This window comes from Oryctolagus cuniculus, chromosome 16 (genome assembly GCF_051225735.1).
Source record: "Oryctolagus cuniculus isolate XC-2025 breed Fujian yellow rabbit chromosome 16, ASM5122573v1, whole genome shotgun sequence".
In the NCBI taxonomy this organism is placed as follows: domain Eukaryota; kingdom Metazoa; phylum Chordata; class Mammalia; order Lagomorpha; family Leporidae; genus Oryctolagus; species Oryctolagus cuniculus.
In genome coordinates this window covers 88,527,071-88,665,995 of record NC_142882.1, presented here as the reverse complement: position 1 = coordinate 88,665,995, position 138,925 = coordinate 88,527,071, and the positions used below count along the sequence as shown (strand labels likewise).

Sequence of the window (138,925 nt, the reverse complement as noted above, 5' to 3'; positions counted from 1 at the left end):
TACACTAAAACTTAGTGGTACACTTAAGACTTTTTGAGGGGGGCATGAGGAAAGAAGGTTTATTTTGGCTTGCAGTTGTATAGTCTTTTTATTTTTATTTTTATTTATTTGACAGAGAGAAAGGTCTTCCTTCTGTTGGTTCACCCCCCCCAAAATGGCTGCTATGGCTGGAACTACGCCGATCCAAAGCCAGGAGCCACGTGCCAGCCCCAACTGTATAGTCTTTTTTTTTTTTTTTTTTTTTTTTTTTTTTTTTTTGTGACAGAGTGGACAGTGAGAGAGAGAGACAGAGAAAAAGGTCTTCCTTTGCCATTGGTTCACTCTCCAATGGCCGCTGTGGCCGGCGCGCTGCGGCCAGTGCCGATCCGAAGGCAGGAGCCAGGTGCTTCTCCTGGTCTTCCATGGGGTGCAGGGCCCAAGTACTTGGGCCATCCTCCACTGCACTCCTGGGCCACAGCAGAGAGCTGGCCTGGAAGAGGGGCAACTGGGACAGAATCCGGTGCCCCGACCGGGACTAGAACCCAGTGTGCCGGCGCCACAAGGTGGAGGATTAGCCTGGTGAGCCACGGTGCCGGCTGTATAGTCTTTTGAAAATTATCATTCCTCTTAAGTTTCCAAGTACCTTTTCAAAAATATACATTAAGAGCCAATGCTTTGGCACAGTAGGTTAATCCTCCACCTGCAGCGCCAGATCCCATATGGGCACTGGTTTGAATCCCGGCTGCTCCTCTTCACCCAGCTCTCTGCTGTGGCCTGGGAAAGCAGTAGATCATGGCCCAAGTCCTTGGGCCCCTGCACCCACGTGGGAGACCAGAAGAAGCTCCTGGTTTCTGGATTTGGATCAGCGCAGCTCTGGCCAGTGCGGCCATTTCGGGAGTGAACCAATGGACAGAAGACCTTTATCTCTGTCTCTCACTGTCTGTAACTCTACCTCTCAAATAAGTAAAAATTTTAAAAATATATACATTAATAGACTAGTTAATAGTCCACAAAATTCTATTTTTTCTGCCTAGAAATGGTCATAAAGAAGGAACTTAAAAATGTTTTATAGTATAACACTATCAAAGGAAAACTCATTTTAAAAACCATATTATGGAACTTCTCACAAATACACAGAAATAGAATAATATAATGAAGCCCTGTGTGTCCATCCTCTACCTTCAACAGCTGTCTTCCCTGTTCCCAACCCCAGTGAATGGTTTGAATACCATTTTATGCATAGTAGTTCATGTTTTTTTTTTTTTTTTTTTTTTTTAAATTTTTTTTTATTTTTTTTTTTTTTTAGTTTTTGACAGGCAGAGTGGACAGTGAGAGAGAGAGAGACAGAGAGAGAAAGGTCTTCCTTTGCCGTTGGTTCACCCTCCAATGGCCGCCGCTGCAGCCGGCGCACCGCGCTGATCCTGGCAGGAGCCAGGAGCCAGGTGCTTTTCCTGGTCTCCCATGGGGTGCAGGGCCCAAGCACCTGGGCCATCCTCCACTGCACTCCCTGGCCATAGCAGAGAGCTGGCCTGGAAGAGGGGCAACCGGGACAGAATCCGGCGCCCCGACCGGGACTAGAACCCGGTGTGCCGGCGCCGCAAGGTGGAGGATTAGCCTATTGAGCCACGGCGCCGGCCAGTAGTTCATGTTTGTATACTTCAGAAATATATTTGAAAATGTTTCATGTAAAAATAAGGATTTTTAATATACTAACATGAAAAACAAGTGAAAAATATATTTTAAAAAGATCAGGCATTTTGTAGAACAAATCACAATACCAGGTAAAACATTTCTTTAAATCAAATACCAGTTTTCCAATTTTCATAATTATCTCAAAAATTTTTTTAATATTTATTTACCTGAGTTCTATCCGCTGGTTCACTCCCCAAATGTCTGCAACAGCTGGAGCTGGGCCGATATGAATCCAGGAGCCAAGAGCTTCTTCCGGGTCTCCCATGTGGATGCTGGAGCCCCAAGCACTTGGGCCATCTTCCACTGCCTTCCCAGGTCATAGCAGGGAGCTGGATTGTAAGATGAGCAGCCGGGACTTGAACCAGTGACCACATGGGATGCCGGCCAGCACTGCAGGCAGCAGCTTTACTCCTATACCACAGCACTGGCCCTGTCTCAATGTTTTCACACTCTGGACCATGACCCAGACGAGCTACATCTTGCATTTCGTTGATCTCTTAAGTTCCTTTTTAATCTACAGATTTCCTTTGTTTTTCTTTTGAAAAAAAAAATTATTATTTTCCTTTTATTAATTTGAGAGACACAGCGCTCATCTGGAGCCAGGTTTGTGTCTAAGAGCGGAGAACTCCCGTGGCAGGAGCCTGATTCCTTGAGCCGTCACTGTGATCTCGCAGAGTCCGCATCACAGAAGCTGCAGTCAGGAGCTGCCTGTCCAGCCCAGGGGCTCCAGAGAGGAGTGCGGCCGTCCTACCTGCTAGTCTGCTGGATGCCTGCATCGGTGCAGTTTTCTTATAATCTGATCTTTAAGGAGCCGAGTCATCCTTCCTATAGAATTTCCCCTCTGGATTCTACTGAATCATCTTCATGGTATCATCTAAAATTTTTCTGTCCCTTGCATTTCCTATAAACTGATGGACCTAAAGGGCTTATTTTGTTAAATTTTGGTGACAGCATGTACTTCCTATCACGTCACATCAAGATGCACGTAATGCCTCTCATCTTCTAGTGCTGAGAGTGATGGTGGAGCCTGTAGGAGACTCCCGTGGAGTTCAGACTCCCGGCTTCAGCCTGACCCAGCTCTGGCTGTTGCCATCTGGGGGGTGATCAGGGATAGATGATCTCTTCCTGTCATGCCTCTCTCTTACCCTCTGTCTTTCAAATAAATAATTAAATCTTAGAAATTGAGATTGGTGCATGGTGCCAGCCCACTCCATCCATTGTAAAATTCTCTAGCCGCTTTTTCGCTAATGCTTTTATCCATCATTAATATTCACACAGACTTAGGATTAGGGAATGCCATCCCGTGATACCCTGTCATTCTTTCTGCATCTGTTAGTCAAAGAACTTTTGCTCATCGATTACAAGGCAGGATAAAACAAATTTTAAAATTCCAGTTAAATCCTTTGGGCATACATTTTGAGGTTTGTAGATAGAAAGCCAGGCCCACAGTTGTCCTTGTATGTTTTCTAGTGGAAAACTTCACACTGGGGTAGAGTAACTAGGCTGTGTACTGTTGACTGCGCTCCCACAGTCACTGTCAGACTTGTCTCATCTGTTCGCAGGCTCTTCCTCCCACTGGGTTATTTAAAGTAGGTCCCAGCCGTCATCGTCACTTCACCGATCTTGGTCCGTATCTCTAAAAAACAGCTTCTGCTTTTTAAATGTTTTTAAGGCTGCAAAGACCCAGTCTACTGTAACACCTAACATTTCCTTTCGGTAATTCTGGACTGGTATCGTTAATAGAGCACAGAGAAGGGCAGTGGTTTGGGGCGCCAGGGTTGGGGAGGCAGGGTGCTTATTCCTAAAGGTAGGACTTGAACTGGGCCTGGGAGAATGGGTTGCGTTTGGAAAGAGTTCAGTAGGGACACCACACGAATAAGGTCTTGGAAGTAATGATTGGTGTTTGTAGGGCGATTTTTACAAATGGCCTGAGGTGACTTTGATGCTTTTGGTTGAATTTATTATGCTGGTTCTTTTTTGATGGCATTTTATTAGAAGTTTTTCAAAATGCAAAAAAGTTTAGTTAGATGGTGCATGGTTGTTATACCGAGTTACCCAGATCTACAGGTGACATTTTACTCGTATTTAGCACATTACTCTTCTTTGGGATAGCACTTAGGTGCTCCCTGTTTTTATTCTCTGTTTGCTACTGTTCTTGTTGGAGAAGAGAAGGTGGGCTTCGAGCAGATGGTGTGAATGTAGTAAATGAGCGGTTCTGATGAACTAGTGAAACGAGGCTCTATGGGGTGTATGCTGGGGTGTTCAGCTTAGCAGTTGCACCAAGGAACAGACTGGATAAGACATTTGCTTCTCAGATTCGTCAGTTAACTTTAGGGAAGATTCTTGACTGAGGAGTTTTGACTTAAAATATTTCAGAGGTGAGCGTTTGACCTAGCATTTAAGCCACCAGTTGGAGTGCCCACTTGGGTTCCAGTTCCAGCTCTGCTGATCCCAGCCTCCTGCCAATGCAGACCCTGGAAGGCAGCGGATGATGGCTCAGGTGGAGGAGTCCCCGCCAATCCTCTAGGAGGCCTGGATGGGTTCTCTGCTGGCTGTTGCTGACAGCACTGGGGCGTGGGGAGTAAACCGATGGGGGGGGGGTGCGTGCGTGCGTGCGTGCTTGCTCACTCTCACAGTATTTGTTGATTTTTTTTTTTTTTTTAAGATTTATTCATCCATCTGAAAGAGAGAGGAGAGAGACAGAGAGGTCTTCCGTCCAATGGTTCACTCCCTAATTGGCTGCAAAGGCTGGAGCTGCGCCAATCCGAAGCCAGGAGCCAGGAGCTTCTTCCAGGTCTCCCACACGGGTGCAGGGGCCCAAGAACTTGGGCCATCTTCTACTGCTTTCCCAGGCCACAGCAGAGAGCTGGATGGGAAGTAGAGCAGCCGGGTCTTGAACAAGCACCCATATGGGATGCTGGCGCTTCAGGCGAGGGCGTTAACCCACTGCACCACAGCACTGGCCACTGTTTATGAATTTTATGAATGTATAAGATGTTACATTTATGTTTGTCCTTTTGGACAAACAGTGGTGTTGCTGCAGTGATGACTGTAGACCCGTTGTCTCAGATTGAAGACTGACTGTGTGTGGGGATCTTCAGGCTGGGTAGGGTGAGAACATGGGGGTAGGAGGGCTGTACTGTGCCCGTTTCTCAGGGACTGCTTCATAAAGGAGTCCTGAGTGGGCTAGCCTGAAATGGTAAAGCTGAAGACCACCCCACCCTTCTTTCCAGTGAAAATAGGCCCTTCTACAGTCTCCCAGTTGACTTGGGTATGTCCGAGTACGAGTCCACCGAGTCAGTCCCTGCTTGAGTGAGGCCCAGTGCAGCTGCTCTGACTGGTGAGCACCCGCCAGGGGCAGAGTGCTGGAAGGTAGCTGGAGGAGGAGGGCGTCTGGCCTGTGGGCGTGCGCACTAGGAGATGCCGGGAGGGGAAGGCAGAGTCGCGGCCCTGTGGCCTGTCTTCCGATGTCACACGGGGGGGTAAGAGACTGCACATGTCCTGGGTCTTCTCGTCGGCTCAGTACTGTCACATGAACCTGGGTAGCAGGTTAGGAGGCAGGCCTGAAAGAGCTTGAGGTGCCCTTGCCGCCTTAGAGATAGCAGGGCCACAAGGACGGTAGGGGAGAATAGAATCCTGCCAGCGACCAGTGGGTCTGGAAACCCTGAGGCGCCTGTGAGAACCCCAGGCTCAGCCAGTACTTTGATTTAGTCCAGTGAGACCCGAAGTGTGGAGCCAGCAGTGCATGCCTGGTCTCTGTCCACAGAAACTTGTCTAAAGCCTCTCGCTGGCAGGCGTTTTGGCACAGTGGGTGAGCTGCTGCTTGACGCCTGCACCCATGGCAGTGCTGGTTTGAGTCCCGGCTGCTCCACGTCACTTCCCACCCAGTTCCCTGTTCATGTGCCTGGGAAGGCAGCAGGTGATGGCCCAGTGCTTGGGCTCCTGCCACCCACGTGAGAGAGGGGGTGGAGCCCCTGATTTCAGCATGGCCAGCCCCGCGTGTTGCAGGCATTTGGAAAGTGAGACAGTAAATGGAATCTCTCTCTCCCACTTTGCCTTTCAAATAAGTACCTAAGTCATTAAAAATAAATAAGAAAAAATCCACCAGGTTTGTGGTAATTTGTTACAGTGGCAACAGAAACTTGGGATAAGCACCTCTGACCCGTTTTGGAGTACTTGGGATTCAACACGTGGCTCTGGCGTCCTGCCAGTGCTTACCCTGGGAGGCAGCAGTGACAGCTGTAGTCGCTGGGTCCCTACCACCCACGTGAGAGACCTGGAGTGATTTCCCAGCTGTTGGCTTCAGCCTCAGCCACTGTGGGCATTTGAGAGTGAACCAACAGATGGCAGCTCTGTCTTTATGTGGCTGTGTGTTTCTGAAAAAAGAAGAAAAAAAAGGAACACAGGGTCTCTTAAAAAGTTCATGGAAATGCGTTACTGTGAAAACTGCACGGGGGCTGGCTTCCTGCAGCAGGTTCAGCTGCCATCTGCGACGCCAGCATCCCGTATTGGAGAGCTGTTTCAGGTCCCAGCTGTGCTGCTCATGGCACTGGAATGGCAGTGGAGGAGGATGGCCCAGGTGCTTGGGTCCCTGCCAGCCTGTGGGAGACCCGGAGGAAGTTCCTGGCTCCTGGCCCAGCCCCAGCCCTTGTGGCTATTTGAGAAGTGAACCCAGTGGATAAAAGATTCTCTCTCTCTCTCTCTCTTTCAAACTTTTTTTTTTTTTTTTTTTTTTGAGATTTGTTTATTTGAAAGGCAGAGTTACAGAGAGAGAAGGAGAGAGAGATCTAACCATTCACTGGTTCGCTCTTCAAATGGCCTCAATGGCCAGGCTGGGCTGAAGCCAGGTGCAGGGGTCCAAAGACTTGGGCCATCTTCCACTGCTTTCCCATGCACATTAGCAGGGAGCTGGATGGGAAGTAGTGCAGCCAGGACTTGAACCAGCGCCCATATGGGATGCCGGCACTGCAGATGGCAGCTTGACCTGCTGCACCACAGCGCCAGCCCCCAAATAAATCTTAAAGGGGGGCAGGAGACAGCACTGTGAAATAGCAGGTAAAGTCTCCTGCAGTGCCCGCATCCCATATGGGCGCCAGTTCAGTCCCAGCTGCTTCTCTTCCTATCCAGCTCTCTGCTGTGGCCTGGGAAAGCAGTAGAAAACGGCCCAAGTCCTTGGGGCCCTGCACCTGAGTAGGAGGCCTGGAAGAAGCTCCTGGCTCCTGGCTCAGGATCAGCTCAGCTCCAGCCCTGCAACCATCTGGAGAGTGAACCAACAGATGGAAAAACTCTCTCTGCCTCTGCCTCTCTGTAACTCTGCCTTTCAAATAAATAAAGAAATCTTAAAAAAAAAAAAAAAAAAAAAGGCCGGCGCCACGGCTCACTAGGCTAATCCTCCGCCTTGCGGCGCCGGCACACCGGGTTCTAGTCCCGGTCGGGGGCGCCGGATTCTGTCCCGGTTGCCCCTCTTCCAGGCCAGCTCTCTAGTGTGGCCCGGGAGTGCAGTGGAGGATGGCCCAAGTGCTTGGGCCCTGCACCCCATGGGAGACCAGGATAAGCACCTGGCTCCTGCCATCAGATCAGCACGGTGCGCCGGCCGCGGCGGCCATTGGAGGGTGAACCAACGGCAAAGGAAGACCTTTCTCTCTGTCTCTCTCTCACTGTCCACTCTGCCTGTCAAAAAAAAAAAAAAAAAAAAAAAAAAGGAAGGAAAAAACCATATGCATGGATTTCAAGGGAGTTTTTGCACCAAAAATCTCTTAATTCCCTTTCTCCACGGACTGTTTACTGGCTTCAGGCCCTGCAGGGTAGAGATTGATGGCCTGTGACCAGCACAGGGCTGTGTAGGCCCTGGGAAGGCAACACAGCTCTGGAAGCCGACACACCAGGCTTCACATCTGCTGGCAGGTCCCTGGCTGTGCGGCTTCACCTCTTGCAGCCTCCATCTTCATCCTTAAGATGGAGATCAGTTACCTACCTCATGTGCTCGGGTCCGAGTGAGGCACCGGAGCTGGTGCCGGAGGGCTGCGGCACGCCTCGACAGCACAGCGGTCCTTCTTGTGTTTTGGTCAGTGGATCTTAGCAGAGTTTTTATTACCAGAGGGACAACAGGCACGTGGCAGATTTACCCAGAGTGCAAAATGCGAAAGCCAGCCTCCCCACGCCGGTGCTGGCTTAGACGACTGAGGTCAGCGTGAAGAGTCAGTGCTGATGCAGGATGGGGGGATCCGTGTGAATGTTAAGTAGGCCCGTGACATCTGGAGCGATGTATTGGGGTATCTTCTGTATCCCCAAGCTGGAAATGCAGCCAGCACATTCAAAGAGCACACCAGATCCTGGTAATGTGCCAAGTACTAGAGAAAAACTCACTGTTAAAAAAGGTGTGCCTGGGAGTTAGCTCTGTTATTTTGTCCTCTAGTTGCAAGCACCAGGAGGGAAAATGATGCACCTGGAAAACAAAATGAACGTGTGCATCATGGACCTTTAACAGATGCATGGGGCAGGCGCTGTGGCGGGGCTAAGCCTCCACCTGTGGCGCCACCATCCCATGTGGGTGCCCATTCCAGTCCCAGCTGCTCCTCTTCTGATCCAGCTCTCTGCTGTGGCCTGGGAAAGCAGTGGAGGATGGCCCAAGCATTCGGTCCCCTGCACCCACATGGGAGACATGGAAGAAGCTCCTGGCTCCTGGCTTTGGACCAGCTCAGCTCGGCTCAGGCCATTGTGGCCATTTGGGGAGTGAACCACCGGATGGAAGATTTCTCTCCCTCTCTCTCTGCCTCTTCTCTGTAACTCTACCTTTCAAATAAATAAATAAGGACATAGATGCATGAAAATTAGTGAAACCAAGAATGTGACCTCTGCCTGCTAGTGATCTGTGTTCTGTTTGACCCAAGAGCCCCAGGAGGCAGGGGTGGGCCCCCTGAGCAGCAGCCGAGCACCCTGCCTGGTGGTGTGGGTGTCGCGTGCTGATGCAGTGGCAGCTGCAGAGTCAAATTTTACAGCTTGTGAATCTCGTCACTGTTTTTAATTCCACAAAATCTCCCTCTTAAAACATTTTTACATCATTCTGATTCTGTAAATTATTTTGAATGTGGTGCAGCCACTGGACAGCCAAGATCTCAGCACCTGACCTTAAGTTTCCTGTTTGGCTTGGATTCTTCGTGGAAGCACAGTTCAGCCAGACAGCTCTTCACCTCTCTCCGCTAAGAAGGCACAGGCCTGCCCACTCGCCTCCACCTGCTCTTTCCCGTGAGTTCTTTCTTCATGGGGTGTTTCTGTTCTGTGGACCCTTGGGAGCTTCTGCGAAGGCGGAGGTTTGTAGAGAGGCATCTGGATAGAAGTGAGAGGAGGGCTGGTGTGGTGCTGTGGCGTAGTGGGTAAAGGCACCGCCTGCAGCGCCAGCATCCCATATGGGCACCTGTTCAAGTCCAGGCTGCTCCACCTCCAACCCAGCTCTCTATTGTTGTCTGGGAATGCAGTAGAAGGTGGCCCAAGCCCTTGGGTCCCTGAACCCGCGTGGTAGACCCAGAAGAAGCTCCTGGTTCCTGGCTTTGGATCAGCTCAGCTCAGGCCATTACGGCAGCCTTTTGGGGAGTGAACCCCACCGGATGAAAGATTTCTGCCACTCCCTGCCTCTTCTGTGTAACTCTGACTTTCAAATAAATAAATCTTGAAGAAGAAACTGAAAGATTTCCAAAAATGCCACGATTAGCCATAACCTAGTACATACTTTTTTTTTTTTTTTTAAGATTTGTTTGTTTATTTGAAAGTCAGTAACAGAGAGGCAGAGAGAGAAAGAGCGGTCATCTATCTGTTGGTTCACCCCTCAAATGGCCACAACAGTAAAGCTGACCAATCCAGAGCCAGGAGCTTCCTCCAGGTCTCCCATGTGGGTGCAGGGGCCCAAGCACTTGGGTCATCTTCTACTGCTTTCCCAGGCCACAGCAGAGAGCTGGATCGGAAGTGGAGCAGCCAGCACTTGAGCCGGCGCCCGTATGGGATGCCAGCACTGCAGGCGGCAGCTTTACCCGCTACGCCACAGCGCCGGCCTCAGTACATACTTCTGAAAATGAAACTTCATTTTTTAAACTCTGTATGAAGACTTCTTGCTATTGGAAGTGCTGTATCCATTGTTCCTATATCTGCATCTGGACAGGTGAGGTTAGGATTTACTACTTTATGAGGGTTCCCACACTATTTTTTCAGGTGTTTCATTACCCGGATGAGTGTGTTACATAATAAAATTGAATATTGGCAGCCTTTTTACAAATGACAGGAGAAAAAGCTGCTTCATGACTATGTGAATGTTAAGTTTTTTCTGAACTTTTCCTGTAGTGCTTCTCAGCAGAAGATGAAAGACTGGCACTGAACACTCATCAGAGTGCTGATCATACTTGACTGGCATGATTTTCCCATGAATGTGTGTGCTTGAGCTTTAGCGTGTATAGCTCGTCTCATTTTCTGTTAGTAAGACTGCCCTTAGCTGGTGTGATGGAGTCACACATCTGCCTCACTGTGGATGGCTTTTCAGCTTCGGGACTGTGCAGGTGAGCCTCCCATCACGGAAGGCGCTGGGGCAGGGTTGGCCTAACCAGCCTGGGCCAGGCCTGCGCCGCGCGGTGCTGATGCTCTGGGGCCTCAGAGGCTGCCCTCCGGTTCCATCTGCACAGCAGATAAGGCAGCGCAGGCAGAGGAAGATGACTCAGCCTCCTGGGGTCACACATCTGACGTGGAAAAGAGCTGGGAGTCTATTTAAATCCAAGTGGTGTTTTTTTTTTTTTTTTTTTTTTCTGTAGAGAATGTAGTTCATAAGTATTTTCTTTGAAAACCTACCAGTATGCCTTATGTGGATTTAGCTCATGTCATCTCCTGAATATTTGTGAATCTGGGAAATGGATACCAGCCTCATGTTCTAGTTGAAGAAAATCAAAGATATTAGCACAAGCCCAAGGTCACATGGCTCCAGTTGGTGGCACAGCTGGAATTTGGACATGAGCCAATCTGACCCCGAGTGCAGGCTTTGTCCGTGCACAGAGCCCCATGGTCTGCTGCCAGCCATGAATTTGTGAAGGGTTGCATGAAAGCCCTCGTTCTGTCTAGAGCCGCTGGCCTTCGGAGCTCACTCACGTCTGTTGTCTCTGTTTTCTGGGCTGAGATACAGATGTATTCCCTGGGTGGAAGGAAGTGGTGGCACATCCCTGAGGGTGGTGTTAGGAAAGGTGGCACATCCGTGGCATCAGCTGGCACTGTCCAGTCCGGCCCTGGCCTGGCAGGCGAGTTCTCTGGACAGGGAACTTCCATGCTGGGAACCACCCAGTCCGTGGACTCTCGGGCCTCCCACCTGGGTGGGCACGGTGTGCTCACAGGAACGGGCGCTGGGGAACTCTGCCCTGGCTTTTCTTGGCGGACTTCAGCAGTCTATCTTGGCCAAAGGCGTGCTACCCGCCTCCACACGCGCCACTCCAACAGGCTTCCTTCTTCCAGTTCACTGCAGTAGCATCAGCTCCTCAACCACCCGCCTGCTCCTCTGCCCACCCTCCTGCGCCCAGTTTTCGGCGCTTCCTGCAGTATGTTCATACCATGTCCGCACTGGGCTGAGCACGGGCTCTGGCTTTCCCTCTCACTGGATTGATGCAAATTCTCTCCTTTTCCACTCTGCCTTGACTCTTATTTATCTGAGAGGTAATTACAGAGAGGGAGAGACAGAGAAAGGTCTTCCAACCGCTGGTTCACTCCCCAAATGGCCGCAATGGCCAGAGCTAGACTGATCAGGAGCCAGGAGTTTCTTCGGGTCTCCCATGTGGGTGCAGGGATCCAAGCACTTGGGCCATCTTCCATTGCTTTCCCAGGCCACAGCAGAGAGCTGGGTTGAAAGTGAAGCAGCTGGGACACGAACCAGTGCCTATATGAGATGCCGGCACTGCAGGCAGAGGCTTAGCCCACTATGCCACAGCACCAACCCCTCTACCTCGACTCTTGCGATAGCCACCTAACCAGTGCTCCAGTTTTAACCCAGTTTGCACATCACTGCTAGGAGTGATGGTTCATAGTGTCCCTTTAGACTTCTCATATCCTGGTTCTGATACACGATGGTGCCAGTCTCATCCAGGAAGGTGAAGCCTCGTTGCCTACGGCTGCGGACACACGTTGAAGCTGCCTCCCCTACTGGATCCTCTCACCGAGGGGGGATCTCCCCATCAGTGGCTGTGACTTCCATCTCTTCCCCTGGGTTTCAGGTAGGAAATCCCGGCATACGCCATTGCAAGGGAAACGGGGGGTGTCAGGGAGACTGCTGTCTGCTGCCCTGAAGCCACTCGTAACTTAAGTGGAGGGAAGAGAAATGGGCACACAAGGTTCCAAGCACAAGGCTGCACACTGGACATGACAAGGCACCAGCTGAGTGGTACTCCCTCCCTGCTGTCCAGTTTTTCACAAGACACCCTATTAAGATGTCTTTAAAAGCAACTAAGCAATTGAGTCGGCTTTCCCATCTGGTCTGCCCTACCCGCAGGGCCACTCCAGCAGCCATCAAACCAAGAGAGCCAGATCACCACTGGGTTGTGTGGGGCGGTGGAGGGAAGATGGTCAGGACAGATGGTACATCTGCGACTCGCTCATTGGTGGAAAGACCCTGAGGATGAAGTACACAAGCACCTGAGTCCACAGAAGCCAGGGCAGGCATTCGGCACAGCACACAGGACACCAGGAGAACCTCACAGCCCTTACCAGAGTGGTGACGGCTCAAATCTGGGGTACCCGTCACTGGCATGAGACCCAGATTACTTTCCAGGGTCCTGGCTTCTACCTGGCACTGCATTCATTGGCTGTTTTCAACATTTGGGGAGTAAATTAGATCATGGGTGGGTGATCTATTTTAAAAATTGCTGTAATTCAGGGGCTGTAGCTGTGGCGTGGCAGTGGGTAAGGCTGCGGCCTGCAGTACCGGCATCCCATATGGGTCCCAGCTGCTCCACTTCCGATCCAGCTCTCTGCTGTGGCCTGGGAAGGCCGTGGAAGATGGCTCAGGTCCTTGGGCCCCTGTACCTATGCAGGAGACCCAAAGGTGGCTCCTGGCTTCAGATCGGTACAGCCCCAGTGACTGCAGCCAACTGAGGAGTGAACCAGCAGATGGAAGACCTCTCTCTGCCTCTTGTTAAAAAAATTTTGTGCAATTAAAAAAATTGTTACATTTGTATCTGTGCTGGATTAGTGTGGAATGGCTTTCTGGGTTATAGCCAAACTATTGCCTAGCTCTGCCCCCTCATAGAATTACCAAGTCAATTCTTCCCAGAGCTATTTTAAGTGCATAATTCAGCTAACAATTATGTAATCCTGTTATGAAATAAGCACAAAAAATTTCTATAAAAAGTTTCAAAAGGGTAGATTAACAAATTGTTACTGAAGCAGCTATAAAAAATGTAAAGGTAAAAGTTGATAGGGCTCCCTTGTTACGAAGGACAAGCAGGGAACACGGCCTGATGGGACATGAGCAACACTGAGAGGGGTGTAAATCTCACATGGGCAGGCATTCAACTGCCGCCTGGAACAGGTCCTGCCTGGCTCAACTTCCAACCAGCTCTCCTCCATCCTGAGGCAGTGGCAGCACAAGTGCTTGGGCCCCTGCCACCACCTGGGAGACCCACCCGGAGTTCTGGGATCCTTGTTACACCAGGCACCTCGGCCTTCCAGTCCCACTGTGGCTTTTCAACAAGAATCAACTACTTCGCTGAGAATTTCACCCTGTAAATGCTGTGTGCAACTCCAGTACCTCCCTATCTGAGCACTGCCTTTCTCGCAAAGCCTAGCCATCTCCGAGCATCAGGACACTCAGGCCAGGGAAGTAAAGAGCAGCCCAAGAGCACCCTCAGACCAAGGAAGGACAGGCAACTTGTTTATGTTTTTATTTCATAATCATAACTTTTAACTCTGCAATTCCGCTAGACTTGGAGGGGAAGTAAGGAAAACACGGAACCAAAGACCTGCAGGGAGAGCACAATTCAGGGCGTCACGAGCAGATGGGGCGGAGGGCGCTCTCCTGAGCTAGAGGAATGGTCAGGTGGGTGAGATAAAACAGACGCATTAGAGTTGTCCACAGTTGGCAATGGTGATCTTCTTGCTGGTCTTGCCGTTCTCGGACCCAAAGTGCTCCATGGCTTCCACAATGCTCATGCCCTCTTTCACTCTGCCAAAGACCACATGCTTGCCATCCAACCTGCAAGCACAAGAAAAATCCCTAGTACCTGTGACCAGAGCCGAGTGCGTAGATATGCACTGTGTACCAAGATGAGCGCAACACCAATCTAGCACAGCCAAGAGAATGTCGGGAAGAATCGCCAAGCCTTTTGTTAAACTTCGGTCAGTATCTGAGAAATGCTACCATCAGAGTTTACTGTATGAGCCACCTCCAAGTGTAACTGGCCTCCTTTAAAAAAAAAAAAAGGCCGGCACCGCGGCTCACTAGGCCAATCCTCTGCCTTGCGGCACTGGCACACCGGGTTCTAGTCCCGGTCGGGGCACCGGATTCTGTCCCGGTTGCCCCTCTTCCAGGCCAGCTCTCTAGTGTGGCCCGGGAGTGCAGTGGAGGATGGCCCAAGCGCTTGGGCCCTGCACCCACGTGGGAGACCAGGAGAAGCACCTGGCTCCTGCCATCGGATCAGCGTGGTGCACCGGCCATTGGAGGGTGAACCAACAGCAAAGGAAGACCTTTCTGTCTCTCTCACTGTCCACTCTGCCTGTCCAAAACACACACACACACACACACACACTCAGTTCCATGCGTTCTGCATCGCAGCGGCTAATGCGCAGCTGCTCGTGCCCTTAGCGGACTGAGGCAAGGGCGAGGGTATGAACTGCTGCTTCACGCATGTCCTTCCCTTACCATTCAGTCTTGGCAGTGCAGATGAAGAACTGGGAGCCGTTTGTGTTGGGCCCAGCGTTTGCCATGGACAAGATGCCAGGACCTGTGTGCTTCAGCAGGAAGTTTTCATCCTCGAACTTCTCTCCATAGATGGACTTGCCGCCGGTGCCATTGTGGCGTGTGAAGTCACCACCCTGTGAACGTGATGGCAACATTTGGCACCATTAACCAGCAACTGCAAACATTACAGGCTCAAACTTTAAAATGCAACTTCAAACTGAATAAAAGCATTATGTAGAACAAGAACTGTGGACCAGCTCGGATACAGAACGTTCTGGACAATCCTCAATTAAGGAAGCAGCGTTAATAAAAATCAGGAAATGTCTTACCTGGCACATAAACCCTGGAATAATCCTGTGAAAGCAGGAACCCTTATAACCGAATCCTTTCTCTCCGGTGCTCAGAGCACGGAAGTTTTCTGTTTGAAAAAATGTATATATACATAAATATGAAAAATACACATGCAAATTGTAATAATTTCTTACATTTGGAAAATGGAACCAACCTGCTGTCTTTGGAACTTTGTCTGCAAATAGCTGTAAGAGAAAAAATCGACAATTAACACCCGCCGCTCACACATCGTGCTGCGTCTGAGTCAGTCATTTCCTCACTGGAAGAGGCTGCTCCTGCAGTAATCGCCACCGACCTGACAGGCAGCCTGAGGGTGCTGCGGGCTGGGCCGAGAAACCTGAGACCCAAACACGCCAAAAATCCAGGGGCAGTTAGGGCTCGAAATAGTGAGACTTGTAAAAAGTGACTCAACGTTTTTACGATGTCACACCTACTTCTGCACAGAGATAGACGGCTTCTCCAATGTTCATCCGCCCCCAACTTCAGGACAAAATCCCGAGGAAGGGCAAGAGCTGCCCCAAGACCCGGGTCAAACAGCTGTGTGTAATGAAAACGCCACCACCTCCAGGCCGTTAACACAGCGTTATGGGTTACACGAGCAGTCACTTCCTGGTCTCCAGGCCCCTCACCTACTAGCAGGGGTGAAAATAGACTGGTTTCTAACACATCTGCTTGGAACCTTCCCTGAGAGCATAACACAGCTGGACATGGAGGTCAGCTACCAAAGGAAGCACCGCCAAGCCCTTCCGGAAAGGGAGCTGTTGAACGTTTCACAGACTATTCCAGAGGTGGAACTGGACCCGCTCCCACGGCTGCGCGCTGCTAGCCAGAAATCTGCAGCACATACAAATCTCATCGCCAACACACGGCAGAGCTCGGCAATCCATTTCTGTTACAACTACCCCTTCTGGACCTTTCAGCTGAGGCCCTCTCGTTCCCTTCTCGGGGCGGGGGCTGTCTCATTCCCATCAAGCTCTCTGGGCCAACCCGGGAGCAACCTGCGGCCCAGCATCGAGCCGGCCAAGTCTCCAGGAGGGCCTGGTCCATCAGCAGCTGCCTACAGGTAAAAGCAGGGGGAGACGGGTAACACCTGCACAGAGCCGGCGGCGAGACAATGCCCCACGCTCTTACGAGAGCCTAAGGGGGAAACCTGCATTCTTTGGTGGCTTGGGAAGTAGTGAAAGGCACTATCCATCCGGCTCCACCTCGCACGGAAGCCCACCGTGTCCTGGAGTGGAGTCGCCTTCACCAGTCAACCTTTGGAGACGCCCCGCGCTAGCTACTCACTCACCCTGAACACCCTCAACACGAACTGGGTGACCACGGGCAGTGCGCCTTGGGGCGGCGCGCCCGCCGCGCGGCCAGTTGCAGCACGCCTGCTCCACGGGGACGCCCGGGAGGGGCTCGTGCGCGCCGCCCCCGCCGCCACTGCAGCGGAAGGCGGGCCCCGGGCGCAGCAGGGGCCGGGCCCGCTCCATTTCCGCTGGGGGTGGGGGCGGGGGGCGCCGTGCGGGGCCTGCAGCCGCATTCCGCGTCCACCGCCAGAGCCCGTCACCGCCCGCTCCCGGCGCGGCCTCCGAGACGCCGCTCACGAGGGCCGGGCGACTCCCCGGGCGGCGGCGGCCAGGGCGCCGGGGCCCGGCCGGCTGCGCTGCCCGTGCGGCGCGAAGCCCAGCAGGGCGGAGCCCAACGGCCGGCGGGGCGCGGGCGGGAGCGCGGCCGAGCACGTGCGCCGGGCAGGGCGCGGCCACGTGGAGCAGGAGGCGGGCGGGGGGCGCGGCCCCCTCCCCCACCGGCCGCGCGGCCGCCCCGCCCGCCTTTGTCCGCCGCCTCGCCGGCCACCTCCCGCGCCTCGCCGGCCTCCCAAAATGGCCCCTCGTCAGGAAATGGCGCCGCCGCCGCCCGCCCTCGCTCCTCAGAGGGTCGGCCCGGCCCGCCCGGCGCCACCGCCCACCGCGCCCCCCACCCGTCTCCTAGACCCCAGCGCCGCGCGCCGCCGCCCGCCGACCTCAAAGGAGACGCGGCCCAAAGGCTCGCCGTCGACGGCGATGTCGAAGAACACGGTGGGGTTGACCATGGCTGACGGAGAGCAGCTGCGGGCGACAACGGCGTCTGCAAAGCGGCACGAGCCCCGGCGCCCGGCCCTTTTATAGCGGATACGGGTCCCGCCCACCACCCGGTCGCGCGCCTTGGTCTGACCAGTAGCAACTGCGGCCCAGCCTGAGTGAAGGCTCAACCGGCCTATGGGCGGGAACATATGCTGGAGGCCGGGCGAGCGGCGCGCGTGCGCCCTGACGCACGGAGGCAGGTTCCCGCCCGCGGGCTCCGGCGCGGTGGCTGCGGCGTGGGGCGGCGGCGCGGGGCGGAGGTGCGGGGAGTGTCGGCTGCGAGCCGCGGGCTCCGGGCTGGGTGGGCAAGCGGGAGGCCGGGGCGCGTGGACCTCGAGTCCCTCGCCACCAGGAGAGCTACCTCCCCATTGCACAGAGCGGGCAACTGAGGCGTCCGCGGCCTCAAGGTCGCGCGGCCAGTCAAGGTCGAGCAGGGTCCCGCGTCCGGCCGGTCACCCGCCGCGCCCCGCCCGGAGCGGCCATGTCCGAAAGGCGAGGTGGCCTTGGAGCATCCCCGTTTTCTTAGCCGCGGGTGGGTCACAGGCAGTACCCTCCTGTCGGCGATTATGAAATGCTTTGAAAATGCCCTACTTTCCGAAAATAGCTCGCGTCGTGTGCTGAAATGTGTGGGCGGAAGCCATTCGGACGGGCTGCTGGCCAGGCCCCTACCTGAGGAGGCTCGCCCCGTCCTGGTCCTCTTTCAGTCGCGGCCTCCCCTCCGCCCCTCGCAGCGCGAGCCGGCTCTGACGCCCGGGAGGAAGATAAGGCTCGCTGCAGCGTGGACTCCTCGGGCGGAGGCGTGAGCAGGTCTTTTGTTCAAGAAACCTGGAGTCTCCTGGCTGCCCCTGAGCCGCGCCATTCAGAATGTTGCTTCATGTCTGGGGTTCAGCGTCTGCAAAGCCCGGGCGGGGCGTGGTGGGGCACCGCGAAGTCCGGTGTCTGGCCTCTTGCCCTTGGAATTAGCACTGATGTCGCGAGCCCCGGATGTGCTGGAAGTGGGAGAGTGTGGCTGTCTGCGCACGGCCACCCCGGGGTCCCCGTCTCACAAGAGTGGAAGGCAAGGCTAGCCGAGGCCTCCAGGCGCAGAAGGCTTCGGCTGGAAACCTAGAGCAAGCAGGACCCTGAAGGAGTGACCTGTCCCCCTCCGCCATGTATTTGCAGTTCTGCCTTGCTGCCACTGCCAACACGGCCGCCACAGGGTCCTAGGTCTCATCCACATAGGTCCAGGATGTGTGCACTCAAGAAGGCGTGGCCCTGATTTGGGGAGGGGTAGCCGGTGCTGCGGGGGACCCCCAGCTGCACTGTCCTGGACTGGACTCCCTAACTCGGTAGAAGAGCCACAGCCTCGGTAGCGTGGGTCTGCCCCAGGCCTTATTTGGAGGAGTCAGATCCGCAGTGCCCAGCCCTGGCTGGCTGAGCTGGGCTCCTCCCAACCTCACAACTCTGTTAACTGTTGATTGCACAGCACCTTATAGACCAATGCCTGCCCCAAAAATGGCTCACAGCGCGAGGGAGCGTGACGGGGAGAAACACGGACGCAGTGCCACAGGCGCGGTGACTGGAAGGCCATCCCCCGTGTGCCTCTCAGCACCTCTGCCTCCAGCTTCTCTCCAGCCTGAGTGGAAGCCAGCGCTGCCCAAGCCAGTCCCACAAGCCCATGCGCTTCGGCAGGCCCGGGGCTGCCCCACATCACTGCCTCCTGTCAAAGCTGCCCTGCCTCGATGCCTTTGTGTTGGTCTCTGACGCTTCCCCCTTTTCACAATTCCACAAATCTCCAGTGTCAGAGTTACACATTTTTTTCCTTATTTTTCAAAAAGCTGTATTAATTCGAAAGGCACAGTAATAGAGGGCGAGAGAGGAAAAGAGATCTTCCTTCCACTGGTTCACTCCCCAAATGGCCACAATGGCTGGGGCCTGAACTCCGTCCGTGCCTCCCACGTGGGTGGCAGGGACCCAGGGAGACACGCCTTCCGGCCGTCTGCTGACTTCCCAGGAGTTTTAGCTGGGAGCTGGATCGGAAGTGGAGCAGCGGAGGCTCAGACCGGTGCTCCAGTGTGGGCTGCCGGCGACTGCAAGCAGCAACTTAACTCCCTCCACCACGACGCCCGCCGCCCTCAGAGTTACTCCCTCCTTCCCGTTGATGCCTACACCCTCCACGGTCGGCCTCCAGCAGTTCCCCGGCCCCGCATTCCAGAGCTCTGCGGGGATTCTCCTGGCCCAAGTGTCTCATCAAAGAGGCCACTTCCCCTTCACCCTGCCCCCCAGGCCTCCTCCCCCTGCCCCCCAGGCCTCCTCCCCCTGCCCCCCAGGCCTCCTCCCCCTGCCCCCCAGGCCTCCTCCCCCGGCCGCGGCTGCCTGACTACTCAGCTCGGTTGCCTGCCTGCTCCATCCAGAATGAATCCTCTTAACACTGTCCGACTCTGACCCGCTCCGGCCGACGTTAGAGAAGGCCCCTGCGAAGCACAGAAGCTGCCCAGCCCTCTCGGTGCCATCTCTGCCCACCAGCTTCCCTGGACTCCACCAGGCACAGCCCACCACTGCGGGCCCTCTCAGCAGCCTCCGGTTGAATCTGCCCGCCCCGTGTGCGATCTCTGTGTGTCCCATCCGTGTATCTCATACCCTGCCGGCAGGCATCAGAACTCGGGAAACTGGTCGAGCGCTTGCATGAGTGAGCGTGTGAATGAGGCGTCTTGGAGGAGGGCCCTGAAGCCCGTGTGAGTGAATTCAGACACACTGTCCACACCGGCACCATCCCGACCCTGGCTCTGGCTTGTCCGGCCTTTCCTGCCTCTTATTTTTCTTCTTCTTATTGCTATTATTATTATTCACGGCCTTAAGAAATTTCTAGGGATTTGTGTTTATTGGCATTTGACCCAGCACCTGGGCCGTCAGCTGGGAGCTGGATCGGAAGTGGAGCAGCTGGGACTTGAACCTGGGCTGATGCGGGACTGCTGTGCCACACGCCTCTCCTGCGTTAGAACTGTAAACCCAACAACACATTGAAGAGTGTAGCAGCGTTATTTCATACTCAGGGAGGTTTTCTTTGTTAATTAGGACAATTGAGCACTTTAAAAGGACACCAAATATATTGCATTGACAAATGCAGTTTAACGTGTTTGAAAATGTATTAAAAGAGAGCAAATATACTAGACTTATAAAGAGTCTAATATGATTTATAAGCTACATTTAAAGCCCAGGAGCGAAGTCAGTTTTAAAGTTGAAGCTTTAATTAAATATCACTTGCCAGCAACTAATAAAATATCTCCTGGATAGTCTTTCTCCACAAAATGCCCCAGGCACAAAACCACACAAGGCGCCCAGGGCCTTGCGCTTCTCTACCCCGACTGCCAGCATCCTGCGGGTTCAGGTTCAAGTCCTGGACGACCGGAAAGAAAAGGAGGAAGAGCCCAGAGCAAGCGCCAAGCAGCCATGCGGTCCCGCGTGCAGCCCGGCCCAGGAGCCCCGCCCGGCAGCGGAATCCAGGATAGCATTTTGACCAGGCGCTAGGCTGCCCACATCCCCCAGGGCCCTGTTGTCCGAGGGGAATGCGGGAGGAGCCTGGGTCAGCCGGGGGCTGCCTGGGAAGAAGAGGGAGTTGAGGCTGGCTGGGCTGGGAGCGCGCTGCTCTGGGCTCCCACTCGCTGCACAGTGCAGCGTCCAGGCCCCCCCACTCCGCCTCCCACTCGTGCTCAGAGGTGGGGAATCTCCCGGTAACCGCACGGCAGAAGCTGGTGACTCGGAGCTCTAGACAGGGTTGCTGACCAGTGCTTCGTTCTCACAGTCCTTCCTGGTGGGGTCTTGGCAGGCCCGGTGCAGACACTACCAAGGTCCCACAGCAGCCGAGAGGTGGAGCTACTGCTGACCCTGGCCCCACCCGGCTCCGGGCCCTGAGCCCATCAGCACTCAGCCAAGTCCTCAATATTTTACAACTTGAGTTAAAATAAGCACAAGATAAAACTGACCATTTTAGGCGGAAGAGCGACATTTTCTAATGTAGGCCTATTTATTTGCAACCGTTTGAAAGGCAGAACAACAGAAAGAGAGACCGAGAGAGGATAGAATCTTCCCTCAGCAGATTCACTCCCCAAATGCCCATTACAGCCAGGGCTGGGCCAGGCTGAAGCCAGGATCCAGGAGCTCCATCCAGTCTCTCCTGCGGGTGAACCCAAGCACTGGGACCATCAGAATGAGCATGAGCAGGAAGCTGGGTCGGAAGCGGATGGAGTGGCTGGGACTCAGGCCGGCCTCTTGATATGGGGAGTGGACAGCCCAAGCAGGGCTCAGCAAGCTGCCCGCACGGCCGCCTCTGCTCCGGCCATGGCTGAGTGTGCTGTGCGGCTGCGCTCAGTCCATGGGCAGTGTTGGACAATCACTAGCCACTTTCTTCTTTCCAAATTGAAACTGAACGTATTACATATGAATGCCCCATTCCCCTCCCGCCCTCCCCGGCCCCCAGCTACGCACTTCCTGTCTGTGAATCCGGCCACTCTGAGGACTGCATTCCCGTCGCATCGCGCGGAATCCGTCTCACGGAACGGCACAGCCTGGCCACAGCTGGTGCTGCCCCACTCAGCCGCTCTGCACACCTGGGCTGCGCCACTTTCCGCACTCCTGGGACGACGGCTGCCGCGGGCACACGGAGTTCTCCAGTCTCCTGACAGCGCAGAGAGGGACGGCCGGGTGACGCGGTCCGTGCTCGCGCTCGGAGGAGCTGCCAGGGCTCGCCCCAGCGCCCGCTCCGCTTGCAACCCCACGAGCATGGAGCATGCAAGCGCCCCAGCTCCCCCTGCCCTTCCCAACACCTGCTGTTCTGGATTCTTGAAGGTTAATTCATTGATTTGTGTGACAGAGAGAAAGATCTTTCTCCTGCTGGTCCACTCCCCAAGTGGCCACGATGACCAGAGCCGGGCCAGGATGAAGCCAGGAGCCTGGAATTCCATCCATGTCTCCCGTGTGGATGGCAGGGTCGCGAGTACTTGGATCGTCTTCTGCTACCTCCCTTCCAAGGCACATTAACAGGGAGCTGGATAGAAGGTGGAGCAGGCTGGGGCCAGCACGGTGGCATAGCAGGTAAAGCCGCCACCTGCAGGGCCAGCATCCCATATGGGCACCTGTTCAAGTCCCGACTGCTCCACTTCTGATCCAGATCTCTGCTAAGGTCATCTCAGCTCTGGCCTTGCGGCCATCTGGGGAGTAAACCAGCGGATGGAAGACCTCTCTCTCTCTCTCTCTCTCTCGCTGCTTCTTTGTAACTCTACCTTTCAAATAAATAAATAAATAAATAAACCAAAGAAAGAAAGAAAGTTGAATTGGCACTCATATGGGATGCCCCACAGTGCAGTCCCCCTCTGCCCCTTTTGAAAAATTGAGTTGTTGGGGCCGGTGTTGTGGCCTAGCAGATAAAGCCGGAGCAGTGCTGACACCCATATGGGCTGCACTGCTCCACCTCCGGTCCAGTTCCCTGCCAACGCGCCTGGGAAAGCAGCAGAGGATGGCCCAGGTCCTTGGGCCCCTGCTGCACCCATGTGGGAGACCTGGAAGAAGCTGCTGGCTCCTGGCTTCAGATTGGCTCAGCTCTGGCCATTTAGGAAGTGAACCAATGGATGGAAGGCCTTTCTCTCTGTTTCTCCTTCTCTCCCTCTCTGTGCGTGTAACTCTACCTCTCAAATACATAGATAAATAAATAAATAATTTTTCAAAAAGTGCAGTAACTGTGGACCTGTATTGTGGCGCAGCAGGTAGAGCTGCCACTTGCAGCACCAGCATCCCATGTGGGCGCCGGTTCAAGTCCCGGCTGCTCCCCTTCCTATCCAGCTCCCTGCTGATGGCCTGGGAAGGCAGTGGAGGATGGCCCAAGTGCTTGGGCCCCTGCAGCCGCGTGGGAGACCTGGAGGAAGCTCCTGGCTTCAGCCTGGCCCAGCCCAGATGGCTGCCACCATCTGGGGAATGAACCGGCGGACGGAAGAACGGCCTCTCCCTGGTTCTCCCTCTCGCTGTCTCCGACTTTCAGCTACATACACACTTTTTTCCAAGTGCAGTAACTGATCACAGAAGGGCGGAGACAGCAGTTCACTTTAGGACCGGGAAGATCGAAGATGGACGTCTGATCGAGTCCCGAAGGAAGAGGGCGGAGCTCCGAGGCCTCCGCAGCTCCGGCGGGAGAGGGCGGGCTGCGGGAGGATGCGAGCCGGGCCGCCGCCGCCACCGCCTCCGGGGCCTGCACAGGACCGGCAGTGGCGCCTCAGCTCGGACGGGGAGGCCGACACCAAGCTCAGAGGAGGAAAATGAGCCAGAGGCGGCCGGCCTGAGCTCCAGCCACCCTGGGCCCCAGGCTGCCTGGCTCGCCGCCCGCCCTCCAGCTGTGGCCGACCCCGTGCACGCCCGCCGCCCCCATCGCTCGCGGCTCCCAGTCTCTCGGTCGCTGCAGACCAACCCGCAGAGGCTCAGGAGGCCCGCAGCCCCCGCCCCCCACGCCCCTCCTCCTGGGGCCCGCCTTCCCTCCTGCCCTCTCTCTGCACCGCCCAGTGGCCCCTGCCTGGGACCTCGCTGGCCCTGGGCTGACTCGGCAGGTGCAGGGGCCGGGCACAGCCCCTACCATCCTGCCTCATGGGCCAGGCCTAGGGCGCAGCTGAGGGCAGCCGCGTGGGGGCGGCAGGAGGGCAGCCTCTCCCCTCAGGACAGCCTGGCCTGCAGGGCTTGGAGCCCCCTGCCCTCCTCCCTCTCCGCGCTCATGTGCAAGGCTGCAGGGTCTAGCCCAGGTGGCCACAGCAAGCGCGAGGCCACCCCTATCCAAACACCCTCCAGGCACTGTCCCCGCACTCGAAGGACACCGCAGCTCTGGTGGCACAAGCCACCCCCCCCCCCCCAGCCCGCTGCACCTGAGGTCTGTGTGGTGAGCGGCCTCACAGGACAGACCAGGATCTCGGGAGCCTCGTCTCATTTGCTTGCTGGTTCACAATGTCGCTTGTCACAGAGAAAATAGATAATTTCATCTCCCCGTGTGGCTGATGGAAACTGGCATTTTCAGTGCACAACTGGGGTCTGTAACACCCAGCTCCCGGCTTGCAAGCCTGCCGCAGGTTCGAATCCTGAAGCAGACGGGTTCTGAATCGTTCCATGCTTTCTTGTTCGGCAAAGGGCAGGCCACCGTGTGAGAGGCGGCTGGGCGCGAGTCCCAGCTGTGCTCCCAAGTCCCGCTTCCTGTTAACGCACACCTCTGGAGGCGGTGGGTGACGGCTCCTATAACTGGGTCCCCACCGCTCACTTGGGAAACCCGGAGGGAGATCCCGGCTCCTGACGTTGGCCCTGCCCAGCTTGGGGATGGAAGATGCTCCTCTCTCTCCCTCCCCATCCTTTTAAATAAAAGAGCATAAGTGATTTAAAAAAGAGACTTAAGAGTCATGTCAGTCAGATAGAACCAGAAAGCCCGGCGTGCCGCCTCTGCCAGCCTGGGCCGCCTCCAGCGTCGGCTCAGAGCTCAGTCTCGTCCCAGCAGCTGCTCCCACGAATTCCAGCACGCAGTGCAGACTGAAACGCGGCCTGTACGCTTGTTGGGAAGAATTTCACACTGGAGACAGTAGACGTTAACGCCTGCACTGCCCTCTGGGCGAGGCCCCGTGTGACCAGCCCAGCGTGCCCTGAATATGCAGCTGAAGGCCAGAGGGAATTGGCCACCCAGGCCTGCCTCTCCTCTGGGTCCCTGTCGCCAAGTCCCAGCCACGGGAGCAGCCCTGGACACGGCCCCCTCATCTGGATCCTGTTGCCTGCATGGGCTTGGCTGGAGGGAAGGTGGGTGGCCTGGGGCTCTCTCTCCAAATCTAAGCTTCCTAAGTGCAGCACAAACAGGTGGTGAGTTTCACACCAGCCACCCTGTCACAACCAGCCCCGGAATCCATGTGGCCAGTGCCGTGGCACAGCAGGTTAAGCCACCGCCCATACCAAGCGCCAGTTCGGGTCCCAACTCTTCAGGTCTCTGCTATTGGCACCTGCTAATGCACCTGGGAAAGCAGCAGAAGAGGGCCCAAGCACTTCAGCCCCTGTCACCTACTTGGAAAATCGGGGTGGACTTCCTGGCTTCAGGCTAACCCAGACCTGGCGCTTGTGGCCATTTGAGGAGTGAATCAGCAGATGGAAGATCTCTCTCTCTCCTTCTCTCTCTGTCACTCTGCCCTTCAGATAAATAAAACATGCACAACCTTTTTAAAAATGCTTTGTTGATTTATGTCTCATTTATTTGAACGGCAGAGAGACAGCGACTGACTGAGAGAGAGCCTCCATGTTCCGGTTCCCTCCCCAAATGCCCTAGACAACCAGGACTGGGCCAGGCCAGAGCCAGGAGCTTGGAACTCAATCTTTTCTCTCCTGTGGGTGGCAGGGATCCACTTGAGCCATTACCTGCTGCCTCCCAGGAAGAAGGAATCAGAGTGGAGCCCAGACTCGAACCCAGGCCCTCTGGTATGTATGCAGGCATCCCAAGTGGTATCTTAACTGCTGTGCCAAGCACCCAACCCCAGAGTGTCTTTTATTTTATATATATATATATATATATAAACACACACACACACACACACTGGGCTGGTACTATGATACACACACACACACACACACTGGGCTGGTGCTGTGATATATACACACATACTGGGCTGGTGCTGTGACACACACACACACACACACACAGACACACTGGGCTGGTGCTGTGGCGTAGCGAGTAAAGCTGCTGCCTGCAGTACCAGCATCCCATATGGGCACCAGTTCGAGTCCCGGCTGCTCCACTTCTGATCCAGCTCTCTGCTGTGGCCTGGGAAAGCAGTAGAAGATGGTTCAAGTGCTTGGGCCCTGCACCCGCGTGGGAGAGCCAGGGGAAGCTCCCGGATCCTGGCTTCAGATCAGCTCAGCTCCGGCCATTGCAGCCATCTAGGGAGTGAACCAGCAGATGGAAGACTTCTCTTTCTCTGCCTCTGCCTCTCTGTAACTCTGCCTTTCAAATAAATAAAATAAAAAAGTAATTAATTAAAAAATGCCTATGTATTTGAAAGGCAGAGTGGCACAGAGAGAAGAAGAGAGAGAGCTCTTCCATCCGCTGGTTCCCTCCCCACATGGCCACGACAGCCAGGGCTGGGCCAGGCTGGAGCCAGGAGCCAGGAGCTCCCTCTGTGTCTCCCACGTGGGTGGCAGGGACCCAAGTGCTTGGGCCACTTCTTTCCCAGAAGCATTAGCAGGGAGCTGCATCAGAAGCAGAGCAGCCGGGATTTGAGCCAGTGCTCTGATGCCGGTGTGGCGAGCACTGGCTTAACTGGCTATGCCAAAACGCCAACCCCCGTGCATCCCTTATAAAGATGTAGGCTCTCTAGCAGCCAGACATTTCGTTGCAATCAACAGTATCTCACTTCAGCTAAATTACACTCAAAAGGACTTCTCAGAAGGCCCCCCCTCTGTTTTTCTCTCTTTTTAAAGATTTATTTATGAATTTCAAAGGCAGAGTTATAGAGAGGCAGAAGCAGAGAGAGAGAGAGAGATCTTTCATCTGCTGGTTCACTCCCCAGATGGCCACAATGACTAGAGCTTCACCAATCTGAAGCCAGGAACCAAGAAATTCTTTCCAGTCTCCCACAGGGGTGTGGGAGCCCCAGCACTTGGCCCATCTTCCACTGCTTTCCCAGGCCATAGCAGGCAGCTGGACAGGAAGGGTGGGCACGGGCCCCGTCACTACCCGACAGGCCTGCACCCCGCACCTACCCAGCCTGGTAGTGGGAAGGCCGAGTCCCTGTGCCCACCCCGGGGGAGAGCCCATGTGGGCAGGGTCTGAGGCACATGGCAGCAAGGGTCTCCCTAGAGACTCCAAGTTTTTAATGAATTGGACTACTTTCTAGAGCTTTTTGGGTTCACACCTTGCATCCCACAGCCCCATCGTCTCCTTACTTGGATTTCTGTGGTTCTGCCCTTCCCAGAGCGTCTCAGGGTTGAGATCACGCGATGTGTGGCTTTTCCAGATTGGCTTCTTTCTTTCAAAAACTTATGCCTGGCCGGCGCCGCAACTCACTTGGCTAATCCTCTGCTGCGGCGCCGGTACCCTAGGTTCTAGTCCCGGTTGGGGCACCGGTTCTGTCCTAGGTTGCTCCTCTTCCAGGCCAGCTCTCTGCTGTGGCCTGGGAGTACAGTGGAGGATGGCCCAAGTGCTTGGGCCCTGCACCCCATGGGAGACCAGAAGAAGCACCTGGCTCCTGGCTTCGGATCGGCACAGCGCCAGCCATAGTGGCCATTTGGGGGGTGAACCAATGGAAGGAAGACCTTTCTGTCTCTCTCTCACTGTCTAACTCTGCCCGTCAAAAACAAAAACAAACTTATGCCTATAACCTTCCTTTTCCTGTCTGGATGGTGGGTTTCCTTTTGGTGTCTGGAAGAGCCACAGTCATTCAGTCCCCACTGGAGGCTGTCTTGCTTGCTTCCGAGTTTGGGGCAATCGTGAGAGCGCATTTAGTGTTGAAGGAAACAGAGTGGCTCGGCTGCGGCTGCGCCGGGATGCATCCAGCACCGACGGAGGGACCTGCTGCTCCGCTCCTGGATCGTTCACATTTCGTTTGTTTGTTTGTTTGCTTGTTTATTTATTTTCACCATGAGGGGTCCTTGCGTGCAGAAGCAACAGCCCTCACTGCAAGCAGCCCCGGGCGGAGCGGGCCTCGCTGGCACCAACCCCGCTCCCAGGGAGGAAGGGGAGGGGAGGTCCCAGGTCTCTCCGCCCGAGGGACTGAAGCCCCTGGGCCCCTCTGGCTTTGTGGTCCTCGGTGGCCCCCGTCGGAACACGGTGGAAAGCACCAGGCCGACTGCGAGGACGTCTGCTTTTCTTACGAAAGCAGCAAAGGCCAGCTGATGGTCCCAGCCAGCACTGGAGACCTGGCACTGCGCATCTTCTCTCTGCACCCCCCTCGACATTGGCGCCAGCTCCAGGCCAATGCTGACCCTCATGTCCACGTTCCCGCACCAGTGCCCCACAGTTCCGCGTGGGGCGGAGTCTGCTGTTGGCAGCACGGCCAAGCACAGCAAAGCAAGAGCCTGGCACCCCAAGCCCCCACCTGCTCCCTTTCCCTGGGCGACAGCCCAGAGGAGGGCACTTTGCTGCCCGCAGGCAGGCGACGTCCTGGGAGCCAGCCCACAACACCCTCTGGGTCCCACTCCCCGGGAGCACCCCCAGGGTGGGCGAGCCAGGGCTGCTGTCGCCCAGGGAGAGGGAGCAGGTGGGGGCTTGGGGTGCCAGGCTCTTGCTATGCTGTGCTTGGCCGTGCTGCCAACAGCAGACTCCGCCCCACGCGGAACTGTGGGCCACAGGTCTCCCTCGGCCACCGGTCTTACGGCAGACCAGCGGACACTTTCCCAGCCCAACCTGTGAGCACCAGATGAGAGAGGGCCTCAGCAGCCGGGACCCAGTGGCGTCCGGCTGGTGCCTGGGCACTTGTCCCTCGGTGCCAGCCCCTGCAGGCAGACAGGCTGGGCCATCTCAGGAGTCACAGGAGCCAACAAGAGGCGCCCAGGCCGGATCCACTCCTGCAGGGGGACCGGGGGGGGGCCTGGCCCAGGAGGCAGGCGCTGTCCCCCCTCAGCATTTGGAAGCGGGCAGAGCCACCACCTTCAGCGCCAACATCCCATATGGGTGCCAGTTTGAGTCCCGGCTGCTCCACGTCCAATCCAGCTCTCTGCTATGGTCTGGGAAAGCAGTGCCCATACCGGATGTCTTGTCACAGGTAGCGGTTCTATCTATCTACGCCACAATGCCAGCCCCCATTTTTAAAATAGTATTTTATGTATTTGAAAGGCAGTTTGACAGAGAGAGAGGAAGAGACAGAGAATCTACCACAGCTGCTTCGCTCCCTGAATGTCTGCAACAGCAGAGGCTGGGCTAGACTGCGGCCAGGAGCCTGGAGCTCTACCCAGTTTTCCACATGGGTAGCGGAGGCCCAAGCATTTGGGCCATTTTCTGCTACCTTCCCAGGAGCGTTAGCAGGGAGCTGGATCAGAAGTGGAGCAGCCAGGACTCAAACCAGTGCCCATGAGAAACGTGAGCTTCTCGGGCAACGGCGCGGCCCTCCGCCCCACAGCACTGGCCCCTGGGCCTGTCACTGAGAGGCCATAGTTAGATCAAGTCTCTCCCTTCATCTACGGACCAAACAGAAGGCTTTGAGGCTCAGTGCATCTGTTGTTCAAACCACTGTCAGTTTCGGCCATTTGTGTCTTTAGAAATTCGCCCATTTCTTCCGGGGTACGTGATCTGTCGGCACAGAGCAGCTCATGGCGCCATCATCCCTTTACTTTGTGAGGTAGCAGTTAACGCCCCACGTTCAGTGCAGCTGTCAGTCATTTGCATCCTCTGTCTCCCCTAGTCAGTCTAGAGCTAAAGCTTTGCTACATTTGACAAAAGAGCCAATTTTGTCTACATCGGTTCTCTCTCTTTTTCCTCCATTCTGTTTTATCTTTACTTTTCCCTTCCATTAGCTTTGGTTTTACTTTGCTCTTTTTCTACTCTTTGTGTACCATTGTTATTGAGATCTCTCTCCTTTAATTCATTTGGGGACTGGCGCTGTGGCGTAGCAGCTTCAGCCTCCAGCTGCAGTGCCGGCATCCCTCGGGTGCCAGTTTCCAGTAACCCCAAGTCCCAGTAACCCCACTTCCCATCCAGTCCCTGCTAATGGCCTGGGAACGCAGTGGAAGGCGGCTCAAGTGCTCGGGCCCCTCACTCACATGGGAGACCCAGAAGTAGCTCCTGGCTTCAGATCAGCCCAGCTCTGGCCGTTGGGGCCATCTGAAGCAGTGGATAGAAGATTAATATATATATATTTATATATTGATATATTAATATATATAATATATATATTAATATATTATTATATATTATATATATAATATATATTATAATATATATATTAGATTTATTTGAAAAGCAGAATGACAGATAAAGAGATCTTCAGTCCACTGGTTCACTCCCCAAATGCCCAAAACAGCCAGGACTGGCCAGGTCAAAGCCAGGAGCCCAGAACTCCATCCAGGTCTCCCATCATCTGCTGCCTTCCCAGGCACATTAGCGGGAAGCTGAGGCAGGACTCGATCCTAGGGCCTGTGTCAGGGGATGCAGTGGTTTAAGGTGCCGTGCGCGCCCGTGCGCCCCCTTCTTCCGCGTAGGCCTGGGCAGCTCCGTTTCCCTCTCAGCACTGCTCCTGCTGTATCTCAGGCTTTGCTGTTTCCGTTTCAGTCGTCTCATTTTCTAAGTTCTCTTGTGATCTTGCCCCTTTTGTTAACTGCCACGTATTCACGAATTTTCTTTTTTCTTCCGCTATAAATTTTTTATTCCATTGTGAGTGGAGAAGGTCATTGGCAAGATTTTCATGTCTTCACCAAGACTCGCTCGGTGCCACGGTGCGTGGTCTGCCCTGGGTCACGTTCACGTGCACCTGACAGGAACGTGTTCTCCTGCCGCTGTGTGGACGCCTGTTAGGTCTCGTGAGCTTATGTTCAAGTCATGTGCCACTTGCACAAACGTAAGATGTGACGCCCAGGGGACACTAAAGGGAAAAACCTGTGAAGTCACTGCTTCCCCAGGACCCTCCCCAGTGCGGCCCCACCCCCCTGGGGGCAGCTCTGGGCCGGGCTGCTCCCTGCTGTCCTCTGCCGCCTGAGCACACGGGTGTGAATCCCAACACGCCAGGCCTGGCCTGGAGCATGCTGTGAGCTCGTGCACCTTGCCTGTCCACCCGTGTCTCAGACATGTTCACGTGAGGGCGCCAGGCTGTAGGCCCAGCTGTGGCTCCAGGATGTCCTGCGCCCCGAGGCTGGGCTTCCGGGCAGCCAGCAGCACCCTGGTTTATCCCTCAGGACGCCCCAGCTGGGCATGAGTGGGCGGGTGCTCCCCTGTCCTGTGATGCCCGCTGGCCGGGGGCTGTGGCTCTGTCCCTGACCCCAACCCCAGCCGCGTGCCTGCTGCTGCTCCTTCCCTTTCCCCTCTGGAAGGGGACAAAAAGGCACGCCTGTGTGGCCGCAGGGGGCACGGACACTCAGAGTCCAGGGGCCCTGCCCTCCCTCCCACTCCCACAGACTCCTGCTCCTCCACAGAGCAGAGCAGGTCTCAGGGCCCCTCCTCCCGGAGGTGCCCATCCCCCACCTCTCCAGCTGGGCGGGGCCTCAGGGCCCAGGCAGAGGTGGTAACTGGACCCCACCAGGCCTGACAGGCAGATGGCAGCCAGGACACTCTGCACCTGCTGTGTGTGCGCTGGGGGTGGGGGAGTGAGCAGAGCCCCTGGGACGGTGCTCCACACTGGCAAGGCCCCGGCTGCACCGGCCCCTGCCCTGAGGCACGCCCAGGGAAGGTGACACGGTGCAAATGTCTCTCCCGGGTGAGCCTGGGCTATGTCACGAAACAGGAATGCTGAAGCCAACTTGGAAAATTCCAGGGAAAAGGAAATTTACCGCGGGGAGGGAGCAGCTGCGCCTCGGCTGGGAACACCCAGAGCACAGCTGGGGCTGCGGAGCCGCTGGCAGGCCGGCTGGCCCCCGGAGACAAAGCAGGACCGCGGGTCCACCAGGAGGGAGTCCTTTAATAGAGACCGCACAGACGGGAGAGTGGGCCCCGGGCCAGCAGGCGGCAGCTGCCTCCTCCCCGGGCACGAGCCGCAGGGTGGAGCCAGGGGAGGCGGTTTTAAAAACACAGCTGCACTAACTTCACTTTCGGGCAGCAGGGGACTCGGGAGCGCAGCCCACTGGACAGTCCCGCCAGGGCGCGCTGGGAGCCCGGCCCTCCCTGCTGGACGTCCCTCCCGGAGCTGTCTGCACACAGGAAGCTGGGAGAGGGGCGCTCTGGGGCAGGTGGCCTCGCCGCCTCCCCTGCCTCAGCTGGCTGGGTCCCTGCGCCGGGCGCACCATTGTGCTCCGCGGCAGCCCCACCCTGGCCTTGGCCTGAAGCTGTGCCAGGGACTGGTCGGGCTGGAAGAGTTCAGGCCCCTGCTGGCCGGCGAGCCTTGTGGTTTCAAGAGCCGGGGCCGCTGGGCACAGGGGCTATCGGGGCCGCAGGCCCGGAGACGGGGCCAGCCTCGCTGCACGCCTGCTCTTTGAGGTCGAGAAGGGATCAAGCAGAAGGGTCAACACTGGACAAGATGCAGGCAGGGTGGGGGCAGGCAGGGCTGGAAACGCAGGGGCGAGGAGTGTGGACATGGCGAGGTGGGGTGGGCAGGGCCCCCCGGCCAAAGCCGTGCTGCAGCGGGCCAGCCTGGAGGAGGGCGGGCCTCTGGCCTGGGCCCCCACCCCACCCCACAGCACAGACCGGGCCCCGCAGGCCACCCCGGCGGGCCCCGCGGGGCGGGGCGTGGCGGGCAGGGCCATGGTGACATCCGCGAGTCAGTTGTTCTCAAAGAGAGCGAGCAGGTCGTCGTTGCTGTTGGAGGGGAGGTCGGGTGGGCCCAGGTAGGACAGGAGCTCGTCCGGGTTGGTCAGTTCCGGGAGCAGCTGGGGACAAAGCGACGCCCGTCAGCAGTGCTGGCTCGGGCCTGCCACGCCCCGGGGTGGTTCTCCACGCCAGCGGGGGAGGGCTGCTCCGGAGAGCTGAGGTGCACAGGCCACGCGTGCCCGCGGGCCTCTCGGGAGCGAACGCGGCGGGCACGGCCCCGGCCCCCGGCCCCCGGCCCCCGGGCTCTCTGCTCGGAGCTGCTCTAATTTTCTGCCTGCTGGGCAGCGAGTTTCTGTCATGGTCTGGGGACCGACGACTGCCTATCCTGTAGCCAAGTCTGCATTCGAAGCTGGGCTGCAGGTGCCCTGAGCAGGCAGACAGGTCTCTTAAGGACTGTGGGCCCCAGCCCGCTCTGGGCTGAGGACGCCACCACGCCCGCCACCAGCCCCCAGGAGCAAGTCACTCACAGACCAGGCAGGCAGCCAGTCCGGGCCGCGCTGTGAGCACCAGGCTCCCCGAGCGCTCCCCATCCCACCCCTGCCACCAGGGATGTGGGTGCTGCGGGCTCCCATGCGCTGGCAGCGCAGGGCCTGGTACTCACGTCCAGAGCTGGTTCCGGGGCCTCCCCCGCCCCAGACACGCTGGGGGGCCCCATCACGCCTGTGGCAGGATTGAAGGCCAGCTCGCCGGTGGGCCCTGAGTTCACCTGGCCCAGGGGCTGCCGGGATGCTGGAGGGTTTGGATGGTGCAGCTGGGGACCTGCGGGGGCTCCGAGGTTAGAGGTGTGCAGCCCTGGTGGCCCAGGGTTGTGGGCTGGGTCCAGGTGGCTCACTGGTGCCATCTATGGATGGAGAGAACTTGCTGGAAGAGCCCAGGGCTCCGGGGAGACAGCCCCGCCTGGCCCTTGGCATGGCACTGACCTGGCCTGGGAGACAGGGAGCCGACTTCTCTGGCGTCAGGAGGCTGCTGGGAATGTCAGACTGGTAGGAGATGGGGGGTGGCCCTGGGGTGAACTCAGCAAGGGTGGGGGTGCTGGGCGTGGTCGGTGGAAAAGACTCGGAGAAGGTTCCGGGCCCCAGGAAGCTGGAACCTGTGAGAGGAGAGTCAGGTCCTGGGGGGCGGCAGGCACCCTGACAGCCCCGGGCGAGGACACTGGTCTGCAGAGGATGAGTCACCTGCCTGGGCGGGCGGTACTCACCCTGGCCAGGGTAGTCGCCGGGGGCGGGGGCGGCGGGGGGCTGCAGGGGGGCGCAGGGAGCAGCGCTGGGGCCCAGGGCGGCGATCATCTCCATCACGCTGGGCATGAGCACGTGTGCGGGGCTCACGGTGCGGCAGCGCTTCAGCACCGGCCCGTCGGGCTCCTCCTTGATGTGCACGTCGGGCTTGACGGGCACGGGCTTCCAGCTGCACGTGGGGTCGATGGTGATCTCCTCGTAGTCGGAGCTGCGGGGGACACGTGCGGCCGCTCACCCCCGGCCCGCCGCCCCTCCCTGCCCAAGACCAGCGCTCGGGCCTGGGATGGAGCCATGCTGCCGAACGCAGCCAGGGGCGTCTCCCGCCTGTCCCGGGGCTTCCGCGGGCCACCGGACGCTGGGAGGCCGCGAGCGCGCTTACTTCTGAATGTAGATCAGGATGCCCAGCATGTACTGGTCCACCTCCAGGCCCTCCAGCAACGCCGTCTTGCTGTGGGAAACAAAGGGGACAGGCGCAGAGGCCTCGCCCAGTCTCATCCTGGGCACAGCCCTGTCACAGCCCAAGACCTTCACGTGCTGCCTCTGTGCGTGGTGACCCTGGATGAGACAACCCTGTGTGAGGTGACTGAGGTGACACAGTGCGGGGCGACCTGTGAGGTGACTGAGGTGACACAGTGCGGGGTGACCCTATGAGGTGACTGAGGTGACACAGTGTGGGGTGACCCTGTGAGGTGACTGAGATGACACAGTGTGGGGTGTCCCTGTGAGGTGACTGAGATGACACAGTGTGGGGTGACCCTGTGAGGTGACTGAGGTGGCCCTGTGTGAGGTGACCCTGTGAGGTGACTGAGGTGACACAGTGTGGGGTGACCCTGTGAGGTGACTGAGGTGGCCCTGTGTGAGGTGACCCTGTGAGGTGACTGAGGTGGCCCTGTGTGAGGTGACCCTGTGAGGTGACTGAGGTGACACAGTGTGGGGTGACCCTGTGAGGTGACTGAGGTGACACAGTGTGGGGTGACCCTGTGAGGTGACTGAGGTGACACAGTGTGGGGTGACCCTGTGAGGTGACTGAGGTGGCCCTGTGTGTGGTGACTGAGGTGACACAATGTGGGGTGGCCCTGTGTGAGGTGACTGACACACGAGGTCATCATTTGTGAGTGTCTGAGGTGACAGACTGTGAGTTGACTGAGGTGACACATGTGGTGACTCTATAGTGGCCTACCTAAGGTGACGCTGTGAGGTGGCCCTGTGTGTGGTGACTGAGGTGACCCTGTGTGAGGTGGCCCTGTGTGTGGTGACTGAGGTGACCCTGTGCTGTGACTGAGGTGACACTGTGAGGTGGCCCTGTGTGAGGTGACTGACATGACACACGAGGTCATCATTTGTGAGTGTCTGAGGTGACAGACTCTATGTTGATTGTGACTCTGCCTAAGGTGACGCTGTGAGGGAACCCCGCGTCAGGCGTTGCTACGAGGGGTGACCCTGTATAGGGTTTCTGCCCTGAGCCACACCATCCTAGGCTGTGCTGTTGACACCAGCACAGACGTCCCCAGGCTTACACATTTGGTCACACTGCTGGCAGTCTCACCCCCAGAAGTCTGAAGAAGTGGGGAGCCCTCCCCGCCATACAGCACGCCTCGGAGACTCACTTGCATACGGGGCACCTCCAGGTCCCCCGCTCACAGTTGAGCTGCAGGTACGACTCCAGGTCGAAGCACTGTGGAAAATGAGCAAGAGGCCATCTTTCATCACGGGCCCAGACACTCGGGCCATCCCCCGCTGCTTTCCCTGTGCGTTAACAGGGAGCTGGATGGGAACTGGAGCAGCCACTGGGACATGGACCAGAGCCCACACAGAACGCCGGCGTCCCTCACCTGCCCGAGTGCTTCAGGCCCTGCCACTCTTGTGAGAAACCCAGATGGAGTTGCTGGCTCCTGGCTGTGGTGGCCATTCAGGGAGTGAGCCAGCACATACAAGATCTCCCTATTTCTCCCTCTAACGCTCTTGCAAATAAACCTTTAAAAAGGAATCATCAACTGGCGAAGCTGGGAGCACCCACCTGTATGTGGCGACAGTCGTGGCCCCGGGCGGGGAGCTGGATCCTGCGGAAGGTGATGGGGCACTTCAGGGACACCTTGATGGCCGTCTGCTCCACGCCGTCCTCCCCGTTGGGCCCAGGGGTGCCCGGGATGGTGCCACTGCTGAAGTTGCGCTTTACTGACAGGAACAGGGAAAGGACGTGAGTCGGCGGTCCCTGCCGCGGCGCCACTGACCCATGCCCGGGAGACGGCCTCACGCGGCGGGGACACTGCCCAGGGGCAGCAGCGCTCGGCCGGGGCCGGGGCCGGGGCCGGGGCAGGTGGCGGCGCTCACTCTTGGTGATGCAGTGCTCCGCGGGCAGAAGGCGTTTCTTGAGGAGGCCCTGCAGCACGGAGCGCACGGCCGGCCGGTGCACCAGCTGCAGCACGAAGAGGTGGGACTGCAACACGACCGGAAAACGCCGTCAGGGGGACTGGGAGGCGAGCAGGGCATCTAGGATGCGGAGAGCCAAGGGTCTGGGGCAGACCGGGCCAGCCATGCTCCTGGGCAGCTGGGCCCGTCCTCCTCGGAGCAGGAGGCACGGGGAGGGCGCTGCCGCCTCCCGCCGTGAGCCCAGCAACCCGTGCTGCTAGCCACGCCCCTCCCTAAGCACACCTGTGCTGTGCTGCCTGCACTTGACGTCCAAGCACTGCCCAGTGCTCATCTCTCTGTTGAAACACAAGCACCCAGAGACCCCTGGACACCCCCAGCTTGCAGCATCCTGTTACCCGTGTTGGCTCCGGGTCCCTTAGCAGGGAGCAGCCAGGCTGCGGGCTCCAGGCCCGGCCCGGCCCGGCCCAGCTGACCGGGGCTCTCTCTCCCAGCCCAGCTCTGCCCAGGACCTGACCTACGTGCTGCAAGTCCTCAGCCGGGGACTTGGAACCGCGCGAGGTTTCTCACAGCTAAGAGCATGGAATCTGATACGTGCAGTCTAAGCAGAAGACAGGGTGTGGGGAGCCAGCGCTCTTTCCTTAAAGGAAAACGACTCAGAGGGAAACCGCAGGGCGGTAATGGGGGGGGGGGGCCAGGCTGGAGCCCCGGGGCCCGCACGCACGCAGCAGCAGGCGGTGACGGTGATCTGGATGGTGTTGCGGCCCGGCTGGCACACGTGCTTCAGGTAGAGCGGCTTGTGCGAGGTCTTGTTGTCGCCGCGCTCGATGCTGAGGGGCGTGGCGTTGACGCTGACCTGCACCGAGGCCGGCCAGTTGGTGTTCATCTGCCGGTCCTCGTGGTGGTAGCACTTGAACTGCAGCTCCAGGTCGGGCCTGCGTGGGATGGGCGGAGGGCCGGTGCTGAGCGCGGACGGGCGTGGGGCGGGCCGTGCAGGTGGGGTAGGGGTCTCACCTCAGCATGAGCGTCTTGTAGACCGAGTCCCGCAGCTGGAAGGCGTGGTTGCTCACTGCCAGGTTGTGCTGCAGGCGGAAGGGCTCCAGCACCACCCCGTCCCGCACCGGGAAAGTCAGCCGCAGCTCGTCACAGGGGCCGCCACCTGGAGGCAGCCCCCGCGTGAGCTGCGGCGCCTTGGCCCCTCCTGCCCTGTCCTGGCTCGGTCACCTGGCCCGCTGTCCCCTGAACGATGGCAGGCAACACAGCCCGCACCTCAGAGAGCGGGCCCAGTGCTTTCAGAGACACGGGGACTGCGTGCCACCTGCCGCCATCCTGCACTCGACCCAGAAGCAGAGGTCCTCACCAGGAACGGGCTCGGCCGGGGAGGAATCAGAAACTCCTGACACCGCAAGCTGACTCGTGTGTGTGTGTGTGTGTGTGTGTGTGTGTGTGGTGTTTCTCTAGAGCCCACCCACAGCCTCCGACAGCCGTGCAATGGTGGTGGCGCTGTGGCCGCCAGGCGGAATCCTGGGCTTTTCTCCAGCACCCAGTGGCCGTCCCATCACCCCAGACTCCCTGCGAGCCCCCGCCCCCGCCCTGGCCTGGTCACTGCTGTGGTTCTGAGCGCTCACCAGAGGGTGACGGGTGCAGGGAGCCGAGGCCTGGCTTGAGGTCGGGCAGGAAGGGAGCCTTGACCTCCTGGCTTGGAGACATGTAGGGCAGGCTGCCGCTGGGAGTCACGGGTGGTGTGGGGTTCCCCGGCAGTGGGGAGCTGGGGTAGCCGGGGATGGAACGGGCAGGCTGTAGGGTCGAGCACAGACAGGGCAGATGGCGGGTGCCCTTACTCCACGGGCCCACCCCAGGAGCCTCCCCTCCCGTCCGCCCGGCCAGGGCCCATACCCCACTCAGGCTGTAGCTGACGCCGGCCCCGTTGAAGCTGGCGCCCTGCCCGCTGAACGGCTCTGTGGGCTGCGGGAGAGAAAGCTGCGTGCGCCAGGGGCTGTGGACCTGGCCCTGGAGGCCCAGCGCACACGGGGTGCCGACCTGTTCTCTACCTGCCCTCCTCCTTTCCCGATCGTCTACAAGGAACACCACTGACTCACGGCGGAACAACCACGGCTCCAGATAGAGCTGTGAGCTCGCACGCTGCGGGGCTGCGCTCTCTCCTCCCCTCAGCCACCCCCACACTCCCCATGGGGCACAGGGCCTGCAGAGCAGGCCTGGCCCCTCGCAGGCGTTTCCACGACAAGCAGAGGGACCGGGACACTGACACAGAGGACATCAGAATGGCCTGGGTGCTGCCTGCAGCTCCCTACGCTGAATTTCCACCGAGACAGATGGTCCCTGAGAGCCCCCCACCTGGAGATGCTCCTGCACTGGCCGGACCCCGGGAGGCTCTGGACCCCAGGTGGATGCAGACACCCCTCCCAGCTGTCACTCCTCGGAGGCCCCCAGGGGACATGTGGCACAGAACCCAGCACGGGCCCGGGGGAGCCGGCCCTACCTTGTAATGCAGTCCTGCAGGGCCGGGAGCAGACAGGGACTGGCCCACGCCCTGCTGCTGCAGGGGCAGCCTGTGCCCGGGGTAGGAGGGGGAGGGGGCGGGGGGCTGCCCGGGGCCGGGGGCGTACTGGGCAGTGCTGGGCACGTACTGGCCTCCTTGCAGGTAGTGCTGCCCCGGATACACCTGAAGAAGAGCAAACGCCCAGAGGGAGAGAGCAGAGCGTCAGAGGAGGGCGCAGCGGCCCCTCTGCTGGGCGCAGGCCTCTTGGGACTCTGCTGGGGCACCGTCTTCTCTCGCTACAGAAGCCGCTCTTACCACAGCTCTGAGGGCGCCCCAGGCCTCGGGTGGGGCGGGCTGCACACTCACCTCCGAGTAGCTCCTCTTGACCCCCTGTCGGGGCAGTGGCTGGGCCTGGGGAGGCCCGGGGTACCCATGCTGCGGCAGGCGCTGCCCTGCATACAAGGGCGTCACACCTGCTGCCCGGGTGGGGTTCATGGCCATGGGGGAGAGGCCAGACGGGCCCATCACCCCTCCCATGCCACTAGGGTTCATGCCAGCGGGGACGCTGGGCCCCCGGGGGCTTCCGTGCTGCAGAAACTGGCTGTTAAAAGACTGTCCGGCCCCCATCTGGGAAGAGAACAAAGTGGAATGGTCAGTGCCATCCACAATGGCCCGCGGCCCCCGCTGTGACGGGCACACGTCCCCCTACCGGCATCCTCGCCCCTCAGACCCTCATGCCCGAGTCCCGCCCTCGTGGGAGGAGCTGTGGGGGCTCACCGCTCCATACTGGCTCAGCTCCTGGCTCTGCTTCTCCTGCAGGGCAGCCACGGTGGCCGTGGCCGTGGCCGTGGCCGTGGCAGCAGCTGCAGCCACGGCAGCAGCAGCTGCTGCTTGTGTGAAGTCAGTGGAGGGCCGGGCAGTGTGGGAGGGGAGGCCCAGGCCCCCTGCACCACCTGCATACCTGCAAGAGACAGGGGGCTGCCACGCTCTGCACCGGCTCCCCCAGGGCCCACAGCACTCTTTCTAGACCCTCCACTGTAGCTGTCCGGGCTAGCAGCGAGGCACGGTTCCACGGTGCTGCAGGCTGATGGCTCCTGGCGTGCCTGCCAGCTGAGGCACCTGCTTACCCGGTGCTGAAGCCGGGGCCCCCAGGGTAGCCCCCACGGCTGTACACGCCTTGCTGCACGTAGCCCTTGCTGGCACTGCCGTCGACAAACGCCTGCTGGCCCAGGCACTGCGGGGAGGTCAGGGCGGAGCTGCCGCCGGCCACACCAGGCATCATGGAGCTGCCAGGGGGGCTCCCCGCAGGGACCATGGGGTTCCCCAAGACCTAGGAGGAAGCAGGAATCACGAAGGGAACCTGTCAAGCAACTTGCTACAGGCAGCGGCCCTGAGGGCTGGGACCAGGATGCCTGGGCCAGGGGGAAGGGGAACCGTGGTCACCCCCACCCCCCACCGGTGGGAGCCAAGTAGGCGTGGCAGAGGGAACTCTGGCAGATTTGCAAGGGCCCATGAGGTCAGGAAGCCCATCCCCACACCCCACACCCCGCCAGCCTCCCCGCTCAGCGCTCGGGGTGCGCCCGGCCGTGCTCACCTGGCTCTGTGCCGTGTTGCCGACGCCCCACACGGTGGTGACCACGGACAGCGAGCCGGCCGGCTGAGTGGCGCCTTGTTGCCAAGGCAAAGACTCGTATGCAAATGAACCATCACTACAGGGAGAGTGGCCAGTGAGGCCGGGGCTGGGGCCACAGGCACCCGAGAGCCCAGGGCCTGAGGGGGGTGGGCGTGGGGCCCCGCACTCACCCGTGTGGTGCGGGGGGCAGGGCGGGTTTCATGGGGTTCATGGAGTTCATTGGCGACAGAGCAGCCTACAGGCTGGGTCCGCTGGGCCTCAACTGGGACTCCGCGGCTCTGGCTGCCAGGCGGGAGAGAGGGAAGTGAGTGCCATGCGGCAGGAGGGCCCCCCGCAGCCAGGGTGGAGGGGACCCCATTCCTCCTGCCAGGGCACCAACCCTGGATGAGACGAGTCCAGCTCCCTTCCACGCTCTCCTCCCACACCAAGGCCTGGAGTCCACGCAAAGCGGGCGACAGTGCTGGTCACCCGGTGACTGAGGGCTGCAGGGTCAGCTGCCTGGAAGCCCCCACAAGGCCTTGGGGCAAAGGACAGCAGCGGGGGCACTGCCCGCCCCGAGTCTCACCTCCCTGCGTGCCCAGCAGGGCCAGAAGGGGCTGCGCAGGTAGGGCCTGGCCAGGGCGGGGGGCACGCGGGACGCCAGGGTTGGGGGGAAGCAGCCCAGCCTCTGCCACTGAGAGGCCTCCTGGAGGCACCAGGCCAGGGACACACAGAGCGACAGGTGGAGGGTCGGTGGGCACTCGGCCACGTGGACAGTGATGTGGCGGGCCTTTACGGAAGGGGGCACAGGGCTGGGCAGACAAGGGCCTGCGGCAGGCGGGTGCTCCCAGGACCGACGCTGTGCTGCCGAGTCGGTGTGCACACCTCCAGGCTGACGCTCAGCACTGTCACACTGCAACGCTGCCATGAGCAAGCCCCTTGCCAGGCCTGGCTACTCTGGGACCCTCTTCACGGCTCTGGCTGGCACTGCCTCGGGCGCCGACACCGCAGGCGCACAGCTTGCTGGGTTTGCCCCCTGGTGGCAGCACGGTGGGAGGTGGGTACATGACAGTCCCCGGCTGGCTGTCGGGACAGCACCAGGGGCCAGGGCGTGCTCCACCTGCTCCACCCTGGACACCCGCCTGCAGGGCTACAAGGCTGCTATAGACACGGTCGGCTTCGAGGGAGGGAGGGAGGCCCAGGGCCACGCGTGTCACACCCCCCACCACCCCGGGAGAGGGAGGGCGGCCCACGCGTGTACACAAGACATTCCTGGGTGCTGATCCCAGGGCCTTGCCCACAGCTCAGCAGCCAGGAGGTGGGACCAGCGGTAGCCCAACTGGAGACACACGCCCAGAGCCACGCCCCCAGGGCAGGGGCCAATTGGGAGACAGCGGAGGTGCCCCTTTGCCCAGGGAGGCCCCTCCCCTACCAGGAGCCAGGACAGAGCAGCCAGGCCTGAGTGCAGGGCGGTGGTGTAGGTGGACGCGGGGGCCGTGAGCTCAGGACTCAGACACAGCAACCAAGACGGCCGGCACCGACAGGGCAGAGCCCCAGAAAGAGACCCCCACAAGCACGCCAGCGCCACTGGAGGAGGCAGGAAGGGCGGCCTTCCTACCCACGTGCTGGAACCAAACGTCCCATTAACTCAGCAGCTCACGGATTTAAACGTAAAACACAAAACTATGAAGTCTTCAGAACACAGACGGGAACATCTTTGGGATCTAGGCCAGGCCAATGGCTTTCAGCCTTGACACCAAAAGCATGATCCATAAAAGGAAAAAACTGACACACTGGACGTCACCAAAGCGCTGTCTGGCCTCGCAGGTCAGATGCCAGCGTCCGGGAGTCCGGGTCCACTTCCCCACGCCCACGCCGCGGAGGCAGTGGTGAGCCCTAGTGACTGGGTTCCAGCGCTCACGCGGGAGACCTGGACTGCGTTTCCAGCTCCCAGCGCCGGCCTCAGCCGTTGCAGGCATCCGAGGGATGAACCAGATCTGCCTCCTGCCTCTCCCACCCTTTCTCGGTGAAGGGCCCTTCTAGGAGCAGCCTCGTGGTGCAGAAGGCAGCGCCACCTGATCCCCACACACAGGAGCAGGGGCCCAGCTCCCGCACTTGCCCGTCCAGCTCCCCACTGTGCCTGGGAACCGGCAGGAGATGGGCAGGTACTGGGGACCCTGCAACCACGTGGGACACCCAGAGGGAGCACCAGGCTCCCGGCTCCAGCCTGGCCTGGCCCCAGCTGAGAAAATGGGCAAAACGCATGGAGCGGCTGGGGGAGGGGGGGCAGATGGCCAACAAGCACAGGAAGAGCGGCTCCCACAGGCAGCCTGCACGAGCGCTCCAGGCGGCTTCAGGCCCAGCAGCCAAACAGGGGAGCCAGCCCGCGTCTTCTGCCGGAGGAAGAGCTAAACCCACCGCGGCGCAGCCACAGCCTGAACACAGCCGGGCACCACCACCACTGGGTGATCTCCCGAGCACGGGGCTGAGTGGGAAGTGCCAAGCCCCAGGGCTGCCAGCAGTTTGGGAATCCGACGACGCCTGGGGAGGCCGCCTGCTCTCCAGGTCTGTGCCCGGGCGTGGCAGCAGGCAGCAGGGGGCTAAGTGCTGGCACCCCGCAGCAGAGCGCCACTGCCGATCCAGCTCCCTGCCAACGCGTCTGGAGAGCAGCAGGGGGTGGCCCGAGTGCTTGGGCCCTGCACCCACGTGGGAGGCTCAGATGGAGCTCCAGGTCCTGCCTCTGACCTGCCTCTGACCTGGTCCAGGCCTGGCTGCTGGGGCCATCTGGGGAGTGAACCAGCAGGTGGAAGATCTGTGAGTGTGCGTGCGTGTAAGAATCTCCCCTACAAAGAACTAAATCTTGGAAAGAAAGAGAAATGGGGGGGGGGGGGGCGGGGGCAGCAGGAAGCAGCTGGACAGCATCAGTGAGGGCTCTAGGACGCCGAGCCACTGCTGCGCGAGACGTTACCGCTGGGGGAGCCCAGGGAAGGATACGGGGGCTTCTGACTGCTCCCAAGTGCAGGTGCATCTAGAATGCCTCAGAATAAAGTTTCATGACAAAACCACCCCACCCCTCCTCCCCCACCCGGAAGCGGGACGAGGGAACCAGGCAGGCAGGCAGGCAAAGTGCTCACTTCCGGTCACCCAGGGGCGGCAGCTCCCCACCCCTGCCGGGGGCGGCACAAGGGGATGGGCCTGCAGCCACCCGCCCCGCCCCGCCCCACGTCAGGAGGGTGGGCGGGGCCCAAGCCTGTGTTTCTAACAGGTTGGCAGGGGCTGCTGCTGCGGGGACCCCAGTCGGGGGCTCGGACCTAGGAGAGGCGAGAGCTGGGAGCAGGCAGGCAGGGGTGGGGGGGCGGGGCAGGCCCCCCCCCCAGCCTCCGGGACCACGTGGCCTGGGGAATCCCCCCAACGCTTCTGGGCTGAGGAGTTTCCAGTTCCCCCAGCTTACTCCCCACTGCGGGGCGGGGTGGGGGTGGGGGTCCCTGCTGAGCTCCTGAGCACTTGCCTCTGGGCCGCTCCCAGGGCAGTCTCTGGGAAGTCCGCTGCCCAGCCTGGTCCCCTGACCGCAGTCTGGGCACGGCCTCCGCCCACCTTCCCGCCACACATCTCCCGTTGGGAGGCCAGAACCCGGCAGAGCTGCAGGGGCCGCAGGAGGTCAGTCCAGAGGGCCAATGTGGCTTTCTGGTCTGAGATCTGCTCAGGCCCTCCTCCCCAGCTGTCCAGAGCAGCCCCTGCCCTGCCCGCACAGCCAGCCTGGGAGCAGGACACAGCTCTTGTAGGCCACCTCCGGGAGGTCAGGTGGGCAACCGCTCACAAACCAGGACGCCAAGGTTCCAGGGCCAGGCCCCACCTGACCCACGGTGGGGTCAGAAGGGCTCAGAGAAGCGATGGTTCTGGAACAGCGGGGGAGCAGGTCCTTGGCACAAGGTGGGGCGCTCGCACGCCCACGCGGTACTGGACGGCCCCGGCCCTCCTCAGCCCAGTGAGGCTGAGGGGAGGCAGGTGCAAGCACCGCCCAGCGGCCCGGGTGTGGAGCCCCAGCCCAGCCACGAGGATGCCACCCAAACACGCCAGCTGTGCTGGCGGCGTCTACACCTGCCTGCTCTCCCGCCTCTGCCTCCGCTCACACTTCCTGCCTGCAGCAGCCCCTGGGCAAGACAAGGGCTTGCAGGCAGCACCCTCTGAGGAGGACTCCTCACTTCTCTAACTTCGAGCACACCCTGCCCCAGCCCGCCGGGACCTGGTGGCGCACCTGTGTCCACCCCATCTGCCCCCACAGGCTTGGACCAGGTCACGTGTTCTGAGTGCAACAACAAAACGACTTGTAACTGCCAGGAAGGGGGCACCCCTGGGAGAGGGGGCAGAGCCCAGGGTAGGGGCCGGGGCAGGTGCAGGGTACGCAGGCAGCGGAGGAGGTCAGGGTAGGGGCCGGGGCAGGTGCGGGGTACGCAGGCAGCGGAGGAGGACAGGATACCTGGGAGAGGGGGGCAGAGCCCAGGGTAGGGGCCAGGGCAGGTGCAGGGGTACCCAAGATGGATGAGGACAGGATACCTGGGAGAGGGGGCAGAGCCCAGGGTAGGGGCCGGGGCAGGTGCGGGGTACGCAGGCAGCAGAGGAGGTCAGGGTAGGGGCCGGGGCAGGTGCGGGGTACGCAGGCAGAGGAGGAGGTCAGGGTAGGGGCTGGGGCAGGTGCAGGGTACGCAGGCAGCAGAGGAGGTCAGGGTAGGGGCCGGGGCAGGTGCGGGGTACGCAGGCAGCGGAGGAGGTCAGGGTAGGGGCCGGGGCAGGTGCAGGGTACGCAGGCAGCGGAGGACAGGATACCTGGGAGAGGGGGCAGAGCCCAGGGTAGGGGCCGGGGCAGGTGCAGGGTACGCAGGCAGCGGAGGAGGACAGGATACCTGGGAGAGGGGGGCAGAGCCCAGGGTAGGGGCCAGGGCAGGTGCAGGGTACGCAGGCAGCGGAGGAGGTCAGGGTAGGGGACAGGGCAGGTGCAGGGTACGCAGGCAGTGGAGGAGGACAGGATACCTGAGAGAGGGGGCAGAGCCCAGGGAGAGCAGAGACCCTCAGCCTGAGCTCAGCGTGTTATGTGGAAGGGGTGTCCCCACCAAACCACAGCTGGAGACTGACAGGTGAGCGTCATTCGGCCCAGGAGCGCGCTGCTCCTCCTCGGGCCCCGTATCACCCTGCGGGGGGCACCAGGTGCGAGCGGGGGGGGGGGGGGTGAGACCGCGGGGGCCCAGAGCTGAGAATGTCAGGTTGGGGCTAGGGCCCGTCAGCGTCCGACGCTCCAGGGGTTCCCGAGGACCACGTACATCCCTGGGCCAGCCCCCAACAAAGGCCCACCGAAGGGGTAGGACGACCCGACACCCACGGGGCCGAGACCACCGACGCTCGCGTGGCAGGTGCCGACAGAGCCCCGGCACCCAGCCCTGCCGCGGGCGCAGCAGCGGGCCGGCGGCGCCCCGGGAGACTGGCCGCACCTGCCGGCCCGCACCTGCGGCACCTGCCGCACCTGCCCGCCTCCGCCGCCCGCACCTGCCCGCGGGCGGCGTCGCCAGCCACCACCCGGGACCCTGCTCACCTGCGCCCGGCCTGGCCCGGCCCCTAGCCGCGGCAGCCCCCGGACCGCGCCGCTCCATGCGCTCAGCCCGCCCTCCGCGCCGCCCGCCGCCCCGGGGACACAGTCGCCCGCGCCATCGCGCCGCCGCCCGCTCCGAGGGCACAATGGAGCCGCCGCCGCGCCGCTCATGCATATGCATGACGTCGTGCGGCCAGCCCCGCCTCCCAGGCAAAAGCAGCCGAACTCCGAGCCACCGCTCGGGCGGGGGCAACCTCAGGCCTGTACGGCCTAGGGTTGCGCGTGAGGCGGGGCTGACGGAGGCCAGACCGGCGAGAAAGGCGGCCCGACCGCGAACTGCGCCCCCTGCCCCTCCACACCTGTCCGAGAGCGGCGTCAGGGAGCCACCGCGCGCTTCCTGCTCGCTGTCCGCCGGGGGCGGGGCGGGGCCGAACGGCGGAGGCGGGGCCTGGACGCTGGGGCGGGGCCAGGCGGAGGGAGGCGGGGCCAGGACGCCGAGGCCGTGCCGAGTGGAGGAGGCGGGGCCGAAACGCGATTCGGGGACCGGGGGCGGGGCCAGGCCTCGCGGGTGTGGCTGGGCGGGGTAGGCGGAGCCAGGCCTCCCGGGTTGGCTGGGAGAGGAGGCGGGGCCAGGCTGCTGGGTGGAGCCGGGCGGAGGCGGGGCCAGGCTGCGGGGTGGAGCCGGGCGGAGGCGGGGCCAGGCTGCGGGGTGGAGCCGGGCGGAGGCGGCGGGGTCCGAGCGGGAGGCTGAGGGAGGGGTGGTCCCAGCCGCGGGGAGGCCAGGGCTGGGTACCGGCCTCGTCGGGACAGAAGCCCAGAGCGCCCCGAGCGGGCTCAGGTCTGCCCGGAGCCTCCTTCCTAACACCCGGAAGTGCTCTCGGGGCCGGGGCTGTCGCGCCGTTGTCCCCCCACAGAGTTGCGCGTGTGGGGAGGGGCTCAGCGAGGTCAGCCGCACCCCGTCTCCGGGCTGCCCTCCCCGTTCTACGTTGCTTTAAAGTTTATTTGAGAGGCAGAGAGGGAGAGAGGGAGAGACAGAGAGAGAGAGAGAGAGAGAGAGGTCTTCTATCCCTGGTTCACTCCTCAGTTGGCCACAACAGCCGGAGCTGCGCCGATCCCGGCCAGGAGCCAGGAGCTTCCGCTGGGTCTCCCACACAGGGGTCGGGGGCCAAGGCCTTGGGCCATCTTCTACTGCCTTCCCAGGCCACAGCAGAGAGCTGGATCGGAAGTGGAGCAGCCGGGACTCGAACCGGCTCCTATAAGGCACGGCTCCACAATGCCAGCCACTTTCTGTTAAGCCCCGACTTGGAGTGGCCGTGGGGGCTCGGTGGGTTACGCTGCTGCGTGGGCGTCCAGCATCCCTTACGGGAACGTGGGTTTGAGTCCTAGCTGCTCCGCCTCCCACCCAGCTCCCTGCTAGTGGGCCTGGGAGACAGGCAGATGATGGCCAAGTCCTTGGGCCCCTGACCTCCGTGTGGGAGACCTGGATGGTGTTCCCGGCCTTGGCCCAGCCCTTTGTGGCCATTTGGGGAGCCAGCAGATGGAAGATCTCCCTCTCTCGTCTCCGTCTCTGTCACTCTGCCTTTCAGAGAAAGAAAGACATGTTGAAAGCCCTGCGTCGTGGAGGTGGAAGCGTGCAGTCTGTCTGCTGACGTCACTGGGCAGGTGCCCCAGGCCCGTCCACAGGGGGGCCGGTGTCTGCGTCTCCCTCCTTTCATAGCGGAATAGGGCTATGTCGCACTGGACGGCTCCGTGACCTCTCCATTGGCAGAAGAAGGCCCTCGGCTTTCTCCTTACCTCACGGCTGCAGCAGCACCCTTAGGGAATCTTGGTTCGTTGGACACATGCTGGGGGCCCGGGTCTGAACCCACAGCCCGGGAGGAGGGGCCCCCTGCCCCAGAACAGACCTGGGGGAAGGGAGGAACAGGAAATGACGAAACAGGCAGCAGTGTGGCCAGGGGGAAGTGTTTGGAAGGAAAACCCAGCGAGCCGGGGAAGGGAGTGTTAGGTTTGGGGGGAGCTGGTCCTAAGGGGAAAACCCAGGACGGGGGGCGGGGACCCTGCTTGGGAGAGGCTGCGTGTTCTGAGGGGAGAGGGTCGTAGGCAGTTTCACGAAGGGACCAGAAGTGGCCACAGCGGGGCTGCAGGCGTCCGAGCGGCTCTGTCACCCCACCTGCTGCGGCGCCCCCGGAGGCCGCCGTGCACCCGGTCCCTCTCCCTAGTGGTCTCCTTTTTCCTATATACATTGTTAGGCAAGTGCTCTCGATCTGCTGGGGGAAATCTGCCTTCTGAAACCGGTAAAAGAGGAACCCTCACTCGGCTACTCGCCGGCTCTGCCCCAAGTCTGCCGCCGGCCGACAGGTGCACCGGCCCCTGCAACACTGACAGGTGCGTGTTCTCGGAGCAGCTGCCACTGCCGTCTGCACAGGCACAGAGACACCAGCGTCCTGGCTCCTGGCTGTGCCTGGCCCACGCCCGGATGTTGTCGGTGTTTGGGGAAGGAACCAGTGACTGGAAGATCTCTCCATCACTCTGCCTTTCAGATAGATAAGCAAACAAATCCTTAAAAAATAAAACAACATGGACACCAGAAAGAGAACCCGAGATCTGAGCGGTCTGCCTCCCCCAGCCCCCGGGCTCTGCATGGAGCCCCTCCCGAGTGTGGCGCTGCCCAGGGCCCGGTGTTGCACGGACCCGCGTCCACCTGTTCTCAACTTGCAAAACCGACCTTGACAAGAGAAACAAAACCTGCCGCAGCTGCTTCACCAGGACAACGGTACCCCAGCTGTGGACAGGGCAGACGCTGACCGCCGTGTGGACGGGGCAGAGACGCTGACCGCTCTGTGGACGGGGCAGACGCTGACCGCCATGTGGACAGGGCAGACGCTGACTGCCGCCGTGTGGACGGGGCAGAGACGCTGACCGCTGTGTGGACAGGGCAGATGCTGACCGTCATGTGGACGGGGCAGAGACACCGACCGCCGTGTGGACGGGGCAGAGATCCTGACTGCTGTGTGGACAGGGCAGACGCTGACCGCTGTGTGGACGGGGCAGGCGCTGACCTCCGTGTGGACGGGGCAGAGACGCTGACCGCTGTGTGGACAGGGCAGACACTAACCGCTGTGTGGACGGGGCAGCGACACGCTCTGACCGCCGTGTGGACAGGGCAGAGACTCTGACCGCCATGTGGACAGGGCAGAGACACGCTCCAACTGCCGTGTGGACAGGGCAGAGACTCTGACCGCTGTGTGGATGGGGCAGAGACGCTCCAGCTGCTGTGTGGACAGGGCAGAGACGCTGACCGCTGTGTGGACGGGGCAGAGATGCTGACTGCTGTGTGGACAGGGCAGACGCTGACCGCTGTGTGGACAGTAGAGACTCTGACTGCTGTGTGGACGGGGCAGAGACGCTCCAGCCGCCATGTGGACAAGGCAGCGACACGCTCCAACCACCGTGTAGACAAGGCAGAGACTGACCGCTGTGTAGACAAGGCAGAGACTGACCGCTTTGTGGACAGGGCAGAGACATGCTCCGACCGCTGTGTGGACGGGGCAGAGACGCTGACCGCTGTGTGGACAGGGCAGAGACGCTGACCGCTGTGTGGACGGGGCAGACGCTGACCGCTGTGTGGACGGGGCAGACACGCTCCGACCGCTGTGTGGACGCGGCAGAGATGCTGACCGCTGTGTGGACGGGGCAGAGACGCTGACCGCTGTGTGGACGGGGCAGACACGCTGACCGCTGTGTGGACGGGGCAGACACGCTGACCGCTGTGTGGACGGGCAGACACGCTGACCGCTGTGTGGACAGGGCAGACACGCTGACCGCTGTGTGGACGGGGCAGAGACGCTGACCGCTGTGTGGACGGGGCAGACACGCTCCGACCGCTGTGTGGACGGGGCAGAGACGCTGACCGCTGTGTGGACGGGGCAGACACGCTGACCGCTGTGTGGACGGGCAGACACGCTGACCGCTGTGTGGACGGGCAGACGCTGACCGCCGTGTGAGAGGGCCCTTGGGGAGCTTCGCCCAGATGTCTCTCTTTGCAGAGCACCCTGTGCACACCGGCATCAGCAGGATTTTTGCATCCCTCTTCTGTCACACGATCCAGATACACAATACACAGGCCCCTGTTCGTAACAGCATCCGTACTCATCATAAAATAATATTGCAGGGGCTGGTGCTGTGGCATAGCGGGTAAAGCCGCTGCCTCCCATATGGGCACCAGTTCAAGTCCCGGCTGCTCCACTTCCAATCCAGCTCTCTGTTATGGCCTGGGAAAGCAGTAGAAGATGGCGCAAGTCCTCGGGCCCCTGTGCCCACGTGGGAGACCCGGAAGAAGCTCCTGGCTCCTGGCTTTGGATTGGCACAGCTCTGGCCATTGCAGCCAACTGGGGAGTGAACCAGCAGATGGAAGACCTCTCTCTCTCTCTCTCTCTCTCTCTCTCTCTCTCTCTCTCTCTCCCCGCCTCTCCTCTCTCTGTGTAACTGACTTTCAAATAAATAAATAAATCTTTAAAAAATTAATATTGCAAAGATTTATTTCCGGGCAAGTCTGCTCTGACATCTCTCTTACTGAAAATTAGACTCGGGGCCGGCATTGTGGCGCAGTGGGTTGAGCCGCCCGCCACCCGCAGCGCCAGCATCCCGGATGGGAGCAGTTCACGCCCGGGCTGCTCCACTTCGGATTCCACGGCGACCGCAGCTGGGACGCGACATTCGCCAGCTCCGCCGCAGGCTCATGTGTGAGTTGGTCACAGAGAAGGGTCCCTGCCGCGGACACAGCTCGAAGCGGCCGGCCGCCGTTTGTCCCACCTTTGCTGGCCCAGCCCAGCTGCACCCAGGGCGCCCACCCTCCGCTCGGGTCATCCTCGGAGCTCGTTCTCGCCCTTTAACTGGGACTCTGCCCGACTACGCAAGCCCTAATTCATTTGAAATTTTTTAAAAAGATTTATCCTATTTATTTAAAAGAGAGAGAGAGAATATCTTCCATCCGCTGGTTCACTCCCCAAATGACTGCAACAGCCAGAGCTGCGCCAATCTGAAGCCAGGAGCCAGGAGCTTCCCCTGGTCTCCCATGCAGGTGCAGAGGCCCAAGCACTTGGGCCATCTTCTACTGCTTTCCCAGGCCACAGCAGGGAGCTGGATCGGAAGTGGAGCAGCTGGGACTTGAACTGGTGCCCATATGGAATGCCGGCACTGTAGGCACAGAATTAACCTACTGTACCACAGTGCCTGCCCCCCCAATAAATAAATCTTAAAATATATATCATATGTAGTTAGAAATACATATATAGATAGATATAGGCCGGTGCCGCAGCTCACTAGGCTAATCCTCCGCCTTGCGGCGCCAGCACACGGGGTTCTAGTCCCGGTCGGGGCGCCAGATTCTGTCCCAGTTGCCCCTCTTCCAGGCCAGCTCTCTGCTGTGGCCCGGGAAGGCAGTGGAGGATGGCCCAAGTGCTTGGGCCCTGCACCCCATGGGAGACCAGGAGAAGCACCTGGCTCCTGGCTTCGAATCAGCGCGGTGTGCCGGCCGCGGCGGCCATTGGAGGGTGAACCAACGGCAAAGGAAGACCTTTCTCTCTGTCTCTCTCTCACACTGTCCACTCTGCCTGTCAAAAAAAAAAAAAAATAGATGTAAATACAGATTTTAAGAGATACTGTTTGCCCTGCTGGCCTTGCTTTGGTACAAAGAGTCCTCTGGAATTATCCATTCAACCCTTTCTGGTTTGGGACTGGACACCCTGAGTGTCCCCGCATTCTAGCTTGCATTGTCACAGGCTCACGGCCTCAGGAGTTTGCCTTGAGTGTTGACTTTGGACTTGTGCACTCCTGTTGGACTGAGTTAAGACTTTGGAACTATGGGGGAGGAATGACCACGTGCTGTGTGGGAGAAGGACACGGGCCTCGGGGCGCCAGGGAGCAGCCCGTGTTTCCGTGGGGTTCCACTCCCAGTCTCACACAGGACTCGGAACGCGTAGTCGTAGGTTACTGGAATTAAGACAGCGGAAGTTAATACAATCATGGCATTTGGGGGCTGGGCCTGGTGGGAGGTCCTTGGGTCACTGGGGTCAGGCCCTCAGAAGGCAGCTCTCACCCCAGGGTTGGCTGAACGTTTCCTCTGCTTCCTCTCCTGCCTGATCTTGGACTTGAACCTCCAACTCTGAGCTAAAGAAGCCTTTCTCAAAATAAATTGCTTGTTTTTATTCATTTGAAAGAGAGAGAGAGAGAGAGAGAGAGAGAGAGAGAGAGAGAGAGAGAATCTTCCATCTACTGGTTCACTCCCCAAATGCCTGCAGCAGCCCAGGCTGGGCCAGGCCAAAGCCAGGATCCAGGAGCTCCATCCGGGTCTCCCACTTGGGTGCAGAAGCCCAAGAACCTGGGCCATCGTCCACTGCTTTCCCAGGCACGTTAGCGGGAGCTGGATCCGAAGTGGAGCAGCCAGGACTCGAACCAGCGCTCGTGTGGAATGCCAGCACTGCAGGCAGCGGCTTTTCCGCTGCACCGGCACCAAGGTTCTTCATTTTTCAGTTTGCAGTAGTCTGCCTCCCCGCTTTGGGACATCAGCCTGCAGACTATCCCTTCCATTCAGGGCTGGGGAACTTCTCTCTGGCCGGGGCCATCTGCACGTTTAGAGCATCATTCGTGGGCCGGGCGAAATCCTCAGGCTAAACAGCAGCCTGCTGTGCGCGTGCTGAGCTGAGTCTGCGTGTGGTCGCCGTGGCGGGGCCAGACACGTGGCTTCCTGGCCTTACCTGGCCCGCAGCCCGGACAGGAAACCCTACCTTCATACCTCCAAAGGACGCCTGGCCAACAAGGTGGAAAACCTGCCCCTCGGAGGCACAGCGCCTGCGTCTGAACACTTATATGCAGAGAAACGGCGCAGGTGCAGAGACAGTTGACAGAAGGGCCGGGAAGGTATCCTGGACAAAGGCAGGGCTTGTCCTTACGCCACGCTCTGCCAAGGGTCTTCAGGGAGCGCTCCCTCGTGGAATATTACAAGTGGAGGTTATTTTTACTCTCCAGAGAGTTTCAAAACAGCCAGCTACGGGCAAGAGGGCTGTAGTTCCCTTATTAGATGAGTGACTGCAGGGTGGCACCCATTAGCAAGTAGGGCAAAGGGGCCAGCGTGGCGGGGCAGCAGGTTGAGCCAGTTCTTGCAGCTTTCAAACCAGCTCCTTGCTAACGCGCCTGGGAAGGCAGTGGAGGGTGGCCCAAGTGCTTGGCCCCTGCACCCACGTGGGAGACACGGATGGAGTTCCGGGCTCCTGGCTTCAGCCTGGCCCAGCCCTGGCTGTTGTGGCCATTTGGGGTGGGGAAAAAAAATCTGTCACTTTGCCTTTCAAGCAAGTAAATAAACTATTTATTTATTTATTTATTTTTAAGGAAGGCGGTGTGTATGCCTGTACTCATGGCTGGAACTCCATCTGATCCTGCACGCAACTGAGTTTTTCTTCTTATTCTGCAGGGGCGGAGTTTCCGGAAGAGCCGGGGTCCTGGTGTCTAACCCCACTGGGTCACTGGAGCTCCTCTCAGCGGCCACCGCACAGCCTGGCAGAGGACGCACTTCCCACAGAAGCCTGGAGGGAGTCTCCCTCGCACTGTCCTGGCTGTTGACAGTCCTCCGGAAGCTGCTAATCTGGGGGCGGCCCCGGGTCATTCTAGGAGGGCAATGATGATAACAGGTCTCCTACAGCACCAGGGACACAGTAACACAGAAAGCAAAACGTGCAGCTAAATGCAACAGCCCTCTCTCTCCCTCCAGTCCTTCACAGGATGTTTGGTGGCTGAAGAAAAGTTACACCACATCTGACCTGGCTCTAAATGTATCTAGAAAAATTTATGGAAACTGTCCAGTAAGTGTGTTGCAGAAAGCAATGGAGACTGCCGTAGCTTGGCAGTTAGGGTGCTGTTCTCCCATGATCGAACAGGTTTTTCTGGGCAGTTGATTTTTTTTTTTAAAGATTTATTTATTTTACTTGAAAGTCAGAGTTACACAGACAGAGGAGGAGGAAGGAGAGGCAGAGAGAGTCAGTCTTCCATCTGCTGGTTCATTCCCCAATTGACCTCAATGGCCAGAGCTGAGCCGATCCGAACCAAGGAGCCAGGAGCTTCTTCTGGGTCTCCCACGTGGGTGCAGGGGCCCAATGGCTTGGGCCATCTTCCACTGCTTTCCCAGGCCACAGCAGAGAGCTGGATCGGAAGTGGAGCAGCCTGGGTCTCGAACCAGTGCCTATATGGGATGCAGGCACTGCAGGCGGCGGCTTTAACCACTACGCCACAGCGCCGGCCCCTGGGCAGTTGATTTGTATATTTGGGTGGAGCTGGGGAGCCCACATCTGCTTTGGGACTTTCCCACGCTCTGGGACGACCCCCACAAAATGGAGCAGGGTAACAGGATGCAAAGGGAGCCAAGGTTCCTACACATCACTTGGTAAAATGAAATAGCAGCAGACTGTGGTAAGCTATGCATGTGTAGTACCTGGAGCACCACCAGATACAGTATTAAGCTCTTCCAAGCTGTTTGGTGCAGGGCCGCCGACGCCCACATCCCTGTCAGACTGCCTGGATTTGAGTCCCGGATTTCTGGGAGGCAGCAGGTGGTGGCTCAAGTACTTGGGTCCCTGCCACCCACCTCGGAGACCTGGACGGAGCTCCTGGCTCCTGGTTCAGCCTGGCCCAGTCTTGGCGGTTGCAGCCATCTGGGGAGTGAGCTAGCTAGTGGAAGCTTGTCCTGTCACTCTGCCTTTCAAATAAATAAATAAATAAATAAAAAGGAGTAGTATAACACATGCTGGCAAGGATACAGAGAAGGGAGAACCCTTACACAAAATTTTGGGACTGTAGATTCATATAACCATTATGGAGAACAGTGTGGGGTTTCCTCAAAAAACTAGAACTAGATCTACCATCTGGTGCAGCAGTTCCAGGACTGGGTACACCGCCAAAAGACTCGCGCTCTAACGGTACTCAGATTCGTTACAGCTGGATGCACAGTGGGCGCGACACGGCATCAACCTGTGTCCAGCAACAGATGAGAGGATAAATGTGTCTATAGCCACAGTGTCATGAAAAGGAATGCAAGTCTGTCACCGGCAGCCACACGAATGGAAGTGGAGCACACCGTGTTACATGAAATCAGGCACAATATGCCGCATGCTCACACACACACACGAGGACGCCGCAGCCTTGGTCTCCTAGGAGCAGAGAGGGCACCATGGTTACCAGGGCCTGGAAGAGCGGGACGGGGAGAGGGGAGCTGGGTTGATGGGGCCCAGGGTACCACAGGACAGAGTGATGTTCCCAGCCGCAGGAGGGCAGCCCAGCCAAACTGACAGCAACTGTAGGTCTCCAAGCAGCTGGGCAAGAGCACTGGCGTGTTCCCAACGCACAGGGACGAGGGCTGTCACCCCGCACGCGGCAGACAGCCATGACTGATGACAGTGCCAGTCAAAAGCAGGAATACATATAAGGAAAGAACTCTACAATGCAGAATTATATACTATGAGAAACTGGGGTTTGTTTGAGGAATCCAAGTTTGAGAGTCAGTGTTAACAGGCTAATGAAAAAAAAATCATGATTTTATCAACGGACACAGGTTCTGGTATGTGAGTATCCCCAGAAATGTCATTTTTTTTTTGGACAGGCAGAGTTAGACAGAGACAGACAGAAAGGTCTTGCTTCCATTGGTTCACTCCCCAAATGGCCGCTACAGCCGGCACACTGTGCTGATCCGAAGCCAGGAGCCAGGTGCTTCCTCCTGGTCTCCCATGGGGTGCAGACCCCAAGCACTTGGGCCATCCTCCACTGCCTTCCCGGGCCACAGCAGAGAGCTGGCCTGGAAGAGGGGCAACCAGGACAGAATCCGACACCCCGACCGGGACTAGAACCCGGTGTGCCGGCGCCGCAGGTAGAGGATTAGCCTAGTGAGCTGCGGCGCCGGCTGTCATTTTTTTAAAGGACTTACTTATTTTCCCTGGACCCTGCCAGTCACTCCAGCCTCAGGGCCTGCCCGTTAGCCCCACCCCCACAGATGCCTTTTGGAGGCCTCTCGCTGCTGTTGCAATCAAAGGGCTCTGGGCCAGGCCACCTCCAGCTGGGGCCTGCACACCTGCCCGGGCAGCGCCGGGCCTAGGTCTCTGGGAGCCACCCTATGCTCCTCCTCTCCATTCCTCAGCCAAGCAGGATTCCTGTGAGCTGTTTCCAGGATCCAAAGGAAAACTCCTCCCCTTACCCAATAGCCCTAGACACCTGGCCTAGGCCTGCTCACCGTGTGGGCGTGGCCTCCAAACTGCCGTGCCCACGGGCAACCCTTACCTGGCTTCCCTGAGGTGTCACTACCCCTGAATGCCCCCAGTGAACTCTGTCACCAGTGAGTACTGAACCCAAATCCTGGAGTGGGCTGGGGGAGGCAGAGCTGGCATCAGGCCCTGACCCAGTCTGGTTAGGGGAGGATCAGGCTGGCTAGCTGTGCAGTGTGGACACTGCAGATGGACAAGCGGGGGTCTCCGCCTGCGGGCTCACAGACGCCAAAACAGGGGCACTTTCTACGGTCTCTCCTCATGCCAGTCCTAGCTGAATCCCATCCTGACCCGAGCTCACCGCCACAGCCACCTGGACTAAGCAGCCAACAGGGACAGCACCTCCCAGGCAGCCCAGGGAGCCGTTGCCCACCTGGGCTCACAGCTGTCAGCAGCTGTGTGGCCACAGGCAGAGTCCATCTCACCATCCAGTCTCGCGTGCGGCTGGGGCGCGTGGGCCCTTTCGCATCCAGAGTGGCACAGGACGTCCCCTGGCCCACCTGGAGAGGTGCAGCCAGGAGCTCCTGGGGTCCGTGCGCTCAAGCCCTGAGCACAGGCTTGTACAGAGAACCAGACCCACGCCTCCCTCACTGATGCCGCTGCCCTGGGCCATCCCTGCCCACTGTGCACGTTCCCTTCCCTGGCCCCACGCCGCACACACGTGGGCCCTGGCCTGCAGCAAACGCAGGTGAGGAGGGCGCCACCAGCAGGCCAGTCCGTGGCATCGCAGCAGCAGGCCCCTGGCCAGTGCACGTCAGTCTTGTAGGGGGCTCAGGGCCAGATCCATGCTTGGAGCACGGCTAGAGCCCCCACTCATTTCAACAGCTTTCCGAGGAGCCAGGCCCACCCCGAGGTCACGGCCCCACAGGAAGGGCTCAGGGCCGGTGACCTCACCTGACCCGGAAGTGCTGCCGGCTGCCCCGTGCCAGAATGTCCTGTCGTGGCCACCCTCCAACAGGACTCTGGGGCTGGGGTGAAACAGGAAAGGCCAGACCCCTGCCCAGATGGAGGCTCCAGTGGGGAATGGTCCGAGAGCTTCCTCCTGCACACACAGTCAGGACTCTCCAGCCCCAGGGAGCTCGCGTGCGGCTTGGATCCCCACTGCATCAGGCACGGGGACCTGTGTCCCGAGCACCTGCTCCTGCCAGCATCGGCTGGGGTCAGGAGGCAGCAGCGGGGTAAACCCGAGATCCAGACATTGCGGGCATGGCTCAGGTGGGCACTGCTGGGCAAGGGGGGCCGGGCCTGGGGACCCACTCCCAGGCACCTGCCCCACCAGGAGGCCGACGCCTGGGTCATTATGGGTTAGATCGTGGACTCCTGACCAGAGAGGAGGACACAGGGCCTGGAATGGTCAGAACCAGGCTGCACCTAAAGCCAGCCCTGCAGCCAGGCCGCCGCACCACGCTCACGAGGACAGCACCGGTGCCCGTCAGGGCCTGGGCCACACTGCCCCAGCGTGCAAGGGGGCCGCTGGTGGCCTCGGCTGCTATGTCCGAGAAGGGGACTGGCCCCCGGGAAGAAGGCGGAGTGCACAGAATGACTCAGACAGCCTGTGGATAACTTAGTTTATGGGTCAAGCCGATGCAATGCAAAGTTGTTTTTGTTCTTTTTTTTTTAACCAAAATAAATAATCAGATCTGTCCCTGTGAAGGTCGAAGTGAGGACGAAGGCGGCTGGCCCTCGGCTGCAGCCCTCACCCCCTCCTGCTCCTGACCTGCTTTGGCACAGCAAAGAAAGGACTCATTTAGTCTCCACTGGGATCATGGGAAACAGCAGGGAGCGGGGTGTGGCAGGGAGCAGGTCCAAGGGACTGGGACGGAGACGGAGCGGCCAGCGCCCGGTTGTGGGCACCAAGGGTGCTGCCCGGCCCCAAGAGGGTGAGTGGGACACGGCCCCATGTGGGGCCCTGGACTCACGGGGAAGCCTGGGATGGACACTGTGGGGCTCGAGCCACCGCGAGCATCCACGGTTCAGCCCACAGCCGGGGCCTCCCGGAAGCCCTGCCAGCCCAGGCCCTCTGGATCCTGAGGCTTGGCTGTGGGAAGACAAAGCCCCTGTCCCAGCGCAGGAGCCCACGCCTCGCTGGGTGACGAGGACAGCCGCTCCGGGAGGCCACACAGGGGCTCTCCTCTGCCCTAGGGGGGGTGCTGGGGGAGGGGTGTAGCCGGAGCTGGGGGGAGGGGCATCCTTCTCTCCTGCTGCCCCCTCCTCCCAGAAAGCTGCTCGGCCTGACAGGAGTCAGGACAGCCCGGGAGCCGGCGGGCAGCCGGCACTCGGGGACAAGGGCCTAATTCCTACGAGGGCACAGCGGGGGCAGAGTGGGCGGCGCTCAGGCACTATCCTTCAGTTGAGAAGCGAGGGCAGCGTGGGCGTGGGGGGCAGCGGCGCACCCCGGAGCGTTTACGAGAAGTTCTTGAAGGCGTCCAGGTCGAAGGCGGTGTCCAGCAGGCGCTGCAGCTCCGTCAGGTGCGTCTTCTTGTTGCCGGTGGCCGGAGCGGCCGCTGGGTCCCGGCCCGCGTACCTGGGTCAGACAGACGGGCCGTGAGGGTGATGGCCGCGGCAGGCCAGGCCCGGCCCGTCCCGTCCTGTCCCGTCCCCCGGCGGGGCGGGGCCTCACCAGACGGGCTTGGCGCGGTCGATGGTGGTGCGGAGCCTGGGCTTCACGTAGTCGTAGTAGCCCTGGTTCTTGTGCTCCTCCTGGCACCAGGCCAGCTCGGCGTTCGGGTACTTCTGCACCTCCTTCAGCAGAAGGTCGAAGGGGAACGGCGACAGCTGCGGGGGGAGGGTGGGGGGTGGTGGTGGTGAAGAGGGCGCCGCGGGGCGCAGGCAGGGCTGCCCTGAGGGGCTGTCTCGCGGAACAGACGCCGCCTCTCACCTGCTCAATCCTCGTGATGGCCACCTGCTCGGCCATGCCCCTGGCGGCGCGCTCGCGGGTGAGGTCGTAGTACACTTTGCCCGTGCAGAAGAGGAGCCTCTTGACACCGGCGGGGGCCTGAGCTGCAGGGCCGCTCTCCGGGATCACCCTCTGGAAGTGGGTCCCTACAAGAGAATCCCCGGGGCCGGGCTGGTTCCTTCTCCAGGCCCACCCAGCGGTGCTGGCTGTGAGCGGAGGATCGCGTGGGACGGAGGCCGCCCCGCGCAGCCTCTGGTGCACACTGAGCACTTGAGAAGCGTGTTGCATTGTGCGAGGGCTGATTCTTCCACAGAGCCTGATGCGGGCATTCAGGGACAACCGAGCCATCAGGACACCCGTCTCCTGCACGCCTACGCCTCACGCGTCTACAAATCTAAGAACTTTCAACAGAGGTCAGAGGACAGACCAGGTGCCGAGGGGAACAAGGTTGAGTGAGGAAATCACATTCAAACTCAGTGCCATGATGAAAATTTTCAAATGTCAACATGAGAAAAGCCATCTGTGAAGCCCACAGGAACCGTCAGACTCCGTGGTTGGAGGCTGACAGCTCTGCTCTGAGGTCACGGACATGGGGCGGGCATTTGGCCTGGTGATTCAGACGCTGATTTAGACACCAGGCCCCCCTCAGAGTGCTTCCAGCTTCCTGCCCACGCAGTTCCTTGGAGGCGGCAAACAACGGCTCAAACAGTTGAGTCCCTGCCACCCACGAGCGAGACTGGGACTGTGCCTGGCAGTGTGTGTGGTACCAGTACAGACGGTGCCCACGGGTAACCCCTGCATACACACTCAAATGATCGACCAGCAGGATTCCGTCTGCTGGGGGAGGCGACGGTCGTTCTGACAAACAGTACTAGGAAAACTGGGACCCTTGTGCGACAGAACGAAGCCGACTTTACGTGAAGGCATGTATGGAAAATTCACTTAAAGAGGATCAAAGAGCTAAATCTAAGAGTTAGGCCTCCAAATCTCTTGGGAGAAAGATGGGAAAATATTATAAAAATGGACTTGGCAATGATTTCTTGGATATGACCCAAAGACAGAGGCAACAGAAGAAAACAGACCGTTTGCATTTCATGAAAATCTAGAAGTTCTGTAAACCAGACATTGTCAACAGAATGAAAAGGCAACTCATGGAAGGGAAGCACGTCTCTGGTGAGGAACAACAGCGGGGATACACAGAGAACTCAGGCTCAGCAACACAAAGACACTTGGACTTAAAAGTGGGCAAAGCTGGCCGGAGCCGCGGCTCACTAGGCTAATCCTCTGCCTGTGGCGCCAGCACACCGGGTTCTAGTCTCGGTTGGGGCACCAGATTCTGTCCCGGTTGCCCCTCTTCCAGTCCAGCCCTCTGCTGTGGCCCGGGAGTGCAGTGGAGGATGGCCCAAGTGCTTGGGCCCTGCACCCACACGGGAGACCAGGAGGAAGCACCTGGCTCCTGGCTCCTGGCTTCGGATTGGTACAGTGCCGGCCATAGCAGCCATTTTGGGGGTGAACCAACGGAAGGAAGACCTTTCTCTCTGTTTCTCTCTCTAACTCTGACTGTCAGGGGAAGAAAAAAAAAAAAGTGGGCAAAGCTGGTGGAGATGTTTCTTTAAAGGCCACTAAGCGCACAAAACACGCCCAACGTCAGGTTTTCAGAGATGAGAATCAAAACCACGAGGAGCCACTGCCTCACGCCCAGCAGGACGGCTGCTAACAGCAGCACAGCGGGAAGCGCGAGTGTGAGTGTCGGACGCGCCGCGGCAGGGATGCAGCAGGGCGCAGCGCTGCTGGCGGGGCCTGGCAGCTCTTCGGCGCGAAAATAGAACTGGCAAACGCTCTAGCGAGATTCCACCGCTGCCACACACCAACACGGGGCGGAAGGCGGGGCTGCGGAGACGTGCTCGTCCGCGCACGGCCCTGAGGAGGCCTGGCAGCCGGGAGGGGGTGAGTGCCTTGGCCCCAGGAGCACCTGGGCACGTTCAAGTGGCCACGGCTGCCAGCACCTGTTCCCCACAGCCACCCAGAGGCCTCAGGCCCGGGCCTCACTCCGCACCGGCACAGCCAGCGCTCCTTGCAGGAGCCGGGGTGCGGGGGAGGAGTCACAGGAGCCGCCGGCTCTCAAGAGCCTCTACGCAGTCCTGGGGGCACTCACAGGCGAGAGCCAGCAGCCTCTGCCCACGGCCAGGAAAAGTCAAACGTGAAGTCCTGCGAGCCCCACAGAGCAGCAGCAGGGAACCCCCAACCCCACCCACCCACCTGGAAGCATCTCGTCAAAGCTGGTCCTGGCCTCAGGGTGGCGCAGCAGGGACTTGGGCGTGAAGATGATCAGCTGGAAGACAACAGGCCCACGATGCTCTACAAGCCCCAGAAGCTGGTCGGAAGCCAAGGCCACCCAAGCTGGACCCTGGGTCCCAGCAGACAACGCCCAGTGCTGGGCGGAGCCTCCCTCAGCGGGGGCAGAGACACCCAGCTCCCAGCTGCTGAGGCCCTGGCCCCACCCCGCACCCAGGAAGAGCCCGAGCCTCTGGCAGTCACAGCAAACACACCGTCGGCCTGCCAGAGGGCGTGACAAGGTCCAACCCCAGGACCGCCCTGCCCCGCCGGCTCACGGGCTGGCTGCTGGGAATACACTCCCCTCCTTCTGCTCGTCCCCCGACCCGGCGCCTACCTACTCTCCAACACGCAGCTCCTTGCAAGCCCTGGGCCCCTGCGGGTTTCTGTCTTCCAGTACTCAGCCCCCCGCCCCCCCACCAGCTGCTCCCATGACCACCCTCGCCCTGCTGGGCTGGACCTCACAGCCTGCCCTTCCCTGGGAGCAACGCCAAGAGGGACCCAGCTCTGACTCCATCCTGTCCATGCACCCCTTCCAGGCAACAACTGGCCAGCCCCAAGCTAGAGGCCCTGGGAAAAGCCTGGCCCCGTGCCGGCGCCGCAGGGTCAGCGCCCTGGGTCACAGGTCATCCTCAGGCCAGGCCAGGCCAGGCCCGCACTGACCGGCTTGCGAAAGGGCAGCAGGATCTGGCGCCGCAGAACGTGGAAGAAGTTGCCGGGCGTGGAGCAGTTGACGACGACCCAGTTGCAGTCGTACAGCTGGCTGATGTCGAAGTTGGCTTGCTGCAGGTCCTGTGGGGAGCAGCGGCCAGGGGCTGGGCAGGAGCGCTGAGCCCCTCACGCGGGCGTCTGGGAGCGAGGGGCGCCACTCCCAGGGCCCTGCCCTCTGCTTCCCCCTGGATCCCTCCCACTGCTGTGAACTTCCACCCAGCACAAAACATGCTATTTTAGGAGACACCGGTTCTCCCTAAAGCCAACCCCAATCCTCCTTAGAAACGGACCACCCGTTCTTTTCAGGTCTTGGAATCTCAGTAGAATGCCCCGAAGTTCTCTCCCTCCAACATCTGCGCGGGCCTGGTTCAGGAGCTTGTGTGGAGGTGGCCACACGGCACACCGTGGTTTCAGCAGCAGCGGGGTGTGGCCAGCAGGTGAAGCTGTGCCACAGCCTGACCTGAGCCCCAGGCCAGGGAAGGACGGCTCAGGGTGACCGACGGACTCCGCTCACTCACCGGCAGGACATCTGGGTCATCGTTGCACATCTGCAGGAACCGCTCTGGGCGTGCAGAGGAGTGCTCTGGCCCCTGGAACAGACCCCCGAGTTGGCCTGGGAGCTCTCGCGGCTCCCCTCCTGGACCACCTCGCTTGTTTCTGGTTCTTCCTCCTGGCGATGAATCTCGATGCCCGCCCCCCCCCCCCCGCCGGCACAGCACGTGGTGTAAGACCGTGCCCGACCCGGGCTCACCATGCCCTCCATGCCGTGGGGCAGCAGCAGCACGATGCCGTTCTGCCGCACCCACTTGGCCTGCCCGGGGCAGATGAACTGGTCGATGATGCACTGAGCCGTGTTGTGGAAGTCACCAAACTGGGCCTCCCAGAGCACCAGGGCGTTGGGGCTGGCCATGGCGAAGCCCAGCTCAAAGCCTGTAAGGGACGAGGGGGAGAGCCACATCCTGGCTGTCAGCCAGCGGGCGGGGCGGGGCTGCAGGCCGGGGGGGAGGGGGGGCGTGGGTGGGGCTCACCCAGGACGCCGTACTCGGACAGCGAGCTGTTGCACACGGTGTAGGGCGCCTGGTTGGGCCAGAGGTGGTTCATGGGGATGCAGGTTCTCTTGTCCACATTCTGGTCATGGAGCACATGGTGGCGGTGGCTGGGGCGGAACGAGGACCCGTGAGCCTGGAGTGCAGCTGCCACAGCCCACGCAGCCAGGACGGACATCCAGAGACCCTGCACGCTCGAGGGATCGACCGCCCGGCACGCGGGGCACAGTAAACGAGGTGAGGGCAGAGTAGCCGCAATGCCTGGGCCGCGTGGCTGTTTCCCCAGAATCCCGTGCGCCTCAACGCTACCTGAAGGTGCCACGCTCCACGTCCTGGCCGCTCAGCCGGATGTGGATGCCCTCCTTCAGGAGCGAGCCGAAAGCCATGTACTCCGCCAGAGCCCAGTCCACGGTGCGGTTCTTCACCAGCTCTCCGCGGGTCTTCAGGATCCGGCTCAGCCCTGCAGACAGAGCCCTCACAGCGCTGCAGGCCTGGCCCGCGTGGCTGCTCCACTCTGTTGGGGCCAGGGCCTTCTGCCCCTGCAGCCCCGGGCTTCCAGTGGTGTGGAAGGGCACGGTGAGCACAGGGCTCTGCCGACAGCAGCAGTGGGAGGGGCCGCGGGGCCTCTGCAGGACAAGAGAGGGCCAGTGTTCCCCCCGGCCAGCCCGACGCACTTACCTCCGTGGATGGTGAAGTTCTCCACGGGCACGGAGCTGGCCACGTTCCCAATGTGCGTGAGGACGTCCTCGGTGAGGCCCGTGGAGGGGCAGGACATGCTCCGGGGCTGACCGTCCAGGGTGAAGAAGCCTGCGAGGGAGGGCAGGCAGAGGCGCCGTAGCACCGTGTCGGGACGACACCTGCGCGGGGTGCTGCTGACTGCGGCACACGCAGGAGGAGCTGGACTCTGGGAGGGGCCTCCTGGTCACCTCGCGGGCACTAAGGGGTCTCCGCGGGGCCCTCTGCTCACCAGGCCAGGGCGAGTCGAGCCAGTGCTTGATGTGCAGGATCTTCTCGTCCTTGGACCTGGCGAAAGCTTCCTCGCAGATCTTGTCGTACTTGGAGATCTCCTCCTGAGGGTCGGGCATGACACCGCTGGACGGGGACAGCGGCCCTGCCGCACACACCCCGCTGCACCTCCTACTTCCTGTGTGCCTGCTCCTCGCAGCCCTGGGGTGCAGGGCTCCAGAGCTCTGTCTGCGCCCACACGTCCGTCTCTGGGGTGTCTGCCTGGGCTGCCTGCTGGCAGGCGAGCAGGCACAGCCTCTGTGGGACCACACCCGGCCCCGGGTGGAGCCAGACCTTGCACTGCTGTGTCGCCGAGGGAGCCAGTGGCCGCCACCCCCACCGCAGACCCCATCTCAGTGGCCTCCTGGGGGCTGAGGGGCTGCAGGGGTGGAGCTCTCGCTCCCTGTCTGGGTTGCCCACGGCGGCCTCCCCGCTCTGGGCCAGGACGCACCTCATACTCGGGCTGGTTGACCACGCCCTGGGCCACCAGCAGCTCTGCGTACTTCTGCAGCACTGGCTTCTGCTTGCGGATCTGCTTGTACATGAGGGGCTGCGTGAACATGGGCTCGTCCATCTCGTTGTGGCCATTGCGCCGGTAACACACCTGCACAGAACAGGGCCGGAGCTGTCAGGGACCGCAGCAAGCCCTCGGGAAGGAGCGCTCCTTCCCTAGAATGAGGGTCCTGTCTCTTGACCTGGCTGCCATCAGAGTGATAGCAACACACACTCCTTACTCTCCAAGCAGGCCCAAGAATAAACTCTGGCACCCATAGCACCCAGGCTGTGCTAGGCTCAGATGCTCTGGCTGGAGGAGCCCACGTGGGGGCCAGAGCTAGGAAGTCCCAGGGTGCTCAGGGAGTCCAGCCCCTCCAACAGGACACCAGGGCTGGGGGGGGGGGGCGGCGGGGGACTCTGCCTGGGGTCACTCACCAGATCAACGACCACATCTTTGTGGAAGGTGCTCCTCCACTCGGCTGCCACCTTGCACACATACATCACGGCCTCAGGGTCGTCTGAGTTCACGTGGAAGATGGGGGCGTTCACCACACGGGCCACGTCGGTAGGGTACGGGGAGGAGCGGGCCATCCGCGGGTCTGTGGTGAAGCCAATCTGCAAGGAATACACAGTCTGGCACACGGGCAGCTGGCGCAGCCAGTGACGGGAGGGCGGCAGGCAAGGTGGGCCCCTGGCCCTGCCGCTCGGCCACTCAGAGGGAGGGAGTGCCCACGTTCTCCCGAGGCTTTTCCTGTTCTGATTTCTAGAATTCATCTGTGTTCAACGCAGAGAATCAAGCATTCTGTGATTCCACAGACCAGTGCAGATGTCTGCAGACTATCTTCTTTGTATGCACATAAACGCAAACATATTGAAAACTCAGAAGCTTATGATTTCTACGATTTCTGTGCCTTATCAACACTGAGCATTTTTCCTTTGAAAATAAAACTCCCTACCCCTTGGGTACATTAACATTTAATTACATGATACTTCCTACCCCCGGGTGTAACAAAATTACACATTCTTAATTTTTAACTTTAAAATTTCATCTGTATGAAGTATTTCAGACACAGAATGATAATACACTGCTCCTCCACGCAGCCATCCCCAGCAACGACAAACCTGGACGGTTCGTTATTCTTGTTTCTGGGCCTGAACCCACAGGCCCCTGCCCACAGCTGCCTGTCCTGAAAAAGAGGACAGCTCCACGGGCCGCTCTCTCTGTTCCACTTGTCCACAAACAGCCAGCAGCATCTTCTTGGCTTGCTGGTAACTATGTTTTGACAGACAAGACCTATTTCCCAGCAGCTAGGACACGTCCTTGCCCAGAGCACAGCTCAGCTGCAAACAGCTCCTATCACAGAACACCCGCACACCACACGTCACCGCTGCCCACTCTCCGAGCCACAGTCCACACGCACGCCCTGTGCACCACCCTGACTTCTTTCCCTCAGCCTAGTCCATCTTTTTTTTTTTTTCCCCTGATAGGCAGAGTTAGACAGTGAGAGAGAGAGACAGAGAAAGGTCTTCCTTCCATTGGTTCACCCCCCGGATGGCTGCCACAGCCGGTGCTGCACCGATTCGAAGCCAGGAGCCAGGTGCCTCCTCCTGGTCCCCCGTGTGGGTGCAGGGCCCAAGCACTTGGGCCATCCTCCACTGCACTCCCGGGCCACAGCAGAGTTGGACTGGAAGAGGAGCAACCGGGACAGAATCCAGCACCCCAACGGGGACTAGAACCTGGGATGCTGGCTCCATGGGCAGAGAATGAGCCTAGTGAGCCGCAGAGCTGGCCAGTCCAGTCCATCTTAAAGGCTCCTGTGCCTGCCTCTGTTTTCAAGGCACTGACATTTAAAAACATTTACTTTTTCATTTTATTTGAAAGGTAGGCAGACGAGAACTTCCATCTGCTGGTTTATTCCCCAAATGCCTGCAACAGCCAGGGCTGGGTCAGGCCAAAGCCAGGACCTCAAACTCAAACCAGGCCCGACATACAGGTGACAGGGACCTAAGTACTTGAGGTATCACCTGCTGCCTTCCCAGCGTGTGCATCAGCCAGAAGCTGTAGTCAGAAGTGGAGGAGCCAGGACTTAAGCAGTGACTTGGCTACTGTGCTACAAGTCTGCTCCGGGCATTGACATTTTAAAAAACATTTCCATATTTAAATTTTTTATGGGGCAGGCAGTGTGACGCATGGGGTAAGCCACAGCTTAGAATGTCTGTATCCCACACTGGAGTGCTGGTTCCAGCGCCTCCGCTTCCGATCCATCTTCCTGCTAATGCACGCTGGGAGGCAGCAGGTGTTGGCTCGCATGGCCCTGCCACCCACACCCGAGACTTGGATGGAAGGTAGGGCTCCCAGCTTTGGCCTGGCCTAGCCCTGGCTGTTGTGGGCATTCGGGGAGTGAACCAGTAGGTGGAAGATTGCGTCACTCTACCTCTCAAATGGATGAAAATAATTAACGACTTAAAAAGAATTTTATTTATTTGAGAGGGAAAAACAGAAAGAAAAAAAGCCCGCATCCACTGGCTCATTTCCCAGATGCCCAAACGTCAGGGCTGGGCTGAGGCTGGGAACTCGATCCGGGTACCCAGGCACCTGAACCATCACTGCTGCCTCCCAGGATCTGCGCAGCAGGAAGCTGGAGTCAGGGGCTGGAGCTGGGCACTGAATGTTTCAACGTGGCAACGGGTGCCCTGACCAGCGTTCTAACCACTGGGCTCAACGCCCACTCCAACTCACTTTCACAATGGGAAAGCAACAGACGTTCACACAACCAAGTTGCACTGTGCAGGGAGATGGGGCGGGGGTTACCTGGTTGTTGACGACCACATGCACGGTGCCGTGGGTCGTGTAGGACGGCAGGTCACTCAGGTGGAAGGTCTCGTACACGATGCCCTGACCGGCGAAGGCAGCGTCCCCATGCAGGAGGATGGACATTACCTGTGGACGCCAAGCAGAGCCGCATGCACTGTGTTCTGACACCAAGCCCACAAGGGCAGGCGGCGAAGAACCCAAACCCACCGCATCCTGAGCCCGGACCCGCAGGGCAGGCAGCGGATGGGGAGCCATGGTTTGTTCTGAGGTGGCAGGAGAGCACAGGGACCCCGATCCTGTGGCCAACCCCACACACCTGCCATCTTGCCCCCACTGTCTGCTGTGCTACACGGACGGCCACTGTGGCTCACCATTCCAGGTACCCTCCCACAGGAGGCAACACTGGCCCCGTCTGCCCCAGACCCGCAGGCCAGGGCCACTGCGGCATCAGGCCGAGCACCCTGGTCACCTGACAGGTCTCCCTCTCTGCTTCCTCCTTGGTGGGGAGCACAGGGTAGCACTGTGAGGTGACACTTCCTACCGGCTCCCCCCAGCCCTCACTTTGAGCCGGTGTGCTCTCCCCTCCCACAGGCCACGTGTGGCTGACAGAGCCCGTCGTTATCCGACGCTCTTGCTGTTCCCCTAGGCTGGCCTGTCTGTCTGTGCTTCGTGCACCACCGGGCTGCCCCGTCCATCTGTACTTTGTGCACCACCGCGGCCACAGCCTCCCCCTGGAGGATGGGCCCTTTCACAGAGCGGGAAACACACACATGTGCACGTAAACTGTGCTCCTGCCCTGCCACCACCTCCCCACAACTGCGGTATCTCCTCCAGCCGTGCACACGTCGCTTCCACTGCCCCAAGGCTGCCCATCTGCTGCGGCCTGCTACTGCGGGGCACGCTGGCCCGAGCCCTGCTGAGAAACCACCACGGGGGTCAGGCTGGGGGCAGCGACTGGGTGATTCAAAGGAAGTAGGACAGCAGGGCATGGCTGACTGAGGCCAGGGAGGAGAAAGCCTGCGCTCAAGTCCAGAGGCATCTGGAGGCAGAGTGCCTGCGTGGGGACCTCAGTCTCCTTCCAAGTCCTGAACGGACGGGACAAGGTCCACCACCCCGGGGAGGGCCATCTGCTTCGCTCCAAGGCCTCAGGTCTGAACACGATCTCATCTATAACAGCCGTCATGGCAACACAGCAAGGTGTCCCGACACGGTGCTCAACGGCCTCTCACCCCGTTCTCGGCCTACGGCGAGGAAGGCAAGGCTCGCGATTTGCTGTCCAGTTTTAGAAACAGGACTGCACGTGTGCCGTCTCTGGTAGCCGTGGGGGCACTGACAAGGACAGCTGGACAGTGGACATGGTGTTCCCCAGCGGCCGACTTCCCAGCCCCCCGCAGAGCTTCCCGCTGCAGCGCCACAGAGGGGCATCGCTCTGCACCGGGACATCAGACGCACGGCAGCGATGGCTGCGGAGACGCCGTCTGGCGGCCTGACCACCAGCTCTGGCAGCAGCACGGTCCCCCTGCGCGCGGGCTGCCATGGTTGCAACGAGGAAGGACACATTCCCATGGACGCGTGTCCCAAAGGCCACGTTAGCAGGAGCCAGAGCAGGTCAGTTTCACAAGCACACAGGTTATGGGACGTCCTCCACAGTTATGGAAAGGATGGAATCTTCCAGAAACACCAGGAGTTACAGACCACATGGAACGTTCTCGAGTACTGATGTGTGTGAAAGCCGAATCACTCCCTGGGCATGCCGGAGCAGCAGGACAGCGGGCAGGGGGCGGAGGCTGCCCTGAGCCCACTGAGCACCTGTGAGGCCTGGGGCCAGGCGGCTCAGGAAAGTGGCAGCAGAGAGCGCGTTGCACAGGGGCATTCCCTAAACAGGGACTGAGTCTCAGCAGGTCCTCGTCCTGGCCTCTCCCAAAGGACCAACGTGTGCTCCACTTGTAACGTGTACCACCCTCCACCGCTAGTTCTCCTTCCTGCCTTCCCAGGACACTTCAGCACTCCAGGCAAGCTCCGCCCCAGCGTATTTCTGTCCGTGTTTGTACGCCCAAGTCACTAAGGTCTCTGCCATCTCTTGCGCCACTCAGCCCCAAACGCAGGGTGTGTGCCGGCCAGACACCATGGCAATGGCCCCCTGCTCCAGGACCACACTCCGGCATCATCAGTGATCTTGGGGGCTGCGTGACCCCAAGCAGCCAAGGCCTCTCTGTGGCACTGTCCTGGCCCTGAGCTGAGGCCATGGGGTATGCTCCTCACCGAGGTGGGTGACTATGTGCAGCAAGTGTCGTCGCAAGGGCCCTCAGCCCCTCTCCGAGGCCCGCGGGGGCAGTCTCCCTCTCTCAAAGCCTCAGGACGCAGCTGGTTGACTAAGAGCGCTTTCAACTGCGGCACCCAGCAAACTACTTGGCTTTGCCTGTAACATAGACGCACCTGCCCCGCCCACCCCACCCCGGCAGACAGCAGCCTCTTCCCCACCTGCTCAGTCCTGGTGCTTCTCCAGGGACACAGGACAAACCCCGCCCCGCTATAAACAGCTATGGCGTGTGTCAGTCCCGGTCTGCAGCTGCCGGCTAACCACAGGTTCTGGTGGTTCTGCGTGGCATCTGTGACCTCTGGACACGTGATCCTTTCCCAGATGAACAGCAGAGTCCCGGAGCTGGTCTGCGGGGCCCACTCTGAACGTTCCCAGGATGCACACAGTCAAGACGACAGATGCCTGACTTTTCTTTCTTTAGGCCACGGTTGTATGGAAAGAATGCTACAATTCCACCTTAGGTTAAGAAGCAGCCCATGGCCACGGCTATAACCCACTGAGGATTCCTGCACATGAGCGGGCTGGCTAGCCAACACGGGAAACACTCAGCTGTGGCCCCTGTGCGAGCTCCTTCCCCCAGCACGACAGGCCCTCCCTCGAGGGCTGCTGGTTCCACTTCCTCCTTCAGGCTCACCCCTGCCTCTCCTCACAAACACGTCCTTCTTCATGAGCGGTAACTGCAAGACAGGCTGCCCCCAGAAGGGGTGGAGGCACAGCCAGCCCCAGCCAGTTCTGGCATCCCACTCTGGGACCGTGAGCCGCAGTGGCCGGGGCTGGAGCACTGGGCGGCCCCAGGGCTCACCTTTTTCCCTTCGGTGTCTCCACAGTAGAACTGCTCAGCTTTGGTCTTGCCCATCACCACGGGGTCTGCAGCCTCCAGGTGGGACGGGTTTGCCACCAGGGACAGGGTGATGTTCCTGTCGGTCACGCGGTTGATCCTGCGGTGATACATGCCCAGGTGGTACTTCACGTCGCCGGAGCCCTGACGGTGCAAACAGCGAGTCTGACCCTGTCCGCCAGGGCCTCTCAGAAGGGCAGCCCTTTCCCCGCACCAACCCCCAGGGCACAGGAGGGAGGGCCTCGGCTGCAGGGGACAGTTCTGCCCCCAGCGACAGGAGAGCCGGGGTCTGACGTGGGCCTCACCTCATCGGCGGCCTCCAGTTTAGAGTCGAACTGACAGAAGATCTGCTCCAGCTCCTTCCTGATGACGTTTGCCAGCACATTCAGCCGCCCCCTGGGACAGAGGGAGTGAGCTGTGCCCCACGGCCCGGCTTCCCCGGCAACGCAGGTGGGCCCTGAGCCTGGCCAGGCACCCCAGGCCATGTGTGTGGGCAGTGGAGTAGTGGCAGCTACAGAAATGTTCCTCCCTGGCCTGGCCCCGTGCAGCCTTGGTTCTGGGTTACACCCAACAGGGCACCGGGATTTAATTTTTTTAAAAAATGCAGATGAGGGCCGGCGCCGCGGCTCAATAGGCTAATCCTCCACCTAGCGGCGCCGGCACACCGGGTTCTAGTCCCGGTCGGGGCATCGGATCCTGTCCCCGTTGCCCCTCTTCCAGGCCAGCTCTCTGCTGTGGCCCGGGAGTGCAGTGGAGGATGGCCCAAGTGCTTGGGCCCTGCACCCCATGGGAGACCAGGATAAGTACCTGGCTCCTGCCATTGGATGAGTGCGGTGCGCCGGCCGCAGCACGCCAGCCGTGGTGGCCATTGGAGGGTGAACCAACGGCAAAAGGAAGACCTTTCTCTCTGTCTCTCTCTCTCACTGTCCACTCTGCCTGTTTAAAAAAAAAAAAAAAATGCAGATGAGGCTGGTGCTGTGGGGTAGAGGGTAAAGCCACTGCCTGCAGTGCCGGCATTCCATATGGGTGCCAGTTCAAGTTCTGGTTGCTCCACTTCCGATGTGGCTCTCTGCTATGGCCCGGGAAAGCAGTAGAAGATGGCCCAAGTGCTTGGGCCCCTGCACCCACATGGGAGACCCGGAAGAAGCCCCTGGCTCCTGGCTTCAGATCAGTGCCGCTCCGGCCATTGCGGCCATCTGAGGAGTGAATCAGTGGATGGAAGACCTCTCTCTCTGTAACTCTTTCAATAAATAAATAAATCTTAAAAACAAAAACACACCACTGTAGAGCAAGGCCAACGCCAGTGTGAACCATGTGTGACCTTGGCTGTGACAATGACAACAGAGCCACCCTGGGGCAGTGGTGCTGAGAACCCCTGGAAAACAAGACTTTGCATGTCCCCAGCTTGCTGGCTGGCACCTGAGGAGGGCCCACGCAGTGCCTCCAGCACGCTCAGGGCCTGTGGTACCTGTGTGGCATGCCCATGATCACGTAGTCCACGCCATTCTCACTCGACTTGTCGATGATGGTCTTGAGGGCGGGGATCAGCACCTCACAGCCCTCCAGACCAAAGCGCTTCTCAGAAGACCACTTCCTCTGCAGGAACTCCTCAAACCTGCACGGGCACAGAGGCACATCACGGCTGGTCCCGGTGTCGGGGCAGGAGCTGGCATGCGAGGCCGACTCTCCCCTCCTGGCGCATCACGTCCCCCGGGCTGGTCCCGGTGTCGGGGCAGGAGTCGGCACGCAAGGCCGACTCTCCCCTCCTGGCTGCCCTTCCCCCACACACCACTGCAGCCACCCGCACAGGCATGGCTCTCCTGTAAGCATCGTGTGTACCTGGTCGAGCGCACAAGCCGGGCCAGCAGCGTCCGCTTCTCCTCGTTGGTGAACTGCATGACCCCGGGGGTCTCAAACTTCTGCCGGATCCACTGGCACTGCTCCAGGTCATTGATGAACATGAACTCCACCCCGATGTGCTGGCAGTAGGCCATCTGTGTCACGCACACGAGAGGGCATGGTCAGCAGGGGTTGCTTGGCTCAAGGCCACGTGTCACATGCATGGCCCGGCCAGCTGGAGTGCCGGCTGCCCACTCAGCCACAGGGCTGTGGAGAAGGGGCTTCCTCCTCCAATGCCGCCAAGCCGTGTGGCTGGGGGAGCAGAGCCATGTCCACCGTGGGAAGATGGGCTATCCTCACGAGACCCTGACTGGCACTGTGACAGGGAGGCCCACAGGCCACCAAGGGCTCAAGGGCCAGTGAGAGTTTCAGGCTTTCACATTGCTTTCAGATGTATTTGTTTGTTTGAAAGAGTTAGAGACAAAGCACAGAGAAAGAGAGAATGTTCCACCCACTGGATCACTCCCCAAATGGCCCAACAGCCGGGGTTAGGCCAGGCTGAAGCCATGAGCCAGGAGCTTCTTCCGGGTCTCCTGCGTGGTACAAGGGCCCAGGCCTTGGACCATCCCTCACTGCTTTTCCCAGGCCATGAGCGTGGAGGTGGACTGGAAGTGGAGCAGCCAGGACTCGAACCAGCACCCATGTGGGATGTCGGCACTGCAGACTCCAGGTTAACCCGCTGCATGATGGCGCCGGCCCCAGGCTTTTACATTTTTAACTTCTACTTTTTAGGAAGTGTGACTGCACGCATGACTAAAGGCAGGCCCTGGTGGCTGGAGTTGTGGTGTAGCGGGGAAAGCCACCCCTGGGACGCTGACATCCCCATGGGCTCCAGTTCAAGTCCTGGCTGCTCCACTTTTGCTACAGCTCCCTGCTGGTGGACTGGGAAAAGCAACATGAAATGGCCTAAGTGCTTGGGCCCCTGCCACCCAGGTTGGAGACCCCAAAGAAGCTCCTGGCTCCGGCTTCGGCCTGGCCCAGTCCTGGCTACTGTGGCCATTTGGGGAGTGAACTTGTGGATGGAAGATCTCTCTCTGTAACTTACTTCCAAATAAATCTTGAAGGAGGGGGGGGCTCCTGACAGTCTGGGGGCATTGTTAGGTGTCCTCACACAGGAGGCAGCTCAGTGGGAGGTCCCGAGAAAGAAGGGCTCAGCAGGAAGGAAACCGGAAGAGCAGAGAGCTCTGCAGGAACCCATCTCGGGGCCGCCTGAGTCCAGCGCGCTGAGAGCAAACTCCGGGGCAGCACTGGAGCAGCAGCGGGAACGGACGCTGACCTGGCCCCCAAGGACTCTCGCAGACCTCGCTCAGCTGTCTCACAACAGCCCTGAGCCTCAGAGAGCCGTGTCCCCCGCCCAGAGGCTCCCGCCCGTGGCCCCCTTGTGGCTTTCCCAAGACAAGGAGAGCAGCGGGCACGGGCAGGGAATGGGCTGCTGGACCTCAGCCCGTTTGCTCCCTGCTCTGCAGAGCCAGAGCCGGCGCAGACCCTGCCTGAACTCGGAGGCACGGCCACACGGCCGCTCTCACTGTCACCTAGGCCAGAGCAGCTCCTCCCTGGGGACAAGGACAAAATGCTGCTGGGAGAGGCCTTGGAATTTAGGCAACAGCCTGCAGGATGACCAAACTGGGAACTTCTAAGTCAGATACACAAGGAGGCCAGGGAGGGTGTGGTCAGCCTGCCCCTCACTCAGGGCCCACACGGACACTGTCCTGTCTCCTCCTTACACATGCCCCTGGGCCCCGAGGTACTGAGCAGCCGAAGCAAAGGCGCTCCACACAGCCCAGTGCCACTGGGCCCCTCAGAGGCCCCGTCTTCCCTTGGTCCATGGAGGCTGCCAACTGTAGGTGGCAATGCCCGCACCTCATTCCCCATCCCAAGTGGCCGGCTGGAGGCAGGGGCGACCCTCTCCCTCAGTCACTACCAAGTCCACCCTTGCGGAGCGTGCTGCCCACACCCGGCCCTGTCCTTGCACGCCAGGCGGCTGCACTGCTGTCACTGAGCACTCCACAAAGCAGACTGCCCACACACTCAGCAGGGTCCACTTATGACCTCGGAGGGCGCTCCTGGCCTGCAGACCCCGCCGTGCCTTTTGTCCTTGCCTTAGTTGTTAGACAAAAAGGGCGGGAGTTTGAGGGGCTGACTGTGTCTCTCTCAAAAGAGACAAATTACAGCAAGACTGGTCACACTTCCTCTAACCTCGTGATCCCCACGCCATGTGGCAACAGCTCAAGTTCCTTCTAAAGACAAGGCAGTGGGCACCATCACCTGCATTCACTGAGAACAGGCAGAGCTGCAGCCTGGGCTGAGAGGGAGGCGGCCCTTGTGCAGACCATGTACCCTCTGCAGTTTGGGACAGGGCGAGCAGGAACCACAGGGGATGTGACCCCAGTAGGAGCTATCCACCAAGGCTGCTGGGCTCTGGGGGGACCCGAGAAGGACAGGGGATGTGACCCCAGTAGGAGCTATCCACCAAGGCTGCTGGGCTCCGGGGGGACCCGAGAAGGACAGGGGATGTGACCCCAGTAGGAGCTATCCACCAAGGCTGCCGGGCTCCAGGGGGCCCCCGAGAAGGACAGGGGACGTGACCCCAGTAGGAGCTATCCACCAAGGCTGCCGGGCTCCGGGGGGGACCCAAGGACAGGGTGCCCTGAGGACAGACTGCTTTCACACTTCCTGTCCTACCAGATCACTGCAGAGAGCCCAGGGGAGGGGCTGGACACATGGGCAGTCAAGTGACTGGGGGCAGGGCCCTCGGCAGCATGAGAACCTCCGGATCAGCGGGTATTTGGCATAAGTTACGACATTGCCCAAGGGCCTGCATCTCACTTGAGGCCTGCCTCTCCTCCCAATCTCAGTTTCCTGCTAGTGTGCACTCTGGAAGGCAGCAGGTGATGGGTCCAGGACCTGGTCCCAGTCACCCCCACGGGAGACCTGACTGAGATGCTGGCTTGCACCTTTAGCCTGGCAAGGCTGTGTTGCTACTGGGCTTTTAGGGAGCAAACCAGCGACGGAAGAGATCTGTCTCTCCCATTTGAAAAAAATGAATGAAAAAGAAATGTAACAGGAGGCACAAGCAGCATTTACGCTTTCCTGGTAGAAAGAGAGGAGGTGAATTTTCCTACCTAACTCGACCCCATTTATCACATTCTCTCTTCAGTACTGAGAAAGTCATGCAAGCACTCGACTGTTACACACAACTCACGGCTCCCACGCTGGCCAGGGCAGGAGCAGAGTGCGGTCAATGTGGTGCCGCTGCAGCAGAGGGGGATACGGGGAGGGTATGAAGGTACCTCGTCTGGGACCAAGGCCCCCCGCCCCCGCCCACACCTTCCCCAGGCCCCTTCTCACCTACAAGCCGGAGCGAGCAGCTCCAGGAAGATGCTGGCCACAGTGCGGATGCTTGGCAGACTATGGGAGATGCACCATCTGACACTTAGGCCTTTTAAGCCACTCTGCTAAGTGTGGGACCAGTGACAAGAGAACTTTACAGAGACCTCACTCCGCGGGAGCAGGAGCTCACCCTGGGGTGGCATGGCTCTGAGGCAGGGGACAGTTCTGAGAGTCCTCCAGATGATGCCAACATCAGCCCGGGAGCAGCTGCCTGAGAGCCCAGTGGGCCTGCTGGGGACATCAGGAGCCACCATCGGGTTCAGACCCTGGGTGGGCAAGATGCCCGGCATCTGCAAAGCCCACCCTAAGGAGTTCTCCGTCTACCTTAAACTGGGTTCTTCAGCTCAGAAGACCAGGCAGCATTAACAGCGACCACGAACGCCAGCCCAGACCTCTCACCAGACCCTCTCCCTCCGCAGCGGTCACTGTGGTGCAGCCCAGCCCAGTGTCACAACTCTAGCCTGACATGTGCACAGGAAGGAGAACAGAAACACAGAAGGATGGGGGGGGGCAGGAAGAGAGCCTCCACCCAGCGGAAGGAACCCATCTGAGGGGCCGTGCCTGTTTGCACCTGTCCTGAGGGTGGGGCTAACTGAAATAAACTCCTAAAGGGATGTGAAGGCAGGATGTTTTCTCTGGGGCTGGCACTGTGGTAGAGTGAGGTAGGCCTCAGTCTGCAACACTGCCGTCTCACACTGGAGTGCTGGTTCCGTCCTGGCTGTTCTGCTCCAATCCGGCTGGGAACGCAGCAGGTGACGGCCCAAGTACTCGGGCCCCTGCCACACATGGAGGACCATGGCGGAGTTCTGGGCTCCTGGCTCCGGCCTGGCCCACACCTGGGAGTGAACCAGCAGATGGAAGAGCTCTCTACCTTTGCAAGAGACAGATCTACAGAACAGCACCAGAGCAGCTTCCTCCCTTACATGGAAGAAAGCTCATCTTGCACCCGCTGTGGGGACACGGGTTTCCTGGGGCCACACTCGTCCTCACCTCCAGCCGACGGATGATCTCCCGCAGGGGCAGCGCCGACTCCTGTCCTCCGATGAAAGTGGTGGTGGGCAGGTGAAAGACCTTGTCCAGGTCAGACTCGTCCAGGCCGTAGAACCCTGCAGGCCACGTGGGTAGGACAAGCCGGACGAGGAGGGACGGGGCGAGCCATAAGGGGCCACGGTTTATGGAAGGGGAAGAACGCCCCAGGTGAGTAAAAAGAAAAGAAAAAGTCATATAAAAACCCTGACATGTATGAACGTGACACAGACAGAAACTGAGACTGCAGCGAGAAATGCCACAGGTAAGTCAGAATCAAGCTCCTGTTACGAATATATTAGCTCAGTGTTCCAATTAGTCATAATTTAGACAAATTTCAAGGTCCCAGTTTTGGGGCTGAGAAGAGGGCCATGAGAAGGCACTGTGTAAGTCAATCAGAAAGCTAAAGAGTTAAGGAGGGAATTTGAGTAGGAAGCGAGGACCTGACAGCACAGCGGACCACAGGTGCTCCTGTGGTAAGACTACGTGTGTGGCAGGTGACAAAGAGCCAGAATCAAGAAGTGAGGGAAGCAGCTGCCAGGAGCCAAGCAGTCCACCGAGAGCTGCAGTGGTGGGCACAGAGCCCCCGGCCTCAAGGTAAGTAAGGACAGACTCCTCCTCCTGAAATACCCAGCTCGAGCGGGACACCCACTCTGAGCCAGGACCCAGCAGTCCCGAGCCTAACCTGCCTCTCGCGGCTCACAGAGCACTCTGGCCTGTCTCCCTGCCTGCAAAAACACTTCAACCCCTCCACGCCATGGAAACTTCACGGTGGAGGGCTGGCAAATGCCCCGCCCAGCACCTACCCTGAAACGTGTGGGTGACAGCGGGGCAATGGACGTGGCTGACGAAGGACAACACGTGGACAGCTCAGCCAGGGTCCCCTCAGGCGCCAGGAAGGAGAGGCGAGCTGTCCGCAGCGCTCTGCAGCTCCCCGGCTGCTGGCTTGGCCTCGCCGTCTCCCAGCCACGAGTGCCAATGTGACTCACTGAGATGCCAGGGCTGCTGCGGGGCTTGCACAGCAGCTCCGACACAACGGTGGACACGAGTCTCCGAGACTCGCAGATACATCCCCAGGCTCCACCCCCAGGCAGACGGGGCTGGCTCAGGCAGGCCAGGAATCTCCTTAGGCGATTCCGACTCTGGGTTTGAGAACTGCAGCCTTTACTGATCTAATGTCGCAGGACAGTCTTCAGGTCTTAGAAGCATGCTCTGTGTCACTAAGTCCTTTTGTCTTACTAAAACAAGCACATCTGGCTTCTTTTACCTGGAGCCGGAGACACACAAGTGACGCAGTGCAGCCCGCCCCGCCCCGGCCCTGACAGCTACTGCTCGCCCGGGGACACGCACAGCACACACATCCACGGCCCAGCCGCAGGAAATGGCCCTAGAGTCTGTGGAGGAAAAACAATCACCCGAGGCAGTGTTCGCGGCAAGAACGTGGGCAGGGACAGCGGGGAACACAGTCTCCCAAGAGTGCGCATTTTGTCAGAAAACCCTTTTGGTGGGCTTCACCAGGCAAGCGCACGCCCCTAGGTGAGAACTGCCTGTCTCCAGGCGAAGCAGGGCCGGCCCTCACTCTGTCTGCTGAGCTCACTGCTCAGCCCCACGGCGGCCACTGAGAAACGAAGCCGGCAGGCGTCTGCCCCAGGCAGGCAGAGCAGACCTGCTCCCCTACCAAGCTAAACCCCAGGTGTTACGTGCAAAACCAACCCAAGCCAACCCTGAATGGTGGAGGCAAGAAGGCAGAGCAGCCAGGGAGGCTGCTGGGTTTCCTTTCTGCCTCCAAGACCCCAGACTTGGGGCAGAAGAATCAGCAACCTAGAAACCACGAGAGAGCAGAGAAAACCAGCTGCTGGAGCCAAGGATGGAATGGGCAGCCCACGCAGACAGAAAACCTCCCGATCACAGCTGTCCTACTCTAGCCAAACCTCACAAAACACCGGAGCCCCAGCCACCCTGACCAGGCCATCATGGCCCCCCACTACCAGCCTGCAGTGTCACGGCTGCACCCTGCCCCCCACCCCAGGGCACAGCCCAGATGTCTGTCCAACAGGAGAGTTCAGCCGGGTCCTGGCTTCAACAGGAACGCACTCAGGCTGAGGGAGGAGATAACCAACAGTGGTGCCCGCTGCGGATGTGGGAGTCACCAGCGGTCTCGGGGAGCCCTCGCCACGAGACGGCCATGCACAGACACACGCAGTCACAACCAGCAAGCACCAGCACAAAGGAAACCCAGAAAAATGTCTAAAAAACCTGCCAATGGGCAGGCTCGGTGGCAGGAGAGGACAGGGATCAGGTGAATCTGAAAAGGGAAGAGCAGAAGGAGAACCTCAGGGGTCTGTGACAGACGACGAGAGCTCTCACACCTGTGCAGGGACAGCCCAGCGTGGAGGAGAAAGGGAGATGAAAAGCCACGCAGAGAATCACGGCAGAAGATAACCTACAGACTCCAGGAACCGAGAGTCCACAGGACACGCCTACACAAACCATGCAGAACACATGCTAGGTAAACTTGTGGTAATGAAAGCAGGCACAGAGCCGGGAGGCAGCTGGGGGGAGGGGCACCTCAGCAACAGGGAGAACACGTGGAGGGACAGGTTCCTCCCAGAACAGGCAGGCCATGAGGGGGCCAAAAGAGCGGTGTCCACCAAAAAGGCCCCGGAGAACGAAGACTCGAGAGATTCCAGGTGAAAGCCAACTAGAGGACGGTCACCAGCACTCCTGCCCTAAAGGAAGCTCTCGACGTATAAAGGAATGAACATAAGGACTCTTGGAACATCAGAAAAAGAAGGAACACGAAAACCAAAACGGGTAAAAAAAGACTCAAATATATGCTCATCTGTAAGAAACTCACGTCATATATGATATGGGCAGGCTGGAAATACAGAATGAGGTGGGCGTTACCGTGAGGCAGGCTGAGCTGGATTGCACTGCTGTTTGGTTCACCCACATCCCATACTGAGCGCTGATTCACGCCCACTGCTCCACTTCCAATCCAGCTTCCTGCTGACGAACCCTGAGAGGTAGCAGGTGACGGCTCAAATGCTTGGGCCTCTGCCATCCACAGGTGAGAAATGGATGCAGTTCCAGGCTCTTGGTTTCCACCTGGCCCAGCACCTGCTGCCGTGGGCATTTTGGGAGTGGATGGAAGAGATGGAAGTAAGTAAATAAATAAATCTTAAAAAAAAAAGGCCGGTGCCGTGACTCACTAGGCTAATCCTCCGCCTTGCGGCGCCGGCACACCGGGTTCTAGTCCCGGTCGGGGTGCCGGATTCTGTCCCGGTTGCCCCTCTTCCAGGCCTGCTCTCTGCTGTGGCCAGGGAGTGCAGTGGAGGATGGCCCAAGTGTTTGGGCCCTGCACCCCATGGGAGACCAGGAGAAGCACCTGGCTCCTGGCTCCTGGCCTCGGATCAGCGCGGTGCGCCAGCCACAGCGCGCTGGGCGTGGCGGCCATTGGAGGGTGAACCAACGGCAAAGGAAGACCTTTCTCTCTGTCTCTCTCTCACTGTCCACTCCGCCTGTCAAAATAAATAAATAAAAATAAAATAAAATCTTAAAAAAAAAAAAAAAAGGAATGGAAAATCTGGGTAGGCGTGTGGTGCAGGAGTTGTTGTCTGGGTGCCCTGTACAACCCTGGCTGCTCCACTTGTAATCCAGCTTCCCGGGGATGCACACCCTGGGAGGCAGCAGGTGACGGCTCAAGGATCTCAGTCCCTGTCACCCTGGACTCAGTTCTGGGCTCCTGGCTTGCGCCTGGCTCAGCTCCGGCTGTTGTGGGCATCTGGGGAGTCAACCGGTGAATGGGAAGAGCGCTTTCTTTCTGCCTTTTAAATAAAATGAAAAAAATTTGAGGAGGAGGATAGAAAAATCACGTGACCTAAACACTCATCAAATTAAAGCTGCAGGTGCCTTTATTAGCATCAAGTAAAGCTGACTTTGGAGGAAAGAAAATGGTCAGCGACAGACGCGTTTACATCATGAAAAAGGTGCCACAGCCATCCTAAGTGTGTACGCAGCAAAAACAGAGCTGCAAAGCATGGGAACCAAAACCTGACGGGACTGAAAGCAGAGACTCACTTCCATAGCTGACAGTCTCAATTCTCCTCTCCACAAATGACCAATAAACTAGACAGGACATCAGCATGGACACAGAACTCGGCGACCACCAACAGGACCAAATCAACACGGATGTTGACGCTGCACCCAACAGCAGCTTTGCTTTGCATGTGGCTGCAGAACAAATGCCAAGGCAGCCAACATACGGGCCGTTAGAAACCTATATAAATGGTGAAACTCATCTCTGGAATAACCTATGAGCCAGAGGACTGAGTGAAAATACAGAGTTGTTGGGACAGCCAAAGAGGCACAGAGAAGGAAATTTCTAAGTAGTAGATACATACACCACAAAAGGAAAAAGACCATTTCTGATCCCCAAGGAGCTAGAGAAGAGGAGAAACGGCAAACAAAACCAAGAAGCAGAGGAAAACAACAAAGAGCAGGAAGCATGCACTCGGAAACAGCAGAACAGCAAAGACCGAAAAAGGAAAAAGGAACAAGCAACCGACCTGTGGACAGGATCTGTATAAACAGTACTCACATCTCTTGCAAGACTGACAGAGAGAGAGAGAGAGAGAGAGAGAGAGAACACGCATATTACTAACACCAGGAATGAAACAGGGTGCCAGGGCAGACCTTCGGGACATCCGAAGGATCCGAGGGGAATACCGTGAACAACTGCATACCATGGAACACAAACCACCATTACTCATCCAATAAACAGAGCATCTGAGGCTCAAATCACAAACACAAATCCCCGCAAGGCCAGATGCTTCGGTTGGAAAATCCCGTTTCAGGAGGAATTAGTGCCAATTAAATACAATCTCTTCCAGAAAACAGAATAGGAAGAACACTTCTCAGTTTATTTTTATGAAACCAGAATTACTGATAACAAAAGCAGACAAAAAGAAGAAAATTACAGATCAATATCCCTCATGAATACTGATACAAAAAAATTTGGATGAGTACAGATACAGCAATCTATAGAAGTTAAATACCGTAACCAAGTGTGGCTTATTTCTGTAACTCAAAGTTTGATATGCAATCAATACAATCTACTACATTATCATTAAATCTTCCAGTGGGTAAAGCGGATGCCTGCGATGCTGGCATTCCATATGGCTGCTAGTTCATGTCCCGGCTGCTCCACTTCCGATCTAGCTCCCTGTCAATGGCCTGGGAAAAGCAGAGGAGGATGGCCTAAGTGTCTGGACCCCTGCCATCCATGTGGGAGACCTGGAAGAAGCTCCTGGCTCCTGGTTTCAGCTTGGCCAGTCCTACCTGTTTCAGCCATCAGAGGAGTGAACCAGTGGATAGAAGCTCTGTCTCTCCTTCTCTCTCTTTCAAATAAAAATGAATCTTTAAAAAATACTTCTATACTTAAGAAGACAAATCTATGACTATTATCAAGAGACACAGAAAACGTACCTGAAATTATCCAACACCCATTCACAATAAAAACTATCAGAAAACCAGAAGGAAGGGAGCGTCCTCACTTGACAAAGAGCATCTACAGAAAGCCTACAGAACAATGTACTTCATGGTTGAAGACTGCGCTCACCACTCTCTCAACATGGTGCTCCCCAGCAGCGAGGAGAGAAAATAATAAAAGGCACACAGGACAGACAGGGCGGAATAACTGCTCCTATTTCAGATGCTTAAGTGTCTATACAGAAAATTCCAAGGAAACTACACCCCCACCAAGAAAGTCCTGGAATAAATGAGTTCATCAACATAAACACAAAAATCAACTGTTGGGGCTAGCACTGTGGCATAGTGGGTAAAGCTGCCGCCTGCAATGCCAGCATCTCATATGGGCACCAGTTCATGTCCCAGCTGCTCCACTTCCGATCCAGCTCTCTGCTGTGGCCTAGGAAAGCAGCAGCAGATGACCCAAGTCCTTGAGCCTCTGCATTTGCATGGGAGACCTGGAAGAAGCTCCTGGCTCCTGGCTTTGGATCGGTCCAGCTCTGGCTGTCCCAGCCACTTGGGGAGTGAACCAGCAGATGGAAGACCTCTATCTCCCCCTCCCCACCTCTGCCTCTCCTTCTCTCTGTGTAACTCTTTCAAATAAATAAATCTTTTAAAAAAAATCAATTGTTTTCTATACATTCTCAATGAAAGTGTGGACACAAAATTAGAAATATAAAACTCATAAAGAACTTAAATACTGAAAACTACAAAAAATTGATAAAAGAAATCAAAGATCTCAATAAATGGAGAGACATACTGTGTTCGTGGATTGGAAGACAACACAGTAAAAATGTCAATTCTCCCTTGAAGGTTTAACACAATTCCTATCAAAGTGTCGGCTATGTTACACGTAGAAAGACACACTTACTCTAAAATTCACCGGGAAAAGTAAAGGCCAAGCGCTACAGCTTCCAAAGTGTCACCACCAGGGAAAGTGCTCACAACTGCACACGCACGCCAAGTATCCCACGTGAAGTTTAGGTCAAGGCAGAGTCTCACAGATATTATGGGTAAGAGGAGAAAGAGATCTCCTCAGAGGAGCTGCGTGGAAGGAAGAGGCTGAGCATGGGGGGATGAGAGCAGGCAGATGACCCGCACCCCGACTCTGGATTCCTCAAACGTGCTCCGTGCAGACCGAGGGTCAGCAGGGCTCCCAGCAGGCTCTTAACGAAGACTCTGGTTGTCCTTCAAACAGGGAACATTCTGGAAATCTTGTCCTGCCCCAGAAGCAGGATCTGGAGAATGCAGAGTCCAGCCCAAGCAACAGCACGGAACGTGGAGGACAGGGCAAGCCCCCATGCAGAAGTGACACAGCCTCAAGTCCCCGCAGGCTGCCACGGGGGCCACAGGCAAGCTGTGCTGAGAACGGCCGCTGCCTGTGAAGCGGTGGGGACGCACACGCAGAGATGAGGAATGCTCTCAGAACACACAATGGACAGGGACAGAAAGACCCCAGGTCAGCAGCTCTACTTGTGTGTTAGTGGCTACATGAAAGGGACAACGTCGTGACAAGCTTTCAAACACCGGACAGAAGTTGTGCCAACTTTCCCCAAACGCATGCGAGGAAAGCCCCACATCCTGTCCAAGCGAGGTCCTCGGCTCGGCAGGCGACAGTCTCACCCTCTCCATACCTCCTACTGTTAGCATTCGGAGTCGCTCCTTGAAAACTGCAAGGTCTGAGAGGCAGAGTGGGGGCATGGGTGAGCGCAGAAGGAAAAAGACAGGCGAGAGTTAGTTCAGGAAAAACCAAACACGAGACCACATCACCACCGCAGGCACAGGCACAGACACTGGCACAGGGACACATGAGGAGAAGAGGGTGGGAGGCGGGGTCGGGGCGCGATGGAACTGTGCACAGGACAGCTGGAGCGGGGGGGGGGGGGGGGGGGCGCTCCCCGGACACTGGGCAGCCACCAGGCAGCGTCGTTTGATCTCCTCGCGTCCCAGCCTCGGGCCCGAGAGGCGCTGGGCTGGGTGCGCTCCTGGGAAGTCGCGTGTGCCTCACCTAGAGGACTGTCACGTGGAAAACTGAGGGCAAGAAAATGAAAAGCCTCATTTTCAGGGCAGCCATTTCTCAGAACTGGGCTTGGGCAACGGCCCGCACTCTGGGCCTTAGGATCCCAGAGGCTTCTGAAGAATGGGAGCAGGCCCGGTCTCTGCTCCCGAGAAGGCAGCCTGCGGCGAAGCAGCAAGGCCGGGAAGAGCCCAGACGGCCGCTGGCCACGCTCAGTGGCGCGGGTCCCTTCTGCCTGCAAGTTTTTCACCAGAGGCTACACCACCTGAATGCTCTCAGCCGCCGGTGAACACCAAGACGCCTACTTGGACACGCAAAGTATGCTCCTGACCCCTGACACTGGGAGTGCGGGCTGGAGGGGTCCGGTCAGGAAGGCGGGTGGCAAAAGGGCTGCATGGACGGGCTGACGGCTGAGTACTCAGAGCCACCTCACAGTCCCTCTGCAGACTCCCTGCCCGGGCATGCCAGCTGACAGTGCGACCTGACTCAGAAGAGATCCCAAGAGCAGGCCACAGGGTCCACAGGACTCCCATGGGCAGGACCAAGGGGTCAGGCTCTGCTTCCTTCCCCTGAAGGACAAGAGCATCCACCCAAGAGCTCAGAGCCCAGCAGCTTGCAAGACACACTCCGAGCTCTGCACACAAGTGCCAGCACTTTGCTCAAGACAAGGATGAGCGATCTTTCTTCCTTCATCCTTCACAACCAAGCCGTGAGACATGGCAAGAAGCAGCGCTCCAGGGCGGCGCCGCGGTGTGTTCACGCCGCGACTCCAGGGAGGAATGGGTACAAAGGGCCACACAAAGGCAATCTAGCCAAATGTTCATATCCTGGAGACTGGGAAGTGGATGTTTTCGTATCCTCCTGAAATGTTCTGCATTTTATAATAAAAGCAGAGAGACAACCGAAGAGGGGGAGAGGGAAGAGAACAGCAGCAGCCATTCCGGTCATCAGGACAGAGCCTGCCAGCGTCCTAGCCAGCACCTCCTGAGCAGCGCACGCGGATGCTGGTGGGGTCAGAGCAGCTGGGACGTGGCCACGACCCCCTACGTGAGGAGCAGCAGTGAGGACCCACGCAGCGACACTCGGAGCTAAGCAGACTGTTTACCAGTTCCTGGGGGTCTACAGACGAGGAATCCTTGACGTCAGGTGTCTGCATGGCCCAGGCCTCACTCTCCGAGGGTGACTAGGTGAGCATGTCTACCAGAACTTCAAACCCCTGCAGGGGCATCCTCAGCTTGACAGAGCCCTGCTGAGTCCCTCAGGGGACATGCCACACACAGCAGCGTTTGCAAACCGACTGCTCCCTCACTGCTCTGAAACATGGAGAGCGAAATCAACTCTATTTTTAGCTCATTCTTCTCAGCCCTCAAGGGACAGAGCAGTGCTGGCATGTCAGGAGGGCGTGAGGACAGTCATCGCTCGCTGTGCTCTCAAGGACACAGAAGCAAGCAGCGACTCATTTTAAGAGCTGGAATTCTTGGGTGGTGTTTGGTCTAGAGGTTACGCAGCTGAAATACTGGCGTATCTTTGAAACTCCTGAATTATCTCTTTAAAAAATTAACTTCACTTATCTGAAAGGCAGAGACAGAGAACAAGATCCCATCTGCTGGTTCACTCTCCAAATGTCCTCAACAGTGGGGACAGGCCGGGCTGAAGTTGGGGACTCAACCTGGTCTCTCCAAGTGGGTGGCGGGGGTACAATTACCGGAGCCAGCACCACTGCTCCCCGGGTGTGCATTAGAAACACACTAGAACAGACTGGAGCCGACGCCAACCCCGGCACTCGGGTAAGGGATGTAGGTGTCTTAGCTGCTATGCCAAACAACTGCCCTTGCACTGACTTTTTAATTACCAAACCCAAGTTCATTTCCGAAAAGCTTTATCAGCAACCTGAAACACTAATGGTACATGGGTGAGAAGAGTCACACCTTTCTCCTATTAATTTACAGAATTTGCTGTTTCGATTTCACCTTATATGTTGAAATCTCTCATTAACCCATTATATCCCATGGGCCTATACACAGGATACCCATGAAGACTTAAATTGAGCAATAAAATGAATATAAACTCATGTTAATTGTGATTATTGGGGCCAGTGCTGTGGCATAGTGGGTAAAGCCACTGCCTGCAATGCTGGCATCCCATATGGGCAGCCAGTTCGAGTCCCGGCTGCTCCACTTCCAATACAGCTCTCTGCTATGGTCTGGGAAAGCAGTAGAAGATGGCCCAAGTCCTTGAGCCCCTGTACCCACGTGGGAGACCCAGAAGAAGCTCCTGGCTTCAGATTGGCACAGCTTCAGCTGCTGTGGCCATCTGGGGGAATGAACCAGTGGTTGGAAGACCTCTCTCTCTCAGCCTCTCTCCCTCTGCTCTCTGTAATTCTGCCTTTCAAATAAATAAATAATCTTTTTAAATTTGTGATTATTATGCTATCAAATTATCTGCAGAAATGAAAATCTGGGACTTAATGGGGTAACATAAACCTCAATTATCTTTGTCACTACTACAAGTTACAGAATTTATACATAAACCACAGATGGAGGCAATTTTAAATGGGAATCTAATTTAAATGCTACACTTGGAAGACAGGAGAAAGTCAGGACTGGAGGTAATGGGGATGAGATGCCACCCTTCTCACCCCAAACCAGACAAGGAAGGGGTGGCTGGCATGGAACTTACACCCGAAGGCAAGCCGGGGACAGCCGCTAGGTCTGCAGGTTAACCTGTTTCCACTCAGACAGCGAAAGCAGAGGAGGGCACCGGCCCCGGGACTGTCCGTATCCCTCCACTTGCTAACAACTCCCTGAATCTGGTGTTGGCAACTGACTCCCATCTCTACCCTGGCACCCTAAACCATGTCCTTTCATTAGGGCCAGCGTCCCTGCCAGAGGCTGTGGGCTGTCCTGCCCTTAGGCCAGAGCCATACAGGACACTCCCAGGGACTCCACTAGCCCTCTCCTCCCAGGTTTGTGGTCTCCTTTTGAACACTCAACCCTCCTTCTCAGGGAGGGGGCTACGGTGCAACTGGGCACCAATTAAGATGGGCTGCTGGGGTCATGTGAACCTAGCGCTCAACTCACATTCTCTGCAAATATCCCTGTTCCCGCTATCACCTGCACAGTCAGGAAACAAAACCCACATCTACCTGAGAAACTGTCCTAAAACTGACTTCTTAAACCTCAATGAAAACAACCACAAACCCCAGCGTCTCCGTCACATTTCTGCGGCACTCGTAACGTGTGTGCCCGCGGCATGTGACGGTGAACCTGGCCAGGACTGCCTGGGGAGAGTCTAACTGCTGAGCCTCTCCCACTGCGGCTTCAGGGGTCAGGAGAATTTCTAGGAAGTGAGGACAGGTGCCCCAGGCCAGTTTCCCAACCTCTTAAAAATTGGTCTCCTGGTTCCAACCCTCCCCTCCATGGAGTCTGTGTTGCCTGTGTTCCAGTTCTGGCACGAGGTACACGCGGCTCCTGCCTGTTTCCTGCAGGGTCCTGGGCCCCCCGCTGGGTCCAACTCATTACCACTGCTGGCCACTGACCTCAGAGGTTATTTGTTAACTTAGCTCACTCTCACATAATTAGCAGGCTCCAGGCACTATCTGAGGACAGTCGCAGGTGCCACCACTGCCACTGCACAGACGACGCACAGGAGGCACACAGGGCTAAGCGATGGCCACGGCAGGGATGGCGGGGCTGGAGGAGCTGCCCACGCTGCCTGGCACTCACATTGGGCCTTCTCCCTTCTTGAGGCTGCGCCCACATCAAGGGTGAGAGCTGTGAGAGACCAATTTTCCTACAGTCTCAAACCTGTAAGGAATTCACACTGTGTCCACGTGTGCATGCGAGAGACTTTTCTCAATTTTTATGTCACACTGTTTCAGATGGATTACAACGCACTCTCTTCTCCCCAAGTGGGCGCTACTCCCCGGCTCTCTGGGCGCTTCTTAAATGCTCCCAGCCAGAGGGTTCAAAACTCGTCTCCTCCAAGGACCTGCTCGGTGAGCTTGCTCTGGCCCTCCCGCCTCACCATGCTGCTGCTGGAAGGAGGGAGGCCCCTCGGATCCTGGCTCTGGCTTGGCAGCTGAGGAACCAGGGAGGGCTGGGGTGGTGGGGGTGGTGGGCCTGACCGACTTGATCCAGGAGGGCTGAGGTGGTGGGGTGTTGGGCCTGACCGACTTGATCCAGGAGGGCTGGGGTGGTGGGGTGGTGGGCCTGACCGACTTGATCCAGGAGGGCTGGGGTGGTGGGGTGGTGGGCCTGACCGACTTGATCCAGGCGGGCAGAGAACCACTCTGCAGTTCTCTGGTAACCACCGTGCTGAGTCGAGAACCACCGAGAGGGCACATCTGAAGATGCTGGCTACTGCAGGTGTCGGGGAAGGGGAGCTGGGACAGTGCAGGCTCAGGCAGGCGAAGAGGCCAGCCCCACTGTGACCGACACAGGGAGGTGCTCCTCTCCCACCAGGCAGGAGAGTCCAGCAGCCAGTGGCTCCCCGTCCTGAGCCCCGACCGGGCAGTGAGCATGGCGGGGGGAGGAGACTCGAGGGCAGGGGTGTCTACTGTAAGGGGTGAGGAGTGGGAAAGAGGCTCTCCTGGGGACACTGTGAAGGGAGGCCCACTCTGGCGAGCACAAAGTTGTCATCACGGAACAAAGGAGCAAGGTTCAACTCACGCGCCTGCTACAGTCCCAACTGGTCCTACTCAGACTCAAAGGGTTTCAGCCTCCTTCCTGGACCCGCGGAGGGCTGCTGTGATGCAGAGGAAATCCCCTATCATCTGGGAGGGTTTCTGAAACCAAGACACAGAAGCAGCCACCAACTGCCAACACCAATTCCAGAGTCACCGCCAGCAGGCGTCACACTACGTCCTGGCAGCCCCAGAGCCGGCTTCTCTGACCCTCCCACGAAGTGCCCCAGAGGAGGCTAAGTTGGCCCGACCTGAAAGCGGGTTAGCAGGTGGGTGATCAGCTTCACCAGCATGCGGTGCCTGCTGCGAACGCCTGGCCGTTTCAATTAGTCACGCTGTCATTTCCTTAGTACGGTTAGCAGCAAGGTGACGGAAAGCAGATTAACTCTGGAAGCAACTACAGATGACAGGCCAGCCTGACACCCGCGTCACCTCATGAGGAGGGCGGGTCTGGGTGGGAACACGTGACAACTGTGACAAGACCCGACTGGCCTCCACACATGCACCTCCCGAAGGCCCTGCCTCCTGACGCTGCGGGAACGCAGCCCCCAGTTTCCTCCGTGTGATCACCGGCACTGCGTGGCGGGCTCGGCACAGGCTGTTCTCTGAACCTCCTGCCCTGGGCGGGCCAGCTCTTCCCCATGCCAGAGCTCCCTGAACAAAACTTCATTCTCCAGATCGAGACTCCAGCCAACCTGGCTGAACACTGGAATCCGTATATAAACATACAAATAACTTGCCCGCCACCCTTCCTTCAAACATGAGGCTGCATCACGGGCAATTTCAAGTGATCAGAAATCAGGGAAACTCAGGAGCTCGCCTTCCTGCCTGCATGTCTGGCTACCACGGGCTGGCACAGCGAGAGGAGCTCAAGCAACGCAGCCGACGGCTCCCAGACCCTCACCAAGTTTGTCTGTGGATGAGATAATGTCAGCGGGCACGGAGGAGTCCAGATCAGCATCCAAAATCCCCAGGGGGTCCAGCTGTGCTACATGGTGCCCTCGGATCTACGAGGGCCAGCGATGAGAGGGAAGGACACACACAAAAGGACAGGAGAAAAAAAGAGGGAAGGGTAAAAAAAAAGTAAAATTACATTAAAATTAGTGTTTACAGGTTAATTCTCACCCACGTTTGAAGAAACAGTTACCGGAGCACCATCAAAATTTACACAACTAATTCCGAGAGGATCAAGTTTTGCAATGTGGTGACCCCTGACCTGGAATAACAACACAAGCAAGTCAGTAAGCAGAGGGCAGGGCACTTGGGGAAAGTCACGCCGCGAGCATCTCGCCCAGCCAGGAGCACAGCACGAGGGCCCGGCACAACAAAACCAACAGCTGAAACAGCCAGGGATTATTTCCAAGGCACTCGGGTAAAACAGTGCTTTCAGAAGAAAGGGATAAACTAGCTCCCCGGTTCTGCTAAACTCGGCAGTCTCAAAGGAGCGTGTGCGGGGCAACGGGAACCCGGCATGCTGGCAAAGGGGACCCCAGCGTGAGCACAGGAAGCCCGTGAAGGTGCTGGGGGTGACTATGGTGGCGTGGATGAGCATCTCCCCCACATCCCCCTGGAGGTGTGCCCTTGTCAGCCCTGTGGCAGCGAGGCCCTCTGAGAAAACCCAAGGGAGAAAGCACACCCCTGAGGACATCCTGAGGTCTTCAGTGTTGGGTACGTTATCCAGTTTCCTGCCAGGTTCTGAGAAGGGGCAGGTGCTGACCAGTCACTGCCAGGTGCAAGCAACGGTGGGGAGGGACCAGCTGTGCCTCTTACCTGTGGTCAGGTCCACCGTGGAAATGCCTGCACGTCTCCTTGCGCGCCCAGGGAGAGCCCTCCCCGCCAGATGACAGCAGGAGGGGCCTGTGGCCCAGGGCCCTCCCTGAGTCGCCCTGGATGCCTGTACTAGGGGCCTTATACGTGGAGGATGCAGGCAAGCCACCAACTTCAGGACACGGGAGCACAAAGCAGAACAGAGCGGGCACAGGTCCCCCAGCTGAGCTCCCAGGGGACTGTCCTCAGGGAGGCGCCCTGCTTGCCTACCCCAACTCCCTCCTTAGAGCCCGCCTCTCGTGGCCTAAGCACTCAGCTCTGGGCTCTCCCCGGATGTGAGGCAGCAGGCTGGAAGAGCCGTGGAGACTGCTCTCAGAAAGGCTGGAGGCGGCCCTTTCTGCTGCTCTAGCAGGGCCCTGTCCCTTCCCCACACGCTCTAGGCTTGGCCCTCTCTTCTGTGTTCCCGGACTCCACGGGGTGACTTTCCCACAGTGTCCCCCAACAGCACCGCCCTCCCAGCCACTGCTCCCTCCAGGTAGGGGTGTCTGGCACTGACTCGGGTTTCCCTGGCCACATCTCTCTCATGCACTTAGGAAAACAGTAAGGAGCTACTTATAGGGTTGGCATGGGGTAGGGGAGACCCATGCGACCAGGGTGAGCCTGCTCCTTTCCTCCCTTGTGTGCGACTGCTACCTCCCTGTGGCCTGACGGGGGAAAGCTCCGGGACTCGGCTCAGCGACAACCGCGAGCAAAGCTGACGGTGGCCTAGGAGTGCTGTGTCCTTTCTCACAGGGATGCCTGCCCACTCACCTGATACGCCCTGATGAGGGACTGCACCGCCAGGTGGTCTTCCACGAGCTTGTCCACATTGGGCTGAGCCTGGGCGACGGCAGCCAGGGAGGCTCGGCTCAAGGGAAGGGGACTCTGGTAGGCAGTGCCTGGGGGGGCTCCGGCATTGGTGTTGCGGAAAAAAATGTCCCATGACTAAAGACAAAAAAAGACAGGGTTAGCCCACTGCTCCCCACAGTGGCCACCAACAGTTAGCCTCTGCAGGCAAGCGCGCCTCCCGCTCTCTCGCTGCCGACCGTAGGCCTCTCCAGGATGGGTCCTAGTTTTCCACCATTTTCATTTTGCCCTCAGAATGCACCTTCTGACTTCCACACCCGCCACACGTGCCCAGGGGCCATCGTCCACCAGCACAAGTTTCAGGGGCCCAAAGCCACACGCTGGCTGCCCTGGGGGCCAGGTGCTGGTGCTCAACAGTCACACAGTCCTGCCCCCTCTTCCCCTCAAGGCCCTGCAGCTGGGAGGCGATGAGGATCACGGCGCTGTCCGCCAACCTCCCAGGTCTGCAGGAACACCAGATGACCCCACCCCCACCCCCACAAGATTTAGGCCTCCCTCAAGACCCCAGAGGTTCAGCACAGCCCTCAGGGGCCCAGTGACACCTAGCTTGTGTCCTATGCCTCTGGGCACAAAGCAGAAGCTCATCGTTTATGAGAGGCCGCAGTAACGCCCCAGAGAGGCAATCTCATCCCTTCCCCGGGAGGAGCACATGGGAGTGGGGTCGTAGGCCCCGGGGAGGTGTCCTTCTGGGCTCAGTTTCTGCCATCTATAAGAAAGGACAGAAACATGCATTCTCAGGACCAGTATTGGAGCACAGCAAGTCAGGCTGCCTCCTGTGGTGCCAGCATCCAAAACGGGCACTCACTCAAGCCCCAAGTGCTCAACTTCTGACCCGGCTCCCTGCTAATACACCATGGAGAGCAGCTTGGGCCCCTGCGCCTACGTGGGAGACTGGATGCAGTTCCAGTCATCTGGGGAGCCAGCAAGTGGATGGAAGATCTCTCTCTCCCTTCCTCCCTCTCTGTAGCTCTGCCTTTCAAATAAATTAAAAAATCTTAAAATAATAGCAGCAGCAGCAGCAGTGGGAGTGAAGAGCAGCAAGGACCAACTTGCATTACTGCTCTCTGGCCAAGCTGGAGTGCGGACTGTGTCCTCCCTAGAGGTATAGGCTCAGGACCAACTCACAGAAGGGGCAGGCATTTGATGCCGCATTTAATATGCTGCATCCCTATAAGAGTCCATGGATGTGTGCTCCAGCTCCATTTTTTCTCCCAAGATTTACTTGAAAGGCAGCATACCAATGAGAGAGGAAGAAGAGAGATCTTCCATCTACTGATTCACTCCCTAAATGGCTGCAACAGCCAGGGCTAGGCCAGGCAGAGGCCAGGCACTCCATCCTGGGTGGCAGGGGCCCAAGCACTTGGATCACCACCAGTGCCTTCCCAGGTGCATTGGCAGGAAAGCTAGATCAAAGCGGAACAACTGCGACTCAGACTAGCACTTTTTTTTTTTTTTTTTTTTGGACAGGTAGAGTTACAGACAGTGAGAGAGTGAGACAGAGAGATAGAGAGAGAGACAGAGAGAAAGGTCTTCCTTCCATTGGTTCACTCCCCAAATGGCCACTTTGCTGGAGCTGTGCCAGTCTGAAGCCAGGAGCCTCCTCCTGGTTTCCCACGCAGGTGCAGGGGCCCAAGCATTTGAGCCATCCTCCACTGCCTTCCCGGGCCACAGCAGAGAGCTGGACTGGCAGAGGAGCAACTGGAACTAGAACCGGCGCCCATATGGGATGCTGGCGCCGCAGGCAGAGGATTAACCTAGTGCACCACGGCACCTGCCCCTTAGACTAGCACTCTTGATATCATACTGGTATCTCAGATGGTGGGCTAACCCTCTGCACCATGACACCCACCTCCACCCCGATTCTGCCTCGAGTGTATGAGTCCCTGCCATCCACATGGGAGACCAGATGGAGTTCTGGGCTCCCAGCTTCAAGTCTGGTCCAGCTCTGGCTGTTGTGGACATCTGGGAAGTGAACTGGTAGACAGAAGATCTGTGTCAGCTCTGTCTGCCTTTCAAATAAAATGACATTTAAAAAAATTTTAAAAATTCACACACACCATTGATCAGGCTTAGTGTGCCAACAGCAGAGCAAGCCCTACATAGAGACCTCTATCCGTCCAGCAGAAGTACCAAAGAAAACTGGAAAACAAGGATTTGTAAAATTCTGGGTTTATAATAAAATGAAAGAAATGGCCACTTGCTGAAGCCCAGGAGCCAGAGCTCAAGGTCAGGGCCAAGGGCGAAGCTGGAGAACTTCCAGCTCACGCCTGCAGAGGGCAGGCACTGACTGCTCACTGGCCTCTCCCTGACCTCCTTTTGTACTTGAAATAAAATGCCAGGTGATTCTCCATAGAAGAGGTCAATGGTGCAGGGGGAGGTAGTGCCGCACAGCCCCCTGGGAAGGGTGTGCAGGAAACGCAGCTTCCTTCACTCCCTCACAGGCCCCGCTCCACACCTGCACACCAAGCCCCGGCAGGCTCCCTTGCCCGTGAACCTGGAGACAGTCTAGACATGAGGGACACGAGGTTCTGCATCAGCAAAACCCATCACACCGCAAACTAAGTGTTGTTTTGTGCACCCAAGCCAGGCCTCAAAAAAAAAAAAAAAAAAAAAAAAAAAAAAAAAAGGCTTTAAAACAGAAGGTCACTTCTGCTCTGTGGGTTTCACCTTCCCACAAGAGTGGCCGCAGAGTCCAGGCACCCGTCCTGCCCACTCACCAACCTACACCCTTCAGGCCCGTTTCTCCCTCCACACCCTGTCAACCTGCAACCCGCTAGCTTCTCTCTTCATCTACAAGGTCTCTTCCAGCTCCTCAGCCCCGCCCCTCCCCGACATGCACCCCTGGGGCTTTAGGGTCCCTAGGTCTGGGGCTGCCACTCTTGCTCCTTCCTCCTGATGCCAGGCCCTCCCCTCACTGGTCCTGTCTTGGCCACACCCATCTCAAGCGGGCTTCCCGGCCTCAATCTGATACTTTATTTACTTCCTGTCGGCCCCTCCCTACTGCAGCAGTGTCCCCCTCTGCAGCTGAGACCACCAGCGAGGGAGCGAAGGAGGGAGGGAGGGCCCGCCTCCCAAAGGGACAGAGGAAACCCCAGTGCTTCCTGGCTCAGCTTTTGAAGACCATGCCACCTGCTGGGAGACACAGGCACACTCACTGGGAAAGGTGGCACCTGGTCAGTGGCCACCACTGACCACCCGAGCTCCCTGACTTTGTGTTGTGAGGAAAATGAGCCAAGCGCCCGAGCTTGTATTTCCATGAGCCAGATTCACCTCCCGCTATCCCTTGCATTGGTGTGGACGCCTGGAACCTAGGTCAGATGTGGGCAGGGCAGCTGTTTCTACTCCCAGAGACGTTTCAAGGGACCAAACAGAAGGGAGGAAGCGCAGTGCCTGGCTCATGGCAGAGCTCATCAGCACAGAAGTTTCCAGAAAGAGAAACGGCTCTTGGCCCATGAGACTCAGAGGCCAAGTCAGCTTTGGCTTGTTGACAGGGAGGGCAGTGCTGGGTACAAGGTGGTCATGTGGATTCTGAGTCATACCAACCCACGTAGGCGCCTCCGCGCACCACACCCGTCACCAACATCATTCGCCTAGCCGATCTCTCACCTGTGTCCTGCTGTACAACTTACCAATATGGAAAACACCTGCTCCCTGTCTTGCCCTGAGTGTACAAGGGCCACACACAGATATGTGGTTCTCTGATACCAGGGACAATGACACTGCAAGACGGAAAAGGCTGAAATGACACTCAGGACAAGCTGTTGGGAAAGTGGGCCGGGCAGAGACAGGAGGCACCTGCCCAGGGCAAGCTCAGTTGCTACCACAGGCAGGTGCCAGAGGCGTGCAGGATGCCCCGTGACAAAGTGAGTGCCGTTAAAGAGAGACTACTACTCTAGGTTATTCCAACAAATTCCCTGTCCAGGCTTAACCGTAATCCCTAGCACATTACAGGTCTGGGTCAGAAAGATGCCTGACTGAGCTTCCTACTCACAAGGAAGCCAAGACGAGAGAACACATAAACCCCGCAGGAGGCAAATGTGCGGGAGCAGGGACCGAAAGCTGAGGTGGCAGGAAAGGCAGCCACTTAGAAGGGCAGCCTCTGGCCTGCGCCACAAAGGACAGACGGTCCATGAGGGACCCGGGAGGTGACAGGAGGGCCTGGGCTATGGCCAGCCCTCAAGTGCTGAGAGCAAGGCGTGGCCTCAGGAGGGTGAGGTAGGCATGGTCAGAATGAGGCTGGGAGGTGGGCTGGGAGTGGCTGTGCAGCATACCCTGGGAGGGAGGAAACTGGTAACCAACCCAGACAAGCATGGAGCCGCGCATCGGCCGGCAGGCAGGCAGGCAGGCTTGGAGCGGGCTGCTCCCACCCTCCTCTGCCATCCAGCAAGAGGGCAGGACCAACACCTTGCTGAGATGCCCTAAATCCAACATGACAGGCTTTCAAGTTTAAGGACGGCTAATGTTTTGGCTGAAATGAAACTAACTGTAGATGACTAACCACGCCTGGCTGGCATCTAGGCAACTGCCTTCCAGGTCAGAAGTCATGGCCCTTGACCTGCACATCACCTTCAGACCATGAATCTTCCCTCTGCTCACAGCAGGGTCTGTCTTCCCAATGGCACTCAACCACCCTGGGACAACTCTGCACCTGCAGTTTCTCTCCATTGTTCAGGAAGTGGACGGCAGACCCAGTGTGGTGTTAAGGACTTAGCCCAGGTCACTAAAACTTATCTTAGCTCCCTGACTCATTACTGGGATGGTTCTGATCTAATGGGGTGCCTCTTCTCGCCCACAGCTCAACAGGCCAGATCCTGGGGCTCCCCTGTGTCTACCCTCTGGGAACCCCAATCCCAGCCCCCTCATCTCTGTCTAGGGCTCGCTAAGTATGTAAGACAATGATGGGAATAGGAGGGTAGGCTCTGGGCTCCTCATTCATGGTGTATCCCCCCCAGGATCCAATGCCAAACACAGTTCTAGATATATCAGTGACGAGGTCTTACACCATCAGAAAATCCCACCAATTAAATTCGGATTGCTAACAACACTACACTTTTGTAACTTTTATTTACTAATCTTCATTGTATTTGAAAGGCAGGCAAAGAAAGAGAGAGAGGGAGGAAGGGAGATCTTCCATTGCTAGCTCACTCACCAAATGAAAGAGGTGGGCTAGGCCAAAGCCAGGAGCCCAGAACCCAATCCAGGTCTCCTACATGGGTGGCATGGACCCAAACACTTGAGCCATCATGTGCTGCCTCCCAGGGTGTGCATTAGCAGGAAGCTGGATCAGAGTGCAGCTGGGACTAGAACTCAGGCACTCTGATAAGGAACGCAGGCAAGGTCAGTGCTGTAGCGTAGTAGGTAAAGCCCTAGCCTGCAGTGCCGGCATCCCATATGGGCATCGCTTCAAGTCCCGCCTGCTCCACTTCCAATGCAGCTCTCTGCTATGGCCTGGGAAAGCAGCAGAAGATGGCCCAAATTCTTGGGCCATTTCACCCACATGGGAAACCAGAAAGAAGCTCCTGGCTTCAGATCTACACAGCTATGGCCATTGTGACCATCTGAGAAGTGAACCAGCAGATGGAAGACCTCTAACTCTTTCAAATAAATAAATCTAAAAAAAAAAGTAATGCAGGTATCCCAAGCAGTTTGTGTACCAAGTGCCCATTACTTAATAATGCTTTTTAATTGCTATAAAAACATGGATACTGAAAAAGAAATTCATGGAAAATAGGTATCATGAAAAACTACGCAAGGATGTCAATTTTTTGCACCCAAACTGGTATTCTAATTAAATTTTCCAAGAACTTTTTGAAGTGCTCAAGTATAAACTGCAGGGTGAAGAGCAGCCACAGCCCTCCGGCTTGCTCTGACCCAGCCTGTGTGTGGCCCACTCCTTTCCTGGGCACAGCTGAGACGCAGCACACCTCTATTCCCCGCCAAGGCAGCTCAAGAACCCGTTCTGACCTGCAGGCCCCAGCCCTTTCCTGAAGACAGAGAAGATCGCAACCCGACGGCTGCCCTGATGGTCGGGACCAGGACACTTGTGCTGGGGAGAACTGTGGATGGACTGCCTGTCTCCAGAGCCCTGAGCACATGGTCCTTGCTGGGGGCTACGCACGAGCCTCCAAAGGGGTAGCGCTTGGGTTGGAAGAGCTGGGCCTCAAGGCCTCCATCCCAGAGAGTTGCACACAGACCAGGCCCAGGCAAAAGCAGGGCTCCGGGCCGGGGTCAGAGGCCTGCCCACCACGCTCCCCTGTATGAAGCATTGAGATGCACTGAGTTCAGGCTGCAGTGGGGCCACCCCTGGGAAGGGTTCACATGGACCCAATGAAACCAGGGTCCCACCCAGGCACTCCTAAAATCAAACAGCAGCACAGCACGAGTTCCCTGGCCTCAGACCCAGGGGTGGGGAACCTTTCTTCTGCCAGGGTCCATTTGGATACTTATAACATTATTCAAGGGCCATACAAAATTGCCAACTTAAAAATGAGCCTGGGGGCCAGCGCTGAGGCACAGCAGTTAAAGCCCTGACCTGAAGCGCCGGCATCCCATATGGGCGCCGGTTCTAGTCCCGGCTGCTCTTCCGATCCAGCTCTCTGCTGTGGCCTGAGAAAGCAGAAGATGGCCCAAGTCCTTAGGCCCCTGCACCCATGTGGGAGACCCAGAAGAACCTCCGGGCTCCTGGCTTCGGATTGGTGCAGCTCCGGCCTGTGGCTATCTGGGGAGTGAACCAGCGGATGGAAGCTTTCTCTCTGCCTTCCCTCTCTCAGCATAACTCTGACTTTCAAATAAATAAATAAATAAATCTTATAAAAAAAATCTAAAAATGAGACTGGGGGCCGGTGCTGTGGGGTAGTGGGTGAAGCCTCCACCTGCAGCACCGGCATCCCATATGGGCACCGGTTCAAGCCCCGGCTGCTCCTCTCCTGATCCAGCTCTCTGCTATGGCCTGGGAAAGCAGAAGATGGCCCAAGTGCTTGGGCCCCTGTGCTCACATGGGAAACCCAGAAGTTCCTGGCTTCAGGGTGACCACTTTCCTGCTGTCCCAGCCATTTGGGGAATGACCCCGTGGATGGAAGACCTCTCTGTCTCTCCCCCTCTCTGTCTGTAACTCTACCTCTCAAGTAAATATTTTTAAAGAGAGCCTGCTCTAGATCTGTTGAATTTTGAGTCCCACCATCCGCTGCCTTCACAGGGGCAGACCACGTGACTTCACAGGCCTTGATGGCCTGCGGGCTGGATGTTCCCCACCCTGGAGCTGGAGAATATTTCCCAGCAATTGCTACCATCTGCTCCCTGTCTGTGAACAAATGCCAACAAACCCTGGCAAGCAGAGCTGCCCCAGCCGAGCCCTGTGGGATCTGCTGACACAGAACCTATCTGGTATCTGCTGGGACTCTGCCCTACACCAAAGGTTCTGTGAAGAGGGCTGGGGGCCACCCAGGGACCACAGAACCCACCCCATGGACCTCTGCTTCCCCAGTCCCTAGGGACAGGCAGCAACCTGTGACCCGGGCCCAGGCCTCAGACATCCCACAGCTGTTCTCTGGCTTCCTGAAGGCCAGAAGGCCAGCAGGCAGCCAGCACCAAACTGCCAAATCCAACAGAGGCTTCCACGGTTCCCACCAATCCTCAGGTGCACAGGAGCTAATGCCGAAACAGAATCACCACACTGGTGCGGCTCCGAGTTCCTAAGTTTCTGGGGAGTGCATTACAGAAACCAAACTTGCCCTGCATAAAAACCTGACATCCACGACAGCCTGTGCCCACTTTTAAGCAGCCCTGTGACACTCCTCAGGGAAGGAGGGCACTGCGGAACCACGGTATCACCTGCAGTCACCCGGCTGGGGGCCCACCTGGACCAGTGCCAGCCCCTCCACCCCCCGGCAGGAGTGGGGGGCCTGTGGAGCAGCAGCTCCAAGTACAGGTAGAAGGCTGCTGACTTCACGTCCAGGCCCCGCCCCTCCCAGTGCACTTAGGGACAGGACAGGCAGAGCCAGGAAGTGGAGTCCCAAAGCCCTCACACCTCCCTGCAGGGCCACCTGGGGCAGGACAGAACCAGCTGCTGCGGCCGGACAGCTTTCCCAGGTGCCGACGCTGCTCACCCACAGGTGGCACCAGCTCCCCCAGGAAGCTCCTGCCCTGGGCCCAGCTGCAGGAGGAAGGTCAAAGGAAGGTCAAGCCTCTGACCCTCCTCAAGGGGGGCAGGCCTGCGGCTGGCTCTACTCCCAGGCAGACGCATGAGCAATCTGCTCCTTTCCACTCCTGTCTACCCTCCCCTGCCTTTAGTCACTGACACAAAGCTATTTTGCTTAAAATACAAAAGACGTTTTTTAAAAATATCATGCTCTAAGAGACAGCGCAATCTGTACCCAAAGCTTCCCCACCCAGCTGCAGGCAGACCGTAAGGTGGCCATGGCCTCGGCCCTCCTCTTCTCAGGGACCCCAACTCCACCACTGCCCTCCAACTCTCTCCCTCCACCCACCAAAGGTGGCCCTGCTCCCACCCCTAACGAGCACCCTCAGCTGGAACTTGGAACTGCACCATTTATTTCCTAGCCCAAACTCCTGTTTCTCCTGCTGCCCCTGATCAGCTGAGTGACCACACGCTTCCTGGGGCAACACCTGCCCTCCAGGGCACAGCCCCCAGAAGCTCGGCGGGCCCTCCCTGCCTGGCGGCGCTAACCACCCAGTTAAGGACGCCGGGTCAGAGGTATTGCAGGCCTGGAACAAAGCCATGCAAGCGGCAGCAGCCAACGAGCGCAGCGGAGCCACTGCTCCACGCCTCTGTGGCTCTCCGAGGGCTTAGTTCACTTCTCTGACTGGCACAAACGCACATCTCCCGCGTAGAGGCCCTGTGCTGAAGCTGGCGCAGGCTTCGCTGATCCGACACAAGAGCCCCCAGTGCTGACACTGGTCTGCACAGAGGCTGAAGGCCACAGGGAGCAACTTCACAGCCTTGGGCACTGAGCTTCTGCTGAAGTAGACCACGGGCTTGAAACAGATGTCTCTGCTTCATAAGAAATCTACTACATAAAAGGTTAAAATAAATTCTTTTCATTCATAAAGCTAACACATCAAAGATTAAAATACTCAAAAATGTATTTTTTAAAAAATTATTTATTTATTTGAAAGGCAGAGTGATGGAAGGGAGACAGGGAGGGAGAGGGGTGGAGGAGGGAGAGAGGAAGAGGAGAAGGGGGATGGGGGTGGGGAGGGAGAGAGAGAGGCAGAGAGCGAGAGAGAATCTTCCATCCACTGGTTCACTCACCAAATGGTCATGAGAACTGGGGCTGGGCCAGGTCAAAAAAAAAAAAAAAAAAAAAAAAAGCCAGGAGTTCCGAACTCGAGTCTCCCACGTGGGTGGCAGGGGACCAAGTGCTTGGGCCATCTTCTGCTGCCTTCCTAGGTGCATTAGCAGGGAGCTGGATCAGAAGCACAGCAGCTGGCACTTGACCCAGTACTCCAATATGGGATGCCATGGCACAAGGGTGGCTTAATCCACGCACCACTGGCCCCTCAAAAATGTATTCTAAGCACTAAACTGTCCTTGCCTAAAATGCTTTGCGGGGGTGGATGCTTAGCCTAGCAGTTAAAATGGTTAAGCACTGGGGTGCTTGGGTTCAAATCCCTGCTCAGGCTCCCGACTCCAGCTCCCTGCTAATAACAAAGACCCACAAGACCCACAAAGCTCAAGTAATTGGGTTCCTGCCACTCATGGAGACCTGGACTGAGTCCTCAGTTCCCTGCTTCAGCCCAGCCTAGTCCCAGCTGTTGTAGGAATTTGGGGAGTGAACCAGCAGATGGGAACTCCACCTGTCTCTGTGATAAAAAACTTGTGAACTCCCCCCAGAAACCAACATCTAAGTGGCACCAGTGTTCTGCAGAGTTCTCAATGCAGGTGCTCCGCCTATCAGACTACCACAACCTTGACGTGTCTCCCCTCCCACGTGCACCACCCAGTGGCTGTGACAGTGACAGAACAGGACCCTGGAGTCCCAGGCCAGGGTGGGCATATCAGGCCCTCTTCTTCAAAGCACAGCTCAGGCAGTTTCGAGACTGCCTAGTGAAGCGGGCTCGTGTCACTCCCCCGTCACGTCTGCATTTTTCTTGCCCTTTGCCCTCACTTGGTTCCCTCACAGGAAGCACAAGACTGCATTTCAAGAGCACGGAAGGGCCAGACGTCGCCGAGGGGCCCACCACCGTGCACGTGCGCCCAGGACGAGCACAGAGCTCCCCAGTCCCACGGTGACCACGTGAGTGCCTGACTTCTCACTGTGCTGTGGGCACTGACCGTGCCGGCTCTACAAGAAAACCTGGCGTGAAATCCTCACAGTGATAAGAACAGGGAGGCTTTAGGAGGCAGGCTGTGTGGGCACCTTGACCCCAGGGCCTCCAGCCACGGTGTGCAGCCTCTCCTGACCCGCAGTGGGAAGACCACTGCGCAAGGGGAACCGGAGTCCCGCTCACGGACCACGGAGCAGGAAATCTCCCAGCAAGAGCAGCGGTCTGCAGCCTGGTGACACCCAGCCCCCTGTCCCTCCCCACCACAAACCACCGCAGGCGAGGCCACAGCACGCCCGTCACTCCCGAGCGGTGGTCTCTAAACCCAAACTCAAGATGACCTGGCTGGCCCCTCAAAAGGGTTACGCTGAGGAGAGGAAGGCCAAGCTCTGGGCCAGCCCAGGTGCGTCTCCCACCCGAGACCCCCTTCGGGAGCCTCCAGTACAAGGCCAAGGGCCACTTCCACGCAGCACTCCTTCCCGGGCAATCTCCTGAGGAAGCTGTGGCGCGGGCACTCCCAGGTTGCCACGGAAATGGGCAAGGCATGGACTGGCTTCCCCTCCCTGAGGCGGGAAGTGTGACCACTCTGAAGTGCCACAGCAGCCCGGGCAGACTTCTGGTGCCGTGGTCCCCAGGTCCCAAACAGGAAAGTGAAGTCCACAGCGGCAACCAGGGACATGGGCAGAGCCCCACTCCGTGCGCTGCACCCCCGCCGTGCGCCCGCTGCCCTGGATGGAGCACGGGACTCCACTCGGCACTGCCCTGGGCCCTGCGGCAGGCGGCCCACCCCCTCACATGCCAGGCGTGGCTCCTACTGACGCTCAGGGAAGAAGGGGTCTGAGGAGGAAGTGGCCTTATGGGTAACAGAGATAACGAAGAAACGGAAAACCAGAACACGACGACCTAGAGGCCATCGACACGGAAGTCACAGGTGACGCCTCTGAGGCAGGTCACACACAAAGCATCCTCCGGGGACGTCGGGACGGAGCAGCTTCCCTGCTCCCTTCTCCACGCACTTTCCTTCTTTACACGGCTCATCCTGCGACAGCCTATGGAGATCACGGGGCACACGTGTGTGCTTCACTTCCTTGCTTCCTCACGGCCTCCTGGAGTACACGCGTGTGCTTCCTCATGGCCTCCCGGAGCTGCACGCGTGTGCTTCCTCATGGCCTCCCGGAGAACACGCATGTGCTTCCTTGCAGCCTCCTGGAGTATACGCGTGTGCTTCCTCACGGCCTCCCAGAGCTGCACGTGTTTCCTCACGGCCTCCTGGAGCTGCACGCGTGTGCTTCCTCATGGCCTCCCGGAGCTGCACGCGTGTGCTTCCTCATGGCCTCCCGGAGCTGCACGCGTGTGCTTCCTCACGGCCTCCTGGAGCTGCACGTGTGCATCCTCATTTCGTGCTTCCTGTCTTCGTGAGGCAGCACTTGCACATCCTATGTTCTCAAAGGTCTCCATACGGTCAGTGCCTGCTGCTGGCTTCGACTGGGCAGCTCTAGGCCTGATGCACACACTGCGGTGAATGTGGGCTTCGGCCGACCGCCTGGCACTGAAGCCACGGGTGCGCACTTACCTGGGTGGCCGGGCGGCACTGGGCCCACTCGCCACGCTGAGCACCCGCAGCCCTGAGCCTTACCTTGTGCACACTCTTGGGGTTCTCCAGCCAAGCACAGTACATCTCCTCCACATAGTTTGAACTAGTCCCACTCAGAAAGGGCTCGGCGGCAACAGGTGCAGAGTAGCACCGAGACTGCTGAAGCGTCCTGACCGCGGCCGGCCTGTTTTGGGAACATGTCTTAACAGTCTGGGAGGCCGTCAACGGCCTCAACTTAGCAGCACAAGTCCTTAAGTGGAGCATTTCAGTCCTGAAGCCTTTCACCACAGCCTGCACAAAAGAACAAGAAAGTAAAGTTAAAAAAGAACATTTTAGGAGATAAAGCTAATAGAAAAAAACTTGTCTAAGTCTGGCTGTCCAGGAGAGATTTTGGTGTGTGAGTCTGGTTCTGACAGTGTGCCAATCCTGTCCCATGGTGCACATGTGGGCCCCGTACAGGGACCGTGCAGGACGCCACGGCAGCCCAGGGAAGGTGGGAGCATAGCCACCACCATTGTCACTTAGAAGTCCAAATCTTGTCTACACTGGAGGACGTCAGCACTCTAAGTTCATACACTGTATAAAACAATTGCAAAGGCTGGAAACTGGGAATGAAAAAGGCATTTTTTAAAAAAGAAAGATTTATTTATTTATTTGAGAGGTATAATTACAGAGAGAAGGAGAGACAGAGAGAGGTCTTCCATCCACTGATTGCCTCCCCAAATGGCTGCAACAGCTGGAGCTGGGCCAATCTGCAGCCAAGGTCCAGGAGTCAGGAGTTTCTTCCAGGTCTCCCACGTGGGTGCAGGGGCCCAGGCACTTGGGCCATCTTACACTGCCTTCCAGGGCATTTGCAGACAGCTGGACTGGAAGAGGAGCAGGTGGGACATGAAGGGTGCCCATATGGGATGCTGGAGCCACAGGCAGAGGCTCAGCCTACTATGCCACAGAGCCAGTCCCCAAAAAAGGCATTTTCTAACCTAGCCAGAAACTAATCAAGCACCTGCTGTACACACGGCATTCTGGAAAATACGGAAACATGAGCAAATACTTTGCTTACCCTCAAATAACCTTCCTTTGAGCAGAGGAGAAGCAAACATAAAATATACTTGGGAGACAATACCAAGTGTTTGGGAGGTGCAGGCCACAGCCAGCACCCCCCGGGGAGGTGGGCTCCGTTCAGGCAGGGAGGAGACGACCAGAAGCAGCAGGGCAGAGATGGGAGGGGAGGACTGAGCGCTGTAGTGCTGGGAAGAAGAGTGAAGGGAGCCTGAGGGCCTGACTCAGCCCCCTCCTGAGCCCTGGGGCTAGGTGTGCACAACATAGCACGTCACAGGCACCGCCACCACTGAGACAAGGGAGAGTTCACAGCAGCTGTCACTGTACCTGCGGCCTGGGTGGTGGGCAAACTCATGCGACTGAACCACGCACAACCTCACCTGGGTCACAGGGCTCCCATTCCAACCAACCTTCTTCCCTCTTCTCTCCGCGACAAGCTGCCTGGCTGGCCCTTCAGCAACCTGGACCCCAGGGCTGGAGAGAGGGACAAGGAGGCCAAGGCAAGAGGGAACAACGGAGGAAGGTGGGGAAAAGAGATGGAGGAGGTGGAAGGAGGAGAGGAAGCAGAAAGAGAAGAAGAGGAAGAGGAAGAAAACAAGGAGGAGGGGGAGGAGCCAGACCTCCTCTGGATGGGGGTGGGGCATCTGGGGCAAGCAGAAGGTGGGAACTCAACATGTTCACGGATTTGTTTAATCTATAATTCTCTATCAAAAACAGCCAACGTCTAAAGCAAGTGATGTGTCCACCAGAGATGAGAGGTGCCTGCTGCCGAAGGGTCTCCAGGTCTCCAGCCACTTTCTGCTACCGAGAAATCCTGCTTGGCCCAGGAAAGGGGGTTCTCTTCTCAAGAGGCGCGGCTGCCAAGGGGCAGCCCGGGGGTCTGGGTGTCCCGCAGGCCGGGTCACAGCCCTCAGCCTCATGGCCGAAGGTCAGAAGTCAAGGAGGAGAGTAAAAGGCTCCATGAGGGCTCCAGGGAATGAAAAGTGCTGGCTGGTCAAACCCTCGCCTGCTTGTGGGCCTGTCCAGAACTGCAGGCCTGGCTGCAAAGCTGGAATTACATCCTACGTCCACGCCTCCCTAAAGGAAACCCAAGCTCTGAGATGGCTAAGAACCACACAGAAATAAATGCTAGATGAAAACATCACATGGGTGCCGGTGAGTCCCAGCTGCACCGCCTCCAATCCAGCCCCTGCTAATGGCCTGGAACAGCTGTGGAAGATGGCCCGAGTACTTGAGGCCCTGCCCCGACCCAGAGACCCGGGTGATGCTCTCGGCTCCTGGCTTCGGCCTGGCCCAGCCCTGGCCATTGCAGCCATTTGGGATGTGAACCAGTGGACAGAAGCGCTCTCTCTCTCTCTCTCAAACTCTTTCAAAATGAATACATTTTAAAAAATCTCTATTGCTTATTAGAACCTTCCTTTTGGCCCAGATTTGCTCAAAATGCACCCAGAGACACTGACATCGTCCTCCCCCACAGGAGAGCCAGGCCAGCAGAAGGGCACAGCAGAGTCCGTGAAGCCCACGAATCCACCACGGCCACCATCGAAACCCACTCCTTACCGTGGAAGGTGAACAGCGACACGCTCAGATGTAACAGCGAGCGCGGCCTCACGCCCTGGGCGCCCTTCCACCTGAGAAATCAGCGGTTCTGAGCCGACGCCACACTAACTGCAGCAGTCCTCCCTACCTCCAGGGACACTCCAGTGCTTTTCCCACTCATAAATTTAAGCCCTAATGTCGATGGCAAAAACACTAACGCTTCTGCCATTGACACTCATTTTGTATTGCTCAGGTCCATGTCCCCGTCAGTCTTCCTGCTGCGTGAGTGGGGTCACCTCCTGAACACAGCAGCCTGCCCTGGTTAACCAGCAGGACACAACTCGGGAGCTGTGACAGCCCAACCAGCAGGCACTGCTCCCCCTGATATGACCTCCCTCCAGGCGATGCTGTGAATAAATCATGAGAAGCCACCTGCACCCCCCAAATCTGACACAGCACTGCCCGGAAGTCACAACACTCGAGCTCCCTTGGGATGGTGGGAACAGGTGTCCTACAGCGGAGGACCAGCCAGGACAGCGGCTCACGTCCAGCCTGGCAGACCCACACGGCTGACGCCAGCAACCTACCCTTGCTCTTTCTCTCTTACGTAACGAGAAGATACTGAAGACAAAAGCAAGCTGGTGGCCAGCTGAGCTTCTGCCTTACACGTCGGTCAGTTTTAGGAACAGCCACCTGCAGAGCCACTCAACTGTGCCAACCCCTTCCCGAAAGCTCTGAACTACCCAGAGTCCGACTGTTCCGATTTCTGCTTTAAAAGAAAATTTCTATTTGACAAGGGTGATGCTACAGTTTGGGTGTGGTGTGAGTGTACCCCAAAGGTTCACCGGCCAGAAGCTCGGTTCTCGTGCGCTCTGTGGAGAGGTGGCGGAACCCTTGAGACGGGAGTGGCGGGGTCACTGGGGCCACTGCACTTAAAAGATACTAGGGCAGATCTCAAAGGTCCCCGGTTCTTCCAGGAGTTCCTGATATAAACAGACTCCCGGCTCACCACGCAACACCCCAGCTGGGCTGATCCAAAGGGCTGTCTGAGCCTGGGTCTCAGCCTCCAAAATTATGTACTAAATACATCTTCTTTATGAGCTGCTCTGTCTCAGGATCTTCTTTAAAAATCCTTTATTTTTATTTATTTGAAAGGCAGAGAGACCGAGAGAAGGACAGAGAGAATGTTCCATGTGTTGATTCACTCCCCAGATACCCATAACAGAGTTGGATCAGGCCGAAGTCAGGGGCCTACACCTCAAATGGTGTGTCTTAACCGCAACGCCAAATACCAGGCCCGGCCTTGGGTATCGTCATCGTCGTCTTCTTTTTTTTTTTTTTCTTAAGATTAATTTACTTACTTAAAAGGCAGAGTTGCAAAGAGGAAAGGACAGTCTTGTAAAAGTGCTGGGATAACTGGATGAGTGCAAGAGAATTAAGCTGGATCTCCATATACAAATTAATCTGAAATGAACAGAGGACCCAACTGTAAGAGCTACAATTATAAGACACTGAGATATAACTTCTAAGTTATGATGAAGCAAATCTTCATGGCCTTGGTTCAGGCTGTAGACTTGTGGTTATGACACTAAAAGTGCAAAGGAAGAACAATCAGATAAATTGAAATCCACCTAAATAAAAAACTTCTGTGCTCCAAAGCACCCTTTATGACAAAATTAAGACACAGAAGTTATCTGCAAATCATTTCTCTTAGATTTGCATGATACAAAGAAAGAACTCTTAAATGATAAAGACAACCCAGTAAGAGCAGGCAAAGCGGCAGGGGTGGAGCCTTGTGGGTAAGGTGGCTGCTCGCCTAGGTTTGACTCCCAGCCCTGGCTCCTGTTCCCGGCCTTCTGCTAACGCAGACCCTGGGAGACAGCAGGGTCAAGTAGTCCGGTTCTCACTGTCCACGCGGGAGACCTGGATTAAGTCTTATCTACCAGTTTCACTCCCCAGGCACTGTAATCATCAGGGAATTAACCAGAAGAGGGGAGTGTGCCTGTGTGCACTCTCTCCCCACCTCTTTCAAATAAACTTAAAAAACAAACAAACAAACAAACAAAAAAACCCCACACCACTACAAGGAGTTGGGGCCAGCGTTGTGGCACAAAGAATCAAGCTGCTGACTGTGATCCCGACATCTTGCATCAGTTGAGTTCTGGCTCCTTTGCTTCCAATCCAGCTCCTTGCTGATGCTGGCCAGGTGCGTGGGCCCCTGCCACGTATATGGGAGACCTGGATGGAGTTTCAGATTTGTGGCTTTGGTCTGGCCCAGACCAGCCTTGTGGCCATTTGGGGAGTGAACCAGCCGAGAGAAGATTTCTTTCCTTCTCTGTCACTCTGCCTTTCAAATAAACAAAATAGATCTTCTGAAAACAAACAAGCAAAAACCCCAGGAGATACCACGGCACCTTCCCTAGACTGGCTATCCTTGAAAAGGAAGCACCGGCACGGCAGGACAGAAGCTGGAATCCTCACACATTCACAGCGGGAATGCTATCTGGTTTTGTTAAACCGCTGTCCACACAAAAACTTAGTGCTCACAGCAGCATTACCAATAAAACCTAAAAAGTAGAAATGTCTATTGGCTAACAAACGGAGAAACAGAACACAGAACACCGTGCTATGGAATGGTATTCTGCAATGAAACAGGAAGGCCTCGCACCTGCTACAACATGAACAGACTCTGAGAATCTCACACGCAGAGAAAGAAGCCAGAAGCAAAAGATCACATCTAATGATCCCACTGCCAAATGAAACGTCCGGAACAGGCCAATCCAGACAGTGCTGGAGTAGGGGATGGATGCAGAATGAGGGATGACAAGCCAGGCAATTATTTATTGAAAAATTTCATGTATTAATTTGAGAAGCAGAAAGAGCTAGCGCTCACCATTGGTTCATTCCCCAAATACTCCAATGCCAGAGACTGAGTTGGAACGATGTCAGAAGCCAGCAACTCAATTTGCATCTCCCACATGAGTGACAGGAACCCAGCCACTTGAGCCACCGCTGCTGCCTGCAGGGTCCACGTTAGCAGGACGCAGGAGCTGGGAGTCAAGTCCAGGCACTTAGTTTGCAGACGTCTCAACTACTAGGCCGAACACCAGCCCCTTAACTGTGCAATTTAAATGGGTGAATTGTATAGTATGCAGATTGTATCTGAATGAAGTTTTTTCTTAAAAAATCACATCAGGGGCCAGTGCTGTGGCGCAGTGGGTTAAAGCCCTTGCTGCATGCAGTGCAGGCATTCCATATGGGCCCCGGTTCGAGTTCCGGCTGCTCCACTTCTGACAGCTCTCTGCTGTGGCCTGGGAAAGCAGCGGAAGATGGCCCAAGTCCTTGGGCCCCTGCACCCATGTGGGAGACTAAAAGAAGCTCCTGGTTCCTGGCTTCGGATCAGCTTAGCTCTGGCCATTTCAGCCATTTGAGGAGTGAACCAGCGGATAGAACACCTCTCTCCCTCTCTCTCTTTGGTTCTACCTCTCTATGTAATTCTTTCAAATAAATAAAATAAATCTTTAAAAAGAATTACATGAGGGCGGACATTTGGCACAGGCATGAGACAGCCAAAACTCATACTGGAGTACTGGGGTTCCAATTACAGCTCCACTTCCCATCCAACTTCCTGCTAATGTGCACCTGGAGGCACTAGATGATGGAAAGTATGTGGGTCCCTGCCACTCACGTAGGAGACCTGGAGTGAGTTCTGACTCCTGGCTTCTGCCTGATGCAGCCCCTGCTGTTGTGGGCATTTGAGAAGTGAATAAATCTCAATCTGTTTCTACCTAAAAAATAAACTTTTAAAAAGTTTTTATTTATTTATTTGAGAGGCAGAGTTAAACAGAGAAAGGGAGAGACAGAGAGAAAGGTCTTCCATCCCACTGGTTCACTCCCCAAATGGCCACAACAGCCGGTGCTGGAGCCAGGAGCCAGGAGCTTCTTCCAGGTCTCCCACATGGGTGCAGGGGCCCAAGCACTTCGCCTGCCCATCTTCTACTGCTTTCCCAGGCCATAAGCAGAGAGCTGGATAGGAAGAGGAATAGCCGGCACTTGAACTGGCGCCCATATGGGATGCCGGCACTGCAGGCCGAGGCTTAGCCTACTACACCACAATGCCAGCCCCTGAATAAAAGTTAAAAAAAAAAAAAAAAAAAAGTACTAAGTAAAGATGTGAGCCTACCAATAACATACACAAAAGTACACAAGGTGTAATCTATTAATTTCAAGATATTAAGATTCTGTTTAAAGAATGAAGCCTTTGAGGTCTGCACTACAAGTTCCTCACCTGGCCTGAGGGGCCATCTTTAATTCCCTACACAAAATGGTCAATACACTTCGGGCCAGGCAGAGGCCAAACTTAAAAGGCAGTGTCTACAAAAATCCACTTGCAATGCTCAAGGGGGCAGGGGAAAGCACACAGGAAGCTGGAGCGGACAGCGGAGCCAGGACTGGACCTGGGCACCCTGAGATGGGAAGAAGTGCCCCAAACAGCAGGTTACCACTAGGCCACGCCTGCCCCTCTTTTTTGTACACATAATACAAACATGAAAACACTCTGCAAAGTATTTCTATGACTACAGAACTACCACTTAGCAGGACTGAAAGGCCAAGTAGTGGTATCTCTAAAAACCTCAAGTTCCCAAGATAAAGCTAAACATCAGCTAATGTGCAGCGGCAGCCACCTAATGCCTGAAACGTCAACAGGCTGCATCCACGTGGCACAGAGGCCCCCTCGGCTCACCAGCCCACAGGCCATCATCACTGGAGAGACTGACACCTCCGAGGCGCCAGAATCTGACTGCTCCGGTGCTGTAGCACCAGAGGCGGCCAGAGTGGCAGTGGTCTGAAGAGCAGGTCAAGAGGCACTTCTTGGCCGGCGCCATGGCTCACTAGGCTAATCTCTGCCTGCGGCGCAGGCACCCTGGGTTCTAGTCCCAGTTGGGGCGCCGGTTCTGTCCTGGTTGCTCCTCTTCCAGTCCAGCTCTCGGCTGTGCCCCGAGAAGGCAGTGGAGGATGGCCCAAGTGCTTGGGCCCTGTACCTGCATGGGAGACCAGGAGAAGCACCTGGCTCTTGGCTTTGGATCGGCGCAGCGCGCCGGCCGAGGCAGCCATTTGGGGGAGTGAACCAACGGAAGGAAGACCTTTCTCTCTCTCTAACTCTACCTATCAAATAAAATAATAATAATAATAATAATAATAAGGCACTTCTTAAAAGTGCTGAGAAAGTGCAAGTTAATCACTCTGTATGAAAAGCAAGGCAATTCATCAACATCTTACCAAAGCATAAGCAGGACTTCTATTCCCTGCTTCATACAACTACAAGCATGAGCCATTGTGTTTAAGACAGGGCAAAGGTGAGCAGAGGGAAGCAGACCGGCCAGGAATCTCAGCACCCAGAGAAAGGCTGAGATCCACTGAGAGCCCAGTGTTCTTTTTGCTCCAAGTTCCAAGTCCTAGAATACACACCGGGGAAATCTGCGACCCAGAAATGTCAACGGGTTAGACAAAATAATAATAAAGTTACAAGTGCCTATTTTTGCAAGCAAAGGGCTGGCAAGATAAACAGCTGCTTGCTGCAGCCAAAAGCCACAGGGAACACTGTGACCCCACCTCACCCACTCAGGGGACAGCAGGTGGGGACCTGGATTCCAACCCCGCCCAGCAGTGATGAGGCCACACCCCTCCCTCCCAGGCAGGGTGCTATCACCAAGGCCTAATGCAGAACTCACACCCACACACCGTGACAAGGAGTTCCCCCAGATACCCTGCCCAGCAACCAGGCAGCACCCACGACTCCCCAGCACTCCGAGAAGCCTGCTCTGTGTGCACAAAGACATAAATAAGACCAAGAGTTTCCTAACAGAGTATCCAGAGTCTCCCAGGTGCAATCAAAGACCACCTTTTTTTTTTTTTTTTTTTAAGATTTACTTATTTATTTGGAAGGCAGAGTTACAAAGAGGCACAAAGAGAGATCTTCCATCCTCTGGTTCACTCCTCAAATGGCCACAAAGTCCAGAGCTACGCCGATCTGATCTTCCAGGTCTCCCACGTGGGATGCAGGCACTGCAGGTGGAGGGTATACCTGCTACACCACAGCACCGGCCCCCATAACTACCTTTCAAATAAGCAAGACTTCATGAACTCATTCACATAAGCGATTACTTGAAACTAGGATGGTCACTTTTTTTTTTTTTAAAGACTTATTTATTTGAAAGTCAAAGTTGCAGAGAGAAGGAGTGGCAGAGAGAAAGTAAGAGCGGTCTTCTACCTGCTGGTTCACTCCCCAGCTGGCTACAACAGCTGCAGCTGTGCGGATCCGAAGCCAGGAGCCAGGAGCTTCTTCTGGGTCTCCTGCATGGGTGCAGGGGCCAAGGACTTGGGCCATCTTCTACTGCTGTCCCAGGCCACAGCAGAGAGCTGGATCAGAAGAGGAGCAGCCGGGACTAGAACCGGCACCCATATGGGATGCTGGCACCACAGATGGCGGCTTTACCCACTACACCATAGTGCCAGCCCTGATCACAACTTTTGAAAAGACATCTATAGACACCAAAACCAAGGCAACACAGACATTAGAATTACCTGGCAAATGGTACAGGCTAAGTTATGGTGCAGCAGCTTAAGCCACTGCTTGAGCGAGTCTGAGACTTGGCTGCTCCCTCTCTTCCCAACCAGCTTCCTGTTGATGTGCCCAGGAGACAGATGACAGCCCACGTACCTGGGTCCCTGCCACTCGCACGGAGACCTAGACTGTTTCAGGGCTGCTGGCTTTAGCCTGACCAGCCCTGGCAAGTGTGGGCAGCTGAGGGGTGAAACAGCAGATGAAAGACCTGCATCTCTGCCTTTCACAGAAAACTCTAAATTCCAGGCATTAGACAAGGGACGTTCCAGTATCTGACATGGTGACAGGAGTTGGTCAGATTATCTTTCTTGTTTTAGATTTACTTATTTAGAGAGAGAGATGGGGGGAGGGACAGAGAAAGTTATCTTCCTCCACCCGCTGGTTCACTCCCCAAATGGCCGCAGAGGCCAGAATTGGGCTAAGTCAAAGCCAAGAACTAGGAGCTTCATCCGGTCTCCCGTGTGGGTGCAGGGGCCCAAGCACTTGGGCCATTGTCCACGGCCTTTCCCAGGCCATTAGCAGAGACCTGAATTGGAAACAGATCAGCCAGAACTCAAACTGGTGCCCATACAGGATGCAGGTGTAGATGGTGGCTTTACCCTCTATGCCACTCACCGACCCCACAAATACATTTTTAAAAATAATTATTTATTTGAGAGGGCCAGCGATGTGGTGCACAGATTAAAGACCTGGCCTGAAGTGCCAGCATCCCATGTGGGCACCAGTTCTAGCCCCGGCTGCTCCACTTCTGATCCAGCTCTCTGCTACGGCCTGGGAAAGCAGTGGAGGACGGTCCAAGTGCTTGGGCCCCTGCACCCACGTGGGAGACCCGGAAGAAGCTCCTGGCTCATGGCTTTGGATTGATGCAGCTCCAGCTGCTGCAGTCATCTGGGGAGTGAACCAGCAGATGGAAGACCTCTCTCTGACTCTCTGTAATTCCGCCTTTCAAATAAATAGATGAATCTTTAAAAAAGAGAGCAAAGGCAGAAATCTTCCATCCACTAGTTCACTCCCCAAATAGCTACTACAGCTGGGGACGGGCCATGCTGAAGCCAGGAGTTCAGACCTCCATCCAGGTCTCCAACGTGAGTGAGCCATCTTCCTGCTGCTTTCCCAGGCACATCTGCAGGGGGCTGGGTTGTGAAGTGGAGCAGCCATGACTTGAAGGCAGGGGCTTATTAACACAAAGCTGGCCTCAATGCAAATATGAATCAAGAAAGCAGCAGGGCCAGCATCGAGTCACAGGGGTTAAGCTGCCACTTGGGGCGCTCACATCGACAGTGAGGAAACAGAGGGTGACTCAAGTACTTGGGCCCCTGGGAGACAGGGATGGAGTTACTGGCTCCTGCTTCCAGCCTGGCCAAATCCTGACTGTTGCAGCCTTCTTGCGAGTGAATCTACAGATGAAAGATCTTTCTCTCTGTCTCTCCTTCTGTCTCTGTGGGTCTGCCTTTCAAATAAATATTTTTAAAAATCCTAAAAGTAGCGCCAGCGCTGTGGCATAACAGGCTAAGCCTCTGCCTGTGGCGCCAGCATCCTATATGGGCTCTGGTTTGTGTCCCAGCTGCTCCTCTTCCGATCTGGCTCCCTGGTGATGGCCTGGGAAAGCAGTGGAAGACAGCTCAAGCGCGTGGGTCCCTGCACCCACGTGAGAGACCTGGATGAATCTCTGCTCCGGCTGTTGCAGCTACTTGGGGTGTGAGCCAGCGGATGGAAGATCTTTCTCTCTGTCTCTCCCTGCCTCTGCCTGTAACTCTACCTCTCAAATACATAAATCTTTAAAAAATCCTAACTGTGTATGTACCAAATAAGAGCTGTACAACATGTAAACCAAATTGAGAGGTGTGAAGGAAAAAATGACAAAGCCACAATTACCAGCTGGAGCCTTCGACCCCACCTTTAAACAATGGTAGAACAGCTGGACAAAAAACTGGCAAGGACATTGCTGTAAGGGGAACATGAGCTGGCTTCCCAATTCACACGCATAAACTCCACGGCCCGACATTACTGGTGCAGACAGAGAGTGTGGGAACTTGTTCCAATCGCCAAGTCTGAAGGGAGGGCCTGTGGGAGGTGACTGGACGGAATCAGTTTGCTAGGGCAGAGCCCATGAACAGCTCATGGCGGCTTTAGGAGGCCAGACCACACCAGCTGCCGCGTTACCCCCGTTCCTCTCTGCGCCCTGGCTGTCATGTGACCCTTCCTCTGCACACAGTCCATAGCTCACCACCCTCAGACAGCAGACCAGAGGGTGCCCGAGCTCGGAGTGCGAACCTTGAAATCCATGAGCAAAAGGAAACCTTTCCTTCGTAAATCAGTTTCTCTCCGGTATTACGGTCCTGAAAAGCTCACTCTAATCGACAAAAACAAGTACAAACTATCACACCACACCCAATTTGAAACAGATAACTTAATCTTTATTAACTACAAAAGAAATTTAATTTGTAATTGCAAACTTGCTGAAAAAGCTATTTCCAGGCCCAGATGGTTCCATTGGAGAATTCTACCAAATGTTAAAAATGAATTAGTTCCAGTTCCACACAGAATCTTGCAGAAAACACAGGAAGAGAGGACATTTATCAATTCATTTTATGAAGTTATTATTTTCCTAGTGTCAAACCCATATAGACAATTAAAAGCAACACACTTCAGACTAACATCATTCATGAGTACAGATGCAAAATCCTTACCCCAACACCAGTCACATCAGCACACTCTGGCAATACAAAACATGCAAAGGCAACAGACAACACGGCTGTGGTGGATCGGATAGGCTAAGTGTGTCCCCCAGGGTCCCCAGGCAGTGTGCATGAGACGCTGCGACCAGATTAGCAAGAAACAATCCTGATAAGGAATAAAACACAAGATCAGTCTACCTGACTTCAAGACCCACTGGGTGGCACTGGTGATGAGACAGATCAACAGAACAGAGGACGCAGAAACAGTCACACACCTGATTTTTTTAAGATTTACTGATTTACCTGGAAGGCAAAGTTAAGAGAGAGACAGAGACAACTTCCATCAGCTGCTCCACTCCCCAAATGGCCACAGCTGGGAACTCCACCTGGGCCTCTCACATGGGCGGCAGGGGCCCAACACCTGAGTCATCTTCCGCTGCTTTCCCAGGTGCATCAGCAGGGAGCTGGCTCAGAAGTGGAGCAGCTGGGACTTGAACCGAGCTCCCATCCGGACGTCGCATGTGGCATCTCAACCTGCTATACCAGCCCCACACCTGATTTTTGACGAAAGTGCAAAAGCCACTTTGTGGAGAAAGGATGTTTTCTAACAAATGGTCCTGGTTAAAGATCCACAAGCAGAAAAACCAAAGGCCAAAAACTTTACAATATACATAAATCACCTCAAAATTAATCAATTTAAATGTAAAGCACAAGCATAAAACTTCCAGAAAAGTACACAGAATAAAACCTTCAGGAACTAGGGCTCAACAAAAAAATTTCTTACATCTGACAGCAAAAGCGCAATCTAATCAAAAGCAAAACTGATAAACCAGACTTCATCAAAGTGAAGGACCATCAAATGGGGACCCACATTGCCACCTGCAATACCAGCATCCTGTATGAGCACCAGGTTCAAATCCCAACTGCTCCACTTCCAATAAAGCTCCGGGCTGATGTGCTGTGGGAGCCCCGGGTGGAATTCCAGGCTCCTAGCTTTGGCCTGGCCCTGCCCCAGGCACTGTGGCCATCTGTGGAGTAACCTGCAGATGGAAGATCTCTCTCCCTCTGTGAACTCTGCCTTTCAAATAAAACAATTAAATCTTAAAAATAATTTTTTTCTTTACTAAAACCCTTGAGGCTGGCATTGCTCATAGCAGGTAAAAGCTGCTGCCCGTGACACCGGCATCCCCTCTGGGCGCTGGCTCAGGACCGGGCTGCTCCACTTTCGACCCAGCTCCCTGCTAATGTGCCTGGGAAAGCAGCAGCAGACGGCCCAAGTGCTGGGTCCCTGCACACATGTGGGAGACCCAGAAGAAGTTCCTGACTCCTGGCTTCAGCTTGGCTCAGTACCGGCTGTAGCAGTCATTTGGGGAGTGAACCAGAGGATGAAGATCGATGGATCGATCTCTCTCCTCCTCTCTTTGTGTAACTCTTTCAAATAAATAAACCTCAAAAAAAAAAAAAAAAAACCCTCAAACTTTTGCTCCGCAAAAGATGCAGTAAAGATGAAAAGACAAGCTCAGACTAGGAAAAAATATGTACAAAATACACATCCAAAAAGACCTGCTATCTAGAATATACAAAGAATTTCCAAACCTCAACGCTTATCCAATTACAAAACAGGCAAACATGGGGCGAGCGCTGCAGTGGGTAGAGCCGCAGCTTGAAGCACAGGCATCCCATATGCGTGCCAGCTGGGAGTCCCGCTGCTCTACTTCTTTTTTTATTTTTTTAAGATTTATTTTATTTATTTGAGCTACAGAGAGATGGAGAGAGGTCTTCCATCCACTGGTTCACTCCCCAGATACCCCAACGGCCAGAGCTGAGCTGATCTAAAGCTAGGAGCCAGGAACAACTTCTAGACCTCCCAAACAGGTGCAGGGCCCAAGGACTTGGACATGTACTGCTTTCCCAGGCCATAGCAGAGAGCTGGATCAGAAGAGGAGCAGCCGGGACTAGAACCGGCGCCCACATGGGATGACAGCACTGCAGGCTGGGGCTTTACCCCGCCACGCCACACGGTGGTTCCCGCTCTCCTTCTGATCCAGCTCCCTGCTAACGGCCTGGGAAAGCATCGTCAGATGGCCCAAGTGTTAGGCTCCTACACTAATGTGGGAGAGCCAGAAGCAGCTCCTGGCTCCTGGCTGTGGCCACTTGGGGAGTGAACCAGCAGATGGAAAATTCGCTCTTTCTCGCTGTAACTCTGCCTTCCAGATAAATACAAAAATCTTAGAGAAAAAAAAAAAAAAAAAAAAAAAAAAAAGGAAAGGCTATGAGTAAACATTTCACCCAAGAGAACACAAGGATGTCAAACAAGCACATGGAGATGGTCAACGTCACTCGCCAAATTACAGACATAATGAGACATCACTACACATCTAATAGCACGGCCGACGTAGAAAATAGCGTCAGCAGCTGTGGAAAAGCCGGATCACACACACTGCTGCGGGGAGTGCGCGGCCAGTCCACAGAGGAAGCTGGCCATTTCTGCTAGATTCAACACGCAGCTGCTCTGACTTGTGGATCGCACTTCCGGTAACTTATTTCAGAGAAACGTCAACTTTGTTCACATGGAAACCTGCACAAGAGGCAGTGGGCATTTAGCCCCGGGGCGAGACAGCTGCCGCCCATACCAGAACGCCTCGGGCACTCCCAGCTTCCTTCTGACGCACACCTGCGAGGCAGCGGCCACAGGTCCAGCAGACTCCGGCCACTCACGTGGGAAACCCGGGCTGTGCCTGACCTATCACCAGCCCTTGGGAAGTAAACCGGCATTACGGGAGCGCCAGCCCAGATGGCCACGGCCCTCCGCGGAGGAAGAGAGAAGCCCACCGCAGAGCCTGGAGGGAAACAGAGACGCCAGCGGCCAGCTGGGTGAACTCGCCGGCACGTCCGGCTGCTGCATTCCCAACACGAATCGAGGCCACCGCAGGGCGCTAAGCGGTGGGTGTGGTACGAGAAGGCACCGGGTCCGCGGCGGCAGAAACGCCCCGCATCCCGGCCTGGACCAACGGCAGTCTTCGGCTGTGGTCTCCAGAGCGTATCAAGCAGAGAAGTGGGTACAGGACTCCGCGCCCTGTACCCGCACGGAACGGACCAACGGAGTAGGTTCCCTGACTTACATAAGCCTCAACATTTTAAAACCAAGTGCTCCACGCACGCAGAGCCCCTGGGAACCGCGCGTCAGGACCAGGCTCCCCAGCCCGCGCCGCGGCACCCCCAGCTCCTCGCTGCGCTCTGCCAACACTCCGGAGTCCTCCGTGTCTCGCCCGCGAGCGGCCTCACTCGGGACGCGGAATGGCGCACTTCACGTGGGCGCGTCCTACGGCGCGCGAGGCGCTACCTCAAGAACGCGGCGCCGAAACGTGCCAGGGCCCCCCGAAGCCCGAGGACGCGGCTCCGTCCGCCCCGCGCGGCGCTCAAGGACGCGCGCGCCCTCCGCGGGCTCGCCACAGGCACGCGGGGCGCACGGGACGCCCTCTCCGCCGCCCGACACGTGACGCCGCGCGACCTTGGGGGTCACCCTGGCCGCCGCTCCCCACTTCCGCCGCCGGGGCCCACCCAGGCCCCCACGGGCCTCGCCGCGCCATTGGCTGCCGCGCCCGCTCGTCAGGCGCGCCCCTCCCACCGCCCCGTCCGCCCGCTCTGTCCTACTCCACTCCGGGTCACCAAGCTGCCCGCGGCTCCAAGGGCGCAGGGCCCCACCCTCGCCGTGACCAGCGACTCGAGCCAGCGGGCGCCGCAGCCCCCGGCCCCTGCCCCCAGCCCGCAGCGGCGCGCGGTTACCTGTCTCCCGCGCGGCTCCACCCGACTGAGGCGCCGACACCCCGCTCCGGGGCACCAAACTCTCGGCCCCGCCCCGGCGCGTGGCGTCAGCACGTAGCCCCGCCCCGAGCAGGAGCCCCGCCCCTTCCACGAGTTGGCGTCGTGGCGTCACAGAAGCGCGCCGGACTCTGAGGGCGGCGGGGTAGGGGCGGCGGCTGCTGCAACCCAGGCGTGTGCTCGGGGCCGCAGGACGGGCGGGTGGGCTTCAGCTGCCGCTTCCTCGGCCTCAGTGCCCGGTGCCTGACGGCCGTGTTTCCTAAGCCTCTTGGGAATTCGAGAGCGGTGAAATGGGTCGAATTTGAGCAACAAAGTCCGCGCCAGTGGGCGCCCATTTTGCGCCAGGCTCTGTGACTGGCGCTTCGGCGGCGCTATTCTGAGTGTTCCACCCTCAGTGTGCAGAAGGCAGGGGCCCGCCCGGCCTGTCCTGGCCCCAGAGCCCTCCACCGAGATAGAACGCTGATGGGCCCCTTTCAGAGTGTTAGGATTTGGGGAAAAGTCTTTCCAAACTGATGACGTCCGGTGAGTTACGGTTCGTCAAGAACTGAGGCAAGCCCTTGGGACGGCTTTGACGGAGCGAATCTCCGGCCTCTGGTCGCAGAGCAGCCCCTCCGTGAGGACTGAGTTGAGGGAGTGCTGGTCCCGCCGACCCCACCGGCGTCCCGGGTCGCCAGACGCAGGAGCTCCTTTGTGTCCTCTTTTTTTCTTAATTTTTTAAATTTATTTATTTTTTGACAGGCAGAGTGGACAGTGAGAGAGAGAGAAAGGTCTTCCTTTGCCGTTGGTTCACCCTCCAATGGCCGCCGCGGCCAGCGCACCGCGCTGATCTGAAGGCAGGAGCCAGGTGCTTCTGGTCTCCCATGGGGTGCAGGGCCCAAGCACTTGGGCCATCCTCCACTGCACTCCCGGGCCACAGCAGAGAGCTGGTCTGGAAGAGGGGCAACTGGGACTAGAACCTGGTGTGCCGGTGCCGCAGACGGAGGATTAGCCCAGTGAGCCCCGGCACTGGCCTCCTTTGTGCCCTCTACGGACAACATCTGGGTCCCAGGTCCCACATGGAGGCCTCAAACGGAGGGAGCCCCCCGAAGATCAGGTGCCTGGCCTGTTGCTGACCCAGCAAAGGAGGGCCACCTGCGTGCGCACCTGCCTCTAACCCCCAGCCGTAGCCTCAGAATTCCTTATCGTTAATCCCCCCAGGAACCCTGGAAGCCAATTTATTAAGGTAGGTAGGTGCATAGTAGCGTATGCGAAAGAGGGGCAGCAGAAAATGAGTGTTTTAAAATACATATTTATTTATTTGAAAGGCAGAGAGAGAGAAAGGCCTTTCATTCGCTGGTTCAGTCCCCAAGTGGCCACAACACTGGGCTGATCCGGAGCCAGGAGCTTCTCCCAGGTCTCCCTCGTGGGTGCAGGGGCCCAAGGACTTGGGCCATCCTCCACTGCTTTCCCAGGCCACAGCAGAGAGCTGGATCAGAAGTAGAGCAGCCGGGACCTGAACAGGCGCCCGTATGGGATGCCAGCACCACAGGCCGCGGCTTTACCTGCTAAGCCACAGCACCACCCCTGAAAATGAACGTTTTTAAAGAAAGCCTTATATGCAGTGGAACAAGGAAACACCCTGCAAACAGCCCAGCAGTTGTACCATCTCCCAGGGGCCAGCGCAGGGGAACTCCCCTGCCCTTCACCAAGGGGACCGTTAGGTCCACAACACTGTGCTGATGAGGTCCTAGGAGGATTTGTGGGAACTCCACACCCAGAAAACTCCCCACCCACAATTTCCCACAAGAGGGAGGCAGGGAGAAGGGGGGAACCCGTACTCCTGCCCACAGGACTGCAGTCTGAACACAGGGCTCAGCCCTTTGCTGGGCCGCCCTCCCGCGCTGTCACGTACTCGTCACCAAGTGAGCGCTCGGTTCTTCCCTGCGCACCTGCCGGCTCCTCTCAACGCTCCTCTCAGCTTTGCTGCCTTGCTGACCACTGCTGTGTCTCGCATCTGCATTCTCTTCTGGGCAAAGACCAGGCCCTCCAAGCCGGGGAAAGCCTCATTTCATGCTTGTATCTTTCACAACGCTTTGTTTTCTGTGGGGAGCAACTGAGACTAGACTAAGTTACTGGAATTAAGACTTATTCTATGCATCTGCTCTCCCACAATATGGCGCTGGGAGAAAGAGACCAAACAACCTCTACGCAGCTGCCTCATCAGTTTGACAAGCTGCAGGAGCTGATCCTGCTCCTGATTGGAGGAGAGCAGCGTGCTCGGCGTGTGGGTAGCAGAGTTGGGATTGGTGGAAGAGGACTATAAAGGAGGAGACAACATGCACCAGGAACATCCGGATAACATCTGAGCAGCCCCCGAGAGAGCCGGCCGGCGGTGTGCCGCTCCCCCGCGGAAGTGGGGAAAGTGGCAGGGGGAGCTGCCCCTCCACGGAGGTGGAGGGGTCGGCAGCCAACCCGGGAAGGACCAGCAGCAAACCCGGGAAGGGCTGAGCAGACAAAAGAACAGCGCAGGGTCTAGTGTTGTTCCTCCACGAATGGGGGAGCGACAGTTTTCCTCTCCTTTTTCAAGAGGACAGTCATGAGGCTGATCAGTGTGAGACATTGATGGGCAGTAATAGAAAGTCAGCCCACCGGCACCGCAGCTCACTAGGCTAATCCTCCACCTTGCGGCGCCAGCACACTGGGTTCTAGTCCCGGTCGGGGCGCCAGATTCTGTTCCGGTTGCCCCTCTTCCAGGCCAGCTCTCTGCTGTGGCCCGGGAGTGCAGTGGAGGATGGAACAAGTGCTTGGGCCCTGCACCCATGGGAGACCAGGAGAAGCACCTGGCTCCCGGCTTCGGATCAGCGCTGTGCGCCGGCCGCAGCGGCCATTGGAGGGTGAACCAACCGCAAAGGAAGACCTTTCTCTGTCTCTCTCACTGTCCACTCTGCCTGTCAAAAAAATTAAAAGAAAAAAAAAAGCCCGGTGCTGTGGCTAATCCTCCTGCGGCACCGGTATCCCATATGGGCATGAGTTCTAGTCCCAGTTGCTCCTCTTCCAGTCCAGCTCTCTGCTGTGGCCCGGGAAGGCATGGAGGATGACCCAAGTGGGAGACCAGAAGAAACACCTGGCTCCTGGCTTCGGATCAGCGTAGCTCCCGCCGTTGTGGCCATTTGGGGAGTGAATCAATGGAAGGAAGACCTCTCTCGCTGTCTGTAACTCTACCTCTCAAATAAATAAATAAAATCTTAAACAAAAAAAGTCAGCCCTTCACTATGCTGACCTCATGATTTTTGAGTTTGTCTTTGCTATTTATGGCAAATGATGCTGCTTTTCCTATTTATGATAATAAATAGGTGAGGTAAGTGGGGGCTTTTTCTTTTTTTTGTAGCAAATGGTTCCATTTAGAAAACCTGTTAGTGATGTAGAATGTGGCATCCAATTGAGTGACATTAAAAATTTCGGGCTATCTTAATGTTCTCCATGATGTGTTATTCCAAAAGGATGATGAAATATTTGAAGACAAAAACTTTGAAAAACAGAAGCTTTTAACAGTTGTCTTTGTTGCTCCTAAGGAGTTTATGTTGGTGGTTTGGGAGGGAGGGCCTACGCTCAGAAGGTGCTGGACCTCTGGTAGAGCCGGCTCTCCTGACATGGCAGGCCCATGGGACCGGATGGTGGTGTGGAGGAGCTGTATGGCCGTGGGGTTTGCTGGCCTGTCTCCCCCACCTTTGTGATCTGGATGAGCAGGTGGGTTCTGGGTACAGGTTATGGGGGCAGCTACAGGAGACAGCACAGACGCCCAAGTTCTCCAGCACCTTCCCACAGGAAGTTCCTGATCTTGGCTTTGGCCTGGCCCAGCCCCGGCCATTACAGCCATCCAGGGAGTGAACCAGCAGAGGGAAGACCTCCCTTTCTCTGTCTGCCTCTCTCTCTAACTCTGACTTTCAAAATAAATAAGCAGATCTTTAAAGAAATATATACTAGAGGTGCACTGTGTGGCACAGGGTAGGGGGCTGATGTGTGGTTTGTGGCAGTGGGTAGGCGGTGCCCCACCTCTCGTCTGTCCCTCATGGGCCCTAGGTGTTCATGGCCTTGTGCTCACCGCTGTTATGGAAACAGGGTGTGGCTGTCTGCCCACATGTGTCAGAAGCCATGGTGGTTTGCGGACAGTCTAATTGCAAGGCAGGCAAGTAGGAGGTCAGAAGTAATGCTCCAATCTGACTCCCTGAACAGGAGCCTTGGAAGTGGTTTTATGGGGTAGGTAGGAGGGAGCTGGTATGCAGAAGTGCTGGCGCACCAGTTCTCCTTGGAGGGGCTTGGAATCAGGCATGCATAGCGCTGTAGTGCTCTGAGTATGTCTTCTTGGAAATCAAGAACTTAAATAAATCCCATGGTAAAATAATAAATAGGGGAACTTGCAGGAAAAGAATGGGGGGAACATAAGAGGTTTTTTGAGTTTGGCAAGTCAGGGGGAAACCCAGGATCGGGGCAGTCCAACGTGGTATTCTGCCACCACAGGCCAAACGTCTTTAATGTTGCTCATGCTGTAGAAGTTGTTTTTATTTAAGTTGTTTTTTAAAAAAAATTTTTAAAGATTTATTTATTTGAAAGAGTTACAAAGAGAGAGAGAGATCTTCCATCTGCTTGTTCACTCCCCAAATGGCCACAACGGCTGGAGCTGAGTCGATCTGAACAAAGTCAGGAGCCAGGAGCTTCTTCCGGGTCTCCCACATGGGTGTAGGGGCCCAAGGACTTGGGCCATCCTCTGCTGCTTTCACAGGCGCATCAGCAGGGAGCTGGGTCAAAAGTGGGGCAGCCAGGACTCGAACTGGTGCCCACGTGGAATGCCAACACTGCAAGCCAGGGCATTAACCCGCTGTGCCACAGTGGCAGCCCCTGTTATTGTTATTTTTGGCTAGTGTGTATTTATGGGCACAGGGCAATGTTTCCATACATGTACACAGTATGAACTAGTTCTTCCCACAGTGGGCAGCTCATTATCGTGAGCTGGCATCACTGCACTACAATGTGCCTCTTCATCTGTGTGTTGCCGCCCCTTACCCCGTGTCCCTCCTGCCCATCACAGTTTTTGACATTGCTCATGTCGCATCTAAGAATCCACTGCCAAATCCAAAGTCAGGAAAATTTACTCCCACGGTTCTTCTAAACGTGTTATGGTTTTAACTCACTGCTTTGTCGATGGCTTTTAGTTAGCTGTACATGAGGTGCAGTAGGAGTCCAGCTTCATTCTTTTGCTTGTGGAAGTCCAGCTGTTGTCAACAGCATTTGTGGGAAAGGCAGCCTTTCCCCATTGAATGGACTTGGCACCTGCGTTAGCTCTCCGTTGCTCTGATGAGAGTGCCTGAGAGGGGCTTCCTGGGCAGGAAAAGGCTGTTTCATCCTGTAGTTCGGAGGTTCACAGGTCGGCTGCTTCCGGTTTCTAGGGAGAGCTGGCATTGGTGGAGCAGGTGTGGAAGAACCGTCACACGGGGAGCCGGGAAGCAGAGACACAGGATGCGTGCCCGGCTTGCATAACCAACCCTTTCACAAGAACAGCGTTTGGAGAGCAAGTCCCACCTCCCACCAGACCCACCGCCGAGAGGCCACATTAGATCTAGTTTCCATCCTTCGTCTGTCACCACTAACATAAGGTTATGGAGTTTAAATGGCCACATGAGTTTTAGGAATCAAGTCCTGTTGAATCTAGTAGCGTTTCTGAAAATCAGCTCCCCATAGAGGTTGAGTTTATTTCTGCACTCAGTTCTATCACACTGGTCTGTATGTTTCTCCTTGTGCCAGTACCATGCTGTTTTGATTACTGTAGCTTTGTGGTAAGTTCTGAAATTGGCAAGTGTCAAATCTCCAACTCTGTTGTTCCCTTTCATGATTGTTTTGGCTCTTCAGTGTCCTTGCGATTCCATATGGATTTGAAGATTGGCTTTTCCAAATGGAAAAGGCGAAAAAGTTTGTTGGAATTTTGATAGGGATTGTGTTGAATCTGTGGACCACTTTTTGTATTATTGACATTGTACTGTAGTAAGCCTTCTAGTCCATGAACACAGGATCTCTTTCTATTTATTTTAGGCCATCATTAATTTCTTTCAGCAACGTCTTACAGTTTTCACTATAAAAGGCGTCACCTCCTTGAGTAATTTTATTCCTAGATATTTTATTCTTTCCAATGAATTTGTAAATGGAATTGCACTCCTAATTTCCCTTTGAAATTGTTCATTACTGGTGTATTGATTTTGGGGTGTTGATGTTATCCTACAACTTTTCTGAATTTGATTATGAGCTCTCGTCACTTTCTTCTGGATTCTTTGGAATTTTCTGTACAGTCGCATATGTTCTCTGTTTTTAATAGTCAGAGCACAGGCTGGCGCTGTGGCTCACTGGGCTAATCCTCTGCCTGCGGCACCGGCACACTGTGTTCTAGTCCCAGTTGGGGTGCCGGTTCTGTCTCGGTTGCTCCTCTTCCAGTCCAGCTCTCTGCTGTGGTCCGGGAGTGCGGTAGAGGATGGCCCAAGTGCTTGGGCCCTGCACCCGCATGGGAGACCAGGAGGAAGCACCTTGCTCCTGGCTTCAGATCGGCGCGGTGCCAGCCGTAGCAGCCATTTGGGGGTGAACCAATGGAAAAGGAAGACCTTTCTCTCTGTCTCTCTCCCTCTGTCTAACTCTGTCTGTCAAAAAAAAAAAAAGAAAAAAAGAAAAAAAAAAGAAAAAGAAAAGAAAAGAAAAAGAAAAATAAAAAAAAAGAAAAGAAAAAAATAGTTGGAGCACAAAAGATTGACAGAGATATTTCTTTATTTTTTAATGTTTATTTATTTGTTTGAAAAGCAGAGTTAAAGAGAGAGAGGGAGAGACAGAGAGAGATCTTCCATCTGCTGGTTCACTCCCCACGTGGTCACAATGGCTGGAGCTGGGCCAGGCTAAAGCTGGGAGCCAGAAGCTTCTTCCGGTCTCCCACATTGGTACATGGACCCAAACACTTGGGCCATCTCCACTGCCTTCCCAGGGACGTTAGCAGGGAGCTGGATGAGAAGTGGAGCAGCTGGGAATCGAACTGGTGCCCATATGGGATGCTAGTGTCGCGGGCAGAAGCTTTACCTGCTGTGCTACAATGCTGGCCCCAAGGACTATGTTGTCTGTGGGCAGAAATAATAGTTTTACTTCTTCCTTCACTGTATGGGCACCGGCTGTTTCTATTTCTTACACAAGTGCTCTGACTAGAACATCCAGGACAGTGGTGAGCAGAGCAGTAAAACTGGGCGTGCCTGTCTTGTTCCTGGCTGTCGGGACTCAGTCTTCCACCAGAGTACGACATTTGCTGTGGAATTTTCATAGATGTTCTTCAACATGTTAAGGGAGTTCCTGTCTATTCCTATTTGAGCACTGATGTTTTTAATATGAAAGGGAGTTGGATCTTGTCAAATTCCTTTTTGCTCATCAGTTGCGATAGTCCTGTGTTTCACCCCTTCCTTCTGTTAATGTGATGCGTTATATTAATTTTATGTTGACCTTACAGGACATTTTTCTGGATGGCCTTGAACTGACCCAATTCTCCACCCCTTGTCACTTGTGGTTCTCAAGAGTGACTGTAGAATGTGCGAGAACGCAGCGTCCTGTGATACCAGGGAACTGGCCAGCAAAGCGAGGCTCTGTTCCAGGCCTCCTGGAAACAGGACGTCCTCCAGCTCTTAGCCCAGTGTGTCATGAGGCCCCTGGGACACACCTGGGCACACTGCCTCCCAGGGCCCACCAGCTGGGGTGCACGTGGGGCAAGTGCACACAGAACTCCTGGGCAGCTCCCCGAGTCTGGGGAGAACTGCTTGCCCTTGACCCGGGGCTTCTTTGCCCTTTGCTGCCCGTCTGTGGATCATAAACCTGCTCCACTGAGCTTGTGTCTGCGTGTTCTGCCTCACTGGACTCAGGCAGGAACTCGAGGTGCAGTCCCAGGTGCAGTGGGCTGAAGGGCCAGAGCGCAGCGGGCCTGCCCCGCAGAGCCACCCTTGCTTTCCTGGGACAAAGCCCAGAGTCGTGGTGTGTAGTCCTCTCCGTAGGCCGTCAGGTTTGACTTGCTGTATTTTGTTGAGGATCTTGGCATCTGTATATAGTCTAAGAGATAGTGGTCTAATATTGGGTTTGGTCTTCATCTTGTTAAGTATCAGGATAATGGTGGCCTCATAGAATGAGCTAGGAACTGGTCCCTCTGTTAAATTTGTTGGAAGTTTGTGTTAGTTTTCCATGACTTTAGCTGAAATAACTGAGAGGAGCTTCTTAGGAAAGTGGATATCAGCTCACAGTTTTGGAGGTTCACTGTCCAAGATCGGAGGGCCCCATTGCTTTGGGCATCTGAAGATGTTAGAGGGTAGCGGAGGGTTGGTCACGTGGTGAGCCAGGAAGCAGAGAGACGGGATAAACCTTTCTTCTACCTTTCTGATGGCCTTTCTTTATAAAGCCATCACAATCTGATCGTAGAACCTCAGCCTAGCAACCTAATCCAATCCGCTCACTTCCCAGAGGCTCACCTCCAGATACTGTGATTGGATCAAACCTCCCCCGGAATTCATCAACTGTTAACATAAGATTTGGGAGCCAGCGCCGCGGCTCACTAGACTAATCCTCTGCCTGTGGCGCCGGCACCCCAGGTTCCAGTCCCAGTTGGGGCGACAGATTCTGTCCCGGTTGCTCCTCTTCCAGTCCAGCTCTCTGCTGTGGCCCAGGTCCTTGGGCCCTACACCTGCATGGGAGACCAGAAGGAAGTTCCTGCCTTGTGGCTTCACACTGGTGCAGTGCGCCAGCCGCAACGCACCAGCCATAGTGGCCACTTGGGGGTGAACCAACGGAAAAAGGAAGACCTTTCTCTCTTTCTCTCTGTCTCTCACTGTCCACTCTGCCTGTCAAAAAAAAAAAAAAAAAAAAAAAAAAAAAAAAAAAAAAGGAAGAGAGACAGAAACACACAGAGAAAGAGAACATCAGTCTGCTGGTTCATTTCCCAAATGCCTGCGCTGGCTGGGTCGGGCTGAAGTTGTGAGTCTGGAACTCCGTCTAGGTCTGTCATATGGGTGGCAGGGACCCAAGTATTAGAACCATCACCCACTGCCTCCCATAGTGTACATTAACAGGAAGCTGGAATCTGAGCAGAGCCTGGACTCAAACTCAGATACTGGAAAATGGGATGCGGGGCTGCATCGTGGCATAGCAGGTTAAGGCTCTGCCCGTAATGCCAGCATCCCATATGGGTGCCAGTTCAAGACCTGGCTGCTCCACTTCTCACCCCATTCCCTGCTAATGCACCTGGGAAAGCAGTGAAAGATGGCCTAGTCCTTGGTCACCTGCACCCACGTGAGAGACCCGGAAGTTCCAGGCTCCTGGCTTCAGCCTGGCCCAGCCTTAGCTGTTGTAGCCATTTGGGGATTGAACCAATGGATGGAAGATTCTGTCTGTCCTCTTCTCTCTGTAGCTCTGCCTTTTGAAAATGGCATGTAGACGTCTTAACTGATGGGTCAAGTACTCTCCTCCTAATCATTTTTTTAAAGATTTATTTTATATTTATTTGAAAGAGATACAGAGAGAGGTAGAGACAGAGAGAGAGGTCTTCCATCTGTTCACTTCCCAGATGGCTGCAACAGCCAGAGCTACACCGATCCGAAGCCGGGAGCTTCTTCTGGGTCTCCCTTGTGGGTGCAGGGGCCCAAGCATCTTCTACCGCTTTCCCAGGCCACAGCAGAGAGCTGGACCGGAAGAGGAGCAGCCGGTACTAGAACTGGCGCCTATATGGAATGCTGGCGCTTCAAGCCAGGGTTTTAACCCGCTACACCACAGCACTGGCCCCCAATCATCATTTTTATTTGTTGTAATATCTCCCTGTTGTTGAAGTTGTAATACCTCCATGCTCATTTCCAACTTTAGTTATTTATGTCTTTTTCTGTGTTTGTATGGCTAAAGGTTTGTCACCTTCGTTAATCTTTTCAAAGAACCACCTTATTATGCTTTCATCATCTATTACTTCTTTATTCTCCTTTTGCTTCTATTTAATATTAATTATTTTCTTCCTTCTGCCTGTTTGGGGTTTAGTTTGCCTCCCCCACTCCCTCAAGCTGTAGCCTCAGGTTACTGTGTGTTTTTTTTTTTTTTTTTTTTTTTTTTTTTTTTTTTTTTGACAGGCAGAGTGGACAGTGAGAGAGACAGAGAGAAAGGTCTTCCTTTGCCATTGGTTCACCCTCCAATGGCTGCCGCGGCCGGTGTGCTGCGGCCGGCGCACCGTGCTGATCCGATGGCAAGAGCCAGGTACTTATCCTGGTCTCCCATGGGGTGCAGGGCCCAAGGACTCGGGCCATCCTCCACTGCACTCCCTGGCCACAGCAGAGAGCTGGCCTGGAAGAGGGGCAACCGGGACAGAATCCGGCGCCCTGACCGGGACTAGAACCCGGTGTGCCGGCGCCGCAAGGCGGAGGATTAGCCTAGTGAGCCGCGGCGCCGGTCCAGGTTACTGATTTGATACTTTTCTGTTTTAAAACGTAAACGGTCAGAGCTGTAAATTTACCTCACAGTGCAGCCTTTACAACCTCTCGTAACATTGCTCAGTGTGCTTCTTGGTCAAGGTGTGCGTGCTGCATCCAGCAAGTGTTTACACAGTTTGGTTTCGGGTGCTGGGGACGCAGTAGAGCAGGATGGACAGATGGGGTCGGCTCTGTCATGGAGCTGACAGCAATTAGCTGGTTGGAAATTATTGTCAACCTCAATATGTTACCAGAGAAATTGCAGGGTTCTTGTCTTCGCGCAAGAAAGAATTCAGGCGTGAGACAGAGAGTAGTGGGAGGTAAAATAGCAAGGTTTATTAGGGAAGGGACATTCGTAAGGATGGATGGGCACCTCTCCAGACAGAGCCTGAGAGACTTGGGGGGTGGGTGGAGGGAGGTTACATGGTTGAGTGGAGAGATGACACCTGGCCAGACCAGGCAGGCGGCTCAGCAGAGAGGCAGAGGGCTGAGCACAGTCCGGTTGAGGCCGAGGGTTTTTAAGGAGATGGGTCTTGCTTCCCCACCTCTGCTCCTCTTGGATGTAAATAGAAAAACTTCTGAGTTTTCCCCTGAAGGTATCAGACAGGAGGAAGCCTAGCTGGCGCCATCCTGGGTTCAGAGGAAGGGTGAGCAGGACCCCCTAGAGAATGGGGATCCGGAGCAGGGTGTTTGACATGCAGATACTGGGCTGCCCCTGGGAGATTGTGGAAGATTTGTCAGGCAGAAGGGGCAGGGACCCCCACCTGGCAGGTTATCAGGTAGAAGGGGGCAGGGCAGGATGTGAATACCGGGCTGCCCCTGAAACACTGTCAGGATGACTTTGAGATGCAGATGCATGTGCTGGACATAGATGTCTTCTCTTTAGGCCTTTATGTCACACACACATAAGCTCATAACTGACTTCCTACCTAACAAATAGAAACAAACAACGACCGGGTCTTTGGGGGGGGGCGCTCTGTAAAGGATGATATTTGGGAATGGCAGATCCCTGCGATGAGAATGCCCAGGCCAGAGTGAGCTGTGGCCGTATTTAGGGAGGTTGAGGACAGGGAGTTTCTAAAGGCAAAATGAGAAGCAATAATCTTTGGGCACAGAGATTAATAACCGGGGTGAGTGAGTTGCTGGCCAGGTGTTCTTCCAGTGGAAGGCTGTGGTGGCCTCCGTGCACTGCCGTGGTTCCGGCAGTCTTCTGACAGTCGCTGCGGTTGCTGTCAGGCGATTATCATAGGAGCCCTTTCTTCATGACCTCCTGGCTTGGCTTCATTTTTTTAGGGTTAAAACAGTTGACTCCATTGTGATTCAACAGCATACATTCCTCTCACACCATAAAGCAGGGTACAGTGATAGAGTGGTGGTTTTTAACTTTCTTGTCACTAATGAATGTGTTCCTATGATTAGAAAACAAAAGCAGGGCCAGTGCCGCAGCTCACTAGGCTAATCCTCCACCTAGCGGCGCCGGCACACCGGGTTCTAGTCCCGGTCAGGGCGCCAGATTCTGTCCCAGTTGCCCCTCTTCCAGGCCAGCTCTCTGCTGTGGCCCGGGAGTGCAGTGGAGGATGGCCCAAGTGCTTGGACCCTGCACCCCATGGGAGACCAGGATAAGTACCTGGCTCCTGCCATCGGATCAGCGCGGTGCGCCGGCCGCAGCACACCGGCCACGGCGGTCATTGGAGGGTGAACCAACCGCAAAGGAAGACCTTTCTCTCTGTCTCTCTGTCTCTCTGTCTCTCTCTCACTGTCCACTCTGCCTGTCAAAAAAAAAAAAAAAAGAAAAAGAAAAAGAAAAAAGAAAACAAAAGCATACTGAAAGATCTTGTTCGTGGGGCTGTCACTGTGGTATAATGGGTAAAGCTGCTGCCTGCAGCACCAGCATCCCATATGGATGCTGGTTCCAGTCCTGGCTGCTCCACTTCCCATTCAGCTCTCTGCTGTGGCCTGGGAAAGCAGTAGAAGATGGCCCAGGTTCTTGGGCCCCTGCACCCACGTGGGAGACCTGGAAGAAGCGCCTGGCTCCTAGCTTAGGATCAGCGCAGCTCCAGCTGTTGTGGCCAACTAGGGAGTGAACCAGTAGATGGAAGACCCCTCTCTCTATAACTCTGCCTTTCAAATAAATAAATATTTTTTTTTAATTTTTTTTTTTATTTTTTGACAGGCAGAGTGGACAGTAAGAGAGAGACAGAGAGAAAGGTCTTCCTTTGCCATGGGTTCACCCTCCAATGGCCACCGCGGCCGGCGCGCTGCAGCCGGCGCACCGCGCTGATCCGATGGCAGGAGCCAGGAGCCAGGTGCTTCTCCTGGTCTCCCATGGGGTGCAGGGCCCAAGCACCTGGGCCATCCTCCACTGCACTCCCTGGCCACAGCAGAGGGCTGGCCTGGAAGAGGGGCAACCGGGACAGAATCCGGCGCCCTGACCGGGACTAGAACCCGGTGTGCCGGCGCCGCAAGGCGGAGGATTAGCCTAGTGAGCCGCGGCGCTGGCCTGTATTGACTTTCTTGGCTTCTCCCCCCTCGCTGGCAGACACTAGGACACTAGCCGTTCCTCAGACATCCACGTGACCACAAGGGGCTCTGTCACATGGCACCTTCTCGGAGGTTTCTCTGACCCGCCTCGCCTCACTCACACACTCCCTTAGTTTCCTGGGGCTACTGTAACAAATGACCACAGATGTGGTGATGAATCCGCAGAGCCCTGGAAGGTAGAAGTCTGGAATCAGGGTGTGGGCGGGGCTCGTGAGGCCTTGAGACTCTGGGAGAGCTTTTGTTCCTTGTCTGGTGGCTGCGTCACTCTCATGTGTGCTTCTGTGGTCGTGCTGCCTCCTCCCTCCCTCCATGTCTGTCTGTCTCTCTCTTAAAAAAAAGTTTTCGGCAGGCGCCGCAGCTCACTAGGCTAATCCTCCGCCTTGCGGCGCCGGCACACCGGGTTCTAGTCCCGGTCGGGGCGCCGGATTCTGTCCCGGCTGCCCCTCTTCCAGGCCAGCTCTCTGCTGTGGCCAGGGAGTGCAGTGGAGGATGGCCCAAGTCCTTGGGCCCTGCACCCCATGGGAGACCAGGAGAAGCACCTGGCTCCTGGCTTCGGATCAGCTTGGTGCGCTGACCGCAGCGCGCCGGCTGCAGCGGCCATTGGAGGGTGAACCCATGGCAAAGGAAGACCTTTCTCTCTGTCTCTCTGTCTCTCACTGTCCGCTCTGCCTGTCAAAAAAAAAAAAAAAAAAAAAAAGTTTTCATTGCAGTAAAAAAAAATCTAACAAAATTTATGTTTAAGTTACAGCTCAGTAGTATTAAGTATGTTCACATTGTTGTGACACAGACCTGCAGAACTTTTCATTTTGCAAATCTGAAACTCTGTAACTACTAACAGTTCCCCACCTGGGGCTGGTGTTATGGTACAGCGGGTTAAGCTGCCACTCCCAACACTGGAGTGCTGGTTCGAGTCCTGGTACTCTGCTTTCTGTTAATACACTTGGGAAGGCAGCAGATGATGGCTTAAATACTTGGACCCCTGCCACCCACGTGGGAGATCAGGATGGAGTTCCTGGCTCCTGGCTTCAACCTGGCACAGGCCTGGCTGTTGTGGCCATCTGGGGAGTGAAGCAGCAAATGAAGATCTCTCTATCTCTTCCTCTCTCTGTTTTGCTCTGCCTTTCAAATAAGTAAATAGATAAATCCTAAAAAATAAATCCCCATTTCCCCCAGCCTGTTAACTACTATTCTACTTCCTGTTTCTATGATTTTTCAATACTTTAGATACCCAAAATAAATGGAATCCCTGGTATCTGTCAAACCAGGTTATTTCCCACTGAATCAGGATTCCTCTTGACACCCCTGAAACTCAGAACCCCTCACTGTTTTCTTCTGTCCCCCAAAACCTCTCAGGTTTGTCTTTCTGAACAGGTTCCAGCCATCAAAGCCAGGCTGTTAGATCACTGTTGCCCAAGTGACTTTTACAGGCTTCACCACCCGGCTGGCCTCCGTGTTCCCACTCCCCTGACGCTGACATCTGAGTCACACAGGCACACAGAGAGGCTTCTGACCTGTGGATGACACCTGGAACCAAAGTTGCCCCCCTCCCCCCTCCCCAGAATTAAAGTTAGACAATGAGTTGAAACAGGAGAGTGAGACGGTGTCAGGCAGTGAGGAGTCTGACAGGTGACATCAGCTGCTGGACTCTTCCTTATACCAGTCCATAGCTGGTCCTGCCCGAGGCTCCAGCAATCAAATACTGCCTTGGAAAGACACCTGTGTCCTGACTTTTTTCCTGGCCCCATAAAACCTTCCCCAGACGCGCAGTCAGGGAGGCAGATTTGAGTTCTGCCTCTCCCCTCCTTGCTGGCTGGCCACTCATATAAAGACTTTTCCAAGGGCCGGCGCTGTGGCCCAGTGGGTTAGTGCCCTGGCCTGAAGTGCTGGCATCCCATATGGGCACCGGTTCGAGACCCGGCTGCTCCACTGCCTATCCAGCTCTCTGCTATGGCTGGGAAAGCAGTGGAGGATGGCCCAAGTCCTTGGGCCCCAATACCCACATGGGAGACCCAGAGGAAGCGCCTGGCTCCTGGCTTTGGATTGGCGCAGCTCTGGCTGTTGCGGCCAATTGGGAAATGAACCATCGGATGGAAGACCTCTCTCTCTCTCTCTCTCTCTCTCTGCCTCTCCTCTTTCTGTGTAACTCTGACTTTCAAATAAATAAATACATCTTTAAAAAAAAAAAAACTTTTCCAGAGGACTGGTGTCACATTGGATTTGCACATATTGAGTTGGGAATCCAGTGTGTGCAGTAACATGTCTGCCTGCGACGACTTGTGTCACAAAGGATAATGTTCTCAAGGTTCATACACGTTGCCACATCATCCCTTTATGGGTTTGTACTATTCCATTGTGTATATACTAAGGGTACTTAAATAATTCACGGGGGCCGGCGCTATGGCTCAGCAGATTGAAGCCCCAGCCTGCAGCACTAGCATCCCATGTGGGTGCCCGTTTGAGTCCCAGCTGCTCTACTACTGACTGATCCAGCTCTCTGCTATCGCCTGGGAAAGCCATGGAGGATGGTCCTAGTCCTCGGGCCCCTGCACCCATGAGGAAGACGGGTATAGCTGTCAGGCTTCTGACTTCAGTCTCTTTTTTTTTAAGATGTATTTTTGTTTATTTGAAAGGCAGAGTTAGAGAGAGAGGTAGACAGAGAGGTCTTCCATTCCCTGGTTCACTTCCCAAATGGCCACAACGACCAGATATGGCTGAAGCCAGGAGCCTCTTCCAGGTCTCCCATGTGGGTGCAGGGGCTAAGCACTTGGGCCATCCTCTGCTGCTTTTCCAGGCACATCAGCAGGGAGCTGGATCGGAAGTGGAGCAGCTGGGACTTGAACCGGAGCTCATATGGGATGCTTTAACCTGCTATACCACAGCACTGGCCCCTGGCTTCAGTCTTACACAGTGCTGGCTATTGTGAGCATTTGGTCAGTGAATCACCAGATACAAGGTTTGTCTCATTCACTCGTTTGCTATGTGTGTGTGTTTGTTGCTCTGCCCTTCATTAGATGAAAATAAATACACAAAAATATTTATTTTATTCATTTATGTGAAAAACAGAGAAGGAAAGACAGATCTTCCACCTTCTGGTTCACTCCCCAGATGTCTGCAATGGCCAGAGCTGGGCCAGGAGTTTCAACCTGGTCTTCCACATGGGTACAGGGGCCCAAGTACTTAGGCCATCTTCTGCTGCTTTCCCAGGCCATTAGCAGGGAACTGGATTGGAAGTAGAGCAGCTGGGACTTGAACCCTTGCCCAAATGGGATACTGGTGCTGCAGGCAGTGGCTTTACTGGCTAAGCCACAGTGCTTAGCCAGTAAATAATATTTTTTTAATTTATAGAAAAACAGAATTGTAAGGTTATTTTGGTGCATTTTTTTTTTAATCCTTGCAATGTTTCCATAATGTGCTTACCATGAGCCTTTTGAAAATCTCTTATAGGGCCAGCGCCGCGGCTCACTAGGCTAATCCTCCACCTGTGGCACCAGCACACGGGGTTCTAGTCCGGTCAGGGTGCCGGATTCTGTCCCAGTTGCCCCTCTTGCATGCCAGCTCTCTGCTATGGCCCGGGAGTGCAGTGGAGGATGGCCCAAGTCCTTGGGCCCTGCACCTGCATGGGAGACCAGGAGAAGCACCTGGCTCCTGCCTTCGGATCAGCGCGGTGTGCCAGCCACAGCGCACCAGCTGCGGCGGCCATCGGGGGATGAACCAATGGCAAAGGAAGACCTTCCTCTCTCTCTCTCTCTCTCTCTCTCCTCTCTCTCACTGTCCACTCTGCCTGTAAAAAAAAGAAGAAAGAAAGAAAAAGAAAACCTCTTATATGTACAGCTTCAACATTGGGTGTGTATGTGTATGTGTCTGTGCCAGAATGAACGTCTCTTAGGAGAAGGCATTTAGCTAGTGGTTAAGATGCTGATTAAGAGTCCAGTGTCCCACCTGCACTGCGTGGGTTTGATCCCCAGCTGTGGTCCTGATCCCAGCTTTCTGCTAATGCACCCTTGGAGGCAGCACTGTGGCTCAAGTACCTAGACTCCCTCCATCCACGTGCACTGAGTTCCCAGCTTCAGTTCAAGCCGGTCTCAGCTGTCATGGGTATTTGGAAAACGAACCAGCGGATGGGTGGTCTGCTTATCTACCTCTGCCTCTCAAAAAAATTATATATTTTCGGCCAGGGCTGCGGTTCACTTGGCTAATCCTCTGCCTTGCGGCGCTGGCACCCCGGGTTCTAGTCCCAGTTAAGGTGCCGGATTCTGTCCCGGTTGCCCCTCTTCCAGTCCAGCTCTCTGCTGTGGCCCGGGAGTGCAGTGGAGGATGGCCCAAGTGCTTGGGCCCTGCACCCCATGGGAGACCAGCAGAAGCACCTGGCTCCTGGCTTCGGATAGGTGCAGCGCACCGGCAGTAGCAGCCACTTGGGGGATGAACCAATGGAAGGAAGGAAGACCTTTCTCTCTCTGTCTCTCTCTCACTGTCTACCTCTGCCTGTCCAAAAAAAAATTATATTTTTTAACAAGATAAGTTTAACCCATTGCATCACACCACCAGCCCCTGCGCAAATTTTTCCAAGTGCCCTTACATGCACTGCGTTGTGTTTGTCTCTGCACCCTGGGCGTTTCCATTGCCCCACCTCTTGGCTGTTGTGAATGGTGCTGCCGCGGTCATGGGGGCGCAGACGTTTCCTCCAGATGCAGAGTGCAATTCCTGTGGCTGTATACCCAGAAGTGGGATTGCCGGGTTATGTGGTAGCCCTATTTTAGCATTTCCTGTTGCCTGGTTTTGTTTTAATAGCAGCCATCCAGTGTGTGAGCTGTTTCTGTGTCTGCCACCAGGGCACCCGTCCTTGGATTTAGGGCCCACCTAGTTAATCCCGGATTATCACATCTCACACTCCTTAATTACACCTGCAAAGACCCTTTTTCAGAGTAAGGTCACAGTCACAGGATTCTGGGCTTCACATGTGGACATCTATCTCTTGGGAGTCCTTCTTCTACCCATTGCACCCCTTCCCTCTTCCCTGCCTTGTTTTCTCTGTCACTTATTTCCAGCTGACATGCTTTGCATTTTTGTCTTTTTATTGCCAAGCAGCAAAGCCTCAAAGACCAGGATTTTTGTATGCTTCGGTGTTGTTGTAGTTTTGGTGTTGTTGTGTTCCCACTAGACCAATGACTGCCAAAGTGGCTATTGAGCACACCTTGGTCGCAGAGTGAAGAGAGGGGTAGCTGGCCCAGACAGACACGGCAGAAAGCGTTTCTGGGGCTGGGAATTAGGTTACCTGTTGGGGAATGCAATCTCCTTAAGCCTTCGATTAATTAAGACTAAGTTCAGGGGCTTCCTTAAGAAAAGATACGTGACTGATTGGATACCGCTTGTCTGCAGTGAATTAGAGTTCCGGGAGGAGTGGCTGCTTTTCTGTTCAGGGCAGGAAACAGTGCAAAGTGGAAGGCAAGGAGGACCCGCCAGCCTGGGAGGACGGTGTCAGAAGGACACAGGGGCCTCGAGATGTTTGATGAGACAACTGGAACATTCCAGAAAGGACAGCGACCACCATTTGAAGGCCAGCACACGTTTGAGACTCCCTAAGTTCGGGATTATAGTGTCCCTTTCCCCAGAAAAGCTTGCGTTCCTGAGAAGTATTGGGGCGTACTTTATTTTTCTTTTGAGGGGCACGAGCTCCCATCAGCTGGTTCACCCTCCAAATGCCTGCAATGGCTGGGGACAGATCTGGGAGCCGGAAGTGGAATCAGGTCTCCCATGCAGGTGGCAGGAGCCCAGTTACTTGAGCCTTCACTCTCGTCTCCCTCGGTCTGCATTAGGATTCTGGAGTCAGAAGCGAGAAGCTGGAGTGGGAATCAAGCCCGGGGCTGTGATGTGGGAGGCGGCTGCCTGCCTTCAACTCATCATTCTCGCAACTGATAAACAGAAACATCAAACACACATCCTGGATTTCCTGGATAGACTGTGCTTCATGGTGAGCAGAGAGGAATGAGGGAGGGCTCACTTTTGGAGAGGAATCTGACGTCTAACTGCAGGAGGAATGAGAGCACTGCGAATCACCTCCGTGGGCCAGTGTTGAGGACACTGCTCGGGCAGGCCAAGTTGAAATTCTTGGGTTAGAATCTCAGCTCTGCTGGCCGGCGCCGCAGCTCAATAGGCTAAACCTCTGCCTGTGGCACCGGCACACTGGGTTCTAGTCCCGGTCGGGGCACCGGATTCTGTCCCAGTTGCCCCTCTTGCAGGCCAGCTCTCTGCTGTTGCCTGGGAGTGCAGTGGAGGATGGCCCAAGTGCTTGGGCCCTGCACCCCATGGGAGACCAGGAGAAGCACCTGGCTCCTGGCTTTGGATCAGCTGTGGTGCGCTGGCCGCAGCGCACTGGCCGCAGCAGCCATTGGAGAGTGAACCAACAGCAAAGGAAGACCTTTCTCTCTGTCTCTCTCACTGTCCACTCTGCCTGTCAAAATAAATAAATAAATTAAAAAAAAAAATAAAGAATCTCAGCTCTGCTCTGGAATCTAGCTTTCTGCTTCGAGGCAGCAGCAGATGATGGCTCGAGTAGTTGGGTCCACG

General features: G+C 56.9%; 3 protein-coding genes and 1 long non-coding RNA gene across 15 annotated transcripts; all 4 read right to left on the bottom strand.

The window, feature by feature from the left end:
- Nucleotides 1-13,630: 13,630 nt before the first annotated feature.
- On the bottom strand, nt 13,631-17,053 carry PPIA (peptidylprolyl isomerase A; the record flags this gene model as incomplete). The annotated part of the gene is given in 5 exon segments (NM_001082057.1): nt 13,631-13,879; nt 14,546-14,718; nt 14,914-15,002; nt 15,090-15,120; nt 16,944-17,053. Coding segments are annotated over 5 exon segments (495 nt in total).
- A 14,546-nt stretch (nt 17,054-31,599) lies between these two features.
- Nucleotides 31,600-46,255, bottom strand: ZMIZ2 (zinc finger MIZ-type containing 2). 2 transcript variants are annotated; one of them, XM_051853069.3, is made up of 19 exons: nt 46,119-46,255; nt 40,370-40,481; nt 40,161-40,275; nt 39,694-39,896; nt 39,344-39,527; nt 38,933-39,193; nt 38,567-38,749; nt 37,963-38,031; nt 37,695-37,863; nt 37,081-37,225; nt 36,791-37,001; nt 36,031-36,136; nt 35,717-35,874; nt 35,307-35,374; nt 34,079-34,147; nt 33,663-33,907; nt 33,385-33,554; nt 33,066-33,305; nt 31,600-32,523 (listed from the first exon to the last, which is right to left on the bottom strand). In XM_051853069.3, the coding sequence occupies exons 2-19, from the start codon at nt 40,417-40,419 to the stop codon at nt 32,416-32,418; spliced, it is 2,754 nt and encodes a 917-aa protein (XP_051709029.1). In that variant the 5' UTR covers nt 40,420-40,481; nt 46,119-46,255; the 3' UTR covers nt 31,600-32,415. The 2 variants fall into 2 exon arrangements, with proteins under 2 accessions (XP_051709029.1, XP_051709028.1); XM_051853068.3 differs by lacking the exon at nt 46,119-46,255 and adding an exon at nt 45,763-45,919.
- Nucleotides 46,256-57,611: 11,356 nt separating this feature from the next.
- Nucleotides 57,612-119,416, bottom strand: OGDH (oxoglutarate dehydrogenase). Of its 10 annotated transcripts, none has more exons than XM_070059886.2 (24): nt 119,304-119,416; nt 103,659-103,907; nt 91,643-91,816; nt 90,191-90,281; nt 83,999-84,043; nt 76,800-76,915; nt 72,360-72,514; nt 71,989-72,135; nt 70,826-70,916; nt 70,485-70,664; nt 67,360-67,488; nt 64,983-65,162; nt 64,504-64,656; nt 64,015-64,117; nt 63,726-63,854; nt 63,357-63,507; nt 63,030-63,157; nt 62,753-62,931; nt 62,520-62,591; nt 61,954-62,082; nt 61,216-61,288; nt 58,939-59,102; nt 58,681-58,835; nt 57,612-58,584 (listed from the first exon to the last, which is right to left on the bottom strand). In XM_070059886.2, the coding sequence occupies exons 2-24, from the start codon at nt 103,878-103,880 to the stop codon at nt 58,464-58,466; spliced, it is 3,087 nt and encodes a 1,028-aa protein (XP_069915987.1). In that variant the 5' UTR covers nt 103,881-103,907; nt 119,304-119,416; the 3' UTR covers nt 57,612-58,463. The 10 variants fall into 10 exon arrangements, with proteins under 10 accessions (XP_069915987.1, XP_051709025.1, XP_051709024.1 ...); XM_051853065.3 differs by lacking the exon at nt 90,191-90,281 and adding an exon at nt 89,970-90,072; XM_051853064.3 differs by lacking the exons at nt 90,191-90,281; nt 119,304-119,416 and adding exons at nt 89,970-90,072; nt 118,861-119,014.
- Nucleotides 119,417-120,607: 1,191 nt separating this feature from the next.
- On the bottom strand, nt 120,608-121,545 carry LOC149121860 (uncharacterized). Of its 2 annotated transcripts, none has more exons than XR_016223217.1 (2): nt 121,268-121,545; nt 120,608-120,902 (listed from the first exon to the last, which is right to left on the bottom strand). It is a non-coding gene; the product is annotated as an uncharacterized LOC149121860 (long non-coding RNA). The 2 variants fall into 2 exon arrangements; XR_016223218.1 differs by having other exon boundaries at nt 121,231-121,506.
- Between the last annotated feature and the right edge of the window lie 17,380 nt (nt 121,546-138,925).

Coding starts and splice junctions, on each gene's coding strand:
- OGDH (XM_051853065.3), bottom strand. CDS start 103,880: ATGCTCCACTTAAGGACTTGTGCTGCTAAGTTGAGGCCGTTGACGGCC. Junction 72,136..72,359: donor CGGCTTGTGCGCTCGACCAG/GTACACACGATG, acceptor GTGCCCGTGCAG/GTTTGAGGAGTTCCTGCAGA. Junction 58,585..58,680: donor GACCGCGCCAAGCCCGTCTG/GTGAGGCCCCGC, acceptor TGTCTGACCCAG/GTACGCGGGCCGGGACCCAG.
- ZMIZ2 (XM_051853069.3), bottom strand. CDS start 40,419: ATGAACTCCATGAACCCCATGAAACCCGCCCTGCCCCCCGCACCACAC. Junction 39,194..39,343: donor AGCTGAGCCAGTATGGAGCG/GTGAGCCCCCAC, acceptor TTCTCTTCCCAG/ATGGGGGCCGGACAGTCTTT. Junction 34,148..35,306: donor TGGAGGTGCCCCGTATGCAA/GTGAGTCTCCGA, acceptor TGTTTCCCACAG/CAAGACGGCGTTGCTGGAGG.